Source organism: Nycticebus coucang, chromosome 22, assembly GCF_027406575.1.
Source record: "Nycticebus coucang isolate mNycCou1 chromosome 22, mNycCou1.pri, whole genome shotgun sequence".
NCBI lineage: Eukaryota > Metazoa > Chordata > Mammalia > Primates > Lorisidae > Nycticebus > Nycticebus coucang.
In genome coordinates this window covers 4,036,211-4,142,500 of record NC_069801.1, presented here as the reverse complement: position 1 = coordinate 4,142,500, position 106,290 = coordinate 4,036,211, and the positions used below count along the sequence as shown (strand labels likewise).

The 106,290-nt window shown below is 56.0% G+C and overlaps 4 protein-coding genes across 16 annotated transcripts; 3 read left to right on the top strand and 1 right to left on the bottom strand.

Annotated features, from left to right (window-relative positions):
• Nucleotides 1-2,767: 2,767 nt before the first annotated feature.
• PLEKHG5 (pleckstrin homology and RhoGEF domain containing G5) lies at nt 2,768-58,422 on the top strand. Of its 10 annotated transcripts, none has more exons than XM_053575477.1 (22): nt 2,768-3,075; nt 27,143-27,222; nt 47,413-47,542; nt 48,428-48,530; nt 48,862-48,922; nt 49,266-49,357; nt 49,776-49,912; nt 50,179-50,324; nt 50,819-51,028; nt 51,119-51,313; nt 51,632-51,727; nt 52,282-52,332; nt 52,478-52,627; nt 52,975-53,085; nt 53,208-53,357; nt 53,451-53,588; nt 53,691-53,810; nt 54,871-55,003; nt 55,091-55,206; nt 55,306-55,475; nt 55,928-56,698; nt 56,943-58,421. In XM_053575477.1, the coding sequence occupies exons 1-22, from the start codon at nt 3,009-3,011 to the stop codon at nt 56,950-56,952; spliced, it is 3,237 nt and encodes a 1,078-aa protein (XP_053431452.1). In that variant the 5' UTR covers nt 2,768-3,008; the 3' UTR covers nt 56,953-58,421. The 10 variants fall into 10 exon arrangements, with proteins under 10 accessions (XP_053431452.1, XP_053431451.1, XP_053431450.1 ...); XM_053575476.1 differs by lacking the exon at nt 2,768-3,075 and adding an exon at nt 18,931-19,064 and having other exon boundaries at nt 52,312-52,332; nt 56,943-58,422; XM_053575474.1 differs by lacking the exon at nt 2,768-3,075 and adding an exon at nt 18,933-19,064.
• Nucleotides 58,423-58,439: 17 nt separating this feature from the next.
• On the top strand, nt 58,440-63,256 carry TNFRSF25 (TNF receptor superfamily member 25). 4 transcript variants are annotated; one of them, XM_053575499.1, is made up of 11 exons: nt 58,530-58,589; nt 58,883-59,177; nt 59,683-59,800; nt 60,004-60,138; nt 60,461-60,628; nt 60,716-60,794; nt 61,449-61,504; nt 61,601-61,708; nt 61,905-61,939; nt 62,540-62,717; nt 62,922-63,256. In XM_053575499.1, the coding sequence occupies exons 2-11, from the start codon at nt 59,136-59,138 to the stop codon at nt 63,248-63,250; spliced, it is 1,248 nt and encodes a 415-aa protein (XP_053431474.1). In that variant the 5' UTR covers nt 58,530-58,589; nt 58,883-59,135; the 3' UTR covers nt 63,251-63,256. The 4 variants fall into 4 exon arrangements, with proteins under 4 accessions (XP_053431472.1, XP_053431474.1, XP_053431473.1 ...); XM_053575497.1 differs by having other exon boundaries at nt 58,440-58,589; nt 58,883-59,800; XM_053575498.1 differs by lacking the exon at nt 58,530-58,589 and having other exon boundaries at nt 58,600-59,800; nt 62,964-63,256.
• Nucleotides 63,257-64,416: 1,160 nt separating this feature from the next.
• Nucleotides 64,417-95,338, bottom strand: ESPN (espin). The gene is made up of 13 exons (XM_053575485.1): nt 95,045-95,338; nt 92,013-92,206; nt 81,796-81,982; nt 81,502-81,684; nt 81,259-81,390; nt 77,832-78,033; nt 76,589-76,923; nt 73,738-74,182; nt 71,286-71,431; nt 70,938-71,201; nt 66,291-66,370; nt 66,191-66,202; nt 64,417-64,564 (listed from the first exon to the last, which is right to left on the bottom strand). The coding sequence occupies exons 1-13, from the start codon at nt 95,336-95,338 to the stop codon at nt 64,417-64,419; spliced, it is 2,622 nt and encodes an 873-aa protein (XP_053431460.1).
• Nucleotides 95,339-101,096: 5,758 nt separating this feature from the next.
• Nucleotides 101,097-105,566, top strand: HES2 (hes family bHLH transcription factor 2). The gene is made up of 4 exons (XM_053576747.1): nt 101,097-101,220; nt 101,307-101,402; nt 101,704-101,803; nt 101,882-105,566. The coding sequence occupies exons 1-4, from the start codon at nt 101,176-101,178 to the stop codon at nt 102,136-102,138; spliced, it is 498 nt and encodes a 165-aa protein (XP_053432722.1). The 5' UTR covers nt 101,097-101,175; the 3' UTR covers nt 102,139-105,566.
• Nucleotides 105,567-106,290: the final 724 nt, after the last annotated feature.

Here is a 106,290-nt window from a genome sequence, read left to right as displayed (position 1 = left end):
CCTCCAACTCCTAGGCTGAAGCGATTCTCTTGCCTCAGCCTCCCGAGTAGCTGGGACTACAGGCGCCCGCCACAACGCCCAGCTATTTTTTGGTTGCAGTTTGGTTGGGGCCGGGTTTGAACCCGCCACCCTCGGTATATGGGGCTGGCGCCTTACTGACTGAGCCACAGGCGCCGCCACAAGATGCTAATTTTTTAAAATGGTCTAATTGCCTGTAATCCCAGTACTGGGGGAGGCTGAGGCGGTAGATCTCTTTTTTTTTTTTTTTTTTGTAGAGACAGGGTTTCACTTTATGGCCCTTGGTAGAGTGCCGTGGCCTCACACAGCTCACAGCAACCTCCAACTCCTGGGCTTAAGCGATTCTCTTGCCTCAGCCTCCCGAGTAGCTGGGACTACAGGCGCCCGCCACAACGCCCGGCTATGGCGGTAGATCTCTTGAGCTCACCAGTTGGAGACCAGCCTGTCTCTCTAAAAAAAATAAATAAATAAGCCTTGTGGTGGGTGTCTGTAGTCCCAGCTACTAGGAAGGATGAGGCAGGGGGATCGCTTGAACCCAGGAGATTGAGGTTGCTGTGAGCTATGACCCATAGTACTCACTGGGGGCAGGAAAGTGAAACTGTCTAAAAAACAAAAAGTGAGTGGTGCCTGTGGCTCAGTGAGTAGGGTGCCGGCCCCATGTGCCGGAAGTGGTGGGTTCAAACCCAGCCCCGGCCAAAAACTGCAAAAAAAAATAAAAAATAAAAAGTATAATTAATAGGCTTTGGGGTTTTTATTTATGTTTGGATGGAAATACAGTGGTTAAGGTAGCAGGCTTTGATGTTAGAGATCCGAGTTAGAATCCTGGCTCTGCCACCTGCTTAGCCGTGTAGCTCTGAGGAAGATCCCTAACCTGAGCCTGTCTCCTCTGAAGGTGGGTGATTGGGCTTCCCTCAGGGCTCCAGGTGAGGAGGGAGTGAGGTCTTCTCTACAAGAGGCTCAGCAGTCTAGAGGAAGTACAGAGTGGTCAGTGACTCTTAGTGTGTGGAAGCTCCTGGAAGGCAGGCACCAAAGTTGTGTTCCTTACAATCATGTTAGAATGATGCAAAAGGAAATGTTTTGAGTCCATAGCCTCCAGTTGGGTTCACCTTAAAATTGTTCTTGCAACCCAGTCCTGTTCTCAGCAGGCCCTAGGGAAGCAGGTTCTGTGGCCACCACTGATAATCTGTTCATGGAGGTTTTCATAAATCTCCAATCATCGCTTTAAAAATTTTAGTAACAGCTCCCATGTGTAGAAAATGATCCTGAAGTTGGGTGGTGCCTCTGGCTCAGTGAGTAGGGCACCGGCCTCATATACCAAGGGCAGCGGGTTCAAACCCGGCCCCAGCCAAAGTACGACAAAAAAATAGCCGGGCATTCTGGCGGGCACCTGTAGTCCCAGCTACTCAGGAGAATCACCTAAACCCAAGAGCTGGAGGTTGCTGTGAGTTGTGACACCACAGCACTCTACCAAGGGCAACAAAGTGAGACTCTGTCCCTAAAGAAAAAAAAAAAGAAAATGATCCTGAAGTTCACAACCCAGGTAATCACTGTGAACACTGGCCATTATGACAGGGGTGGGGTGGGGTGGGTCCTGTATGATGGTTCCTGTTAACTCTGTTAGCGTATCTCTGTATCATTAAATATTTTTGAGAATATGAATTGTGTAATTTTATTATACAGACCATTTTATTCTAGGAAATTACTTAAATGCTTAGGAGAAATGGTCCAAAAAACATTGGAAAGGAAAAAAACATTGAAAGGAGGCTAATGAAATTGGGAAGCCACAGCAGGAAACACTCAGGGAACACAGCTGATGCCTGCAATGTTACTATCACGCCAGTGTCGAGCACAGTAAGAGTTTGATTATCCTGTCCCAGCCTGTCTGTAAGTTGGGTGCTAGAACCTCACTGGGCTGTCTTAAGAGTATTTGATGGAAATGGCGTTTTGCTTCCAGACGACGAGTTCAGATCTGAAAAAATCAAAAGCCCCTCCGTGGTCTGTGCCAGTGACTGTCAGCAGCAAGGGCTCAGCCCCTTCAGACCTGCTCGTCATAGGGCTGGACCTGGCAGTAAGAACCAGACTTGGCCGACAAGCCCAGCCTGAACAGTGGCTAAAACAAATATGGGGGCTGTCTGTGCATTTGGGGGATAGCCCACGTGATGTTCAGGGCCTCTTAAAAGACCTTGCTAAGTTAAGTATTCCCAAGGCTTTGCCAGGAAAAGAGTGGGCTGGGGGTGGGATCTGAAAGACACAGCCAGCTGAGGGTTAGAGGGGTGGCAGGTCTGATCTGGCAATGCCAGTAGCTGAGTAAGCAGAGTCTTGGGAAACAGCGAATAGAGCTGAGCTGGGCAGACAAGTGCCAGCTGGGAAGCCAAGCGTAGCCATGGTAACTGGCCCTGAGGCCGCTGTGGCTTCAGCAGACTGGGTTTTTCTAATGCTTTGGGACTTGCTTGGCTATGACCAGCTTGTCTCTGCCTGGCAGGAGGAAGCCACTAAGCTTGCAGACCATCCTCCTGGTCAAGGAATCTGGTAGAGGGACTGTTGCTGCCTGTTGGGGTTGCAGAGACCAGGGTGTCCGGCGTTGCTTTCCGAGAAAGGAGGGGAAGGCACCTCCAAGACAGCCAGCAGTGTGAGAAGCCTGCTCCAAGGAGCGAATGGGTACTTGGCAATGGAAAATCCAAGGGGGGAAAAACCACCAGTGAGAAAACGCAGTGTAAGCAGCAGCTACAAAGCCCATACGTTAAAATACTCGGCGCCCAGGGGACTTACGTCTGGGGGAAGCAAATAGGGGCTGGGAGCTCTGTGGTTTCCGTGCAGACAAATTCAGCTGGAGAAAGTAAGATCTGGGCTGAGCCTGGGAGAAGCCCTTTAATCTTGGAACTGCATCTGGACAGGGAGGGACAGAGACCTGTGTGCCTGATCAGAAAGTCCTATAGTGTTGGCTTGTGCCTGGAGAGCCAGGCAGGCTGCCTCCAACCCAGAGGTCAAAAATGAATTCAGTCCTGACAAAATACGGGTCTCCACCTCAAAGCTGGCTCAGCCTTCGTCGGGGAATTGGTGAGTCTGTTTTCTTTTGTCTTGAAAGAAGGGTTGCAGGTCTTGGGCCACCGAGACCCCACATTGGCTGAATTAGTCCAGACCTTTTAAGAACTGCTGTACAGGCTGGGTACATTTCGTCCTTGATAATCGATGAGTCAGTGAGTTAAGGCCATCCAGCCCAGCAAGTGTTAGCTGTCAGCTCTGATGTGAGGGCATCAGTCAGGTCCTGTCTTCTGAGAAGGCAGAGGTGGGGGCCTTTCCCTTCCTTCATGCGCCTCCTGAAAGGAAAGAGCAGGATGCTGTGTTGGAGGATCGCTTTGGTGCCACACTGGCTGCTGCTGCAGAGGAAGGACACCTCCTTGCCTCCTCCATGAAAGAGAAGGTGGGGTAAGAAAGCTGCCCCAAGACCCTTCAGATTGTTCACTTTGTCCATTGGGCTGTGTCCCCATTGCTAGCATGGCCTGGAATGGTTCCCAGCCTAGCTTTTGTAGCCCTCTCAGGAAGGACCATGAAATTCCTCCTGTACCATCAATATTTTTAAAATTCACTTTTAATATATGCCATGACGCATTTTGGGAGTGGTGGTTTAGGAACAGAGTTCATGGAATCCAGTAGTATTCCACTGCCCCAGGGCAGGAGCCCTGGCCTGGGAGATGCTCCCTTCCGGGAACAAAGGGGATGACCTGGACACCTAACCTGTCTGGTGTGCTCAGATCAGAGCTCAGCCTTTATTTGGCCCCTGCCCCCATGTCTGGCTTGACACAGACTTAAGCAGACAAGTCAGGAGAATTCCTCTGCAGACAACCAGGCCCCTCATCCAGGGCTTCCCTGCCCCAGAAAGGAGTCTGTGCCTCTGGGCTACCCTTCCTTTGGTCTATCCCTCAAACAGAGCTCACTATCCAGGCAGGGCTCTGCTGCTGGCTGCTGCAAGCTGGAGATCGGGTTGTACGGACCACGCCTGCCGCCAAATCATATAGTACGTGAACCTCAGTGACGGATGTCTGCTTTATTTGAGGCTGATCTCTGCTCATTACTGAAGGGAGAGCATGTCCAAATGTGAATGAAATGTGGGGTTATGGGCCTTTGCAGTGTCCCCCAGGTCACACCTTCCCCATGAGCAGTGGAGAGTGGCCACTTACTTTACTTTGGCTTATGCTTGATTGAGTCCTTTAAATGAGCATATAAATATAAATTCACGCGTATGCAGTTTTTGTTCTGCTTAGAAAAATAATAATCTGGTTTGGGGCGTATAGCTCAAGCGACTAAGGTGCCAGCCACATACACTACAGCTGGCGGGTTTGAATCCAGCCCGGGCCTGCCAAACAATGACAACTACAACCAAAAAGTACCCGGGCGTTGTGGAGAGCACATGTAGTCCCAGCTACTTGGGAGGCTGAGGCAAGAGAATTGCTTAAGTTGGAGGTTGCTGTGAGCTATGATGCCACGGTACTCTACCCAGGGCGACAACTTGAGACTCTGTCTCAAAAAAGAAAAATAATAGGAGCAGCACCTGTGGCTCAAAGGGGTAGGGTGCTGGTCCCATATGCCGGAAGTGGTGGGTTCAATCCCAGCCCTGGCCAAAAACCACAAAAAAAAAGAAAAAAGAAAAATAATAATCTTCTATAAAACTATTAAATGGGTAGGCACCTGTGGCTCAAAGGAGTAGAGCGCCAGCCCCATATACCAGAGGTGGCAGGTTCAAACCCGGCCCCGGCCAAAAATTGCAAAAAATTAAAAAAAAAAACTGTTAAATGATACATAGTGATAGTTTAAGCCAATGGTTCTCAACCTTTCTAATGCCATGGCCCTTTAATACAATTCCTGTGGGTTGTGACCCACAGATTGAGAACCACTGGTTTAAGCCTTCTGATTTTTTTTTTTTTTTGAGACAGAGCCTCAAGCTATTGCCCTGGGTAGAGTGTCGTGGCATCATAGCTCACAGCAACCTCAAACTCCTGGGCTCAAGCGAGTCTCCTATCTCTGCCTCCCAAGTAGCTGGGACTACAGGCACCTGCCACAACGCCCGGTATTTTTTGGTTGCAGCCGTCATTGTTGTTTGGCAGGCCTGGGCTGGATTCGAACCTGCCAGCTCAGGTGTATGTGGCTGGAGCCTTAGCCGCTTGAGCTACAGGCGCCGAGCCCCTTCTGATTTTTTCTTTTTTTTTTTATGACAGTCTCACTCAATCGCCCTGCCTGGGGTTGAGTGTCATGGCATCATAGCTCATGGCAACCTTAAACTCTTGGGCTTAAGTGTTTAGCAGTTTTCTTGCCTCAGCCTCCCAAGTAGCTGGGACTACAGGCTACAACGCTCGGCTATTTTTAGAGATGGGGACTCACTCTTGCTCAGGCTGGTCTCGAACCATGAGCTCAGGCGATCTACCCACCTGGGCCTCCCAGAGTGCTAGGATTACAGGCTTGAGCCACCATGCCCAGCCATCACCCTCTGATTTTCTTTTCTTTTTTTTTTTTGAGACAGAGTCTCACTATGTCACCCTTGGTAGAGTGCTGTGGCATCACAGCTCACAGCAACCTCAATCTCTCAGGCTCGAGTGATTCCCAAGTAGCTGGGACTAAGGTGCCCACCACAATGCCCAGCTTTTTTTTTGTTGCAGTTGTTTAGTTGGCCCAGGCCAGGTTCAAACCTGCCACCCTCAGTGTATGTGGCTGGCACTATAACCACTGTGCGACAGGCACCAAGCCCCAGCTATGTTTTTGTTGTAGTTGTCATTGTTGTTTGGCAGGCCCAGGCTTGGTTTGAATCTGCCAGCTCTGGTGTATATGGCTGGCGCCTTAGCCACTTGAGCCACAGGGGCCGAACCCATCCTCTGATTTTCTATTTCCAGTTTGTTGCATTTTAGAATTTTCTTCTTTATTTATTTATTTATTTATTTTTGAGACAGTCTCATTCTTACCCTAGGTAGAGTGCTATGGCATCATAGCTCACAGCAGCCTCAAACTCTTGGCTCAACTGATCCTTTTGCCTCAGCCTGTGAAGTAGCTGGGAGTATGGGTGCCCACCACTACGCCCGGCTAATTTTTCTGTTTTAGGTAGAAATGGCGTCTCCCTCTTGTTCATACTGGTCTCAAACTCCTGAGCTCAAGGGATCCTCCCACCTTGGCCTCCTAGAGTGCTGGGATTAATAGGGGTGGGCCACCATGCTTAACCAAAATGTCCAGTTTTGTAATTACTTCTTTTCATTAATACTGTACTTTGGACATTAAAAAAATGTCAATACAAAAAACCCTGCTAATTCATAAAAATAGAGTTTATTCCTTTTAATAACTTAGTGATATACAGGTATATGATATACCTCAATTTTAAAACTGGTCTTCTGTGAATCAACTTTTGGGTTGTTTCCAGTTTTTCACTCTTGTAAATGATGCTATAGTGAATGTCTTTGTACCTAAATTTCTGTACATTTGTGAAAGCGCATCTGTAGAGTAAATTCCTAGGAAAGTGGAATTGCTGGGTGGAAGGATGTGAGCAATTTTCATTTTATTTTATTTTTATTTTTTTGAGACAGAGCCTCAAGCTGTCACCCTGGGTAGAGTGCTGTGGCATCACAGTTCACAGCAATCTCCAACTCTTGGGCTCAGCGATTCTCCTGCCTCCACCTTCCAAGTAGCTGGGATTACTGGTGCCCGCCACAACGCCCAGCTATTTTTTTGGTTGCAACCATCATTGTTGTTTGGCAGGCCCCCACTGGATTTGAACCCGCCAGCTCAAGTGTATGTGGCTGGCGCCTTAGCCGCTTGAGCCACAGGCGCCAAGCCCAATTTTCATTTTAATAGGCACATAATTCCAAATTGTCATCTAGATAGCTGCTTATTCTCCTGTCGGTGGAGTATTGTGGTCCTTCTGCTCTTTTTAACTTGGGTCATCGTCTTCCATGGACATGTCCCTGACATGTGAGGGTAGGTGACTAGACAGGTGTCCCCTGCCATGGTCCCTAGGCATTTCTCTTCTTTGTCCACTCCCATCACTGAAATGCTGTGACTCTTTGCAGGGGTGCAAGGGCAGCTGTGAAAGAGTCTGACTTCCTGCCTCTGAACTTCCAAGGGCGAGGGGCACGGAAGGCACCACATGTAATTCTCTTGTGCTTTGGGTTAGTTTTCCCACTTCTAAGGACCCTCTTACATAGCACATTTTTATTTATTTATTTATTTATTTATTTATTTATTTATTTATTTATTTGAGACAGAGTCTCACTATGTCACCCTGGGTAGAGTGCTATGGCGTCATAGCTCACAGCAACCTCAAACTCTTAGGCTTAAGTGTTTCTCTTGCCTCAGCCTCCCGAGTATCTGGGACTACAGGTGCCCACCACAATAGCTGGCTATTTTTTGGTTGTAGTTGTCATTGTTGTTTAGCAGGCCTGGGGCTGGGCTTGAACCCGCCAGCCCCAGTGTATGTGGCTAGCACCCTACTCATACACTGGGCGCCAAGCCATAGCATTTTTTTTTTTTTTTTGCCATAGCATATTTTTAATAGCACAGATTACAGAGGGAAAAGACTTACCTTGAATCACGGCACCCCTACTTATTAGCTGTATAGCCTTTGGCAAATCACTCTACTTTTCTAAGCTTCAATTTCATTATCTTTAAAGTAGAGATAATAGTAGTGTCTCCCTCTATCTGGGAATCAGATAAGGCAATGTTATAATCTGTGTCTGATAATGGTAGTTTCCCAAGTTTTTGTAGGCCTGTTTGTGTTGGCTTTCAATCAACTAGGCATCTTATATGTGTGCCTAGTTATTTTTGATTGTATGTTAGGTATTATAGTTTAAAAATTATTTGCACGAGGGCGGCGCCTGTGGTTCAGTGGGTAGGGCACCAGCTCCATATACCAAGGGTGGCAGGTTCAAAACTGGCCCCGGCCAAACTTCAATAAAAAAAAATAGCCAGGAGTTGTGGCAGGTGCCTATAGTCCCAGCTACTTGGGAGGCTGAGGCAAGAGAATCGCCTAAGCCCAGGAGTTGGAGGTTGCTGCGAGCTGTGACGCCACAGCACTCTACTCGGGGCAATAAAGTGAGACTCTGTCTCTAAAAAATATATATATATTTGCATGAAAAAATTGAGACCTGAGATGACAGGAGGTTCTGGACAGACTACCAGTCTGGGATGATGTTAATCCAAATTCAAGGCTTGAGTTTCCCTGGACTTTGAGCTTTGCCTCCCTGGAGTCCATTAAAGCTCAGTTTCACTCATATAAAGCTCATTCTTCACTCTGTATAAATACGTCAAAGGCAAAAATATCTGGCTTTACCACTCTAAGGCTGGTTTGATATTTTTAAGATTTATTTGTTTATTTATTTAATTTATTTTTTAGAGACAGTCTCTCACTATATCACTTTTGGTAGAGTGCTGTGGTGTCACAGCTCACAGCAACCTCAAACTCTTTGGCTGAAGCGATTCTCTTGCCTCAGCCTCCCAAGTAGCTGGGACTACAGGCACCCGCCACAATGCCCGGCTATTTTTTGTTGCAGTTGTCATTGTTTAGCTGGCCCTGGCCACATTCAAACCCACCACCCTCAGTGTATGTGGCTGGCACCATAACCACTGTGCTATGAGTGCCAAGCCACGGCCTGGCTATTTTTGTTATTGCAGTTGTCATTGTTGTTTAGCAGGCCTGGGCCGGGTTTGAACCCACCAGCTTTGGTGTACGTAGCCAGTGCCCTAACCACCACTGAGCTACAGGCACCAAGCTATATTTCTAAGATTTAATAAAAAATTGTAAAATCCAGCTTCTTTGGTTGTCCCGAATGGAAAGGTTGGTCCAATTTACCTAATCTACTGTTATGGGAAGCAGCATCCACACTGAGTGGTTTAAATGTTCAAAGCATTTAGCACGTTGTCTTTGACTGTGGTTTAACTTTGGTGTGATTTTTAAGGAACAAGAAACTAAAGGTTGTTAGACTCAAAATGAGGCAAGACAGGCTTTCTGTGGCCATCTAGACCCACAGCAGGGTCAGAAAGTCCCTTGAATTTCCCCTGCTCCCAAAGTCCTACCTTTTGATTGATAATTACTTCTGTGATGGTAGCCTTTTAAAATCTAAATCATAGGGCGGCGCCTGTGGCTCAGTCAGTAAGGCGCCGGCCCCATATACCGAGGGTGGCGGGTTCAAACCCGGCCCCGGCCAAACTGCAACCAAAAAATAGCCGGGCGTTGTGGCGGGCGCCTGTAGTCCCAGCTGCTCGGGAGGCTGAGGCAGGAGAATCGCTTAAGCCCAGGAGTTGGAGGTTGCTGTGAGCTGTGTGAGGCCACGGCACTCTACCGAGGGCCGTAAAGTGAGACTCTGTCTCTACAAAAAAAAAAAAAAAATCTAAATCATAGGCTTAGCACCTGTAGCTCAAGTGGCTAAGGCGCCAGCCACATACACCAGAGCTGGTGGGTTTGACTCCAGCCCAGGCCTGCTAAACAACAATGACAACTATAACCAAAAATTGCTGGGCATTGTGGTGGATGCCTATAGTCCCAGCTACTTGGGAGGCTAAGGCAAGAGAATCGCTTAAGCCTAGGAGTTGGAGGTTGCTATGAACTGTGATGCCATAGCACTCTACCAAGGGTGACAGCTTGAAGCTGTCTCAAAAAAAAAAAAACAGGGGTGGCTTTTGTGGCTCAGTGAGTAGGGTGCCGGCCTCATATACAGAGGGTGGCGGGTTCGAACCCAGCCCTGGCCAAACTGCAACAACAAAAAAAATAGCCCTGTGGCTCAGCGAGTAGGGCGCCGGGCCAATATACCGAGGGTAGCGGGTTCAAACCTGACCCCGGCCAAACTGCAACAAAAAAATAGCCGGGCGTTGTGGCGGGCACCTGTGGTCCCAGCTACTCAGGAGGCTGAGGCAAGAGAATCACATAAGCCCAAGAGCTGGAAGTTACTGTGAGTCGTGTGACGTCACGGCACTCAACCGAGGGCGGTAAAGTGAGACTCTGTCCTACAAAAAAAAAAAAAACATAGCCGGGTGTTGTGGCAGGTGCCTGTGGTCCCAGCTACTTGGGAAGCTGAGGCAAGAGAATTGCCTAAGCCCAAGAGCTGGAGGTTGCTGTGAGCTGTGACGCCACAGCACTCTACTGAGGGTGACAAAGTGAGACTCTGCCTCAAAAAAAAAAAAAATTCTAAATCATATAACATTCCTTGCTGTTAAAGACTTCCAGTGGGTAGCCGGGCGTTGTGGCGGGCGCCTGTAGTCCCAGCTACTCGGGAGGCTGAGGCAAGAGAATCGCTTAAGCCCAGGAGTTGGAGGTTGCTGTGAGCCGTGTGACGCCACGGCACTCTACCGAGGGCCATAAAGTGAGACTCTGTCTCTACAAAAAAAAAAAAAAAAAAAAAAAAAAAAAAGACTTCCAGTGGCTTTCATCTCACTCAGAATAAAAGGCAGAGTCCTCCAGGACCTGGCAGGACCTCTTGCCCTGTTCCCACTCAGACTTCTCTTCCCCTTGCTCACCTGTCCCAGCCGCACTGGCCTCCTCAAGCTTCCCTGACTAGGGCAACCAACTCATCCTGGTTTATTTATTTATTTACAGAGTCTCACTTTGTCACCCTCATGGAGTACCACAGCTCACAGCAACCTCAAACTCTTGGGCTTAAGCAAGCCTCATTGCCTCAGCCTCCCAAGTAACTGGGACTACAGGCGCCCACCACAAACTCTGGCTGCTTTTTAGAGATGGGGTCTCGCCTTTGCTCAGGCTGATCTCGAGCTCATGAGCTTAGGCAGTCTACCTGCCTCAGCCTCCCAAGTGCTGGGATTATAGGCGTGAACCACCGTGCCTGGCCTCTCATCCTAGGTTTTTAGTTTTTTTTTTTGAGACAGAGCCTCAAGCTGTCACCCTGGGTAAAGTGCTATGGCATCACAGCTCACAGCAACTTCCAACTCCTGAACTCTAGCGATTCTCCTGCCCCAGCCTCCCAAGTAGCTGGGACCACAGGCACCTGCCACAATGCCTGGCTATTTTTTGGTTGCAGCCGTCATTGATGTTTGGCGGGCCCAGGCTGGATTTGAACCCGCCAGCTCAGGTGTATATGGCTGGCGCCTTAGCCACTTGAGCCACAGGTGCCAAGCCCTCTCATCCTAGTTTTAAAACCAAGAGCCTAGTGTCCTGGGAATCCTCTCAGTCTGGGGCAAATAGGAGCAGTTGGTCACCTTGGCTCAAACACAAGCTATGTCCCTGCCTTGGGGCCTTTGCACTTGTTTTGTGTGGCTGGCTGCCTCGTGTCACTCCAGGCTCTATGCAAGTCACTTCCCTCAGGGAGGGCGTATCCACAATAGTGCCCGCGCGCGTACACAGACACACATGGAGTCATTCTCTGCCCTTTAACCTGCAGATGAACAGGGTCCAGATACAAACCCCCAGGCCCATGTGGGAAGCTCTCAGGGACCAGTGAGATCTCAGTCCCAAGACAGGCTAAGCCCCGGCACTGCCCTGCACAGAAAATGCCCCTGTAGCCTTGGTATGAATCCTGGGCTTGGGCCACCGGAAGACAAGTCCTGACCAGGGCAGCCTGGGTCTCTGCTGGGCATAGCCGGGGGAACTAATGATAGTTTCCAACCAATAGGACCAGTGTTCCAACAGTGGGGTAGACGATTTGAAACCTTAGCTGTCCTGGAAATCTGTTCTGTCTTTTCTGTGGCTGGGAGCTGGCCCAGAAGCTTTTGTTCCTTAGACAGACCTGGCCCTCGAGAGGGCCTAGCCTCTCAGGCTGTCTGGCCAGGTTTAAAGTCTGCAGTGGCCATTGGCCAGCAATGGGACTAGAATATCCTGTCCTGCTTTGGCCACAGACTGCCCTAAGGAAACAGGCCTCCATTTCCTCCTCCCTCACCCCAAGCTGAGAAATCCCTGGTATCCTAGCTGGTAGGGCCCCCAGGGCAGAGAGCAGACAGGACTCAGCCCTTTCAAAGGGAATGGCAGCCTTGACCCAGGTGAGTGTCCAGGCCTGTGAACTGCACTTTGGGCCAGGTCCTCCTCAGAGGCCAAGGAGCTCTTCCACTTTTACCCACGGGTGAGGAAGGACAAAGCCTTGAGGTATTTGGAAGTCAGCCTCAGTGAGAGACGATTGACTGTGAATTGCTTCAAGTTCAAATCAACAAGCATTCCCCTGGCACCTACTCTGAGCCAGGCTGGGCCTGAGCCCTGCAGCCAGTGGAGAACGAAGGTTCCCAGGCCAGATGGAGGGAGTGAGGGCTGCACAGTGCGGTCACCTGACAGGCAGGACCAAAGAGCCGCCCAGCAGCTGTGGGGAGGAGTCTGTCAGGAGGCAGTGGGTGGGGGTTGGTGCCCAGGGTCAGAGCGGCTGTGCCAGGGAGTGTGCCTTCCCCTCAGCTGGAAGGGAGCAGGGTTTCATCAAGGCAGTGACCTTATCAGACTGGCATTCTGTTCTCACTGGGACTGATGGGCCTCTCACTGTGTGTAGACCCTGAGTGTGAAGGGCAATCTTCCAGATTAACTCATTTAATCCCCACAGCTACCCTGTGAGCCCCCCATTGTTCAGATGAAGAAACTGAGGCCCAGATAGGCTAAGCAACTTGCCCATAGTGACACAGCTGGTAGGAGCTGGAATTCTGCCTTACCCCCAGTAGAACTTGAACCTGGGGAGCCTGGCTGGTTCTGGAGGCTGACTTGGAGAGGGCAGGAGTGAGGCCCCGGGCCCAGGCAGGGTGGTGGTAGCCTGAGCCCAGGCCAGACACATTCTGGAATCAGAGCTTAGAATGGCGTGGGCAGCGGGGTCATGGCCATTCTGCCCCAAGCTGCGCTTGTCTTTAGGCTGCCAGTGGGTGGATGCGTGGGTGACGGTTGTCCAGCCAGACGCTGGACAGTGACTGAACTTCCCACCCACTGCCTCCGGGGAGCTTCCCAGGCTTGAGGGCCTATTGTCTGGCTGTCCTGCACCCACATACACTCAGGGAAGAGCCCAGGGAGGGGCCCACCTGCTTTGAGGTGTATGGTCAGTAGGCTCAAAAGTCAGGAAGGCTGTCCAAGGCTGAAGGGCTTCCAGAGTCCAAGTCAGGGGGCACATCTGGGGAAGGGGGGAGCCCATCTGAGCTCATGGCCACAATAACCAGGAAGGGTCACTGCCCGAGCCTGGGATGGACCCCGGTGGGCACATGGAACTTGAATGTCTCAGCCATGGAAGGAGAAGCCAGTGGGTAGAGGGCGGCAGAGAGACCGTGGCAGCAATTCCCCATCACAGGAGTCCTAGCCCATCTCCCAGCTGATCTGGGCAGGTCTCCAGGCCCCTGGGAGCCCCGGCTTCCTCCTTTGTGAAATGAGTGTAACAGGAACACAAATACAGTGTCGTTAGGCAGATGCAAGGAGCTGCTCCTCGGAGGTGCAGGGCCGGCACGGTGGGCCTGGCAAATGTTGGTGTTCCGACTGCATGCCCGGCCAGGACCTGGGAGAAGGCGCTGAGATGGAACCCTGCTGGGCAGCAGTCTCCATTTCTGAGGGACACACAGAGAGGGCAGCAAAGGTTCCTGGACTGGCCCTGGCCAGAGCGGCAAGGACTCTTCCACACCTGGCCCTGGGTTCCCTGCCAGTAGAACCCTCTCACCCTTTTTGCTCCCCAGGCCTTGTGACAGATCATGCACACTCACACCCGGCAGTGCTGGGGCAGCCTGGCCATGGGGGGCTGCAGTTGGGCCCACTCTGGGGCCAGAGGAGAAGCCTGCTGTTCAGGTCTGCCTCCATTCCAGGCTCCGGATGCTGCCCTGACCCTGCCGTGCCTGTACCCATCTCACGTGCCTCAGTCCGAGGCCCTAGGGCCTCCAAAGGGTGGAGGAGCTGTCAGGGCAGTGCAGAAGTATGGCGTACCTCTCTCAGACTCCCACAGCCCCGCTCAAATGTCTTCTCTTGGGCTTGCCCAGGTTCAGACTAAGTTTCAGACTAATAGCAGCCTTGTTTCATAGCCCGAGTCAGGGACTTCTCAGGATTGTCTCTATTCTATAGAGGAGGAAACTGAGGCTTGAGGGGTCAGTGACCAAAGAGTCCTTGGTGGTAGTATATGCTCCCCCGGTCTGTTTGAGGGCTGAAACAGAGCCTGGCAGCAGCTGAGGAGGGCACTGAGGGTGAGGGGCTAGGACTGGGGCCCAGCCGAGGTTCCAGGGTCAGGCTGGCTCCAGGCCAGGGGCTTGAGGTCCAGATTTCTACCAGTGTCTTCAAATAGACGGACCTGCAGGCAGAGGGATCTGTGCTGCCCGTACCAGGCCCTGCTGTCCCTCCTCCAGCAGGTGCCAGCCCTGGGAGAATTGCCTGCTGGCTGGAGGGTGGCCTTCACCCCACCCAACCCCTGCCAGGCGTCACTAGCGGGCACTGGTCCTGGAGAGTCCTTGGCAAGCACCTCCAGAGGGTAGAGGTAGATTCTTGTCCTTACCTGGAGCTGAAGGTCTGATTGGGTGTTTGGGAGGATCTGGCCAAAGGGACTGAGGCAAGAGAGCCAGAGGGCTGGGCACGTGGCTGGTGCCTCCTCTCACTAGAGTGTAGGCCACATTGAGGCCTTGGCAGGGCTTCAATCCTACCAGGCTGTGCAGCCCGGCCTTGGAGTGCTGCCCATAGTGTAGCCACCCGGGCCGCTTCTCACGTGAGCCTCGTGCTCTGGTCCTGGTCAGAGCTGGCTCTCCCTGGCTGCCCCGGGGTCCAGACAGACCTCCTCAGACACCGAAGGAGTGGAAGGGATGTGGTCACCTGCTCTGGAAGGCCTCAGGGGAACGCAAAGGGTCATAGTGGGCCTTGTTTAGGGGGTGGTAAGGCTCCTCGGTAGAGGCAGGGGTCCCCCAAGTGTTCATCCCCAGGGGTGAGTGCAGGTCTTGTGGAGATAGCACCCAGGGAGGGAGGTCTCTCGTTGACTCATTTTACAGATGTGGAATCTGAGGCCACACAGCTAGTGATGCAGGACTTGGAACCTCGTCCTGGCCCATGGGAAGCTGTCCTCAGGGAGCTGGGAGACAAGCACAGTGGGAAAGAGGTCACCAGGATGGCTGAGGGGAGAAAGAACTCCAAGGGGCCCAGGGAGCCCCCAGACTGTGAGCTCAGGCAGGGAAACACCCCAGGGCCCCTATCTCTCTGTCAGCAGTGGCTTCCTGGCAGGCGGCTGGCGAGGAGTGAGAGGTCTGCTCCTGCCACCTGCTCCTCTTCCTCTTTTGGCCCCTTACTCAGCACAACCTTGTAGGGGTGGCCCCTGCTCAGGCCCTCCCGGGGCACTTCCGCTCTCAAGGAAACAGCTGCAGTTCATAGAGGATTTGGCCCTATCCCCACGTCCAAGGCCACTGCCGGGCACTGGATGAAGAGGGCCCGTCTTTGGTCCCTTATACTTCTGCCCGTCCTGACCTGGCCCGAGGCCAGGGGATGTCACCGGAGCTCAGAAGGAACTGGAGGTGGAGACAAGAGAGAGACCCCCTCTGGGGTCTCTCTGCCTGGGCCAACGCTCCCAGCCCTGAGGGACAGCCCCCCTTGGGTCTTCCTGTCTGGAGGCTGTGGGGCTCCTGCGGACTGAGAGTGAGATAAGGTGATAAATGTAAGAAGTTATGTTCTTTTATTTTTATTTGAATTTTTAACTTTGTGATGACATATAGTTTTTTGTTTTTTTTAGAGACAGAGTCTTGCCCCGTTGCTCTTGGTAGAGTGCCATGGCGTTACAGCTCACAGCAACCTCCAGCTCTTGGGCTTAGGCGATTCTCTTGCCTCAGCCTCCCGAGTAGCTGGAACTACAGGCGCCCGCCACAATGCCCAGCTATTTCTTGTCGCAGTTTGGTCAGGGCCAGGTTTGAACCCACCACCCTCAGTATATGGGACCGGTGCCCTAACTCGCTGAGCCACAGGCACCACCTGACATAAAGTTTCTTGGAGAGATGTTTTGAAGACAAAATAGGATAGACTACATTACTTTTTATGTCTTTTGTAAGAGTTTCTCTATTTTTTAAAACTTAAATCACTTCGGGCCGGCTATGGTTGCTCATGTATGTAATCCTAGCATTCTAGGAGGCTGAGGCAGGTGGATTGACTGAGCTCACGAGTTAGAGACCAGCCTGGGCAAGAGTGAGACACTGTCTCTACTAAAAATAGAAAAATTAGCCAGGTGTTGTGATAAGCACCTATAGTTCCAGCTACTTGGAAGGCTGAGGGAAGAGGAAGTCTTGAACCCAAAAGTTTGAGGTTACTGTGAGTTATGGCGACGCCATGGCACTTTACCCAGGGCAACAGAGTGAGACTCAAAAAATAATACTAATAATAATAACTTTAGTCTTTGTTTTTTAATATATAAATAAGGGGGTTGATAATTATATTTTTATGATTTATAATTAGATATATTTTTATATTTAAATTTTGGTGTGATTTTGTTTTAAAATAATTTTAAAGATGTCTGATGTGGGTTTGGAGACTGGCTCAAACAAAGGCAGGAGGTGGAGGTGGGAGGTGCATGGTGTGTCTGGGGACAGAGAGAACCCTGAGATGAGGCTCTTAGTGGTCAGGCTCTGTGCCCACAGGGAGTTGGGATGGAGGGGTGGAACGTGGCCTCCTCCCCTCTGCATCATCCAGGTGATATGGGGAACTGAGCACAAGCTGCCCCCTCAGGAGGGTCCCAGATGGACTCCTGGGAGTGAGCATTTCAGGTAGGTGCATGAGGGGTTGGGAATAGGGTTCCTATGTTCAGCCCAAGCTGAGGATAGGAAGAAATCTTTTCCCCACCCAGGTGGGGCTGCTCTGGGGTTGGCTGGCCTAAAATCACAACCAGGTGTGGTTTCTTCCAGTCCTAGATGAAAAGGGGTCTGGGCTGAGTAATAGCTCCAGGACCACCCTCTCTCTGCAGCCCTGGCCTATGTCAGGATGGGTGCTGAGACCAACCGTGGCTGTGAATCATCTCACTCCCAAGCTGACACCCTCATGCTGGCCACCCGCCAGGTGAACACAAGTCAGGGACACCTCCATCCTTCTGTGGGGTGGGGCCCGGGCCATGTGGGTACCGGTGATGAAGGACCTGAGGCCCTATGTCTATCCTTCCTGGCTCCATGCCGGCAGGGAGGGGGAAGCCAGGCATATGGTTCAAATAACTCAAGCCGGCTCTTGGCACCTTAGCCCTCAGCGGGGGGCTTGCAGCCCGCCGGGATGGCCACCCCTTGTACCCCCAGGCCACCTCCACGGCCCTGGGGTAACCCTTCTACCACCCCTAGGAAAGCAGAGCTTCTCCTACCAGCTCCTTTGCTCAGTCAGGCTTTGGGTTGTTGCCAGGCATCTGGTCTGGCTGGGGGGCTGGCTTTGCCTTCAGGCCTGGCAGGTTGGGGGGGCCTTGGCAGCAGAGCAGGACCTGGCTAGGAGGCAGCACAAGGTGCCTTTGGCTGAATCCAAGTCTGGTTTCCGAGGGCCTGCCCTGTGTGCTTGTCTGGGCCCCCAAGTTGGCCTTGAAGCTAGATAGTCCTGGATTCAAATCTGAGTTCCACTTCTTATTAGCTGATCCTCATTTACCTCATCTGTGCCATGGAGACAGTCCCCACCTTCCTGGGGAAAGCCTCAGTGATGGGGGGGAGCACGGTGTACGGGCAGACTTCTCTCCATGGGAGGACCACTATAGATTCTTAGTTGTTATTTTCTAGCTTGAAAAATTTGTAAGTGTTTGGGCGGTGCCTGTGGCTCAAAGGAGTAGGGCGCCGGCCCCACATACCAGAGGTGGTGGCGGATTCAAACCGGCCCCAGAGAAAAATTGGAAAACCAACAAACAAACAAACAATGGATGGCCCCTGTGGCTCAAAGGGGTAGGGCGCCAGTCCCACATGCCAGAGGTGGCGGGTTCAAACCAGCCCTGGCCAGAAACTGTAACAAAAAAAAATACCAAAAAACAAGAATTGTAAGTGGACCAATGACTTTTACTTTTTACGCCTATGTAGCTGGTTTTTTTTTTTTTTTTTTTTGCAGTTTTTGGCTGGGGCTGGGTTTGAACCCACCACCTCCAGCATATGGGGCCAGTGTCCTACTCTGTTGAGCCACAGGCGCCCCCCCATGTAGCTGGTTTTTCATATTTCTCATGGTTCTTGTGGGTGGCTCCGCACCCCCTGTTCTCCCCTTCCCCTCCTCCAGCCCACCCTGCAGGGGGCAAGTGAGGCTCCTTGATGCTACTGGAGCCTGGGGCTGCATGTGTGCCGATGCCATCCGTGTGGGGGACATAGTCTGATGGGGGAGGCAGCCTGGTAATGTGCGGCTGACCCAGAGGCAGGAGAGACCCTTGGTGGGAATCCAGAGAACAGAACCCTGACCTCACAGGCAGCCTCAGGGTCAGACCTGGCCCGCAGTTCCTGCTCACTGACCCTGTTGGGGGCGTCTATGGGCCTGGCACAGTGGAACTAGGGGTTGTGCCTTGACCTTCTTGGGGAGGGGCCCAGTTGGGAGCTGGAATACTCTTGGTGCACATGTTCCCAAGGATGCTTCCATTCCTCACTGAGAAATCTTGCAGGGTCCAGCTGGGGCTGGGGGCCGGGGTCAGAGGTCAGGGGTGGGGAGCTGGTATTGCTCCTGGAGCAGCACATTTTTCTCCTCTGAAAACTTATCTTAGCAAAGAGACCACGAAACAATTGCACTCTTTTCCGGACCTCTGCTGTCCCCAGACAGCCAGCCCATCTCCTCAGCGGGGGCTCTGAGGGGGCTTGGAAGGCGAAATTTGTAAAATGTCTGTAGGAGGGGAAGAAAGGCGCTTTGTGTGGGGCTGGGGCTCAGGCCATTGGTCAGCTCCCAGAATGCTCTCCTCCCCAGGGAGGGCTGCACTTACTGGCTGAGGCCAGCCTCCATGGTCCCTGCAGCCCCCGGGTCCCTGCACCCAGGGTGTCCAGGCCAGTCCCCAAGCTGCCCAGCCTCTGAGGGTGCAGGCCGGGTGGGGAGGCCTTCCTGGGTCTCAGCATGTTTCTCTACTGGAGGAAGAGGGGTGCCTACGAGCTGGAGGCCCTGCCCAGCGACCTGGCCGAGCTGGAGCTCGGGACAGTGGAGCGTTTCTCCTGGAGCTCCACCCTGGACATCATCGAGGACCTTGGGGGTAGGTGCCAACCCACCTCCTGGGACGACTTCAGCAGGCTCTGGCACTTGGTGGCCTCCTGCCCCTGACCAGAGCCTGTGGTCCTCTGGCCACACACATGCTACTGACAGCCAGGAGCTCCAGCTGGTGTGGGGGCATCGGGGCCCTCTTGAGAGCCGTTGCTGGTGTAAGAAAGGGGCTTGGCTGGGCAGTGTGGGCTTCAGGCCTGGCTCTGCCTCCCTCCACCCCTAAGACCAGGCCACAGTGTTCTTTCAGGGCCATGTGGTGAGACGAACCCTTTTTTTTTCTTTTCTTTTCTTGTTTTTTTTTGAGACAGAGCCTTCAGTAGAGTGCAGTGGCGTCACAACTCACAGCAACTTCAACTCTTGGGCTTAAGTGATTCTCTTGCCTCAGCCTCCCAAGTAGCTGGGAACCCTTTTGGTTTGGAGCGAATGTTCATGTTCCGGGCCCTAGAACATGGGTCATTTCTCCTATTAGCCCCAATTTACAGATGAGGAAACTGAGGCACAGAGAGATTACACCTTGAGGAGGCAGAATGGGATTGTGGGGGACACTGAGCCCCACAGCCTGTGTTTAGGTGCCACCCTGGCTTTTTCCAGGGGTGAGATGTCAGGAGAGTCATATAAATGGGGATCTTGATGCCACCCGTGTCCTGGGGGGTTGAGAGCGCCAGTGGCTATGACCCAGGGAGTACTTGGGACAGCATGCGTTAGAGGAAGGCATGGCAGTGCTGGCTGGCCTTATTGTCATTCTGTTAGCTCGGCTTAACTCAGGCCTCGGGCTGTGACCCAGGTTCTGTCAGGGGGCTTTGGTGCAGTCATAGAAACCCAAGTCTGGTGTGCAGATGCTGGGCAGAGCTCACAGCGCTGGTGGGCCCATCCCAGGCTATCTTCTCTTCTAGCCTGGTCCTCAAGCCCAGGTCCCCCAGAACAGAGGAGCAGGAACGTCCCTTGGATGGCACTTGCCCAGCCTGGTATAGGCCTTCTCCAAACCTATCCCTGAGCCCGAGTGCAGAGTGATGGTTAGGCCTGGGGTCCACCCCAGGAGGCAGGAAGGAGCCCCTAGACCATGTGGGGCAGGTTCTGAAAAGGGAGATAGGAAATCCTGCTGCAGAAGGGAAAAAGGAGTCTGATGGGCATGAAGGCCATACCTTCCTGCCTGTGGTGAAGAGGGGACATGGCTGCTTAGAGGGGAGGACCAGGCGCCCACCTGGGCCCCAGAAGCCCCCTCACCTTCAAAGGTTTATGCAGGGGGCAGGGAGGGTAGCACTGAGCGGGGCCGTCCAGTGCCCCAGCCTGTGGGGCTGTGTGGAGTGGGGGCAGCAGGCATGCTGGAGAGCTGGGGGTGAGCTATGGAAGCCCTGCCTGCTGTACCTCTTTGTCTGGCAATTTCCTGTCCTCTGGTGGCTGTTGAGGTAGCTGAGAACCCAGCAGGGCAAGGCTTGCCTAAGGTCTGAGGTAGTTCAGCCAGTCCCAGGACAGGGAGGCCCAGAGCAGAGGCTGTGTCCCATCCTTTTCCCCTAATCAGATTGTGTTCCCTTGTGGGGCAATTGCAGGGCCTGGCCCTCCTGGGGCTCTGCAGCTCAGCCAGCATGCTGGCCCCTCTGGGGAGATGCCTACACCACTGAGACCCAGCTCTGGGGTCACATCTGTGAAGTCCCTGTGCCTCCTGCCTCTGGGGTTCCATAGGTCTGGGACCCCTCAGGTCAAACAGTACCACACCGCTAACATTGACAGAGGGCTCACTTGGGGTTTAGCACTCTTTAGGCGCTGGATCCTCACAGGACCTTCTTTTTTGTTTGTTTGTTTGTTTTGAGACAGACTCAAGCTATTGCTGTGGACAGAGTGCTGTGGCATCATAGCTCACAGCAACCTTCAACTCAGGCTCAAGCGATCCTCTTGTCTCAGTTTTCTATTTTTAGTAGAGATGGGGTCTCACTCTGGCTCAGGCTGGTCTTTAACTCATGAGCTCAGGCAATCCACTCACCTCGGCCTCCCAGTGGGCTAGGATTGCAGGTTGAGCCACTATGCCCAGCAAATGCAGGACCGTTTTTGGTCTCCCCTTTCTTCTGGTAAGAACCCAAGAGGTCCTCACTGGTGGCACCCAGATATATCCCAGGACCAAGCCTGGCTCTCCCTGGGTCTGGCAAATAGGCCCTGCAGCTCTGCACAGCAGCTGTGTCACAGTGCGTGAGCAGGTCTCATGGGTGAGCTGAGGCGGCCGGGTGGGTGAGCAGGGCCCAGCTGGGTAGGAGATTCTGTCCTTTGCCTGGGGCCATGCAGGGTGGGTGTTGGGTCCTGTGACTGTTGGGAATTGCTGCAGTCTGGCCCCTCTCAGTTCCTCTAAGGGACTCAGGGAGGAAGCCAACGGTGCAGGAAGGGGGAAGGGCAGATGCTCAGGTACCCACAGGAGCCTTGGCCAGAGGAAGTGGCCAGCCCTGGGCCTGTGTGCAGAACTGTGTGTATGGTCTCTCCAGCCCCAGGAAGGAATTCTGAATGTGTCCTCCCACCTCTTCTTACTGAACCCAAGGGTGTGGGCGAGGGTCAAGCTCTCCAGGCCCTATGGGATGATACTAGCCTGATGGGTCTGGGCTGTAGGCAGGAGCAGCTTTAGGGCTGTGGCCAAGTGCCTCTCTCTGGCTGGATCTCCACTTAACTGTCCTACCCCAAGATGCCCTGGGGTACTTCGGGAAGGCAGTCAAGGATATATTCCTTTGCCAGGTCTCAGACACTCTTACCAGTGTCCTGGGTCAGGAGCGGCAGATATCCGAGGACCAGTGACCATTTGCCTCGGATATGCCCCTTTGGCTTTTGGCTGGGTTTGAGCCAAGTCTTGCCCTTTCCAGGCTGCCCCCATGAAGAGGGTCCAGCCCCTGAATAGCCTGTGGCAGCTGCCCAAGCATGGACAGGCTCCCAGGAGGGTTGGGCTCGCGTAGGAGGGGGCATTCAAGGCCACAGCTGCTTCCTGGGAGGGGCAGCCTTTGCCCAGCAAGGCCTGGGGTTGGGAGGTGGTAGGCAGGGAGCGTCTGCCTGCTTAGGGCAGAAGGGTTCATCAGAGTTGGGGGCTTACAAGTGAGAAGCTCCCCTGGAGAATGTGAGAACAAAAGTGGTTTCTGGTGTGTTAACCCAGGGCCAGCTGGGAAAGGGAGCATTTATGTCACCATGGGGTTACCAATTCACGTTTGTCAAACAAACACCTCATGGTACCAGGCACCATGGGAGCACAGGCTCCAAGTCTTACACTCCTGGGCTCCAGCCTTGTCACGTCTAGCTGCATGACCTTGGATGAGTTGCTCCACTCTCTGAGCCTCAGTTTCCTCATCTGTATAATGGGGACAATGATCTATACAGGTAGAGTGAAATGAGACTATTTGTGTAAAGCAGAGTCCTCAGCAGCAGTTGTTCAGCAAGTGACAGCTATTGCTATGCCAATTGTTCTGAATCCATCTTGTGGGAAGACAGATTGAAAACGATAGGTCAGTTCAAAGGCCTGTCCCAGGACAGGGGGAGTCAAGCAGGGAGAGATTCATTTGGAATTTGGCTGTGTTGTAGCAGAGAGGCTTTCCAGGAGGCAGCAGCATTGAACCTGGGCCTTGAAGAGTGGGCAGGAAGTCAGCAGACGGCCCTCAGGAGGGTCGCTGGAGTGCCGGGGATGGGGGGAGGCGATGAGTATGAGTGAGGTCTGGGGTGAGGTGACTGGCAGTGCTGGGGACGGCGGAGCCTGGAAGGGCTCGTGCTGGTCCAAGGCAGACACAATTTGGGAACTAGAGCCAGCAGGAATATGGGTCTAAGCTGCCAGGCTCCTCTGGTTTGTTAAGAGAAGCCAGAATTCTGGATTTTTATGTGAAATCTCTTGACTTTTCAGAATTGGCAACCAATTCAAATTCTTGTGAAACACTATGCTCAGCCAAACAAAATATGTCTGCCAGGCAGCTTCTGCCGGGGCGTCCCAACAGCCAGTACTGGTGGAGGTCGTGTTGGGGAGAAGCCAAAGTGGCCCCCTGTGACGAAGTCAGAGGGTGGGGAGAATCTACGTGTGGGCTTGTCCGCCCCGCTGAGGGCCCCCAGATCTCCCTGGGACTGCGGGAGCCCGAAGAGCCAGGAGGGCAGTAAGACTGTTTCAGACACTGGTCAAGTTCAGGGTTTCAGGTTTGCTTGGGGTCCAGCTGAGGAGTAGAGACCTGCTCAGGTTGACCCAACTGGTGATGGTGGGGAGAGGTATTACAAAAAGGTTGTCCCAGGAGCTGCCAACTGTCCCTGCCCTCTCTGCTCTAGGACAGGGAGGTCCATTGCAGGTCCCCTCGTTCCTGCTCCCTGACAGTCTTGGGGTTTGTTCCTATTCAGACAGGCTGTCTGCGATCTCAGGGCTCTGGGGCTTGATAGGAGCTGCCTGTCTCAATGTAGCCTCTGAGGAGAGCAAATCTGATTGGGTGAGCCAGGCTAGTTGCCCACCTCTGCCCAACCAACTCTGCCCCTGGCATGACATCACCGGGTTCAATATGTTCCCCGTCCCAGGCCCACCCTTTCCTCAAGGGCTGTAGATGGGGCAGACTGCCAGCAGAAGAACCCATGGCAGGCCTGTGGTGGGTGCCACCTGTCCCCATGTATAAACCCCAGTCTCCAGAGGCCCCTCTTTGAGCCCTGAGAACTAGCATAGTCCTGACTGATTTTTCTGTGTGTTTGCAGTCCCTGGGAGAGAGGAGCAGGAAGCTGCAGTTTGAGAGCACAGCACAGAGAAGTCTACCTCCTAGAGAAGCAGTCCAGAGTGTAGGGTCTGGAAAGCACCCACAGCAGCTAAAACCAAAGGATTGGTGGGCAGAGAGTTCAGATAGGTAGACCCAGGACCCGGAAGTGTCAGCACAAAAAACTCCAGAACTGCGGCCAGGCACAGTGGCTCACGCCTGTAATCCAGCACTCTGGAAGGCCAAGGAGACCAGCCTGTGCATGAGCGAGACCCTGTCTCTACTTAAAAAAGAAAAAAAAAGAAAAACTAGCTGGGCTTTGTGGCTAGCACCTATAGTCCCAACTCCTCTGGAGGCCAAGGTAAGAGGATGTCTTGAGTCCGCAAGTTTGTGGTTGCTGTGAGCTGTGAGACCACAGCACTGTACTCAGGGTGGCAGAATGAAACTCTGTCTCAAACAAAACAAAACAAAACACCCCAAATAAAAAACAACCCTCCAGAACCCATGCATCTCAATAACCCCATGGCAGCCAGCAGGCAGGCAGGTCCTATAGCGGCTTTGGCCTGGTGCAATCGTGGTGGGATCTAGACATTTAGTAAGCCAGGTCCAGATCCCAGTAGCAGAGGAAGTAGTCCAGAGCCCTCAGAACATGGAGCCAGAACCTAGAGGTCTTGGGCCAGAAGGCTTGAGAGCTTGACCCCAGTCTCAGAGTTTTGAGAACACAGGGACCTAGAACCTTTCTGGAGCCAACAGCAGAAGTCAGGTTCAGTTGAGAAGGCCCAAGTTGGGTGCATGGGAAAGTCCCCCAGAGCTGGCTGAAGGCTCCAGTTCCCCATGGAAACCCAGATGGCAGAGGAAGGGCTACTCCAGTAGGGCGGACAAGAGCCTTGAGTCCACCCCAGTCTCAAGTCAGCTCCTTCCAAGCAGGCAGGGCTAGGGCTCCAGGGCAGTGGTACCACTAAGCCTAGGACCTTGCCAGCATCCTCACAGGACCATGTGCCACCTTGGCTGCCCCTGCCTCCAGCTTAGCAGCAGGACAGGCAGTGCTGGCCTGCTGGACAGCTGAGAAAGCAGAAGTTCCAAGAGGAAACCAGCACTGTGCAGGCAGAGCCTGGACCAGGCCTGAGAGTCCTGAGCGATCCCTGGCAGGCATGGGTCCCCACTTCTCAGAACTCCTATTTCACTCTGGAAAATGTCTGCATAGACAGGAGACTGAGGGGCACTGGGCCATGGCTCCCCTTTCAACTGGGAGTCTCTAGATGCCCACGGGAGCCCTCAGTGTAGATGTTCCTGAATGCAGCCATCCCCCAGTGCAGATGTGCTGCTCCCAAGGGGTGGCCCTGTGCACCAGGCCACTGTGAACTCCCCAAGGCTTGTCAGTAGGTCCCCAGCACCCAGCTTAGGGCTTGGCACATGGGGGCCTTACGGGGACTCTCAATGTATGTTTGCTGAATGAAACAGAAAATCCCAAAGAAATGGGACCCACCACACAGTTTCCTCAGCCAAGAGTCCTTGGGGCAGAGGACTCTGGTCACCTGTGGGTCCTAAGGCTCAGCCCATGTTAGGGATCCACGCAGGAGGGCAGGCACCCTACTCCAGCTGAGAGGCCTCCAGGCACAGGGTCAGGGAGCCCAGCTTCAGACTTTGGGAGACAGACCCTGGCCCCATTGGAAACTGAATCTTCTATACCCAGGTCTTGTCAACCGGAGTGTCCTGGCACCAGGGTACAGGGTGGAATGGAGTCGAGGGACAGGCTCAGGAGCACTGAGTTTTTCAGGGTGCCAGCCACCTCTCTGAGAGCCCTCAGTTCTGTAGTGCCCAGAGCATTGTGATCATTACTATCCTCTCCCAGCGTCTCCTGAGTCCATTTACACAAAGTACAAGACCAGGCAAAATGAACCTAGGCTTTTGGAAGTAAGGGCAGCAGGAGCCTGGGAGAAGTGGTTGGCGTGGGGGAGCCAGATGGAGTTGGGGAATGACCTGATTCTCCTCTGGGTGCTGGTTATTTTGTGAAAATGCATGGATGTGGGTTTGCAATACCTAGGTGGACTTTTCTGTCCGTATTTCTACTTCAATAAAATTTTTGAACTGTGAACCCAGACAGATGAGAACTATAAAACTGCAGTGGCAACCAAGCCCTTACAGGTTGGGCCAGCCCCCACGTCGTCATCTAAACTCTCTAACCTCGGCGACAGCGATTCTGAATGGGGGGTGGGGATTCTGCGGGGCCGAAGCGGGCCTGGGCTGCCTTCTCGGGGACAGGCGGCCCCCTTGCCACCTAGATGGCACCTCCTACACTGGGACAAACCTCAGCGTTTCCTTAAACACCTGAATGGCCCCCCCTCCAGGAGATGGAGACAATGTCCCTTGACCACATCAAACATTTTCGTGCGATGTCTCCCCTGCGGTGGCTGCCCAAGCGTGGGGAGCTGGGGCGGAGGGACCGCGCCTGGGTCACCCTGTCATTTTGCCCGGCCAGTCCCCGCGGCTCCCCGCCCCTCGCAGGCGTGACCCCCGCCGGCTCCGCCCACCACCACCTGCCCCGCCTGCCTCCCGCCGCGAGGAGGGTCCGGCGCTGGGGCCTCCCGGCGCCCCCCGCCCGCCAGGCCCGGCGCCTGCTCTATGGGTGAGTGCGGCGGAGGCGCCACGGCCTCCACGCGGCAGCTGGGCGGGCAGGGTCCCGGGGGCAGGCCGGGGAGCGCGAGGGGCCTGCCTCCCCGTGTTCCGGGAGGGCCTGTGAGGTGGAGGCGGACACCGGATTGGGGACTCAAGGCCGCGGGGTCCCAAACGCCGCCCCCACGTCGGGGTGCTTTAGCAGCACCCAGCTCTGTCCTCCGCGCCCCTGCGCCCCTGCACCGTGCTGGCTGATGGGGTAGCCTTTTAGCACCCCTTTATCCCCTCCACTACTGTACCCTGGCCCTCATGAGGAGGCAGCTCGAGAGGGGGCCAAATTCAGGGAGGGGGGAGGGGGAAGGGTCGGGGGGAGGGAGTGTCTGTGCCTTAAGAGAGTGATGTGGAGGGAAGTGTTGGAGGGTATCCTGGACCCCCGGAGTCTCCCTCCCTCGGTGGCCCTGCAGGGATCCCCCAGAAAGTCTGGGGCCCCCAAGGTCACTCAGCAACCTCCCCCTACTAGTGGGACAGAGGGAGGGAGCAGCTTATTTCCAAAGACGTTTTTCTCCCGGTGGAATCTGGATAATTTCCCTGGGGAACTGCTGCAGAAAAGGGCTCTGCAAACAGATTCCCGGAGATAAATTGGCATTTAAAAGAGAAAGGGACACTGACCTCCTTTGAAGGGAGGATTGAGGAGACTGCCCCACCCTCCTCTGGTCAGGAGGCTGCAGGGGCCCAGGGGAGCCTGGGTGCCCCCCCACTGATACCCTTTGCTCCTCCTTTGCAGACGACCAGAGCCCAGCCGAGGAGGAGAAGGGACTGCACTGTCAGAACCCCGCCTACATGGACAAGGGGCGGGCAGCCAAGGTAGGGAGGCTGGACAGCCTGGGCACACCTGGGGGCAGAGGGGACAGGGCTCTAACTGCCCTCTCTATCCAAGCCTCAGATATCCAAGGAGGCCTGGCAAGGGTGCAGCTGTCCAGGCCTAGTTCAGGGGCTGGATGGCTGCTTTAGGAGGCAGAGAGCCTGCCTCTGGCTCAGGAATAGCAGAGTGGGGTGACTTCTGGTTGATCGGGGAGCCCCAAAGCCCTTTGCTGCACTGTGGTCCTTGCAGCTTTCCTGAGATGGAGCTGCAGTCCCATATCCCACAGGAGGAAGTTGGAACTGAGCAGGGGAAAGGGGTCCACCAAGGTGCTGTGCCCAGCTGGTGCCCTGCCTGGGACACTCACCAGTCTTCAGGCCTGGGCAAGAGTCTGGCACACTTTGGGACTTGCTGAGTGTAACTTCGGGCCTGGGGATGGTAAAGGGAAGAAGAGGCCAGCTGGTCTTTTTTTTTTTTTTTTTTTGCCAGGGCTGGGTTTGAACCCACCACCTCCGGTATATGGGGCCGGTGCCTTACTTACTGAGCCACAGGCGCCACCCCCAGAGGCCAGCTGGTCTTAAAGTGTCGGTGCGAGGGGGCAAGAAGAGGGCTAGCAATCCAAATACTACTCCAGCACCTCTGCCTGTGACAAGCCTGGCTCTGTGCCACAAGCTCTTTGTGCCTTAAGCACTGCCTAAGGCAGCTCTGCAGGGAAGGCATCCTCACCTCGTTTTCCAGATGAAGATACCAGAAGTTCAGAGAGGTCGTGTGACTTGGCTAAGGCCCCACAGCTCATGAGAGATGAGCCAGGGTTTAAACCCAGGTTGGGCCCCTCCCAGCATGCATTTGGGTAGCGATAGTAATGACTGCTGCAACTTAGAGTGTCAGGCCCAGGCGCTAAGGACTCACTGACTCCTCCCTTAGCCTTCGAAGATGGGTCCTGTCCTTATTTACACTTGTAGAGGCTCAGAGAGGTGAGGTAGATCAGCCAATGATAGATTACTAGAATAAGTGGGAGAGCTGGGATTCAAACCACTTCCCAGGTCTGAGTAATGCCAAGGTGCAAGTTCCTAACCCCTGTATGGTGCAGCTCTGCCAGCTGTAAGAAATTTGAAATGCCACCTCCTACCCCCCAGCTTCCCTACCCCCACCTCCACCCAGACGCACACACATTCCCTCTGCACAGGAGGACCCTGGTGAAAAGGAACATGGAGAACTGTTCTGGGGGCGGGGGAGGGGAGGGGGCGGCCTCTAGTTGCCGTGGTCACCAGGCAAGGGGGTGGCTATGATGTCAGATACAATCTGCTGGCACTGATGGTGCCTGGCATTGGGCTCTGGTGTTGGCTGGTTGCCTCTTTCCCCGATGGGGGCTCCTGGCAAAGAATTGACCTCTGCTCCCCCAGTATACATCCTGCCTGGGGCTTACAAAGCCCCTGAGTCCTCTGCCTGACTAAGGGGGCAGCAAGGAAGGCCATGGCACACTGTCCCAACCTCTGCTCTGGGGAGCTGCTCCCAGGGCCAGCCTCCAAGCTATTGCAGGCTGGGCCAGAAGCAGGAGCAGGGGCAGAGTGGGAGGGCCCAGGCTGCATACAGTTGAGGCAGGCCTGTGAGACTAGAGCTGGTCTCAGAGTGCACATGGGCCCTCTGCAGCCTGCAGACCCGTGCTCTGGCCTGCTTGGAGCACAGCTGACCTTGGCATCAGCAGCCAGAGGGTCACCCAGCCTGCAGGGGGAGGATCTGGGTCCTGTCACTACTGGGATCCCCTTTGGGACAAACAGATTCATTGCTGGGACAGAGAAGACCAAGGGATCCAAGGCAGGAGGGCCAGTCAAGGAGGACGCCCTGGAGGAGGTGGTCTCTAATGGACATGAGAATATAGATAGACAGAGCAAGGGTGGTCTAGGAAAGGAAACTGCAGCACCCAGAAATGCAGAGGCAGGGGCTGAGAGGTGAGGGGGCTCAGGTTTGGTGAGAAAGCGGAACAAAGGACATCATTGTTCACAAGAATCCTAGCCATTCCTGATCAAATGTGTCTTTTTTTTTTTTTTTCCAAGACAGGGTCTCATACTGTCACCTTTGTTAGAGTGCTGTGGCCTCATAGCTCACAGCAACCTCAACTCTTGGGCTCAAATGATTCTCTTGCCTCAGCCTCCTGAGTAACGGGGATTACAGGAACCTGCCAAGATGCCCAGCTAGTTTTGTGTTTGTTTATTTATTTACTTATTTTGAGACAGAGTCTCAAGCTGTCGCCCTGGGTAGAGTGTCACGGCATCATCATAGTTCACGGCAGACTCCAACTCTTAGGCTCAAGTGCTCTTCTTGCCTCAGTTTTTCTATTTTAGTAGAGATGGGCTCTCACTCTTCCTCGGGCTGGTCTTGAACTCCTGAGCTCAAGTGATCCTCCCACCTTGGCCTCCCAAGAGTGCTGGGATTACAGGTGTGAACTACTGTGCCTGGCCCCAAACATGTCTTTGGGTCAGCTTCATGCTTGTCTCAGTGAGCCCTCATAAGAACCTCAGGAGAGGGAGGCACCTGTGGCTCTAAGGAGTAGGGTGCCGGCCCCATATGCTGGAGGTGGTGGGTTCAAACTCAGCCCCAGCCAAAAACTGAAAAAAAAAAAAAAAAAAAAGAACCTCAGGAAAAGCCTTTTTCTTTCTTTCTTTCTTTTTTTTTTTTTTTTTGGCTGGGGCTGGGTTTGAACCCACCACCTCTGGTATATGGGGCTGGCGCCCTACTCCTTGAGCCACAAGTGCTGCCCATCTTTCTTTCTTTCTTTTTTTTTTTTGAGATAGAGTCTCAAGCTGTCACCCTGGGTAGAATGCTGTGGTGTCACAGCTCACAGCAACCTCCAAATCTTGGCCTTAAGCTATTCTCTTGCCTCAGCCTCCAAGTAACTGGGACTACAATCATCTGCCACAATGCCAGGCTATTTTTTTTTTTTTGGTTGTAGTTGTCATTGTTGTTTAGCTGGCCCGGGCTGGGTTTGAATCCACCAGCTTCGGTGTATGTGGCTGGAGCTGTAACCACTATGCTATGGGTGCTGAGCCAGGAGCCTCATTCTTACTCTTCAGGATGTGACTAGTGTTTGGAGCAGATGACTTCATACATTCATTCACCAACCAGCTTTGAGGATCTGTTGGTGCCCTGCCCAGTTCTAGGCCCTGAAGTTCTCCAGGGAATGAAGGAGATACCCTACTAGCTCTGCTGGGAGGAGAAGGGAAGGGTGAGGGCATTGGTTGGCGAAACTTGTGCCCCAGGCTTCTGTGGGGAAGGGCTGTCTTCAAACAGGGCTGGACCCTTCAGTTTCTGGGCCCACCCATAGTGTTTTTTTTTGAGGCTCTTCTGGGTGCTGGGGCTTCTGAGATGAATCATACCCCCTACCCCTACCTCCTGCTTCTGGAATTCACACTAAGATGAGAGAAAAACCAGGATGGGCTTCCTGGAGGAGGCAGCTGGAATCCTGAGGAATAAGGAGGTATTGAGGTGGAGGAGAGCTCAGTGAGCAGGGGAGGCCCGGGGCCATGGGGAGAGGAAGGCACAAGTACCCTGCATGTTCAGGTGAGGAGTCTGGACTATATGCCATGGAGAGAGATGGTGTCCCCGCCCATCTCCAGGATGAAAATATGTTGAGTAGCCACACCTATGAGCTCCAGGATCACACCCACTCCTCCCCAGCTGTGTGACCCTGGGCAAGTCTCTATACCTCTCTGAGCATCAGTTTCCTCATCTGGAAAATGAGGCTGCTAGAGTTTCAGTTAGGATTAGAAGAGGCTCCATATACAAAGTGCCTAGCACAGAGCTTGGCATGACACAGGTGTCCCAGAGGATGCTAGCTCTGGCAATGTCATTCATCTACTCCGTAGGAGAGATAACAGTCACCTTACACTTCGGATGTGCCATCTGTACCCTCCCTGACATCTGAGACCTCCTCAGGCTCCATGCCAGACTCTGCCCACCTAACCTGGCCCAGCTAGATAAATTGATTTTATCTTGTTTATTTAATTTTATTAGTATTTTATTTTAATTTTGGGTTGTTTATTTTTTTTTGAGACAGAGTCTCACACTATTGCCAAGAGTACAGTGCTGTGGTGTCACAGCTCACAGCAACCTCAAACTCTTGGGCTTACGTGACACTCTTGCCTCAGCCTCCCAAGCATCTGAGAGCACAGGCATCCGCCACAACGCCCAGCTACTTTTGGTTGCAGTTGTCATGGTTGTTTATCTGGTCCAGGCCAGTATGAACCCACCAGCCTTGGTGTATGTGGCTGGCGCCGTAACCACTGTGCTTTGGGTGCTGAGCCACGGCTGGGTAATTTAAAAAAAAAATTTGTTAGAGACAGGGTCTTACTATGTTGCCCAGGCTGGTCTCTAAATCCTGGCCTCAAGCAATCCTCCCGTCTCAACCTCCCAAAGCACCAAGATTACAGGTGTGAGCCACTGTACACAGCCCCAGCTAGCCACATGCTTACTGTGTGCCTGCTTGGGTTTCCAGGGCAGGCAGAGCTCAGAGCTTGTGGGCGATGAAGGATGGCTGGGGTGAGACCAAGGCAGGGTTTTCCCTTTCCCTCCTGAAAAATGGCCACAGGTGTCTAGACTCTCCAGTTCCTTGCTGGGTTCCCTTGTACTAGGAAGTTGTTAAATTCAGCTCAGGGGTCTCGGTGCCTGTGGCTCAAGTGGCTAAGGCGCCAGCCACATACACCTGAGCTGGAGGGTCTGAATCCAGCCTGGGCCCACCAAACAACAACTGCTACAACCAAAAAATAGCTGGGCATTGTGGTGGGTGACTGTAGTCCCAGCTACTTGGGAGGCAGAGGCAGGAGAATCGCTTGAGCCCAGGAGTTAGAGGTTGCTGTGAGCTGTGATGCCACGGCACTACCCAGGGCAACAGCTTGAGGCTCCATCTCAAAAAAAAAAAGCCACTTCAGGGGACCCCAGGACATAGAGAAGGACACTTGTGACACTGGGCCACCACATTTGAGGGGCATTTTCTGGAGATAGGATCCGTGGGGTGTAATCCCTAAACACCAGTTAGCACCTGCTGTGTGCCATGCCGTGCTGCAGTGCCCACAACAAGAGCCCCATCTCGTCCTGTCTCTCCTACCCGTGGTGGGGTCTACCCATCTCCATTTCACAGAGCAGACCCTGAGCAGTGGGGAGGTGAAATGGCTTGCCAAGGCAAGACTGGGGGTCAAAACTGTCCTCAGAGCCTCACATTGCTAAAGAGCTCTCAGGAGGAAAGGGGGATGTGAGGTTTTCCTGCACAGCTTCCAAGGGCCTGGACAGGAAGGTGAGTTTTGGTTCAGTATAGGACAGAGTTTCCAGTGCTGGCCCTATTCCCCTTATGACAGGTAGTAAGCACCCAGGTCCTAAATGTATTCAAGCAGAGGTAGAAAGGGATGTGTAGAGGTTGTGGAGAGGAGGTTGGATCTGATGATCTCAGAGTTCCCCCAGCTTAACAATGGCCTGGGAGGTGGCAGGGATGAGTCAGGGTATGTGTGTATGGGGAGGAGGGGTTTGCTAGATGAAGAGCAGGAGACTCAGGCAGAGAAGGGGTGGGTCTGATCCCAGGGGAGAAAGAAAAGGCAGGATGTAGTGAATAATGGGAGCGGGAGTGAGCTATTCTCCTGGGGGTAAGAGGTGGGAGACCCGTGTCCTTGGGAATGGCCAGGTGTGGGGGATCTTTGAAGGTGACTAATCTGTGTCTGCAGCTGAAGAAAGGCGCAGGCTCAGAGAAGCAATGCAAGTGTAACTCCTGGGTTTTGGCTAAGTAATTTTGGGGGGAGCTGGTGAAGCCCTGGGGCCTGGTTAAGTGAGGAAGGACAGAGACGAGGAGCTGTCCTGGCATGGACCCAGCCCTAGAAGTCAGTGCCCCGGAGGAGGGCAGCTCCAGCTAGGACAAAGTGCTGGCAGTCCTTAAATCCGGGCCTGGTGAGGGGCCAGAGGGAAGGAGGCACAGAAAGCTTGAAAGTGCAGGAAGAAGCTGTCAGACCTGAACTCCAGACCATCAGCCCCCTCTGATCTAGACCTTGGGAGATGTGCTTGGGGCAGCGTTACCCTCCTTGGTGTGTGTGGGGGCTCCCGTATCCCCACTCAGTTCCTCCTCTCTAGTCCTGAGTGCAGAGTTAACTGAAATTCTAAACCACCAAACGGCGGAATGGCTCCCTCTTCCAGCCATGGCACCTGGGCCAGAAAAAAGAGGAGGCTTCAGAGGAAGGCGGGCACCACCGAGGTCCAATTCAGAATAAAGCTTTTCATAATGGAGCTGAAGCGAGCCTGGTTTGGGGCGGTTCCCGAAGCGGGTCAGGCCGCGGGTTCCTTTGCCTGGTCCCCCAAGGGCTCCTCTGAGGTTCCAGGGCAGCTTCCTGTCGTGGGCCTTACCCCCTCGCCCCACGGGCGAGCCCCTGTCTTCAAGCCCGTGTTAAAGATCAGGGACTTTGAACTTTCCCCAGATCTGTAAAGAGCGGCCCCTTGGGAACAGAAACGCCCCCAACTCGCTTCCCCGGGCCCGGATTTTAGATTACCCCCACGCCACGGCCCAGCCTCCTGCTACTCCCCTGGCCGCGAGAGCCACGCCGGACCCTTCTCCCTGGGACCCCTGGACTCCCTGGTCCCGGCCGGGTGGCGCCGAAGGTACTTACAGCCCGGCCCGCCCAGGTGGTAGCGCCCCCGCGGCTACCGTAATTCCCCTACGTGCGGCGCCTCCTGTCGGCGCGGAATAGACCAGTCCCGCGCCGCAGCTCTGGTTCGCCTTGCCCCGCAAGTCCCCTGGGGCTTTGGCGGTCTTGGCACACAGGGGAGGAGACTCTGGATCCTAGGTGAGTCTCACAGGGAAGCGGAGGCTGGCTCCGGACGGAGGTGGGTCTGAGCACCAGGACCCCTCTGAATTAATAAACCCCAAGTCGAGGTTCCCACGCTGTGCCATTCCTGCGGTGGGTATCGAGGGGCCTCACTGCCTCTGCCTCCATTTACTCGAGGGCAGGGGTATTCTGGAGGCGCCTTGGCGCCCCGGATGTTTGGGAGGTTCGGCGGACTCTGCCTCAACCCGGAGTCGGTCCCAAGCAGAAAAGCCCTCTCGGGGCCGGCAGGGGGCGCCAGAGGCTGCGCCTCGGGCAGTCTGGGCAGCCTGGGCACCGGTTGGGGGTAGGGTTGGGGGAGGACGGTCAGCCCGGGAGAGGCTCTGGCCTGCCTTAATGGAAGACTGGGAAATGGAGGTCAAATTCCTTAGTAATCTTCCTCAGGTTTAGGGGAGTTCTGGGGGTATTACTATTCCTCTGCTACTTCGCCAAGGTCCAGGCATACTCTCACCTAGCAGTCATCCTGTGATATATTTCTAGAGACCTGGCCAGTGCCCTCTTTGCACGGATGGAGAGATTGAGGCCCAGTGGGGAAGGGGAAAGGTAGGTGGAGTCTAGAACCAGGTCTTCTGAGACTCAAACATGTGCCCTCTTCCACTATTCCTTCCCAAGGAGCCTTCTATGTGGTACCAGGAAATGGAGTACCCGGGGGGTCTACCCCATCCCATGTTGCAATGCTGGGGCTCCAGGGTCATTTGTGTAGGGCATGGACAGGAGGTGAAGTTCATTGTGGTGGTCCTTCCCTCTTTCTAGCACTTCGTCCCAGCCTTGGGCATCCCAGCTATGACTACTTTCTGGCTCCTAGGGCCTGTGCAGGGGCCTAACCTGGAGAGAGGTTCTTGGTGTCTCTGCACAGGGTAGAGCCTTAGGCCAGACTCTGACTCCAGTTGGGCCTCAGAACCCAATGGACAAGGGGTGAGGCCCGGGCCTAGGGGAAGGGAGTAGCCGGGCGGGCCGGGTAGAGTGAGGAGAGCAGCCTGGCAGAGCTGCCCTGCCCTGGCTGGCCTGCCCACGCATGCAGCCTCCACCCCTGGTTTTTTAAGGTGGTAGGTGGGGCCTTTTGAGACCAGAAAGCTTCCAGGGCAGCTTAGCCCTGGTGGAGAACCCCTGGTAGGGGCCCTTCAGCCGGAGAGCCCCAGGCCTGCATCCTTTCTTGGACAGGGACATCCTTCTTCCATCCAGACCAGGCTGGGGTTCCAACCTGTTGTGGGCCAGGGATGTCTATGGGATCCCTGAGATGACTTCTTTTTTGGGGCTGGGAAGGTGGTGCTGAGGGAGAATGGGGGGAGGTCTCTGTATTCGACTCCATTATTCATGAGCCTCAGCATCTGGTTTCTGGGTATCAGTTTCAACAAGCCAGCCCTGACTCATGAGCCTGGAGCTGGGGCTGGGCTGGGGAGGAGCCCCTCCTTAGGGAGTCAGGGGCCAGGACCTCTTGGGTTTGCTCCTGAGCTGTTTTAGCTCCCTGCTGTAAGGAGGGGGTGGAAACCCAGAAGTGGGCCCAGACTCCCTACTACCCTGGTGCAGGGGCTGGGGGCTCCTTTCCTCTCCTCGCTCTGTACTCTTGGCCCTGGGGCAGGGCCCTGGTCCTCAGGCAGCAGCATGACACAGGGAAGCCCTGGCCCAGCCCCAAGGGTCCCCACTTGATGCAACCTGGTTACCCCATGCCAGTGGGATCCCTCTAAGCTGGCTTTGGAATCTGTCTTGTGACCAAGAAGGTGGTCCTCAAGGGCTTCCTGCCCAAACCAATACTTAGCTGGTCTCCATGTCCAGCCCCAACCCTGTACCTAAGGCACAGGGGCCTCCATTTCCCAAGTTACCAGCTGGTGACTCTGGGGCAAGTCACTTACTCTCTGCAGGCCTTAGTTTCTCCCTCTGTTAAATGGGGATAGTAACAATATCTCCTCCTTAGAGACTTTGAGAAGAATGAATGAGATTTGCTGCCTAAAATGAGATTTGCTGCCTGGGCCAGGTGTGGCACTTGGGAATGCTTAGTGCAAAGAAAGTAGCTTCTGTCTGTGGGGCAGCAGTGGTGACAGGGATCCCAGAAAAGACACCCAGGGTTTGAGGTGGAAACTCACCTGTCTGGGGCCAGTAGGCCCAAGGTCATGGATGTCAGGAGAGAGAATTTTTTTTTTTTTTGCAGTTTCTGGCCGGGGCTGGGTTTGAACCCACCACCTCTGGCATATGGGGCCAGCGCCCCACCCCTTTAAGCCACAGGCACCACCCTAGGAGAGAGAACCTTTAAGGGATCTCCCTTCCTGCCTCAGCCACCTTCCCTATCCCCTCCCTCCCTCATGGAGCATGAAGACTATTCCTCCACTTTCCGTCAGCCATTCCTTGATCTAATCTATAGTGAGTGCACCTAGTGTGTGTCACCCTGGTCTAAGTGCTGAGGACACAGGGTAATCCAGACAGCCAAGTGCCCTGGCCTAGAGAGAACATCCTAGCAGAGAAGAATGATAATAGAATGTACAAGGAAATAAAGTAATTTCAGGAGGTAATAAATGCTAAAAAGGAAAAAAAATTAACTGAAAGGGAATGAGAGTGGGAGCATAAGTGGCTATTTTTTTTTTTTGAGAGGAGGGGGAGGGCCACCATGGGGAGGCAACATTTAAGTTGAAGCTGATGCCAGCTGTTTGAAGACCAAGGGTGCATGGACTTCAAGACAGAGAGAGGAGAGAGGTGAAGGGCCTGAACATGGTGGGCTGCAGGGAGGATGGCAGGCCAGCATGGAGACTCCCATGTGGACCACCATGCAGGACCAGCTAGGTGGTAAGGTGGGAGCCAACCCTGGTGGGACTTTGTTCTGATCAAGACATGAAGTTGTAGTTTTCAAAAATCTGACTGTGGTATGGACAGTGGATGACTTTCTAGAGCAGAGGTGTCCCCTGAAGCTCCCAGTCACTGATAAACCACTGCCCCGCTCAAAGCCATCTCACAGACCCTTGTCCCCTGTCCCACTCTGCACTCTCTGTCCCTATGGAACCACATACAGGAGGAGCTGTCTAGAGAAGGCAGACAGCATGTCCCCTCAATCCCATGAGGATAGAGGAGTGTCCCAAGGAGGCCATTCCAGATCCCTGGAGTCGCAGGTCTGAGTTTCAGCCCTGCCTGTGGACTTTTATGTCTCTTTATGTCACTTTATGCCCTCCCGGTGGATGAAGACCACCCTGCTTGCCCTCCCTTCCTGGAAATGAGCGTCAACACATTCAGACAATCCCAGATTTCTGGGGCGAGCACCCTCTTGCTCTGTGCTGAGCGCCCCCTGGCGGTAGGGACTCCGCTTGGAGCCTCGGGGACCACACGGAAAGCCGAGTTGGGCGCCGGGTTTTCCTGACGTCCCCGCCTCACCCAAGCCCCGGGGGGCTGCAAGAAGACCACCCCTCCTCCCTCTCCACCGGCCCGCCTTCCGCCCATGGCGCCGACCGGAGGTCACCGTGGCCCCACTGCCCTGCCTGCACCTCTGCTTGGGGAGTGGGAGCGGGGTCCCCGGGCTCTTGGGCGGAGTCTCCGGGGCTGTGGGCGGGGCTGAGCGCCGGTCTGGGGCGCCGCAGCAGGAGTCGGAGCGAAGAGGGGTGTCCCTGGATGGGGTTGGGGTCCGAGGACCCGAAGGGGATGTGTCTCCGTCCCGCCTCCCGGCTCTGTGCCTGCGTTCAGAGCGCTCCCTCGGGGGTCTCTAGAAGGGAAGGAGGGCCCCCCGGCGTCCGCGTGGGGGGCGGGATGGGCGCGGGCGCTCCCGGGGCCGGGAGGGCGGGGCGGCCGCGAGCTTGCGGGGGGGCTGTCCCCGGCCCGGCCCTGCCCTCCGGGGTCCCCGCGCGCTCGGCCGGGGGCGGGCGCGGCCGCACAATGGCAGGAAGCGGGGCTCCGCGCTTTGTCCGGCGGGCGGCACAGACCGCTGTTTCCTCCTGCCGCCATGGGGACAGGCCTCGGCGTCTCTGGGCGCCGGGCGGCCTCCAGACCTGGTCCCGGGTTGTCCTCCCGGGACCCCGAGCCCTACTGGGCAGGGGGTCGTTCCCGCAACGGTGAAGGCCAGGTACGGAGGCGTGGACAGGGCCCTGCGCGAGGATGCGGGGGCGGGGTGCGCGTGTCTGTGGACCCCTTGGTCCCTGGAGGCTGCCCCCGGGAGGGGGGCTGGGGAATAGAGCCAGGGTGACCGAGCCCCCTACCTGGGCTGCACACAGTGGGGGCGGGGACCTGGGGCCCCGAGGTGTGCTCCACCCCCACCCGGGTGACCCAAGGAGCTGGTCTGCGGAGATGCCCCCGCCACCCTCTGGCCTTTTGTGTCTGAGGCTGCCTCCGGACGCACCTGTGGGTCCCAGGCCCTACACTGGGGCCACCCCTCCTCCTTTCCTTCCTCAGCCCTGGCCCTGCCCACACCCCTCCACCTACCACAGTGGCCTGTTTCTCCTGCCTCTGGCCCCAGCCCTGTGTGAGGGAGGAAGACTGGCTCCCGTACTCCCAACCACATGGGGGTGACCGTTATCATATCCCCAAAGGGGCCACCACTCTGTTCTTTGTAAAACTGCTATTTTTGAAGCTGCAGTGTGACCAGGCCCTCCCCAGGAGGTGGGCTCTCCCCTCCCTTGGGTTGAGGCCTGGGAACGTCCCCAGCCCTGCTGCCCTCAGAAGTTGGATGTGGTTGGCAGGCAGGAAGGCAGGAGAGGGAACACATGGGTCTGAGAGGGGCCCGGGAGTCTGGCTTTGGGAGTGGGCCTCCCTGCCTTAGTCCTGTAGAGACCCCTGCCCCTGGAGGGAGCTGGGGAGAACCTGTAGCTTGGAGCGGGGCTCTGCCCATCCTAGCCTTCTCAGCCTCTTCGTTGGGCTTAGGGTTCTCCCAGGGGGTTTCAGGAATGTCATCCTCAGCCAGGCCTGCTCAGTTAAGTCTGGAAATACCTGGTGCAGGTCCCGGGCCTGACCCAGGGGCCCTGTTGACCCTGAGCCCAGAACTGCTGAGAGTGAGAGTTGCCTACGTAGTTGTAGTAGTGACAGCAGCCCTGGAGATGGTGACGGCAAAGCTGCTCACAGTTCTGGGAAATCGAACTCCAGAATCTCTGAGGGAGCCTGCTGCCTCCTGGGGTTGGGGCTCGTGACAAGTGCTTCATGTTTGTTGACTACTGAGTCTGTCACCAGGAGTGGATGTGTGTGTGGACTCTGCTGTCTGGGTATTGTGCTGGTTTAAAAAACAAGATTATGGCACAGAATCACAGACTTGGACTGGAAATGTCCTAGAGACTCTCCTCCCCAGAACCCCCTACTGGGAGGCCAGGGCGTGTGCAGCCTACCTAGCACCCGCTCAGGGAAGCTGTCAGGAAGATCTCAAGGGGGAAGCTTGAGCCAGGGTGGCTGGACTCAGGGCATGAGACAGGTACCCAGTTGGCAGACTGAGGGGCTCCTGGGAAGACTGGTCCAAGTGGTACATGGCCCTTCCTTAGATTCATTCTTTTTTTTTTTTTTTTTTGTAGAGACAGAGTCTCACTTTATGGCCCTCGGTAGAGTGCTGTGGCCTCACACAGCTCACAGCAACCTCCAACTCCCGGGCTTAAGCGATTCTCTTGCCTCAGCCTCCCGAGTAGCTGGGACTACAGGTGCCCGCCACAACGCCCAGCTATTTTTTTTTTGGTTGCAGTTTGGCCGGGGCCGGGTTTGAACCCACCACCCTCGGTATATGGGGGCCGGTGCCCTACCGACTGAGCCACAGGCGCCGCCCCTTAGATTCATTCTTAAGAGGGGAATCTTTGAATGTTGGGGTCCCAGAATCTGCAGAGACAGGCCCTTCTTAGTAGTGCCCTGGTTTTTTTTTTGTTGTTGTTGTTGTTTTTTCTTTTTTGAAACAGAGTCTCACTATATCACCCTCGGTAGAGTGCTGTGACTTCACAGCTCACAGCAACCTCAAACTCTTGGGCTTAAGCAATACTCTTAACTCAGCCTCCCAAGTAGCTGGGACTGCAGGTGCCCACCACAATGCCTGGCTATTTTTTTGTTGTAGTTGTCATCGTTGTTTAGCAGGCCCGGGCCAGGTTCGAATCCACCAGCCCCAGTGTATGTGGCTGGCACCGTAACCACTGAGGTACACGTGCCGAGCCAATGTGCCCTGGTTTTTGGTAAAGGCAGAAACCAGAAATAGCTGCAGTGGTTGAGGGAGCCCTTTCCTCTCCTTCAACCCCAGACAGTGCTACTGAAGACCACTCCCCTAGGGTGTGGAAGTGAGGGTGCCTGGCACTTAGGCTGCCATCAAGCACCCACACAAGTCAACCCCCTTCTTAGCCAAGGGACATGCTGGGTACCATTTCTGTGCCCTGTTCCCTTTCCTGCCTGATGGAGGGGTGGAGGGACACGGGAGCCCCTGTGGTGCCTGTGGCTCAAGTGGCTAAGGTGCCAGCCACATACACCTGAGCTGGTGGGTTCGAAGCCACCCTGGGACTGCCAAACAACAATGATGGCTGCAACCAAAAAGCCGGGCATTGTGGCGGGCGCCTATAGTCCCAGCTACTTGGAAGGCAGAGGCAAGAGAATCGCTTGAGCCCAGGAGCTGGAGGTTGCTGTGAGCCGTGATGCCACAGCACTCCACCAGGGTGACAGCTTGAGGCTCTGTTTCAAAAACAAACAAGAAAAAAACCCTGGTGATGTCCCCCTGTCTCTCTGTCCCTGGCTGACCTGAGGCTAGCCTCCCAATCCATCTCTCTCTTTCCAGAGACCCAAGAGAGGATGTGAATGTGGTTAATTCTGGGATCTTGAGCTACACACACTGGCTTCTAGGCCTGACTCTGCTGGCCGTGTGACCTTAGACAAGTTACTTAATCTCCCTGAGCCTCATTTGCCTCTTGTGTAAAATAGGTACAATAACAGCCCCTACCTTGTGGGATGAGAGAAAATGACAATGACGCATGTAATGCCCTCAGTGCAGCCTTGGTATGTCATGACCACGTTGCACATGGAGCCCAGACTTTTCCAGGCCTCTTCACCCTCCTGTCTTCACTTACCTTCTCTACTGTCCAGGCCATCCTCACTCTGTCAGCTTGGAAATCTCTAACTGGGTTTTTGCCATCCAAAAACTCTCTAGTGCCTGTCCACTGCTTTAATTTATGTATATATATGTATATATATCTTTTGTTGTTGTTGTTGAGACAGCGTCCCAACCTATGCCCTGAGCAGAGTGCAATGGGGTCATAGCTCATTGTAACCTCAGACTCAGGCAGTGGCCATCCCACTGCCTCAGCCTCCAGAAGTTGCTGGGGTTACAGGCACTCGCTGTGGTGCCTGGCTGGGTTTTTCATTTTTTTATAAGTCAGGGTCTCACTCTCTCAGGCAAGTCTTGAACTCCTGAGCTGAAGCAATTCTCCCTCCTCAGCCTCCCACAAAGCTGGGATTATAGGCGTGAGGCACCGCACCGGCAATATATGTATTTTTTTGAGATCGAGTCTTATTTTGTCACCCTCAGTAGAGTGCTATGGTGTCATAACTCACAGCAACCTCAAAACTCTTGGGCTCAAACGATCCTCTTGCCTCAGCCTCCCAAGTAGCTGGGATTACAGGCATATGCCACCATGCCTGGCTAATTTTTCTATTTTGAGTAGAGATTGGGTCTTGCTCTTGCTCAGGCAGGTCTTGAACTCCTGAGCTCAGGCAATTCACCCACCTGGGCCTCCCAGGGTGCTGGGATTACAGGTGTGAGCCCCCATGCCTGGCCTTGCTTTAATTAATAAACTTTTAATTAAAGTATTTAATTGGTTTTGGGGCTGACTAGGTGTGGGGGCAACAATGTGAAACAGGCAGCCTATCAGGTGGCAGGAAATCCCAGGGAGAGAAAGGGAGTGTGGCGTGACTTAGAAGGAGCAGAAAGTGACTTGGAGCCAAGGTCTGCAGTAGGGGAGGGCAGGCAGGGAGCTGGGCTTTTCTCTCTCTGAGGGAAAAGCATCTGGGGTCAGGGCCAGGGTCAAGGTGGAGCGCCCCTGAAGGGACATGTCTGAGGACAGCCAGCAGGCCAGCAATGGGGCAGAGGAAGCAGGATGAGAGATCACCGGGTGGGGTGACCCTAACTCTAACCCTCACCTGACCCCTGTGGGCTTTTATTCAGAGCGAGAGGGGAGCCATTGGAGAGTCTTGAGTAGATATAATGTGACTCCTGTTCGAACAGGGGCCACTTTGGCTGCCCATGGAGAACAGATGGGGAAGGTGAGGCCGGTTTTGAAGTCATTGTCACCCAGCTGAGAGATAGCAGTGTCCTGAAGAGCAGAGGCTGAGCTATGGCTACAGATGCTAAAGGGGAGCCGAGGGAATATCTGGACTCATGGATGGGGATGTGAAAGAAAAAGTTAAGGGTGATGCCAAAGTTTTTGTCCTAATGTATTAGTTTCCAGAGTAGTTGTAACAAATTAACACCAATTGGCTTTAGAGCAACAGAATTATTCTCTCCCAGTTCTCTAGCCCAGAAGCGTGACATCCAGGTGTCAGCAGGGATTGCTCCCTCTGAAGCCTCTCCAGGAGGTTCCTTCCTTGTCTCTCCCAACTTCCAGGGGCCCCAGATGTTCCTTGGCTTGTAGGTGCATCATTCCGGTCTCTGCCTCTGTTGTCATGTGGCCCTCTTCCTGTGTGTCCTGTCTCCGCACCTCCTCTCCACTTCTTAGAATGACAATAGTCATGTGCTTACTGCAGACCCTGTGATTACATACTCCCTATGACTAAATCCTGACTACATCTGCAATGACCCTGTTTCCAGATAAGGCCACATTCTGAGGTACTGAGGGTTAGGAATTACTGTACCTTTTGAGAGGACACAGTTCTCTCAAAAGCAACTAGGAGGAATTGCTATTAATTGTGTTGAGATAGAGGGAGCTTCGGGGGAATTCTGCTCAGGAACTCGTGGACATGTTGAGCTTGAGCTGCTTGTTAGAATCCAAGCGGAGAAGCCAGGCACAGTGTCATCTGCCTGCAGTCTTAGCTGCTAGAGAGGCTGAGGTGGGAGGAGTGCGTGAGGCCAGGAGTTCAAGACTAGCCTGGACAACATAGTGAGACCTCCATTTCATTTTTTTCCTTTTTTTTTTTTTGAGGTGAAGTCTCACTATGTGGCCCTCAATAGAGTGTCATGGCGTCATAGCTCATAGCAACCTCAAACTCTTGGGCTTAAGCGATTCTCTTGCCTCAGCCTCCTAAGTAGCTGGGACTACAGGCACCTGCCACAATGCCCGGCTATTTTTTGTTGTGGTTGTCATTGTTGTTTAGCTGGCCTGGGCCAGGTTCGAACCTGCTACCCTGGGTGTATGTGGCCGGCACCCTACCCACTGAACTATGGGTGCTGCTGAGACCCCCATTTAAAAAAAAAAAAGAAAGAGAATTCAAGCAGACAGTCGGGAAGCTTGGTCTGGGCTCCTAGGAGAGGTTCCAACTGGAGATTTAACTTTGGGAACCCTCTGCATGGAGAAAGTGTTTCAAGTCAGGAGACTAGAGAGTCAATGGAGAAAAAAATGAGAAGCAGTGCTGGACAGAGAAATGAACCCGAAGCAGCGGAGGGGGCTCGGCGCCCGTACCACACTGGTTATGGCACCAGCCACATACACCGAGGCTTGCCTGTTGGAGCCCAGCCCAGGCCTGCTAAACAACAATGACAACTGCAACAAAAAATAGCCAGGCGTTGTGGTCGGCGCCTGTAGTCCCAGCTACTTGGGAGGCTGAGGCAAGAGAATCGCTTAAGCCCAAGAGTTTGAGGTTGCTGTGAGCTATGACACCACAGCGCTCTACTCAGGGCGACATAGTGAGACTCTGTCTCAAAAAAAAAAAAAAAAAAAGGAAGCAGCAAAGGGGACAGAGAGGCCAGAAGCGGGCCAGGAGAGCTTGAGGTCCTGGGGACCGCAGAGGAAGGCTGTTTCAAAGAGGGCCTTTGTGTCAAATGCTGAGTCCTGTGGGAACAGCCCACAGATGTGGTAACATGGAGGACACTGATGGCCACAGATGAGTGAGTATAGTGTGACAGTGAGGGGCTGAACACCTGACAGAGAAGTCCCCTCTGGCAGCCATCAGATGAATCACTGATGTAGGCAAAAGTCGTGAAGGTATGCTGAAGCACTTGAGTTTGGGATTACTGGGGAACACGGCATCTCAAAGTGTCACGGCACAAATTACTTAATAACTCAGAGAATAAGGGATTTTACAAGGTACAGCGAGATTCCCAAAAGATCCTGCATCTTGGGCACACTGACAAAAGCACAAAGTCAGCTCTGTGGTGTTCCTGCACAAACGCTTAGTCTGAAACTCTCTGCGGACGGCCAGACAAGTCCACACTGAGAGCCTTTGCACTGGACTGCCGGCTTGGACACTTCAAAAGTGTCAGTGTCGTAGAAGATCAAAAATAAAAGGGAGAATTCAGCTTGGCACCCAGACCACAGTGGTTATGGTGCCAGACACATAACACTAAGGTTGGCGGGTTTGAACCTGGCCTGGGCCTCCTAAACAACAATGACAACTGCAACAAAAAATAGCTGGGCCTTGTGGTGGACGCCTGTAGTCCCAGCTACTTGGGAGGCTAAGGCAAGAGAATTGCTTAAGTCCTAGAGTTTTGTTTGTTTGTTTTGTTTTTTGAGGCAGAGCCTCAGGCTGTCACCCTGAGTAGAGTGCTGTGGCGTCATCACTCATAGCAACTGCCAACTCTTGGGCTCAAGCAATCCTCTTGTCTCAATTTTTCTATTTTTTTTAGTTGTCCTGGGCCGGGTTCGAACCTACCTTCTTCAGTGTATGTGGCCAGTGCCCTGTTGACTGAGCTACAGGTGCCGCCAGCCCAAGAGTTGTTGAGGTTGCTGTGAACTCTGACGCCATGGCACTCTACTGAAGGCAGCTTAGTGAGACTCTGTCTCAAAAAAAAAAAAAAATGGGCTTGGCACCTGTGGCTCAAGTGGCTAAGGCACCAGCCACATAAACCTGAGCTGGTGGGTTCAAATCCAGCCCAGGCCCACCAAACAATGATGGCTGCAACCAAAAAATAGCCAGGTGTTGTGGCGGGCACCTGTAGTCCCAGCTACTTGGAAGGCAGAGGCAGGAGAATTGCTTGAGCCCAGGAGTTGGAGGTTGCTGTGAGCTGTAATGCAACAGCACTCTACCCAGGGCGACAACTAGAGGCTCTGTCTCACAAAAAAAAAAAAGGGAGAATTTTTTTTTTTTTTTGTAGAGACAGAGTCTCACTTTATGGCCCTTGGTAGAGTGCCATGGCATCACACAGCTCACAGCAACCTCCAACTCCTGGGCTTAAGCGATTCTCTTGCCTCAGCCTCCCGAGTAGCTGGGACTACAGGCGCCCTCCACAACACCCAGCTATTTTTTGGTTGCAGTTCAGCCAGGGCCGGGTTTGAACCCGCCACCCTCGGTATATGGAGCCAGCGCCCTACTGACTGAGCCACAGGCGCCACCAGGAGAATTTGTTTTTTAAAATAATCATCAAGCTCAAAATTATAAAGGGGAATTACTTCTTAAAGGGATAAATAGAAATAACCTAATCACACACAAACCTTGATTGGGCCCTATATGGGGAACAATTTCTGTGGAGGACATTTTTTTTTTTTTTTTTTTTTGAGACAGAGTCTCATTATGTTGCCTTTCGTGGAGTGCTGTGGCATCACAGCTCTCAGCAACCTCAAACTCTTGGGTTTAAGAGATTCTCTTGCCTTAGCCTCCCAAGTAGCTGGGACTACAGACGCCTGCCACAACGCCAGGCTATTTTTTTCTTGTAGCTGTCATTGTTGTTTAGTAGGCCCGGGCCAGATTGGAACTTGCTAGCCCTTTGTCCGTGGCCTAACCACTGAGCTACAGGCGACAAACCTCTGTGGAGGACATTAAGTTGGAGAAATGCGGGTATTGACTAAAGATGGGCTATATGCCAAAGTTCAGTTTCCTGAATGCCATGGTGGTGTGGGGTTTTGTAGGAAGACATCGTTGCTCTTTGGTGATGGCATGATTTCTGCACCAGAGGCAAGAGGTACTGAGAGAAGGAGAAAGAAGCAAGAAATATTAACAGCTGGGAAATCCAGAAGGGTGTGTGGATGTCATTGTGCTATTTTTTCTTTTTCTTAAGACAGAGTCTTACTTTTTTTTTTTTTTGCAGTTTTGGCCAGGGCTGGGTTTGAACCCACCACCTCTGGCATATGGGGCCAGCACCCTACTCCTCTGAGCCACAGCCACCACCCTATTTTTTCTTTTTTTAAGACTGAGTCTTACTCTGTCTCTTGGACGAGAGTTGCAATGGCATCGAAACAGCTCACTGCAAGCCTCAACTCCTGGGCTCATGCAATTCTCTTGCTTCAGCCTCCCGAGTAGTTTGGGACTACAGGCACGAGCCACCACTCCTGGCAGTAATGCTATTCTTATAACTTTCTGTAGGTTTGGAATATCTTTAAACAAAATTTGGGGAAAGTAAATTAATGAGACTGAGAGGAGAGCTAGAAGGTTGTGAGGACAGATGCCTATCTTAGCAGTTAAAAAAAAAAAAAAAAAAGAGGGGCGGTGCCTGTGGCTCAAAGAGTAGGGCGCCGGTCCCAAATGCCGGAGGTGGCGGGTTCAAACCCAGCCCCGGCCAAAAAACACACACACACACACACACACACACACAAAAAAAAAAGAGCAGCAGTTGCTGGAGGGTGAGTTCAGGCTTGTGTGACATGGGGAATGCTCCAGTTGAGGGGAGACGTGGTGACATAGGAGAGTTGCAGGGGCAGGGAGGAAGGGCTGGTCTCGATTGGAGCAGGGTGCTATCCTTCTGATAGCTTCCATTTCCCGGGAAAAGTAGGAGGCAAGTAGTTAGTGGAGAGCGAGTCAGGGTGGGCTGTGGGAGGGCAGAGAAGATAGGAGATAGTCACTTGTGAGGAGCAGGGGAGAGTGGACGGCTAATAGGGTCAGTCCAGGCTCCAGTCACCAAGCAGTGGTCCATGCCCAGTGACACTGACCACTCCTTCGGCTCCTCCGTAACTCCTTCATGTGGTGTCTGTAGGAACCCAGGTAGGTCTAGCTGCAGAACAAGGCATAGGGTTTGCCAGAGCTCAGGGCCTTCTCGTTCCAATACCAAGAGCAGCCCAGGGTTTGTTATTTGGGGCTCTTCCTGCATCCCAGGACTGTGGTTATTCCCTGCAAGTCTTCTCAAAGGCAGGGCCTTGCTGGTCTCTGCATCCCTGGGAACGGATGCATAGTAGGTGCTTGGGGAGTGCTCACCAGGTGTCAGGAAGCCTGAGGCACCCCGTGGAGAATGGCTGGACCGTGAGGGCAGTCCAGAGCCCCACCACCCTACAGCAGTCTGGATGCCAGGAACATCTGCCTGTGGCCCGGTGAGGCCCAGCCCGAGCCACTGCCTATCCTTCCCCCTAGGTATGCCACCACACCGACTGCCAGCAACTCCACCGCCAAGGCCCTCTCAATCTCTGCGAGGCCTGTGACAGTAAGTTTCACAGCGCCATGTATTATGACGGGCACGTCCGCTTCGACCTACCCCTGCAAGGTGAGCATGGGAGGGGGCCCCCAGAGCTCACATACTAGCTCTGAACCCCATGTCTGTGGGGATACTGTCTTGGTAACTGCTGGAACCCTGACAGGGCCATCAGAAGGACAAGAGCCCATTGTCAAAAATAAAACCCAAGTGTGTTGCTGTTCCTTTTGTTCTACAAGTATTTTAGCAAAAGAAAGATCAGGGGACTGCTGGGCTGGAGGCGAGCCTTTCTCTACCAGGTCCTGTATTCTCACCTGTAGCTGCCCCTGCCCCTTTCTTTACAGTTCTGCCTGTCCCCAGGACAGGGGACCTCTGGGCCAGTCCCTCAGGCCAGCCTCTTGGTCTATCAGAGGCAGTGTGGGGCAAGCGTGTGCAGGTCAGAAGGAACTTGTGGCAGGAAATGAGGAGCCCTGCTGCTAAGTAGGGCTCCGGACCAGGCCCACTGACAGCTGGCTGTGTGGGGGTGGCTTACAGGCACCCAGGCCCATGGGAAAATACCAAACACCTCCTTCCCAGCTGACCAAAAGGACAGAAGGAGTCTCCCCCTCTGCCAGGGTCCCCTTGTGGCTTCAGGTGCGGTCACATCAGTGAGGAAGGGGAGGCCTGAAAGGGTTGCCCACAGACTTTGGTCCCTTCCCACAACAATCTCCAAGGCAGGCTTCATCATCTTTATCTTGTGGAAGGGTAAACTGAGGCAATAGGTGGGTTTATATTAAGGGCAGCCATCCCCTGGGGTTTGCAAGGTGGATAGCAGTGCCTCAGCCCCTGTCCTCACACTACTGAAGGGTCTTAGCTACCCTGTGGGGGGTTCTGTGGTCCCCTGGAGACAGCCATGTGGGAGGCCGAGGAGGGGCCCGGGAGAGAGCAGATGCAGCCTCCACCCACTTTCCTTCAAAGGCTCTGTCCTGGCCCGGAATGTGTCCACCCGGTCATGTCCCCCACGCACCAGCCCTGCAGTGGACTTGGAGGAGGAAGAGGACATCTCCGTGGACAGCAAAGGGTAGGTGAGGGGTCGGTGGGCAGAACAGATATGGTGGGGCAGTCCTGAGTCTCAGTTTTAGATGGGAGGTCCAGGGACAAGATGCTTTGGTGCTTTCCCTTGATTTCTGGGCCAGCCTGCAGGGTGTCTGGGATCAGGCAACACCCCACTAGGTACCATGGGATGTGACTACTGTATTGGCCACCAGAGGGTGCACAACCCCATTGTGGGCCAGGCCACTATGCACCTGTTACCTGTCGCCTGGGGTGAGCGAGTGGGGTGGAGCAACAAAGGCCCCACTAATGTCCCACACTGGTAAGGACCCACCCAGACCCCCCACCTCTACTTTCAGGGACCGGAAGAGTACAGGCTTGAAACTCTCCAAGAAGAAGGCCAGGAGGAGATACACAGATGTAAGGAGCCCACAGGGCTGGCAGATAGGAGCTCCCAGAGAGCCGCCTACCCCATGCCCTTTTCTTCCCCTGAGGCTGGGCCTCTCTGCTCTGAACTCCAGAAAGAGGGATGGGCTTTGTAGTCAGTGTTCCTCCCTTGCCACCCTGTGCCACAGCCTGGATGTCCCCCTTTGCCGAAGTGGGAGATTCTCCAAAAGTTCCTTCAGCGTGAGGGATGCTGGGGGGCCTCCCAGGAGGGAGGAGAGCTGGGGACTGCCGGCCTTCACTTTCCTGCTGGGGTTCCCATCCTGGACCATAGGGTGGGGAGTGGCCGTGGAGAGACTAAGATCCTGTCTCTTCTCAGGACCCTAGCAAGGAGTGCTTCACCCTGAAATTTGACCTGAATGTGGACATTGAGACAGAGATTGTGCCAGCCATGAAGAAGAAGTCTCTGGGGTACGGTCCGGTGGTGCAGGGGGCAGGCAGGTGTGGCCTCCCACATCAGGGGCTCCAGGCCTCTGCAGGTGTGACTGCATGTGTCTGTGTGGTCTGAGTGATCAAGTCCCCACCTGTGGGCAGACCTATGTGGGTATGGACACCATCTCCAGGGACGTGACTGGGTCTGTGTGCCTCTGCATTCTGCTCCTGCATGTGGGGCCCAGGCCTGGGTATGGACAGGTGGTGATAGGTCTGCTCTGGAGTGCAGACATGCCTGTGTGAGAACCTCTGTGGGTAGGTGACTGCACACCTGCTTGTGGTCCTATGCCACCTCCCTTTTCTGTTGGGAAGGTGGGGAGCTGGGGCTGTGGGTGGGGTGGGGTAAGGGCTCATGTGATTGCCCCTCTAACCTATACACTTCCTGTCCTGGGGGCAGGGAGGTGCTGCTGCCAGTATTTGAAAGGAAGGGCATCACACTGGGCAAAGTGGACATCTACCTGGACCAGTCCAACACACCCCTGTCCCTCACCTTTGAGGCCTACAGGTTCGGAGGACATTACCTTCGGGTCAAAGGTGAGCAGCTGGCTACAAAGGTGAAGGCTGGGCTGGCTAGGCAGGGTGGCTGGCACCTGACATGGCCTCCCAGAGCTCAGGTTCTTATTGGCCATGGCCCTGAGCAGGCTCATTACCATACAGGTGTCCCTGCCGGGCGCTGGTGGCAGGTGCTGGCAGGGTGGAGCTGCGAGGGGAGGGAGGGTGGGCAGGCCTTGGTTTGGATCCTTAAGGGAGAGAGGACTGGGGTACTGAGGACATCTTGTTGCCCCCACACACTGCCTCAGCCAAGCCAGGGGACGAGGGCAAGGTGGAGCAGGGAGTGAAGGACTCCAAGTCTCTGAGTCTGCCTATCCTACGGCCGGCTGGGCCAGGGCCCCCTGTGCTGGAGCGTGTGGACCCCCAGAGCCGCTGGGAGAGCCTGGATATCTTGGTGAGGAGGAGGGGTCTTCCTCAAGGGGAAAGTCACCCTGCACCCCTCACTGCCCACTCATTGGGGCTTTAATTGCCCCTTTGGCAAAATGGGGCTGTGAGAATGGGACCCTGTCTACCTGGATCAAACCATAGTTCAAGGTGATTGGTCTTTGAAGTCTTCTAGTAACCAGGAGTCTGAGTGTGTGTGTGTGTGTTGAGCATTTGTGCCAGGGAGTACGACTGTATGTGTGAGTTTGTGCATTTCAAAGTGCGTTTGAGTGTGTTAGTATGTTTCCCTCACTTCATCATGCTTGTGACTGAGGGACGACGGTCCAGGTGTATCTCCCTGGACTTGCCAGCCCCCCAGAGCATGTTTGGGTCTTGGGAGAGGTGGCAGCCTGGGGCAGGTATGCAGGGACCCTCCAACATCCCAGGCTGGCCTGAGATCCTGGAAACCCGCCTTGGGGTGGGGCTGGGGTGGGTAGCCTGGCTTGACCACCCCTCCTTGGCCAGGCCCCCAGCCGCCGACGGAAAAACATGTCAGAGTTCCTGGGGGAAGCGAGCGTCCCGGGCCAGGAGCCCCCCACACCCTCCAGCTGCTCTCTGCCCAGCAGCGGCAGTGGCAGCACCAGCAGTGGGGGTGGTGACAGCTGGAAGAACAGGGCAGCCAGTCGCTTCAGTGGCTTCTTTAGCTCAGGCCCCAGCACCAGCACCTTTGGACGGGTATGTGGACTGTGGGACCTAGGACAGGGCAGCTGGCTGGTCCCAACCCTTGACTCCTACCCCTGACCCTGACCCTGAGTCTCCTTCCAGGAGGTAGACAAGATGGAGCAGCTAGAGGGCAAGCTGCATGCCTATGGCCTCTTTGGGCTGCCCAGGCTGCCCCGGAGGCTGCGCTTTGACCATGACTCCTGGGAGGAGGAGGATGACGATGAGGAGGATGAGGATGAGGACAGTGCCTGCCTGAGGGTGGAGGACAGCTGGAGGGAGCTCATTGATGGGCATGAGGTAAGTCCCACCCTTCCCCTCTCTTTGTCAAAAAGGGGGACAGCCCTTGAGAGGACCCAGTGGAACAGGCTACTGTTATCATTAGTCCACTTTGGGGAAACAATCTAGATGAAAATGGTGTGCTGCTTGGCTGTTTTAGTGGCAGAGGAGGGCTTAGAACTTGGGTGCCTTGACTGTGATGATCTATGTGATAGTAAAAGTGACACCCTTGCCCCTCTTGGGACCTCCATGTCCCATCAGGAAAACAAGTTGAAGGCTGGATTGCTTCTGACCATTGGCCATCTGGCTCCTGGTTGACCTTCCCTGCCCTCCCTCTAGAAACTGACCCGGCGGCAGTGCCACCAGCAGGAGGCGGTGTGGGAGCTGTTGCACACAGAGGTGGCTTACATCAGGAAACTGCGGGTGATCACCAATGTGAGTGGTCTCTCTCCAGGTGACCCCTCAGCTGAGTCTGGGCCTTTGCAGGAGCAGGTGCCTGACAATGAAGGGGGGCCAGGAAAGTGAGATAAGGGCTGTGCCCTGGGAGGGGACTTCAGGCAGCTGAACTGGCACAGGTGCGGCTCATTCACTCATTCTCTTAACGGCTATTACTGAACACCTGCCCGTGGCAGGGGCCCAGCAGCCCACACCCTAGGTGGGACAGAGTGGTCAGGCAGTGTAGGGATATCCACTGGGGAAGGAGTCGTCCCTGTTCTGGGGTTGGGGGTTCAAGGAAGGCTTCTTGAGGGGGAAAGGCAGAGGCTGAACCAAGGCAGAGGAGAGAATTCCAGGTGTGGTTGAAGGCCATTCTCCCCAGAGCTTGCGTGAGGCCAGGGCAGGGTGAGCCCCTGGTAGGCTCTAGGGGCTGGGCCTCCACATCCTCTACCCCTGGCTGCTTCAGGGCCCTTGAGAGGAGGGGGTGGAGGGGAGCCTAAGTGGGGCTTCAGGCTAGGGACTCCCACCGACTGCGGCATTCCCTGCCCCCACAGCTGTTTCTGTGCTGCCTTCTGAACCTGCAGGAGTCGGGGCTGTTGTGTGAGGTGCGCCTGGGCCAGGGGCGGCGGCGGGGGGCGCCCGGAGAGTGGGGCCTGGCCGGAGAGCCGCCTGGGGCTGGCCTGGCCGGGGTCGGGGCGTCCCGGGATGGGCCGGGCTGAGCCGGCCGAGCACACCTCCCACCCCGCGCAGGTGGAGGCCGAGCGCCTGTTCAGCAACATCCTGGAGATCGCGCGGCTGCACCGCGGGCTGTGGGGCAGTGTGATGGTACCGGTGCTGGAGAAGGCGCGGCGCACGCGGGCGCTCCTGCAGCCCGGGGACTTCCTCAAAGGCTTCAAGATGGTACGAGAGGGGCGGGGCGCAGGCGGGGGACACTAACGCAGGGCTGGGGCGCCCAGAAGGCTCCGTGACCCATCGCCTCTGCCCGTCCTCCCCAGTCTCCCCCGACCGGTAACCCTCTCCTCATGGCCCTGGTGGTCAAAAGCGAGGAGTTGTGAGGCGGTTGCCCGGGTTTGAGCCTGGACATCTGTCCTTGCTACCTGGCGGCGGGTGGCTCAGTTTCTTCTTCTGAATAGTAAGCTTGCTGTCCCCCTGGATGGTCGCCCGAGTGCAGTCAGGAAGCATGTGTGACGCGCCTGCACGGGCGGCCGGCTGGGGGCGCGCAGTAACCGGTGGTTCTGCTTGGCCAGTTCGGCTCCCTCTTCAAACCCTACATCCGATACTGCATGGAGGAGGAGGGCTGCATGGAGTACATGCGAGGCCTGCTGCGCGACAACGACCTCTTCCGCGCTTACGTCACGGTGAGGGCGCTGGCGCCGGCCGGCAGGGGGCGCAGGACCCCCTGCCACGGTCGCAGCCACTGCTGGGCGTGGCCAGGAGGGCGTGGCATGCCCTGAGCCCCGCCCCCTCATCTTGTCCCTAGTGGGCCGAGAAGCAGCCCCAGTGCCAGCGTCTGAAGCTGAGCGACATGCTGGCCAAGCCCCACCAGCGGCTCACCAGGTACCCGCTGCTGCTCAAGTCGGTGCTGAGGAAGACAGATGAGAGGCGGGCCAAGGAGGCGGTCGTTACCATGGTAACCAGCGTGGTGGGCGGGGTCCCTCCATGGTCCCTCCCCCGGCTCTCAGCCTACCCTGAGTCTGCGCATGGCCCCATCGCCTGTCCGCAGATCGGCTCAGTGGAGCGCTTCATCCACCACGTGAACGCGTGCATGCGGCAGCGACAGGAGCGCCAGCGGCTGGCGGCGGTGGTGAGCCGAATCGACGCCTACGAGGTGGTGGAGGGCAGCAACGACGAGGTGGACAAGGTGGGCACGTGTGCCTGTAGGGCAGGGCAGCTGGGGAATATCGCTCCCTGCTGACATGGGGAGTCAGGCCTTGACCTCCCTACATCTCTACTCCACTCTCAGCTCCTGAAGGAATTTCTGTACCTGGACCTAACAGCGCCCATCTCCGGTGCTTCTCTGGAGGAGACGCGACAGCTGCTGCTGGAGGGGAGCCTGAAGATGAAGGAGGGGAAGGACAGCAAGGTACCCCGCCCCACTCAGGGCTGAGGCATTACCCCTCTTGCCCTGTGGGTTTGGACCACCTTCCTCCTGGGCCCTAGTCAGTGGTTCTCAGCCACCCGCATGGTAGTGACTCAAGAGCCAAAGACTTGGTGGCACTGGTAGCTCAGTGGGTAGGGCGCCGGTCACATACACCCAGGCTGGTGGGTTCGAACCCAGCCTGGGCCTGCTAAACAGCAATGACAACTGCAACAAAAGAATAGCTGGGCCTCATGGTGGGCGTCTGTAGTCCCAGCTACTTGGAAGGCTGAGGCAAGAGAATCACTTAAACCCAAGAGTTTGAGGTTGCTGTGAGCTGTGATGCTACAGCACTCTACCAAAGGAAACATAGTGGGACTCTGTCTCAAAAAAAGAAAAAAAAGGTTCGGCGTCTGTGGCTCAAGTGGCTAAGGTGCCAGCCACATAACACCTGAGCTTGTGGGTTCAAATCCAGCCTGGGCCCATGAGACAACAATGACAGCTGCAACCAAAAAATAGCCGGGTGTTGTGGCAGGTGCCTGAAGTCCCAGCTACTTGGGAGGCGGAGGCAGGAGAATGGCCTGAGCCCAGGAGTTTGAGATTGCTGTGAGCTGTGATGCCACAGCACTCTACCCACGGTGACAGCTTGAGGCTCTGTCTCAAAAAAAAAAAAAAAAAAGCCAAAGACTTTGTGGTCATAGTGAGGAATGATTATCTGCCTGCAGTTTACTCTTTACCGACTACAAGTGGCAGGGTCATAGCCCAGGGAGAGGCTAGTCACCATCAGGTAGGAGGGAGGGGCATATTCCATACCTGGGCCAGGAATCCTGTCCTGTGCCTTGCTGCACTGGGTAACCCAGAGCCTACAAATTGTGATTTTTTTAAAACCACCTTCCTTCTTTTTAATATAAACCTTCTTTGAAGTAAGTCATAAATATATAACTCCATGAAAAAGAATTCTCTTCCTCCACATTTTAATTTTACTTGAAGGTTCGCTGTGGGGAGGAGGATGGGGAGGGGAAGTATTTGACAAAAACCAAGTGCTCTGTCCTGCTCCGTACCCCAGATGGACGTGTACTGCTTCCTCTTCACGGATCTGCTCTTAGTCACCAAGGCAGTGAAGAAGGCTGAGAAGACCAAAGTCATCAGGCCACCACTGCTGGTAGACAAGATTGTGTGCCGGGAGCTGCGAGACCCTGGTGAGGAGCCTGGGGCCCCTGCTCCTGGGCAGGAGCTGTGATGGACAGGGATTATCATTGTGGCTGACACTGATCTTCCCTAACCAGGCTCCTTCCTCCTCATCTACCTGAATGAGTTTCACAGCGCTGTGGGGGCCTACACGTTCCAGGCCAGTGGCCAGGCCTTGTGCCGTGGCTGGGTGGATGCCATTTACAATGCTCAGGTGAGACCAGAGGCACATGGAGGGTGAGAGCAGGGTAGACTTTGGGCGCTGCTGATCACAGCACATTCTGACCCATGCACACCCAACCCCTATGTGTAGAACCAGCTCCAACAGCTGCGGGCACAGGAACACTCCAGCAGCCAGCAGCACCTGCAGAGCCTGGTAGAGGAGGATGAACAGGAGGAGGAAGGGGAGGAGAGTAGCACCTCTGCTGCTAGTTCCCCTACCATCCTGCGTAGAAGCAGCAACAGCCCAGACTCCCAACATTGGTATGTGTCCTTAAGACCACCCGCAGGTCATAGCAGGGTAGCCCTGCAGCCCAGGGCCCCAGACTCCAAGGCTCAGCCACGTTCCCTTCCTCTGAATGGCCTCATGTCATAAACCCAGGTGTGGGGGGTTCTTCCTTCAGAGTCCAGGTGAGGAGGGCAAGCAGCTTTCAGATTGCTTGCCAACTCTGATCTCTTAGTGGTAGCTGCCTGGAGTGCCAAGCTGAGTGTTCTTACGAGTGTGCCAATCTCACCAGGAAGAGTGCTGTGATCCATTACTGACGCCTGTTGTGGCCACAAGGGTCAGAAAGTCTGGCACATGTGCCACATGCTGTCATTTCTAAGCCTTCAGCTCTGGTGGCAGAGGCTGCAGACCTGTGGGCATTGCCCAGCATGGGCTGCCAAGGCCATCTGGGTTTCCTTCAGTTGGGCTGACTCTGTTCCTGGCCCCACAGCGCCTCGGACGGCTCCACGGAGACACTGGCCATGGTAGTGGTGGAGCCTGAGGAGGCATTGTCCTCCCCCGAGTTTGACGGTGGCCCCTTCAGCTCCCAGTCAGATGAGACCTCTCTCAGCACCACTGCCTCATCCATCATGCCCACCGGGGAGCTGCTGCCCCTGGGCCCTGTGGATGGCCGCTCCTGCTCCATGGACTCTGCCTACGGCACCCTGTCCCCAACCTCCCTGCAGGACTTTGCAGGCCCTGCCCCTGTGGCAGAGGCAGTACCCCGGCCCCCGGAATTGGCACGAGCCCCTTCCCCACCACCATCGCCCCGCCTCCGCCGTCGCACCCCTGTCCAGTTGCTGCCCTGCCTGCCCCACCTGCTCAAGTCCAAATCTGAGGCCAGCCTCCTCCAGCTGCTGTCAGGAGCTGGCACCCATGGAACGCCCCCAGCCCCCAGCCGCAGCCTATCAGAGCTCTGCCTGGCTGCTCTAGCCCCAGGTGCTAGGACTCGGGACTGCTCTCAGGAAGCTGGGCCCAGCTGGGGGGCATCCAGTCCTTACAGTGGCCCCAAACCATTAGAGCCTGAGAACAGAGCCACCTGCTTGGTTGAGGAGCCTGCAGGCTCTGCCAGGAGGAGGTGCAGAGAGCTGTCCTCTGGGAGCTCGCCTGGGGTTCAGCCAGAGCCCCTTCCAGGGGTCTCTGCCCAGCACCGGAAGCTGACACTAGCCCAGCTCTACCGAATCAGGACGACCCTGCTGCTTAACTCCACTCTCACTGCCTCGTGAGTGGCCTGGCCTGGGATAGCGGGCAGGTGGCTTAGTGTTCTGGCATTGGGGGCATATTCATGACTAGGAGCATGAGCATCTAGGGGTGGTGATAGCAGGGGGAGCTCAAATCCTGCCCTTGTATGTGAGTGCTGGCGTCTGCGGCAGACAGCACTGATGGGGCCTGAGGTTCACAGTGGGGATCATAGCCACCCTGTGAGGACATCAGCCAAGGAAGGATTGTCTCTCCCCGCCCCGCAGGGAGGTCTGAACAGAGGGAGGCCCCGGAGAGTGCCACTGACCAAGGGACAGCAGACAAGCATGCCTCCTGAGAGGTACTGGCACCTGCTTCAGCTGCTGTTCCTGTGTGCATGCACCGGATTGCTGGGAAGGACCTCTGTACCATCTGGGGCCCAATTTGCACTTTGCTAGGCTGGACAGAGTGGGGGAGCCTACAGCCCAGGCTACAGTAGCCCCCAAACACCCGTGCAGGGGTCCCTTGTCTCCTATACCCTGAGGCTCCCAGTTCTCCTCCAGGCTGGGCTGGGCTCCCAGACTGCCCTTCTCGCCTGTACTCTCCTTGGCCTCCAATGGGTCATGTTCCTGCCCTGTCCCTGCCTTCCCTAGGTCCCACGGTCCACCCCAGGCTTGGGCTGGGCTCTATGTAAAGTTACATATTTATTGAGCTTTGGTTCTTTTATAAAGACTTGTACATACTTCACTGGGAAGAGTCCTTTGCTTTTGGAAGCCACTCCCTTTCTGACTCAGGTGTATTTGAGCTCAGGTCAAGCTCTGGTTGGGCACCTCCGTGTGCCCCTGTGCCACTCCATCTGTAGTCAGGCACCAGTAGAGTACACTTAGAAAGCGGTCTCAAAGTAAGGCGGGTGAGAGTGTCACCAAACAAACAGCCCAGGACTCTTTCCTTGCTTCAGCCCTGAGCTCTGCCATTAGATCCTCATGGGATGCTGCCTGGGATTCAATGTTATGGAATGCAAGATTTTATTTATTTATTTTTTATTTTTTTTTTGAGACAGAGTCTCACTCTGTCGCCCTGGGTAGAGTGTCGTGGCATCACAGCTCACAGCAAGCTCTCAACTCCTGGGCTTAAGCGATTCTCTTGCCTCAGCCACCCAAGTAGCTGGGACTACAGGCACCCGCCACAATGCCCGGCTATTTTTTGGTTGCAGTTCGGCCGGGGTCGGGTTTGAACCCGCCACCCTTGGTATATGGGGCTGGCGCCTTACCGACTGAGCCACAGGTGCCGCCCATGGAATGCAAGATTTTAAAGGCTCGCCAGAGACATCAATTAATTAAAACCAATTTTAGGAGTCTTTATTAGGTTGGCCAACCGACCCTCCCTCTACGTGGATACAGAGGGAATAGCACAGGCCATGAGAAGGGATTATATAAGGTAAATTATATTATCAGGGGCTACATGCAATCCAGCCGGCAAGCAAGCAAGCAACCGACTTCTGTCATCTGTTACAGAAGCAAAAAGCATCACAGCACTTGCAGTTACAATAGTCACAGATCCCAAGTCACAGATCACAAAACTGAGTAGGGAAACAATTTTACTCTGAACAATGGGTCAGACAATAATAGCAGTGTCATACTGGCAGCTACTCCGTTTGTTGTTTAATTTTTTTTTTTTTTTGCAGTTTTTTTGGCCGGGACTGGGTTTGAACCCACCACCTCTGGCATATGGGGCCAGCACCCTACTCCTTTGAGCCACAGGTGCCACCCTTGTTTAATTTTTTTATTTTAGCTACTTTACTTCCTTATTCCAAGCAAGGGCAAGGGGTTGGGGGGGGGGTTCTTATCCTGCCTCATCAAGACTGAATCCTTCCCACTACCCACACCCCGGCAAGTACTCTGGGAAAGGCGGGTCTCCCACCTGGATCCCTTCAGGTACTTTTAGTTTTGTTTTTTTGTTGTTGCAATTTTTGGCTGGGGCTGGGTTTGAACCCGCCACCTCCAGCATATGGGGCCAGCGCCCTACTCCTTTGAGCCACAGGCCCTGCCCTTCTGGTACTTTCAGGTTGAACTCTTGCACTGCCACCCCCAAGGCTGGGGGTGTTGAGGCCCAGAGAGGGGAAGTAACTAGCCCTGCTCCACCTGGAAAACCCTCGTTCTCTGGGTGGGGCTAGACTAAGGGTTGGGGACCGGGATACAGCTATCCTATGCACCTGGCCTGGTCGCAGCCTGGAGCACTTGGTGCCGCGGACGCCAGGGGTCTGGCCACCAGCGCCAGGTGAGCTGAGGTGCGCCCAGAGGCACCGGGCTGGTGGATTCTGTCAGCTGGGGCGGCGTCCGGCGAGCTCCGCCCTGTCTCCCAGGCGGGCTTTCCTCGACGGGGCGGGGCGGGCCCCGTGGCGCGCGCTGTGCAGAGCGCGTGGAGCCGGAGAGCTCCCGGGTCCGCACGCCTGTACCGAGGGCCCAGGGCGGGGCGAGGCCATGGAGCCCTGGCCCGGGGGCTGCGCGGCAGTTGTGGCTGCGGTGAGTAGGGACGCAGGAAGCAGGGGACAACTTCGAAATTGCCCTCTGTCTGGGCTTCCAGGGCCTGGGGCAAGGAAGGGGCTCCAGGCCAGTCTCCATACTGGCCCCGCTGGGGACTGGGCGGACCGCCCCTTGCGACCTGGTTAAGAGGATCTGCCCGGACGGGGGCCCTCCCAGGGGCTGAGAGGAAACCCCTCCCAGGGGCCAGAGAGTTCTGGGGCCTCCAGGCAGTACAGGGTCTGTTCCCCACTTCACAGAAAGCATGGGTGGGGGAGGGGTGCGGCCTGATTCCTCCCTGGCAGAGGGGAAGCTCCTCCGGTGCTGCAGGCAGTAGCCTCCTCTCTGGCTCCTCCAAAGCCGGGTCTGTGCACTGGGTGAAGGAAGTTAGTCTCACACCCGTTCCCCCACTCCACCCGTGAATGCAGATGGTAGGGCCTCTGAGATGGAGGAGCCTGGGCAGGGAGAGGTCCCCAAAGGACAGTCACCAAGCAATACCCTCCCCCAGGCGTTTGTTCTTGTGCTGCTGGGTCCCCAGGCTTGGGGCAGCACTCTGAGCCCCAACTGTGACTGTGGCAGTGATTTCCAGAAGAATGGTACATTTTGTTGCAGGGGATGTCCAGCAGGTAAGTGGACACAGGGCTGGGAGGGGAATGGGGGCAGGTGGAGTAGGTAGTGCTGGGGAGAGGTATCAGGTAGGCCTGGGCTGAGCTCAGAGAGATGCAGGGAGCCAGAGACAGGGAGGGAGGGAGGAAGTGGGCTGTTGGGGAGCAGGTTGGGTGGTGCTGGGCAGCCTCTTTGGACATCTGACCCCTATTTGGTTCCACAGGGCACTACCTGAAGGGCCCCTGCAAAAAGCCCTGTGATACCTCCACATGCCATCTGTGTCCACCGGGCAGTTTCTTAGCCAGAGAGAACCACAGTGAGAAGCAGTGTTCCCGCTGTCAGGCCTGCGATGAGGAGGGTGAGGGGCTGCCCAGTGCTCAGTGGGGGCTTCTTGAGTACAAGCCCCCACCAAGGTCTTTCTGAAGGAAGTTTCTGGCTTGGGCCCAGCCTTTGGGTGTGAGGACCCTGTGGCCACTCTCTACTGAACCCTCCACCTTGATCTTGCTTCAGGGTACCCTCTCTCCTCTTTTCCTAGAGGTCCCTTCCTCTCTTTGGGGGTTTCCCTGCCTCTGGTTCTCTGGCTATTCCTGTCTCCTTTCTCTGGGAACATGCCTCTGCCTCTCTGTGGGAGTCTCTGGCCTTGACCACATCTGGAGTCTCCATCTCCTTCACCTCACCAGCCTTCCAGGTGGCCCTGGAGAACTGCTCAGCAGTGGCAGACACCCACTGTGGCTGTGAACCAGGCTGGTTTGTCGAGTGCAAGGTCAGTCAGTGTAGCAACAGTTCACCCTTCTTCTGTCGCCCATGCCTAGACTGCGAGGCTCTGCACCGCCATACACTGCTGTCCTGTGAGTACCTCCAATACTGGACTATCTATCCCCAAACCCGTCTCCCTGCCCTGCTCCATGCTGACCCACACCTCTCTTGGACTGCAGGTTCCAGCAAAGACTCTGACTGTGGGACCTGCCTACCTGGATTCTATGAGCATGGTGATGGCTGCGTACCCTGCCCCACGTAAATTCCTGGCTGCCTTGGCCACAGGGAAGGGAGGCTTGGAGCAGGATGGGGGCCTCAGGGACATGTGCTGCTGGTTCAGGGGACAGGAAGGAGGGGGCTTAGCCCTGTGGTGGGTGGGCCCCATTTCAAGCAAACTTAGGATAATAAAAGGAAAGCTGGATTCCCCTTATGTCGACAAATAAGGGGGCATATCTTCATTATCTGCCAGAATTTCCATTAGTAATCAGATTCTGTTGGGCAAGTTGAGAGAGTTAATCTTTCTGCTATGAGGTTCTTCGTGGGGCTATGATAGGGGTAAGGCACTTTATTCATTTACCCATTCAAGCCTTTTTTGAGCATCTCCCATCTCCCAGACACTGTTCTACGTTGTGTGGATACAACAGGGAACAAAGCAGGCAAAAATCCCTATGCTTTCAGAGTTGACAGTGACTTTTAATCTAGTACAGAAGGAGCTCAGTGCATAGTGGTGGTTGTTATTATCATTGGGGACACACTGAGGTTTCAGCATACTTCAGAAACATGCCTGGATGGAATGAGAAGAGAGGCCTGGGGAGGGAAAGGCCTCCAGGATGGAGACGATCCCAGGCAGTCCTGGGTAGCCCCCCTTTCCCGCCCCACATACTCCCTCAGCCCACCTCCCCTCCCTTGCAGGAACACCCTCGGGAGCTGTCCTAAGCCCTGTGCTGCTGTTTGTGGCTGGAGGCAGAGTAAGTGGTGTGCTGGGAATGCAAGTGGGAGAGCTGGGCTGGCCCAAGAGGAGGTGGAGGGTGGTAACTGCCTAACACTCACTACTGCTCTTTCAGTGTTCTGGGTCCAGGTGCTCCTGGCTGGCCTGGTGGTCCCACTCCTCCTCATGGCCACGCTGACCTACACGTACCGCCATTGTCGATCTCAAAAGCCCAAGTTTCCCAGTAAGTACACACACGCACTCACACTTTCAGGGGTCTGGAGTCAGGATGAGTATCTCAGAGCCCACTACACCCTGATGAGGAGGGGGAAACTGAGGCAGGGAGTGTGCAGTACAGATGAACCCAAAAGGAGCTGGACCAGCACCCAGATGTGGAAGGCTTGCCTGCTTGCGTGACCTCACCCTCTTTTCTTTGACAGCAGGTGAACCTGGGATGGAGGCTCTTACCCCACCGGTAAGGATCTCAGTATGTGCAGGGAAGATGGTGAGCAGCATCTGAACAGCCTTCTGGAGCTGGGAGATTGGGTCTTATAACTTGTGATTCACAGTGCTTGGCATGGTGGCTGGTACAGGGAGATCTAATGGGCAAAGCTGAGTTATCAGTGGCTGAGACCAGCTCAGTTCCTGCCTTCAAGGGGCTGTCAGTTTGCTGGAGTTCACTGAGTCCATGGGATAGGTGTCCCCATGGAGTTGAGAGAACAACAGGGAGGCAGGAGGGACAGGGTATTCCAGGAAGAGGCAAGAACTATTCTACCGGCAGCGCCTGTGGCTCAAAGGAGTAGGACGCCAGCTCCATATGCCCGAGGTGGTGGGTTCAAACCCAGCCCCTGCCAAAAACTGCAAATAAATAAATAAAAATAAAAAGAGTTAATATTTAAAAAAAAAACAAAAACTATTCTACGGAGAGAGAGCAGGGCCAAGGGAGTGAGGTAGCATTGGCGGAAGGGGTGGGATCTGCTAAGTGAGCCAGGGACTGTTTATTCCTAGTCAGAGACTGTAGCAAAGGGGACTTTCTATGCAAGCAGGGTTGCCCTGAGCCTCTCTTGGTTTCCAGGCCTCCCACCGCTCACCCTCAGACAATGCCCACACCCTTCTGGTGCTCCCAGACAACCCTAAGGCCTGCACGGTTCAGTTGCGAGACGACAGCTGGACCCTTAGCTCCCCTCGGACCCAGGAGGCGCCCTGTCCGCAGGTGACATGGCCTTGGGACCACCTGTCCAACAGAGCTCTTGGTAAGTGACCACAGTGGCCTGAGGCCTTGACCCCGTTCTCCTAAATCCAAAGTGGTTTCGCAACCTGTCCACTTTTGATTCCCTAACTGGCTGGTCTCCCTGCACAGCCCTGCCGGCTTTCTGCTAGGGGGACTCGCAAGACCCTGACCCCGCCTCCGTCCATCGCCCACATTCCCCATTGGTTCTCCATGGCCCCGCCCCCAGGCCCTCCTCCGGCGCCGGTGCTTTCGTCAGCGCCCCCTGCAGACTCTCCCGCGGCTGTGCTGCAGCCTGGTCCGCAGCTCTACGACGTGATGGACGCTGTCCCTGCGCGGCGCTGGAAGGAGTTTGTGCGCACCCTGGGGCTGCGGGAGGCCGAGATCGAGGCTGTGGAGGTGGAGATCGGCCGCTTCCGAGACCAGCAGTATGAGATGCTCAAGCGCTGGCGCCAGCAGCAGCCTGCCGGCCTGGGCGCGGTCTACGCAGCTCTGGAGCGCATGGGGCTGGACGGCTGCGCTGAAGATCTGCGCAGCCGCCTGCAGCGCGGCCCGTGACGTGCTCCAGTGGCCCTTACAGAATCCCTAAGTATGGTTACTTATACGTGTAGATATTTTATGTCACTTATTAAGACACTGGCGGGGCCCTGCGTAGCAGCGCCAGCCAGCCTCACCCCCAGGCTCTGGTTAAAGTGAAGAAGCATGGCCCCGATATCCAGAGAGGGTCAAGAGATTGCTCAGTTGTTTCTCGGCTCGAGCTTGGCTGAGACCTCGGTATTAAATCTATCAAGAAAAGTGGCATCTTGGTGTTCTGTAGGGTGGGGGTGTTCAGTGGCCCAGGTCCGGACCCATTGTGTCCTAAGCCTGCCCCTCCTGCGTGCACCGTGACCAGGTACCCGAGAAGGAGAGAGCGACGAAGTAAAAGCTGAGTCCTGGCGGCTGAGAGCGCTTTAATGGGGGTGTGAGGCAGCAGGGCGGGGTGGGGGACAACAGTTGGAGACACAGGTTCGGCCCCTCGTCCTCCACTCCACCAGGGCAGTGAAAGGGTCCAAGGAGCGAGGGCCCCTGGCTGGGGACTGGGTGCAGATCTAACCAGAGCGGAGTCGGGTGCAGGGGTGGGGCCCCCAGAGCAGCAGTTGGGTTCAGATGGGCAGTTTTCATCTTTTCTGGTAAACAAATGACTGAGAGGAAACTCTCAGCAGGAATGAGAAAAGTGGCCCGGGCTGGGCGCAGATCTGGGTCAGGGAGGGAGGAAAACCCCGTCCCCGAGCTTGGGGCCTGCCTCCGCCCAGGATGCGCCGGCAACGCGGTTCCGGGGCGCGGGGGAGGTGCTGCGGTCAAGCCAAGCCCCGCAGGAAAACAAAGTACCACCCACGGGGCTGGGGAGAGTTCTGTACACTTTGACATTCAACCAACATGCAAATATATGTAAGTCGGCATGCAAGTAAGCAGGGTTTTTTTTTTGTGTGTGTGTGTGTGTTTTTTTTGCGTCAGCAGCTTGGGCACTTTCTCTGGGTGACTGCGGGTGGCGTCGGCAGGGGCAGGCTCCAGCGTGGAGGGCGGGGGACAGAGTGGGGGGTCAAGGAATGGTCAGGGAGGGGTCAGCAGGGGGTCCAACTCAGGAAGGGAATGGCAGCGCAGCTCCCCAGCCCTTCTGCTCAGGCCGGGCGGGGGCGGGGCGCCCCCTCCCCCAACTCGAGTGACTACATAAGGGGCTGCATCGGCTAGTACTTAGCGATGTCCCCCTTCTTCAGGATGACCTGTCGCTGCCAGGGCGCCAGTTTGGTCTCATCGTAGCCCAGTGTCCGCAGCTTCTCCGACTGCTCTTTCTCCCGCCGCAATTCTTCCTGCTTCTGCCTCGCCTCCTCTTTCCTGGAGACGGGTGGGGGCAGAACCCAGTGAAATCTGGAGGCAAATACTGGTGCTGGCATAAAGGCCACCGGCACCAGGGCGGCAGCCTGCAGGGCCCCTTGCCCAAGAAGGCAGGGGCTAGGTTGTTGAGGACAGAGGGGCTTTCCTGGGGACAGACTGGGGTTGTTGGGACACACGTAAACTGGGCAAGTGGGAAACTGAGGTTGGGTTACTGGAGGCTGGAGTTCTTTCTGGGAACAGGTGCTGGGGCTCTGCTAGAAAGGGTGTCACAACATGCAGGAGGAACATCATTGGGGTCAGGACTAGGGAGCTGTCAATTTCAATTTTGGGGGACTGGCATGAGCTGCTGGGGAGCAGAGAGACCATGTAATTGGGGGACGGGCTGGGGAATTCAGGACTGGTTAATTAGAACATCAGGGGTGGATCTGCTTTGTTGATAGGGTAACAGCCATGCACACCTGGCTGTTAGGCATTTGAAATGTTGCTGGTACAGACCAGAAAGTACCATAGTCATAAAATGCCCACGGTATTTTAAAGACTTAATTTTTTAAAAGTAAGTATAAAACATCTCATTCATATTTTTTTTGAGACAGGATGTCACTGCTTTTCAGGTTAGAGTGCAGTCATGTCATAGCTCACAGCAACCTCAAATCCCTAGGCTCAAGGGATTCTCCTGCCTCAGCCTCCTGAGAAGCTGGGACTACAGGCATGCCCTAGGCTTTTTTTTTTTTTTAAGAGACAGTGTTTCACTTTGTCACCCTCAGTAGAGTGGCGTGGCATCACAGCTCACAGCAACCTCCAGCTCTTGGACTTAGGCGATTCTCTTGCCTCAGCCTCCTAAGTGCTACAGGTGCCCGTCACAAGGCCCGGGTGTAGTCCCTCCCAAGGGACTACAGGTGCCTGTCACAATGCCCGGCTATTTTTTTGTTGCAGTTTGGCTGGGGCCGGGTTCGAACCCGCCATCCTTGGTATATGGGGCAGGCGCCCTACTCACTGAGCCACAGGCGTCGCCCTTTTTAAAAAATGTTTTGAAGAGATGGGGTCTCGTTAAGTTACCCAGGCTTGTCTCAAACTCTTGACCTCAAGCCATTTCCCCACTTTGGCTTCCCAAAGTACTAAGATTATGGGTGTGAGCCACCATTTCCAGCCAGTAATTTCCATGTTGCAATATATTTTCTGATATATTGGGTTAAATAAAATATTGCTAAAATTAAGTTTACCTATATCTATTTTTTCAATATGTCTATTAGAAAAATTTAAATTATGGATGTGGTTCACACTATATTTCTATTAGCACAACACCGGGCTAGATTAAGGGGGGAAGAAACTAAGTTTTTAACTAAACAGATAATCAAAGTTATTGATACTGAGGTTGGGCTGTGTGGCAGAAAGACTAGCTTAATAGACCAGCCCTGACTAATTGGGAGCAGGCTTATTATCAGAGTGTAAGAGCTAGATTTGGGGTAGTGGGCTAAGTTATTGGGGGGCAAGGGTCTGGTGGCATTATGGGGAGCAGAGAGGCTGTGCAGAAGGGCTAAGAAACAAGATTACTTGGGAAGGGCTGGAGGAAGGGATTAATATCTGTGACTGGGAGGGAGGGCAGGTTGGGGCCAGGAGCATACTTACCGCTTCTGCTCCCTGGAAGGAAAAAGAGACAGTGTTAGTTGGTGTGTCTATTTAAGTCACATGGTCAAGACATCTTTCCCCGGCCTAACCCCCAGATCACCTCTCCTCTTCCAGCTTCTTCCTTAAGATGTCTCGCCTCCAGGCAGGCATGTTGGCCAGCCGGGCCTCCTCCTCTTCTTCCTGAAACACAAACATAAAGCTTCAAGATCAGCAGGAGCTGGGAAGTGTGGAGCCAGATGGGGAGCACCTCTAACCCAGGGTACCTGGAGGAGTCAGGGACAATGGGTGGCAGATGTGGTCATAGGAAGAAAATGTTTTGATGCTCTTCTATAGGACAAGTGAATAAGGTGCCTGGTCATAACCTCTGCAGAGGGGTCTCCTGTCCTACAGGAACCCAGCCTATGTCCTAGAGGAGGCACCCATAACTCAGTGCAGGATGGAAGCAGAGAATGAAATAGTTGGGCCCCAGAGACCCTGAGCCTGATTCCCCATAGGGGCAGGTGGACAGGTGGCCCTATGTCTGTATCCTCTGGGCAGATGCAGACATGGGTCCCTGCACATCCTATCAGCTTGGGGAGGCTTAGGCTGCCTCTGGCTCCCCTGTATGTGAAGGACCTTCTGGCCTCTCCCTACTGGAGCAGTCACCTGCTCTGCAATTGTGGGGCTGCAATGATATGGGGGAGGGTGTCCAACGCAGGCCGCTTACAGCAAAGAGATTTATTTCTTGAATGTTACACAGGATAAAGAATCTGTACACAGCACACAGAACACTGCACACGTGGCTCCCTTGACCTTAGCAGAGGAGGTAGCTGTGAAACTTCGGTAGAAAACCAGAGAGAGAGACTGCACCACACTACCTCAAGGGGGACCCACTGTCCCCGACTCAGAGCGGCATCTTCTGCCGCCTGGCTCCACACAGAGCCCTGCAAGTCCAGAGGGCCAGAGGAAGACAGCTGGTTTTCTCTGCGCCATGCCCTGTCTCTCCTGGCCAGTGCTCCATGTCCTGCTCTAACGGGCCTCAAAGCATGGGGCAGCCTGGTCCTGGGCACTGCGGGGTTCTCAAAGCTGCCCATCCCAATTCTTCTTGCCAGCCCTTGGCCTCCAAAAGGGATCAGACAAACATCAAGCCCCATGTAAGATGCTTGAGGGTAAATTCCTAATTCCATTTCTCAGATGTCAAACAGCTCTGCCTCCTTCTCCTTCCAGAAGGAGAAGCTTCGATCAATGTATCGGCAGATGTCCTCGTTGCTAAACTCGCCCATCTCAGACACCAGCTCCAAGGGGTCTTCCAAGGCAGTGGCTTCGGAACCTGGAGGGTCCGAGGTCGGGGGAGGTGCAGCAGGTGGAGGCTGCGGGGCAGGGGCCGGCCCTTCTGGCTGGTCCTCCATCCAAGCTGAGCTGGTCTCTTCAGTCATTTCTTCCTCCTCCTCTCCTTTCTCCTCCGCCTCTCCTTTCTCCTCCTCTCCTTTCTCCTCTTCCTCCTTCCTGCCCTTTTCTTCTTGGACAGGCTCAGCCTCTGGGCTGTCTCCAAAGAACTGGCGCCTGAGGTCCTCAAAGCCATCGCTCCAGCTGCGCCGGCCGGCCTCCACCTCCTCCAGCACGACTCGGTGGAAGAGACGGATGAGCTCCCACGGGTGGCTACCCAGCCGGTCGAACATCTCATAGCAAAGTAGGTGGCGGAACTTGCGCTCTTCCTGGCTCAGGCCCATCTCCAGCAGCTGGAAGTAGCCGAGCATGAAGAGGTCCAGCGTGAGGCTGTCGTAGCGTGGGGGCGCGCCGCCATCGAGGGGCGGCAGGAAGTGCTCGGGCCAGTACAGGCCGTGAGCCAGGCCCGGGCCGCGCGGGTGGGACGCCGGCACCTGCCGCAGCAGACTCCGCCAGTGGCCTAGGAGCTTGCCCACTACCTGCCGCTGCTTCAACAGGTGCCGCAGCCGCTCGTCGAGGCCGCGGTCCCTCGCTGGCAGCTGCGGGGCGTCCGCGGCCTCAAGGCTAGGGTCGGCCCCGGAGGCCACTACGCGGGGCAGCAGTCTGCGCAGGCGCGCCTGGGCGAGGCGCCCGGGGCCACAGAAGGTCCACTTGCGCCAATGCTCCAGGAAGAGGTAGACGATGCGCTCCTTGCGCATGTCCAGGTAGTCCTGCACGCTGCGCAGCTCGGTGGACTGCGGCGGCCTGCGCGCCAGCTGCTCGGGCTCAGGCAGCGCTACCTGGCGCTCCGGCGTCTCGGGCAGGCCCAGGGCGCCTAGGGACTCTTTACGGGTGCTGGCTTGGCCCGGGCTGGCCGCCATGTAGTCCTCCTCGAGGATAGGTTCAAAGCCCGGGACGCCAGCGGGATGTGACAGCTTGTGGCACGGGACGCCGGCGAATGCTGCGCCCTGGGCGTGCAGCTCATAGGTGGCACGGAGTTGCCGCACGGACACACCACACTCGAGGATCTCGCGCGCCACGGCCTCACGGCACCAGCTGAGCGAGTGAGACCGGCCCACGCAGAGTGGCCCGGGCCGCCAGGACGCATCAGGCAGTGGTGCCAGCGGCTGACCCGTGTCGGCGGCCAGCAGTTCGGCCAGGTGCGTGGGCCGGCCGCCAAGCGCGGCCAGCAGCGTGGCCATGCTCTTGAGCAGCGCGGAGATCTTGTTGCACCAGGCCGGCAGGCTGGCGGCGCGGCCGTGCATGCGGCGCGGGTCGACGGTGAAGCGTGGCGCTGACAGGGCAGCCGAGATGGGCAGCAGCTGCTCCAGCTCCAGCTCCAGCTGTTGCAGGCGTGCCTCCAGCTTCTGCGCCTTGTGGAGCACCTGCAGGTTCTCGATTTGCTGCTCGATGCGGAGGATGTCGGCCTCAGTCATAAGCTCGCCGAAGGGCCCTAGGATGGCATTGTGCTCCTGGGAGTACCTCCAGCCATCGCGAGGGTAGCAGCACGAGCTGGCGGCTGTCAGCTAAGGCGGGGAGACAAGAGAGGGGAGGGAGGCGCGTCTCCCTCTGCCCTGCCCCAGCTCCCGCAGTGGCACTGGGGGACCGTTTGCATGTCCTGGGTGGTGTAATGGCTCCGCTGGGGCCGCGATTGCAGGGACAGGCTGCGCCTGGCCGGTGGGAGATTACGCTGGGGTGAGGCTTGGCTTCGGCCGGGCCGCCACTCCGGGCTCTGTGCAGTGTCCACTTTGGTCGCTGGCGTGGGGGATAGCTGGTTCACTGGGCGCTGCAGCTGAGGCAGGGAGGGCAGGCCTGCAGACAGGGTCTCCATGCCTGGCCTGGTCGCTCATTACACCACCCAAAGAACATGCAAAAGGCGTTGAAGCTGAGCAGCACAGTGGCCCTACCCATCCCAGCCAAGGCCTGCAATTGTGAGGCTTCTGTCCCCAGACTGCTGGCCCCTTCTGCCACTTCCCTGTGGTTCCAGACCTCCTGTCCCATGGTCAGTGTTTTATGTGCTGAATGAGAGGCCATTCAGCACATAAAAAGCTTTTTTTTTTTTGCAGTTTTTGGCCGGGGCTGGGTTTGAGCCTGCCACCTCTGGCATATGGGGCCAGCGCCCTACTCTGTTGAGCCACAGGCGCCGCCCATGGCCACTTTGCTCTTAAGGCTAATGCTGCAGCTTCCCCTGGGACCCCCAACTGGGTTAATAATACAATGCACAGAACAGGGCTGTCTGTACACTTAACATCCTCAGTTATTCCTCACTTTTCTCCACTTCCGGCCACTACTCCAGTGTTTTCACCCTGGGGGCAGCCCACACCACACAGACCTGAAATGCACCTTGATCCAGGACAACACATTCCCCACATACAAATGTGATGAAGCCGCTGCCCTGCTTAACCCCCCAGGCTCTCCACTGCTCCAGGAGAAAGTCCATTCTCTTCTAGGCAGCTGTCCAGGCCTTGGTAACCTGACCCCCACTGCCCTCTCCAGCTCAGTACCCCACAGTACAGTGACAGAGCCACATCCACTCTGGCTTCCAGACCACTCGGCCTGCCTGCTGGCTCCTCCTCCAACTCTTTTCCTGGCCACCTCTTGGTCATCTTTCAGGTCTTTCCTTAGACATCACTTCCTCCTCCTCCAACACTGTCCCCAGCCCAAATAAGGTGCCAGTTTAGGGCTGCCCTAGTCCCCTGCACTCCCCACCACAGCTGGGTGAGTCATAACAGCTCAATTATTTGTCTCTCCAATTGCTCATTCACTCACATTATCCTGTCTTGTCTCCTTGGGAGCACTTATTTGCTTGTTATTCACATGCACACCCTAGAGGCACCTTGACAGCAGGCCCTAATATGTTTGCTGTGGATCCTCAGAGGCTACAACTGCACATGGACACATAAATGGCACTTGGGAACATTTGTTGGACAAATGAACAGTGAACCGTCTTGCCAGCTAATGATGATCAACTCATCTTACAGTTGAGGAAACCAAGGCTGCATATGAGCAGCGGGAAAGGGGCAGTGCAGGGACAGAGCCCAGCAGCTGTTCTGTGTGATCCCTAGACCAGCAGCATTGTTGGCCTCATCCAGAAGCTTGTTAAAAATGCAGACTCTGGGCCCCACCCAGATCTCCTGAATCAGAAAAAGCACTTTCAAGATTCCAGGTAACTTGAATGCATGGGTCAGAGTTTGATAAACATTGCCACCTCACTTCAAAGCACAGACTGGGTTTGAAACCCTGCTTTCCCCAAAGGAAGGAGTCACAGGTGGGGGGTTCTGGGAAACGGGCTGTAGGCGCAGATGCAGACCCCAGGTCCTCTGGGAAGCCCCTCCCCACCCACCTTCCGCCTCTGCTCCTCTTCCTCCTGCATCTTCACCTGCAGCTTTCGCACCATCACCTGGCGCTTCCACTCCGGGATGGGCCGGCCCTGCTCATCGTGTGTGGGGATGAGCGTCTCCAAGTCCAGCTGCACTCCTGGCGCAGGGGTGGCGGGGGGCGGCGGTGCCAAGCTGCCATTGAGCAGTGGCTGGAGCCCCGCAGCCGGCGGAGTGGGGCTCCGGGCCTGTGATGGTGAGGGTGGTCTTGGTGGCGGCTGCAAGTCAGGCTGCGGGGAGAAGTGGCAGGGCTGAGCGCCTAGCAGGCTCCGGCGCTTGGAGCAGGGGTGGAGGCTCCTGCCAGGCCCGCCTACCTGGGAGGCTGGCTGCCCACTGCCTGAGAACACTGTGGTTAGCCCCTTGCTCTGGGGCGTGGGCTTCAGGCTCTTGCCTGCCTTGATCTCAGCCAGTAGCTCGGAGTTGTCACCAGTCGGGGACATCATGTTGAAAGACTTGGTGCCTACATCGAGGCAAGAGAGGAGGTGTTGGTTGGGGATGGGGTCCTGTGTGCCGCCACCCCAACCTGCCCCTCTGCTGCCTCCGCCCCAAACCCCAACCAGCAGGGGACCCTCCCTCAGGCCAAGAGGGCAGCTCTCCAGATCCCTGTCCCATGGGCAGCTTTCAGGTACCCCCCAGAGCATGACAACCCCACCATCCTCCCAGCCCTACTCACAGGATGTAGGGCCTCTGCCTGGAGGCCCCTGGTTCATGGTGGCTTTGGGGCAGGCCCTGGGGACGCCAGCATATGTCTCCGCCCAGCCACTGCCTGGCCAGCTCCAAAACACTACTTGGGGCTGGCCACCTGACCTTTGTCCTAGGTTCCCTGGCTCAGCCCTGCTGGGGTGGAGTCTCCCTCTGGCCTCTCCCTGCATCAGTAAAGCCCAGTGACCCTTGGACTGAGTCAATTGGGACTTCTATGGCCATACAGAGTCAGGACTCTGAAGTGCCAGCACCCAGCTGGCCACCCCACCCCATCCACTGACAGACAGATTAGAGAGCAGACATGTGGTTGCAAGCTGGGAGCACATTTATGGCAAAGCACAGCTCAGTTCTGGGGGGACCCAGGGAAGCACAGCCCTTACTAAGGCTATGGGAGAGGGCACCCAGGAAGAAGGGCAGGCAGATACCATGCAAATGCCCAGCACAGAGTTTGCATTGTCTGACTTGGCTGGAGGAGGTGAAAGGGGGTTTGTGGAGGGAGGACTTCTGAGCCCTGAGGAAGGGGCCAGGTCTGGGACAGGGGAACAAAATGGCCCTACAGCTCTTGGATTCCCAAGCTGGGGATCCCAGAGTGCAGTCACAGGGAGGGAAAAGTGGGGTGGCTGGCTCATTGATTTAGGCAAAACCAGCAGCCAGGTGCAGGACACTTGGGCACATACATGGGTGTGTCAGGCACAGGAGGGTAGTGGGGTGTGAGGACCCCATGGCATTGAGGTCTCCTCACCTGCTGGCCCCCAACCCTGCCCTTTCCTTGAGTCCCAGCCCCTCTGCCTCACTTCTCCTGCCCTCTCCCCCACCCCGCGCCTCAGCTTTAGCCAGGAGCACACAGCTACTCACTCTTCCTGTGCCTCAGGACTCTCACTTCTAGGAACCGAGAGGAAAGAAGTGACAGTGAAGTTAGGAGGGAGAGGGTTGAGACTGGGACAGCAGGGGACCATGAGATAGAGCCAGGAAGGGCAGGAAGGGGAGAGGAGAGGAGAGGAGGTACTTTCTTGCCCTTCTGGCTCTGGCTCTGAGGCCCCACAAGGGTGATCCATTCAGTTCCCAGCTTGGCTGGTGCCCCTGAGGACTGGGTACGGACACCCCAGACCCTGGCCTCCCTCACAAGGGCCTCTATCTTGGCACTGGGCTGGGATAGGGCATCCAGCCCAGGCTCTGCTGGACAGGGGTGTCTGGAGGAAGCCCAGAGGCTTCTCATTTGTTCCTAGCTTCAGCCCGGCTACAGGCTGCAGAGGGAAGGAGAAGCTGACACAGAGCTGGGGATGGGTGGGGACCTTCTGAAGGCTCAGCTGCTAGTGCACATGCTACCACAGGTACCCCAGGGGACCCAGTTCTGCGCTCCCAATCAGGGAGCTGAGCTGTGGGTAGTGCCACTAAGCATGGCCTTCACATTTAGTGGCTGGCTGAGAAAGGCATCCTGGTGGGCTGGGACCACCAGCAGCCACACCACCTCCTGGGCCTTCCAGAGGGCCTGGCAGGGAGAATACTGCTTCATCCTACAGAAAAGCCCAGGAATCCTGGTCACCAGGTTAGCTCTTAAAAATAATAATTCCTAGGGAAGTCACCAGGTGTCAAGAGGAGAAACCAAAATGGGGCACTAGCTTTGTCCCCAGGGCCCCTGGCAGGATCTGGCTAGGAAGAGTCTCTGACATATCTAAAAAGGGCTCAAGTCTGGCTGCTTGGAAGGACCAAAGAAAGAGCTGGTCCTGGAGAGCTGGAGAGAAAGAGTGTCTTGGGATTGACAAAGCTAGTTCTGCTGCTTGGAGCTTTCCTGCAGCCCCAGACCGAGGAGGCTTTCCCTAGCCAGTGGGAGGCGGGCCCAGAGAGGGAAGGGGACTTGCCCCAGGCCACACAGCCTAGTCTGCAGAAACTAAATCAACCCTGATCCTTCTCTAAGACTCAAGTACTTAATGGGGCAGGGGCCGGCAGAAAGTAGGAAAGGAGGAAGGACCAGGGCAGTCGCCCCTGGGGAGAGGGCGGTGTCTGGATTGCCCTCCCCTTTCCGGGCTAGCGCCGCCCCGCACCCCACATCCCGTCCTTACTTACTGCCGGTGGACGAAGAGGAGCGGCGCTGCCCGCAGCCAGCGCCCTCGAAGGGCAGAGGCGGGGCGGGCGGCGGCGAGCTCAGGGCCTCGGGCAGGGGCGGCGGCGGCGGCGGCGGGGGCGGCGGCAGCTCCTTGGACGCCTTGGAGTCCGCTGGGCAGCCGTTATGCACATGGTTCCCGGGGAGCAGAGCCGCCTGCGGGGGAGCGGAGGGGCCAGCAACTGAGCAGCGGGCGACGGCGCCGGGTCCAGGGCGACCGGCGGGTGCGGGCTGGCCGGCACGCACTTCCTCGCTGTGTGCCATGCCCGGGCGTCCGGCCAGCGGGTCCTTGCGACAGCGGCCCAGCTGGCGGTAGTAGTCCCCCGTGCTGGGCTGCTTGCTGAAGGTGCGGGGCTTGCGGCCGGAATCCTGCCTCCGCAGGCCGTTGTGGCTTTCACAGGAGCTTGGCTGCGGGGAAGACAGCGGCCTCTGGGCTTTGGGCACTTTCCTTAATGCCCCCACAATCCCTCCCCAGCTCTTCACCTTCCCAGGGCTCGTGGCCAGTGGCTGTCGAGGGGTGCAGTCTGCTGCGTCCTAGAACCTGCTGTTCTCAGAGCTGGAACGAGGGTCGTGGGGCCTCTGTGGAAGGGCAGGCTCGGCCACTGGGAGGGGTTCTGGGCCCGGGCCAAGGGGCACAGGGGCCCCCACTGAGGCCAGGAGGGGCGGGCCCAGGGGCGGGGTGGCCCAGCCCAGACGCCAGGGGGAGCCGAGAAGGAGAACCTCCCAGCTTAGCCAGCGCGGGGGCCTCGACCGGACTCCTGGCTGCCAGACCGACCTCCGCTCCCCAAAGCTTTGCCAAGCCCTGTCTTGTTGGGGATCCGGCTCGGAGGGAGACTTCTGGAGAGCCCGTGCCCTACTAGACTCCCGCTTGTCCAGAGCCTCCCGGCCGCGGGGCCCGGGGCTGCTCCTACCTGCGACTGTGCCGGTGGCCCCCTCTGTGCACCTGGCAGCGGGGGCGGCACAGACCCGACACCTGCGTTACCTGATCCTTACTCTCAGGTTACAGCCCGGCCCGCGCCTGCCTGCGCGTGGCTGGCCTATGGGCTCAGTCGGCCTGACATCACCTGGGGCCCACCAATCCCAGGCCGACGGCCCCCCTCCCCCAAGCAGTCGGGGATGCAGCGCCTGGCCACTGGGCTGCGCCCGCCCCATAAACCAGATGTGGCTCTGCCCCCTGCGCCTGTCCCTAAACTAGGTGCTGAGCACCGCGTTCTTCATCCCCCCGACCCATTGCAGGGGACCTGCGAGTGGGCAGTGGAGCTTCTCGTATTTGGCCCCCCGGTTCCGGGTCGCGCCCCTGCTCTACCCTCCTGCATCTGAAAACCATCGCGGTCCACGAAAGCGACACCGACACCCGCGCCCAAGCCTCGGGTTTCAGAGACCGCAAAGTGGGGTCAGGTGACAGCGCAACGTCCCGCCCCAACGAGGCTGTTCCCCGCTCGGCCCAGCGCCGGTAGAGGGACGCGAGGTGGCCCGGCCAAAGGCCGAGCGCCTGGGTGGGGACTGTCTGTTGCCCCAGCCTCCAGTCGGTGCGTCCCCGCAGTGGCCTCGGACCCTCCACGCCCCGCCTGACCAGGCTCACGTTGCAGGAAACGCGACACTGCAGGATTTGTTTTCTGGGCCAGCCCGCCCCCTCCGCGCCCCCTGCAGCCCTGAAGCTCGGATGCAGCGACCCTGCTCCCGCCCGCGGTCAGGCACCCGCGCAGGGGGCGCAGCCAGTGCACAAAAGGCCCTTTGTGGATCAGCCCAGTGCCTGCCGCCCTGCACGCACACACTAGGGAGGGGCGCGTGGACCGCGCAGTCCTAGGTTTGGGCTCAGGGGTGGAGAGAGGGCGCTGGCCAGGCCACCTGTCTTTGTGGCTTTGGGTAGGGCTTACAGGTTAGGCTGGGAAAGTCCACTATCCCAGGCCTCTCTGGCTCCTGGAGATGAAAGGGGAACCCACAGTAAGAGCTTGGGTTGAGGTGGTGCGAAGGGGGCATTAGTTGGAGTCTATGGAGTTGGAGTCAGTGTCCCTCCTAAGCCTCTCCTGCCCAGTGGCCTTGTGATCTGAGTCACTTGTGCAGACTCAGCTCCTTGGCTGTGGGTAGCTTGCCTTGGGGGCTTGCGAGAGAACTGAAAGGTCCTAGCTCCCATTAGGACCCCACACCAGGCCACCTGTAGCTTCAACCTGTCCCCTCAGCTCTCAGACCAGTCTTGCTCTGTTCCTTTGGCCAGGATGCTGGGCCTCCCTGCCCAGGACTCCCAAGGTGGCACAGACCAGAGCACTGCCTCTCCCCTGCCCCAGAGCCTCAGCTAGGAGCCTGCAGGCCTTGGATGACTCTGGTCACCTCACACTGGTGCCAGCACTTGCCTCATCCCCTCCTCAAAGCTTGCTTCCCCCAGGGCTCTTGCCCCGAGTCTGCTCCCTCTGGGAGTTCCTGCCCTACACTAAACCAGCCTCAGCACCACCTCCTCCCCCTAGCCCCCACTGCGAGTGGTACCAAGTCCTGCTAGTACTTTCACCCTCTGCAGCTGTGCCACCAGCACCTTCCACCTGGAAGACACCTTCCTCAGGTGCCCCTCTTCACTCAAGCCCAGGGCCGTGTGGGTGTATGCATGCTTGTGGAAGGGCAGTTAACACCCATTTTCTGTCAACCCTGTGATGACCCTGCCACTTTGTGCAAGAGGTGGCATAGACCCAGGCCCTACCGAGGGCAGTCTTACTTACCTCCCAGGCCCAGAGTCCAGCCTTGTGCCCCTTAGGACTGGCCACGAGCTATGGGCCCAGGGACCCCACCCTGTGCCCTCCAGGGAGGCTAGTCCTCTGGTCTCACCTGCCCCCAGTCAGCCCAGTTCCACTGCTGGGAGGCAGGCAGGGGCTGAGGACTCACTACCTCCTTCTTGGGGGTTTCGGTGTCTACATGGCGGAGTTTGTTCTTGGTCTGCATGTAGATATTAGCTGCATGTATCCCCACGGGGGGCTTGGGAGCTGGGTAGCCTGGAGGGGGTGGGGGCAGTTGGGTGCCTGGAGGAGGCGGTGGCGGAGGGAAGCTGGGTGGTGGTGGTGGTGGTGGTGTAGGTCTCCCCATCTTTTCCCGAGGCAGGCTCAGCTCGGGGTTCAACATGTCCATGTAGCTCTGTATGTCTGCAGCTCTTGTGCCAGGAAGCCCTGGGGAGGTGAGAGGGAAGGCCAAGTGTGGGAGTTTGTAGTGAGACTGTCCCCCTGCACTGATCTCCACCACCTGGAAACAACTTGTGGCAGGGCAGGGTGGGTTCAGGGCCACACTTGGTGCACCCACTGTGGCCCTGGCAGTGCTGGCCATTTCCTCCCCCTGGATTTGTCCTCCCCAAGCCCTGAACTTTATGGGGAAAACCAGGAGCTCAGGTTTAGAGGGAAAGTACAGGGGCTTTGGGCTCCAGGTTGTCTAGAAAGCAGAAGGGAGGGGGCAGCTCCTCAGGGTAAATCCGGCAGGACAGGTGGTAGGAGGATGACTGGCCACACCCCATCTTTGCAAGGCAACCCTGCCAGCTCTGCAGGCCACCACCTGGTGGTGTGAAGCAGACATTGCTGGTGGCCAGACACCCATGCTCAGGGTGTGGTCAGTGTGTGTGTACATGCATACTTGGCTTCCATCTCTCTGAGCTTCTGTGTATGTTTGAACTAGTCCTTGTGTTTATGAGCATGTGTGCCTTGGTCTGCAGACACGGTGTGTGTGTGCGCATCTTCAGTATGGAAATGGAACGTGGTGTGCCTGTGTTGATATATCTGCATGGCTCTATGTACACATGCATGAGTGTTCACGTCTGTATGTTGTGTGCACACATGGACAAAAGTACACTTTTGAGCATGGAAGCTGAGAACTATAAATTGTGGACAGAGTTCATGTGGTTTTTTGGGGGGTATGTGCGGATGTGCATGTAAATTTGTGATGAGCACACACCTGTCTCTCGCCAGAAGGAGTGTTCTCTCCCAGCATTTAAGATGGTGAGAGATGCGGGCAGCCTCCAGGCTCAGAGCCCAGTGGTCTGGGTGTGGTGCCCTCCTCCTCCTCCCCCTTCTGGGCTGGGTCCACTCACCATGTGGAAGGCGCTGGTCCTTGATGCTCGAGTGGCTGGACGAGCAGGAATCATAGTTGGAGAGGGTGCTGGTGGGTGAGCTGAGGTCAAAGTTTGGTGGCTGGACTGACATGGTAGTGTTGGGTGAGGACATGCCTGAGTCCGGCTGCTTGGCCTCCAGCTCAGCAGAGGGATCCCGAGACAGCACACGGTGCTCCACGCTCTGGGGGGAAGGCAGCAGATCATGAAGCGAGCCCACCCAGAGATCCACTGCTCTCCAGGCAGGGTCTTTCTCAGGCATACCCTCTCTGGGTGACCTCAGTCAAGTCACTTCCCTCTCTGGACTGCTCTCACTATCACTAGAGGGTCTCTCAGGCTCTTCCCAGGCTGAGATTCAAGCCTAGGATCACGGCTCCTAGGAAACTCCCTCCCTGGCTCCTCCCTGCTCATGAGGATGGAAGGACTGTTTCAGGGAAGGTGCTCTGGGCTATACCCCTAAGGGACAACTGCCAGGGGACCAGCCTTCTCAGTCCTGTCAGTGGCAGAGGGTATAGGCTCCAGTGCATCTGTGCAGAGGGGTACAACAAAGGCCTTTCCCTCATCAACTGGCTGGCAACCCCTGCTTCTCCTTGTCCTCCCATCTCCAGCCTGACCACTCTCCTGATGGGGAAGGGTGGGGGCTGGGGTGGCCTCGCTGAGCTGGGATGGGCACCCAAGACTACCATCCCCATGCCCAAATGCCCCACCCCTGCCCATGCCTCTGACCACAGGCCTATCCTCTCCTGGTATAGGGGCAGGTTGGGGTGGGGGCCTTGCTTACGTTGCCCATATTGTCCCTGCGTCCGGCAAGCTTGCTCACTCCACTGCTTCCTGCCCAGGCCTGCTCCTTCCTGCCCCATGCCCCCTCCCTGCCTAAGAAGTGTCACAGGCCCCCTGGGAGAGAGAGGCAGGCCTGGTACCAGGTAACGGCTCAGCAGCCACGCTCATTGGCCCTGTAATTAGGGGCTCTGCGGGAGTGTTTGCCTTTTCTGGGCCAGCATCCTCCATGGCTTGGATCTGTCACTGCTGCAGTGGGCCTGCCAGAGTAGGGGTGCCAGGGCTCCAATGCCCCACCCCGTTCAGCGGTGAGTCAAGGGGGAGCCATAGGAGATGGCTTGGGGAAACAGCCTGGAGGTGCTCTTTTCTTGGCTGACAGTAGTGCGCACTGAGGACACCTCGCCCTGACCCAGTGAGTGGCAGGTAACAGAGGTTAGAATGCAGGCTCTACAGCAGCGGTTCTCGACCTATGGGTCGCGACCCACAGGAGCTGTATTAAAGGGCCACAGCATTAGGAAGGTTGAGAACCGCTGCTCTACGGCCTGAGACGGTGGCTTCAGATTTCTCTTCTCCACTTACTGGCTGTGCAACCTTGGGCAAGTTACCTACCCTTTCGGTACCTGAGTTTCTTTATCTGCAAATGGGGATAACAGTGCTACCTGCCACACTGGGTTGCAAAAACGATTTTAAAAGTTAGGGAAGTGCCAGAGCATGGTCCCCAGTAAGTGCTATATTGTCAACTATTTTTATTAATGAGAGTCCTGGGTGCTGGTGACCCCCAACACACACACTCACAAAGTCCTACAACAGAGTCACAGACTCTGTCAGCTGGAAGGATCCCATATTCGGTGCAGAAATGTCCTTGTCAATATTCACTCCTGCTTGTACCCCAGTGACAATATGCTCACTGCCTTACAGGGCCACCCACTCTCTTTGGGGGAGATCTTTCTGGGGGTCCACCTTGCTGTATTCCGCAGCCCCTGGAACCAGCGTCATCCCGTGTGCTGGTACACAGGGCAGATGGACAGACAGTCCTCAGGGCAGGGGCCAGCGCCTTCTCTCCACGAGGGCTGATTTTACAGCCCTCTCATGGCCAGCCCGTGCCCTGGAGCTAGTCAATGTTCTTCGAAAGGCACCTGTGAGGCCCAACGTCTGTCTTCTCCACTGCCCCAAAGCAGGCATTGTACCAGATGGGGAAAACCTCTGGACTGGGGAAACCCACACCTGAGCCCAAGTCCCAGTGGGTCACTTCATGTCTGTCTAACCACAATAAATAATTTTATTGATTGAGTGACTGATTTTGAGACAGAGTCTCACTTCATCACCCTTGGTAGAGTGTTGTGGTGTCATAGCTCACAGCAATCTCAAACTCCTGGGTTCAAGTAATTCTTTTACCTTAGCCCCCCACAACCCCCAGCACCGAGTAGCTAGGGCTACAGGTGCCTGCCACAATGCCTGGCTATTTTTTTTTAGACAGAGGCTCACTATGTCATCCTTGGTACAGTGCTGTGGCATAACAGCTCACAGCAACCTCAAACTCTTGGGCTTAAGCGATTCTCTTGCCTCAGCCTCCCAAGTAGCTGGGACTACAGGTGCCCACCACAATGCCTGGCTATTTTTTTGTTGCAGTTGTCATTGTTTAGCAAGCCTGGGCTGGATTCGAACCCGCCAGCCTCAGTGTATGTGGCCAGTGCCCTAACCACTTAGCTACGGGTGCCGAGCCATGTCCAGCTATTTTTTAGAGATGGGGTTTGACTCCGGCTCAGGCTGGTCTCGAACTAGTGAGCTCAAGCAATTCGCTCACCTCAGCCTCCCAGAGTGCTGGGATCACAGGTGTGAGCCACCATTCCCAGCCCATAATAAATAATTTTAAAAGGGCGGCACCTGTGGCTCAGTCAGTAAGGCGCCCGCCCCATATACCGAGGCCCCGGCCAAACTGCAACAAAAAAATAGCTGGGTGTTGTGGCGGGCGCCTGTAGTCCCAGCTACTCCGGAGGCTGAGGCAGGAGAATTGCTTAAGCCCAGGAGTTGAAGGTTGCTGTGAGCTGTGTGATGCCACGGCACTCTACCGAGAGCCATAAAGTGAGACTCTTGTGTCTACAAAAAATAATAATAATAATAATAATAATTTTAAAACTGTAACAGGCTTCCAGTGACAAGTAGCTATGAAGTGGGCAAGCAGTGCAGTGGACAAGAGAGGTGGCCCCTTCCCAGGCCGTCCAGAGCAGGTCCTGGTTCTACCACTTACTGGCAGCGTGACCTTGGTGTCTCAGAGGCTCAGTTTACCCATCTGTGGAATGGGACACTAACATCCCTTCCCTCGGAGGGTGGCTATGGGAATCACACATGACCTGGTGCAGCGTGGGTGCGTTTATCTGGCTGCTCCCAGTAGCACGTGTCTCGTGCCTTCTCCAGCCCTCCGTCTTAGAGTGACTTTGGCCTTCCCTCTTCCTTCCCTTGAACTTTTCGCTCCGTGACTCCTCCGTGGGCAGTGGCTTTGGGCTGAGAGGTCGTGTGGTTTAGTGGCCACATCCCTGAACCTCGGCGTCTTTCTCGGTGAAAGAGGTAATGACATCTACCACCCCGGGTGGGGCGAAAAGAGAGAACGCGACGGGGGCGGCGCAGGTCGTACCAAGTTTTCCACGGTGCGCAGGTAGCGGTTGCAATGGCCATGGCCGTTGAAGTCTGACAGGTCGGCGGCCGTGTACCCGTCGCGGTCGCGGACGTCCAGCTCCGCACCGTTCACTACCAGGATCTGGCAGCACTGCGGGGGCACGCGGTGAGGGCGCCATGTGGCTGCGAGCCGGGACAGCCACGCCCGGGCAGGGCTGCACCGACGGCGGCCACGCCCGCCCCTCCGGGGACCCGCCCTGACCTCCAGCTCCCCGTTCTCGGCGGCGTCGTGCAGCGGGGTCCCGCCCCACAGGTCTGTGGAGATCTCGCCGCCGTGCAGCAGGAGCCAGCTGAGCACTTTGGTGTGGCCGCGGCTCGCCGCGAAGTGCATAGCCGTGGCGCCGTCTTTGTCCTGCTCAGACAGGCTCACGTCGGTGGCGCTCACCTGGGAGGCAGAGGAGGGGGAGGGGCGAGGGCTGGGCGCCAGGGCCCTCCTGGCCCCACCCCCGCCCCGCCTCCCACCCGGGCCGCCAGCCCGCCCGAACCCCGAGCTCACCAGCCACGCGATGACTGAGCTGTGACCCATCTGTGCGGCTGCGTGCAGCGGGGTCATGCCATCGTGGGCGCGCGCGTGCGGGTCCGCGCCGCACTCCTGCACCAGGTACTGCGTCACCTCCAGGTGGCCCTCTTGGCACGCCAGGTACAGGGGCGTGGCACCGTTCTTGGTTTGAGCATTCACTCCCCTGCCGAGATGCAGTGTCACCCTCCGTGGGCTCTCTGCGCCTAAGCCCCTCTGAGGCTTCCTCACGCCCCCTGACCCCTTCTGAGGGGAGTCCTAGAGGGCTGGGAGGGTCGGTTGGAGAGGGCCACCTCTCCCTTATGCAGCCCAAGCACTTCCTTGCCCTCAGTAGACAGTCCAGCCTTTTCGCCTAGGTCTATAAGGACGTGATGACCTGGCCTCTCCCTACCTCCTCAGCCATACTCACCCATTGTCACAGGAACCCTCCAAACTTGCTGTGTCTCACCTCTATGCCATGGTCATGTCCTCCCTCTATCTGGGCTGCTCTTTCACCCACCTCCCTCTTAAGACTCAGTAGGATTCCTCCTCTATGAGGCCTGTCCCGATTTCCCCTCAAGAGCAGGCCTCGCCTGCCTCTGTGCCCCATGTGCCCTGGCCCTTTCCTGGTGTGTGTGTGGGGTCCTGTCATGCTTGATTGCCGATAACTGACTAGGGCCCTTGCCTCCCCCCCCAGAAGATTAAGTTCCCAGAGAGCAGAGTGGTAGAGTTCCCAGATGAAATATGGGATGCCCCGTTAAATTGGAGTTTCAGATAAACAGCAAATGTTTTAGTATTTGCCAAATATTGCATGGGACATACTTGGACCAAAACATGATTTGTTTTTCCTGGGCTTTGTTGTTGCTGCTGTTCTCATCAATCTGGCAACCCTAAGGGGAGTCCACCATTCACCAAGCCCTTCCCCACTTAGCTCTGGGTTGTGGCTCTAGCAGGCAGGTTCTTCTTTTTTTTTGGAGACAGAGTCTCACTTTATTGCCCTCATAGAGTGCTATGGCATCATAGCTCACAGCAACCTCAAACTCTTGGGTTCAAGTGATCCTCTTGTCTCAGCCTCCCAAGTAGCTGGGACTACAGGCGCCCGCCACAATGTCTGGCTATTTTTAGAGGCAGAGTCTAATTCTGGCTCAGGCTGGTCTTGAACTCATGAGCTCAGGCAATCCAGCTGCCTCGGCCTCCCAGAGTGCTACAATTACAGGTGTGGGCCACCTCGCCCGGCCCAGTGGGTTCTTCTTAAGTCCTATTATCATTCCCATTTTGCAGAGGGCCAGCAAAATGGGAATGACAGAGCCAGACTTACCAAGAGTCACACAGCTGGTAAGTGGCATCTGAGCACACCGCTGTCTGTCTGAAGCAGGGCCTGGCCTGCAGTAGGCATGCAGGGAGTGAAGAGATGGAGTGTGCCCCATGTGCTTCTCCTAGGGTCTAGCTCTTGGCTATCACTACCTCCCATCCTCGCTCCTCTAGCCCAGAAGGGGCCCAGCTGAGAAACAGGGAGGCTGCCTCGTGTGTACCAGTCCAGAGTGTAGTTGCCACAACAGGGCACTAGGTGGAGCCGCTCCCCCCACAGGGAGCTCCAGCTGGGGCTGCATCTTAGGAAGCAGCTGTTCTGGGACTTCACATCCTCCCCACACCTATCGGATCACGTCAGTCACATGCCCCAGCCCTCACCACTCACTCATCCAGTTTTCTCCTATCTGTCCATCCACACGTGCACCAAGCCACCCTTACCATCTGCCATTCGTTTTTTTTTTTTTGTGGTTTTTGGCCGGGGCTGGGTTTGAACCCGCCACCTCTGGCATATGGGACTGGCGCCCTACTCCTTGAGTCACAGTCGCCGCCCCCATCTGCCATTCGATCACCCTGGACGTGAACGTGATTTAGCCTCCTCCCACCTCCCACCCCTGACCTAGAATGTGTTCCCACCCCCTTGCACACATACCCTGGGACCCTCCCAGCTGACATCTCCCTGTCCCTAAAGCCTTGGTTCTCTGTTCACTTTCCTGATCTCTGAGCCCCCAAGGCTGTCTACAGCCCCCATCAGACCACCGCTTCCTGATCTCTCCTTCCTCCTCACAAACCAGTCTCTCCCCCCCACCCGCCACACACAGGGCTGCCATTTGCTGGACTGTCAAGAGCAGCAGGGTCCCTGCGGACATAGTATGGGGGAGGCAGAAGACCCAGGCCCACACCTGTACTCAGAAACACACTGGCTAGCAGCCACCAGCTTCCATGCCCCAGTGCCAGCGGCGCCCCCATACGCACTCACATGTTGGTGTGTCAGGAATAGGCTGTTTAATATTTCATGACCGACACTCAGCAGCCTGAATTATTCACCCTGTAACCAAGGCACAGTAAGTGCTGGGGTCCTGGAGATCAGAGGCTGGAGGGGGCCCACTGGATTCTCTATGGGGGCCCAAGGCAGTGTGCACCATCAAGGGGACACAACCTGTGGCGAACCCTACCCTCCTAGCACCCCTGGTTTGGCAGGGGTCCACGAGCCAGGGGCAGCCAGCCAGCCCAAGGAGATCTGAGCAACAAGGGGCAGTGGTACCCACTGCCTCCTGGTAGAGCTCCTCACACAGAGTGGGCACTCAACAGATATCACCACTATTATCAGCAGTTCAGCCTCCTCTCATGACCCCTGTTCTGGAGTCAGAGGGTCCAGCCTGGAAGGCCCCAGGACACAGGGCAGATACACTGATGAGGCTGGACCAGCTTCATAATCTCTTCCGCCTTAACCTGGAGGCAACTAGAAAAATGGGTACTCTCACACTCACTGGGAAAAATTACGAGAAGCGTAGGAAATAAGATAAAATTCCCATCATGGAAGAAATGAATTAACAACAGTAGGAATAATAATAATTAATAGTAACTGCTGCATCCACGGCCCTCCTGCTGTTTGTTGTCCTGTCTGTCGCCTGCCTCTGTCCCTCCTCCTGCCTGGATGGACCACTGCCCTTCCTTGAAGACCTCACTGCGTCTGAACTAAGGAGCATGCTTGGCCAGCAAGCTGGGGCATAGCCAGGGAGCTGCCCCAGTTCCGATGTAAGAAGGGTATGGGGGTGAGTGCCACATTCCCACCCTGTGTTGCAGCCTCACTTGTCTCTTCGCATTCCCAAGCCCATCCATGAAGTGGCAGTACTGATAGTCATGCTGGCCTTGTAGGGAGGCTCCAAGACACACTTGGAGAGCCCTGAGCATGGCCCGGTGCTTAGCATGCCCCTGGGAATGGGAGCCTCATACTTTAGGGTTCCTCTTCCTTGGGCCTGGGAGGAGTAGCCACCGGGGGGCCCACTGTTGGCTTGGGGTGTCCAGGTCCCTCAAGCACGGGCCAGGCCAGGAATCATTTCTGCTGTGTAGGGACACTGCCTAGAGCAGAAAGGAGGGGTCTCGGGTGAGACCTCTGACCTCCAAACCCCTGCCAGCTCTAGCCCATTCAATTCCAGACCTGACCACAGCCATGGGAAAACATTCCTGGACCAAGCCCTTAGGTCTTGCCCTACCCTCGCTCTGAACTTGCTGAGCAGGACCCCAGTGAGTGCTTTATCTTCCCAGGCCTCAGTTTTCTCATATGGCAAATGGGTATCATAGTGTCTAGCCACTTTGAGCAAGCTTTGGCCAGGGTATCTTTCCAGGGACAGGAGGCCTTGACTTTCCCAAGCTGCTGCCCCATCCTGATCCACCATCCCTAACTCCCACCCCCCTTCTACCCCATCACTCGCACGTTCCAAGCCCAGTGTTTCCTCCATCCTCAATCAACCCCAGCAGGTGCCCTTGCCCCTCACCTAAACACCTGCTCTGGCGACCCCTTGGACATGCACACACTGATTTCTATATCCACACCAGCCAGGCCTTCTCAGCTTCCTTTGCTGGGCCTTTGGTCCTCACCCAACCACAAAATGTCCTTTCTAAGGGACTCTCTCCCGATGGGGTCATCTACTTCCCAGGGTCCAAGGCCAACTCTTTACCCAAGGCTGCTCATTTCCTTAGCCTGGACCTGGACTCTCCACTGGGCCCCTGCATCAGACTGCTCGTCCACATGCACACTGAACAGGCCTCTAAAACTTTACCTGCCCCAAGCATTTCATTTTTCTCAACTCCCCCCCACCCCCCGCCATCTCAGTAAAGGACAGTACACCACCCTCCTTGAGCCCAAAATCTAAGGGTCTTAGAAGACCCTTGACCCTGGAAGGTGCCTGTGGCTCAGCGGGTAGGGCGCCGGCCCCATATACCAAGGATGGCGGGTTTGAACCTGGCCCCGGCCAAACCAACAAAAAATAGCCGGGTGTTGTGGCAAGTGCCTGTAGTCCCAGCTACTCAGGAGGCTGAAGCAAGAGAATCGCCTAAGCCTAAGAGTTGGAGGTTGCTGTGAGCTGTGATGCTACAGCACTCTACTGAAGGTGATAAAGTGAGACTGTCTCAAAAACAAAACAAAACAAAAAAACACCAAAAACAAAAGAAGACCCTTGACCCAGCCCTCGTTACAGAGTATAGCCTCCCCAGAGATGATCATATGCATAAATTATGACCTTTTTTTCTTTCTTAAGGAAAAAAGCTGATACAGATGAACTATTGCTGCTATGAAGTCACTCTGATTACACAAAAGAAACGTGGAATGCGTGTGAGGGTTTGTGGGAGATCTCTGTCCAGGACTGGTGCCCGCTTACTGTAAACATGCCATGAGGAACAAGGAGTGATCTGCCCACGGAATCAGACTCAGGTCAACCAACCACATTTCTAGTGACCTTCCCTGCTGCCAATAATTTCTGTCCCAAGGGAGGTCAGAAGGAAACCGATACTTCCAAGGATCAGATCCAGCTGTGGCCCCAAACTGCTCTGAACCGGAAGTCACAGAGCCTTTGGTGGCTCTGTGGTGATCCATGTCCTCCAATCATGCCTCCTGGCTTATGTTAAAAGATCCTAAAGTCGGCCCTCCCCTAGAGCCCAGGGAAGAAACTCAGTCCTGATTTAAGGAAGGTTCTAGAATAGTCTGCTTATACTCCAGTCCATCAGCAAGCCTGAAATATTTCCAGAAGCCTACACTTGCCTGCGACTCTCCCGACCTTTCAGGGCTTCCCCAAGATTACCAGACTTGACCCTTCCCAGGCCTCTGCACCTGCCAGCACTGCCATGGTCTGTCATGGCAGGGCTACATGACTGACCCTATTTTCACTAGGGTCTTAGTTCCCACCTCCTCAAAGGGCCCTGCCTTCCCCGACTCCCTCAACTTAAAGGTCAAAGCATGCCATTTCACCACACAGTGCTGTCACTCCTGAATTACCTGGTTATTTGATTTCATTCCTACCACGGACATAGGCTACAAGGCTAGGACAGACCGAACAGTGGAAAGGGCAGAGCCCCTGCACTCTCAGAGCATCAAACCCACATGCTCATGAATGGAAGAATGTGTATCTGAGCGGGGCATGCCATGTCCCTAGTCCCTAGTACTGCCAGGCTGGGCTGTTTGTTGAATGAATAAATATGTGTTTGAGAAGACACAGCCTGCCCAGGAATAGGTGAGGCCTTCTCACACATGGCCTTGGCCTAGAGGAGTACAGGTGACCCCAGAAAGGGAATTTTGTTCAAAGTCACATGCCGAGAGATGTAAGCAGAGCTGGACGAGACCTGGGGATGGGATTCCTCATCTGTTCATGAGAGGATTATTAGAAGCACACTGAGCGGGAAAGATACAGTCCTGGCCTGATCCATCGGGGAGTCAGAAGGGAAGAAAGTGCAAAGGATGTGCATAAAATGCAGAGCAATGACTAGGGCGATGGGAACGAAGCAGGCAGAGGAGTGTGTCATGGGGCGGGGGCTGGCCTTGAGCAAAGACATGAAGGTGGCGAGAGGACACCATGGAAGAGGTCCAGCAGAGGGAATACCTGGCCTGCAGGAGGAGCCCGGAAGAGGTCAGGGAGGAGAAGGAATACGCCCTGGGGGAAGGGGAGCACCTGAAGGTGGGGTGAGGGCCAGAGCCAGGAGGGAGGGCTACTGGGCCACGTATAGAAGTGGCCGCCCTATGGACAGACCAATGGTCTGACTTTAATTTTCAAAGCCTGGGGGCACAGCTGGATGGGTAAAGGTTGGGGCTGAGGCAGGAGGACCCAAGTGGGGATGCGCCAGCCCTAGCTAGGTGATGGTTGAGACTGGGAGCTGCTAGTGGAAGCCTGCTGGGGGTGGCCCCTCTCCCTCTGAGAGGGGCTTCTCTGGACTCCACCATGGCCCTCTTTTCTGGGGCGCCTCTACCTGGATCAGGGGATAAGGCCCACTGCTGCCTTTCTAGTATGGATGTCCCCAGGTCCTGCTGCCCATGAGACTGAGGAACACCAATTAGGAAGGAATAAGCCCCCACTGCCTGTGGCAGAAACAGGTGCCCAGCAGGAAAGGGGTAGCTCCAGGCCCAGGCAGAGCCTCAGTCTTCTAAGGGAGAGAGCTAAGCCATGGGCCCTGGGGCTCCCCAAGAATTCCTTCTGTCCCAGATGGGCAGAACCCCTAAGACTCAGGTGGGCTGTAGAATTAGCCAGACTCCATGAAGCTTTTTGCTAAAGAAGGAAAAAGGAAAAGTCTTCAGTGAACCTGAAAGGCCTTGAGAGATTAGGGCCTGGGCGAGGAGTGAGAGACAGACCCAGAGATGGGATACAATTTGTCCGAGGCCACACAGCAAACTGGCGGTGACCACAGCCAGTCAATCAGCCTCTCTGAAAACATTATTTCTGTACCTGTCAGTTCCAAGATTTAGAGACATTTGTCTGGTTTGTCAATATATCCCCACTTAGAACAGCAGTTCTCAACCTGTTGTGACCCTCAGGAACTGTATCAAAGGGCCGTGGCATTAGGAAGGTTGAGAACCACTGACTTAGAATATTGTCTAGCTCTTAGCAGATGCTCAATGGATCAATCTGGAAAATGGGCTAATGATAGCTAGAGCTAATGCTGAGGTGGTTGGCAGGTTAGGGCTAGGGTTAGTCTGGCCAGGCCCATGGCAGGCTCTCAGCAAGTATGGGCTGTTCTGGGTTTAGCATGAGGCCTGAACCAGGCGCTTTCCAATCCCAGATGGCCTGGTCTGGTCAGGGACTGGGGGAAGCCTTAGGGCGAGGAGGCCCTTACAGGGAGCTAAAATTGATAAAAATCTTGGACCAACTGGTTTTCCAGCTTGCTCTGGCTGGCAGGGCCCACAAGCCCCAGTATAGAGCCTGGAGCCACTGACCCACCTGGCCTGGAAGCTCAGGCCTCAGGTCCCAGCTATTCCTGGCTCCCCAGCTGCTCAGGCCCCCAGGCAGCCAGGACAGGCAGGGTGGGGAGTGGCATGAGCAGGAGGTGGCTCCTGGGCCCCAGGACCTGCTGGAGGGTAGCCACCTGCTCCTCACCCACTCTCAGTCTGTCCCAACCAGGGGTCTGGATACCTTATTCCCTCCACCAGCCCCTGGAGCTCCGCCCAGGAAGGCCAGCCCTCCTGCCTCTAGACCCCTCAGACCCAGGCCTGGGTTAGCTCAGCCCAGCTTTCATGAATGGGGGCTCAGAGAGTGGGTCCCCACTAGGGTGGCAGCCCCTGAGATCACTGTGGCAAATCCCCTGCTTCTGGGAGGATTTGGTCCAGTGAGCTGGGATAGATGGAGGGGGTGGGTGCAGAGTGTTTACTACAGTCTGAAACCCTTCCTGACATCCCAAAGTGTAGTGCTGGCAGCAGCTGGGCCCTCCTCCAAAACTGTCTAGCCTTCTGGCTCCTCTGGAGCTTGTTACTTCCACAGCCCATGGCCGCTCACAGCCTCCCTAGGTGAGATCGAGTTACCCCACCAGTAGGTATGGGAGCCCTTCCTCCCTGGCCAGCTCACCCACCCCCAGGGAGAGTGCTGAGCCTTGTGAATAATTCACAGCGATTCACAGCAGGCCAGGAGGCTGGGCCAGAGTGTCAGGAGCTCTGGGCCACCTGGGTCCTCCAGTCAGCACTATAGCCTGGGGTAGCCCAAGCCTCTGGCCTCCCTAGCTCTGAGTCCTGGTATCCAAAGTGTTGGGGAGCTGAAGTCTGCACCTCCAAGGAAGGAGGCTAAGTGAGCACCCCCAACCCCAAGCCCAATTCCTGGCCATGCCCTCCTATCTGAGCTTGGCCTGGCAGCCACACAAAGGCACTTTCTTATCAGCCAAGTCACAGGCCTTCACAGGGAATGGAGCCCAAGCACTCTGTCTACCTCCCTGAGATTCATGGTGACCGCCCTGGGGGCTGGTGGCTCATCAGTCCAGGCCATCTGGCCTCTGGGTTGGCACCAGGGCCCAATCATGCCCAGCAACTGGCATGGCCTGGGAGGGGGTCAAGGTCCCCAGGCCCAGAGCCTGTGAGGATGTTCCACAGCACAGCCAGAGTCTTCTTAGAGCCTGAGATCCAACCCTACGGGGGAGGGGGGGAATCACAGCTCATTAATGCCCAGCTATGAGTAAAGAGGGCTCCAGGCAGACTCAGAGCCTTCTCGTTGACACTGTTGGGTCATACTGACCCCGCCATCAGCCTGGCCTTCTGGACCTGTCCGTCCCCTCTAAGAGTCCTCTGCTGGAAGTGATGGGGAGTGGGGTAGATGCATCAGAATCACTGCTGTGAGCCCCCAACTTGGAGAGGCCAACGCAAGAGTCTGGGACAAAGCTTTCCATGGTGCTGACAGGTACCAGATGAAAACCTACACTCAGGCTCGGTACCTATAGCTCAAACGGCTAAGGCGCCAGCCACATACACCAGAGTTGGCAGGTTCGAATCCAGCCCGGGCCTGCCAAACAACAATGACAACTACAACCAAAAAAAATTATCTGGGCATTGAGGCAAGCGCCTGTAGTCCCAGCTACTTGGGAGGCTGAGGCAAGAGAATCACTTAAGCCCAGGAGTTAGAGGCTGCTGTGAGCTGTGACGCCATGGCACTCTACCCAGGGCGACAGCTTGAGGCTCTGTCTCAAAAAAAAAAAAGAAAATCTGCACTCAAGGGTCTCCAGGGCCCTCCTACTCTAAATCCCACTGGCTTTGACATGACCCAAACCCAGGCTTGTTCAGAAATAGACAATTCACACCAAAGTGGCCAAGGGGCCCTGGCAGGGCTGACTATGAAGAACACAACACCCAGGCGGACCTGCTGGGTCTCCCACTGGCCAGACTGGGAGCCCCTTCTTAGCAAGGACAGAACCCAGCTCTACCTGCCTGTCCTGGGCTGAGAGGACAATGCAGCCCGGCCTGGTGAGTCCCAGGTGGTATCCTACATCCATGCGAATGTGCCTGGGTCTAAGAAGCTGCAGCTGCAGCCACCTTGACACATGGCTATATGGCTAGACTGGCCTCCAGCCTGCTCCCTGGTGGCCAGTAACCCTGCAGGTGCCCTCAGAATGACCCAGCAGTGAAGATAGGTCAGACCCCTACCTCGTGGTTGCTCCACTCCTGAGGCTTATGTCCTGGGCTCCCATTCCAACTGACAAAGGTCACCCACTCAGGTTTCCATGGCCACTAGCATCCTATTCCCTGAGATGGGGCCTGGGTGGCTTTCCCTCAGAACGCCTGCCTTCCCTACACCTAAAACCTGGCTCCCTTCTGCCTCCCTTATATCCCCCATGCTGCATGAGCACCACCCTTCTGCATGCCCTCCTCTGGGAGCTCCCAGCCCACACCCTTTGTAGGGCGAGTGGGCTGAGGGGGCCACAGGAAATGACAAGCTGCTCTCCAGATGGCCTATAGCCAGCTGGCTCTGGAGCTAGGAGGTTGCTGGGCCTCTGGGAGAGGCAGCTCTCCCTTAGCTGCCTGGTGACTGCTCCTCTCCCACCTGCCTAACTAGGGTTTAGGAGGGGTTGTTCCCTCGTTCATACCCTCCCCATTTAGAATAGTCTTGAAAATAAGCATAAGCCAGAGCTAAAGAGAGCCACCTGCTGCAGACAGGCATGCAGAGGGGAGCAGGTGGCCTCAGCTGCATGGGATCAGGCTTCGGAGGATTTGAAGAGCACCTGTGTGCAGAGCTCTGGGGCAAGTGGCTATGGGCAGCCCCTGAGAAGGTTGCCAGGATGGGAGAAATTTCAGCTCGGGTAGGCGCTGCCTCTCTGGTCTGGCCCTCTGGCCACCAGGATGGTCCCTGGAGGGATCCCTCCTTGGCACACTGGAGAGATGTGGTGGATGCTCCGCCCCTCCTGGGGCCCTGGCCTGTCTTCTGCAGGTCTGCTTAGAGGGGTATTCTTACTCAGGGTAGTGGCTGATGAGAACCCTCAGGGAGGGGAAGTCTCCTTTGGCGGCGGCATAGTGGAGAGGCAGGGCACCCATGTCTGTGGCGATGGTGGGGTCCCCATTGCCATGACGCAGAAGCCAGTTCACCACCTCAGGGTGGCCGAAGCGGGCAGCCAGATGCAGAACCGTGGCACCAGAATTGTCTTTGTCCTGTGGGAGGAGAGCCAGTTAAAGTTCTGAAGCCATGACCTGCCTGTTCCTCTGGCTCAGATCCCTCCCCGCCCCCTGCCAGGAGGTAGTTCTGTCCTCTCTGCCCTCCCTTGAGGGGGTAGCCAGGTCTCCCTTGGCAGTTTTTTGGACCCATCCTAGAGCTTGGATCTGTTTCTGCCCTTGTGCAGCTAAGTGGCCCTCTCTGTAAGTCAGTCCATAAGCAGTGCCACCAAGCTTGCATGTCATTCCTGCAAAGTGCCTGCACACAGCACCCTGTTGTCACAGCAGGAGGCTGACTCTAGGCCCAGGGACACAGCCCCTGACGTCCAGGGCTCAGGGAACACCTGACTAAGTGAGGGAGAGTCTCTGGGAGCAGGGCCAGGAGAGGGGCTGTGGGGTTGCACCAGGCCAGCATTGGGACTGGGGGTACCCCTGCACCCAACCCTTTCCCTTCCCTCTCCCTCCCTCCCTGGTGTCAGTGGAAACAGAGGCCTCCACCTTGGTGCCCCTCCAACAACCCAACCTTAGTGTAGAAAACTGTCCCCCCCAGCAGACTCTCCTGCACCTGGCCATGGGAACACCTTGTGTTCTTGTTCCTGTGGAGGAGGAAGTTTCTCAGGACTGGTGGGCAGGGCCCAGGGCAAGCAGCCAGTGGTGGAAAGTGTGGGCTGATGGTAGCCCCTGGGAGGCGGGTGGTTGGGTGGGAGGTCTGGGTCCAGAACTGCTGGATGCATGCTCTGTGCACACCCAGTTGTGTGTGTCTGTGGGGAAGGGGCTGTGGAGGCTATCAGGGAGCCTGGGCAGGGAGGACAATCGCTGAGAAGCCAGGTATCTGGACTGAGGCTGGCATGTCCAGCAGAGTGGGGACTGGGTCTAGAATAGAACAACTTATCTGCAGCACATGGGACAATGATGTAGAGATAGGCAGGGGCAAGGGGCAGGGTTGGGGCTGCAGGACAAGGTGGACCCAGGAAGCAAAGCCCCTCTGCCCTGTCTTGCCCAGAGAGAGGGCACTGTGGGGACAGATGTGGCAGAGGCAGTGGAAGCTGGCAAGAGACCCTGGGATTGAGAAAGGTGAATCGTGGTGGGAAGAGAACCTCTGAGACCCTGTGAGAGGGATGGTGGGCAGTGGGCTCCAACTGGGAAGTCACCATTCTTGGGGGGGGGGGCACTCTGACTGTCCTGAGGCAGGAAGGAGGATGGAACAGAGAAAAAACAGCCCACAGGAAGTTGAGGATTATGCTAAGGCCCCTCTTGTGTGTGGGAAAGCCCAGGGACTAGTTCAGTCTGTCCCTGAGCCCAGGGCATAGAGGTGACCAGAGCAGTACCATGGTGAAGTATGTCCCAAGCCCCAGGTTTTGAGAAAGGCTCTCCTTTCCCACTGTCCTTGGGGACTGTGAGTGTGAGGCTCTGGGGGTCCTGATGGCTCCAGGCCTCTGGGTGGTGGCGGCAGTAAGGAGAGGCCATAGGCCTATGGGCTCCAGCCTGTCCCTGAGGCACCAGCAGCTGTGTGGCCCTGAGGAGACTCACATGCTACAGACCGCACCCTAAAGCTGCTTATCTTTCTGGGCTGGGCAGGCCGAGGGATCCAGGTCATCTCCCCCTACTTCCACCCTCAGCAACCAAGCCTGTTGGGGCAGGAGGGCAGGAGACTTGATAAGCTGGTCCCAAGGCCACTTGCTTCTTCCAGCTCCTCTGCAGTAGCAAGGGAGGCTTCCAACCAAGGCTGGACACTGGGATCATGGAGGAGTGGGAGGCTTTGGTCAAGACTGGATACAGGATCAGGGAGGCATCCACCTCCCGAAAGAATTGGCATGGGCCATGTGGCCCGGAACCCCTGATAACAGGGCCCACTGAGAGATAAGGGTGCCCGTCTCCCAGAAAGGATCGGAAGGAACCTGCAACTGAGGGCAGCAATGGGCTGGGCCATCTTTTGGGTACAGCAAGCCAGCAACAGAGCTGCCTGCTTGCTGTTACCAGCAAAAACAAGAGCTGCCCTTGCTTCCTCCCCTTCCAGTTCTAGTGAACCTGGTGGTCTTCCCAAGTGGAAAATCAGTTTCTGGTTCCTCCTTTTGGCTGCCCGCACAACCAGAATATCTTCCAAATCCAGCTCAGCCTGGGAGACCTGGACCCTGGCCCTGGTGGCTACTCTGAACATGCCTCCTCCTGGCTGTTCCTCCCACACCACAAGAATGTGCATGCCTCGGGGCTTTGTGCTTCTTGTTCCCGGTGCTTGGAACTCTCTGTCATCTGGCTACCTTCTCACCAGCCTGGACTCCCCTTGGAGGTTACCCTTCAGAGTGACCAGGTGAGGTCTGGGAGCAGAAAGACTCAGGCTGGGTTGGAGAAGCAACTCAGAGCTGGGAACCCCAAAGGCCCTGATGTCCTGGGATCAGTTTGGGTCCTGGGGAGACCGCCCTTACCATGGTCCACCACCCCTCCCCACACTCTGGGTTAGAGATGCTGGTAGCTCAGCTTTGGATGGGCTGTGGAACTTTGCCCAGTCTCCCTCCAGACCCGGTCTTGCAGGACACGAGGCCCTTCCTGCCCCACCCACTCTCCAGGACTCTGCAGATCAATGCTCTGCCTTTCCCCTAAGAGCCAAGCTGCTGTGTCCTACTCCGTTCTGGTTCCCCTCCACTCAGGAGCTCTTCCAAGCAACAGCCAGGGCTTGCCAGGGCATCTGCCCAGGTACTGTCAATCCAGGGAGCCCACTTCACCCAAAGCCCTCTGGAAGGAACTCTGTGCAGGGCTCAGCTGGTCCAGGAGGTGACCAACCCAACCCCACCCACTCTCTGGACCACCAAGGAGGGCTCCCAACGAGTGACGCGTACCCACCTGCGCTCTGCAGCCGCCCTTCAAGAGCAGCCACTGCAGGCAGGTGAGGTGGCCAGTGGCGGCGGCGTCGTGGGCAGGCGTGGCACCGTTGCGAGCGCGGGCGGTTGAGGGCAGGCCCGCCTCCTCCACCAGGAAACGCAGACAGTGCAGCTTGCCGGCGCGGGCCGCATGGTGCACCGGCAGAGCGTCCAGCGGGTCGCGCAGTGAAAGCCCCAGCAGGCCGGAGACGTGCAGGGACCTCAGCACGTCCAGTTCTCCCTGTCGCGACGCCTGCAGAGCCTGCTCCAGGGCCATGGTGCCGCCCCCGGTGCCGCGACCCCGCACTCAGTGTGTCCCTGGGGACGCCATGCGCGAGTCGTCGGGGCCCAGAGGATCCTGCGGCGCGGCGGTCCGGGCTTTGCGACCCCGGGAGGCGGAGCGGCTGCGGGCCCGGCCTCTGCTTGGCGCTGTCCTTCGCTCCGCCGCGCTCTGAGGCTGGGACTTGCGGGCGCCGGCTTAAGCCTCGGGCCCGCCCTCGCCCCGCCCCCTCGGCTGAGTCCCCCGCTCACCCCCGCCTTGTGCCGGGGACGTTCAGGTGACAGGGGCAGGTGTGCCCAGGAACTTCTCATTGTCTCACGTAAAAATTGAGACTCCAGAGGGCGGCAAAACTGGATTCGAATTCAGGAGCCGTCTGGGCACAGCTGGACTCATCCACGTGCAGTGGCCACTCTATGCTGTTACAGGCGCTGGGGGCCACAAACCGGCAAACCATTGCCGCAATTCCGGAGGGTGAAAAACGTTATCCGAACAGGAAAACGGGGTGCTAGCGAGTAAAGCAGTGGGCGGTCAGGGCAGGTCTATTCGAGGCGGGTAGGGCTGTGTTTTGAGGGGCTCTGGGCTCTCCGGGACAGTGTGAAGTGTGCAGGCCCTGTGCCCTGCAGGGTCCCTCCAGGCGCTCGGGGAGGGAGGCAGCGGGGGGAGGAGAAGACCCGGACGATCCGGCAAGCTCAGAACTAGCCGTCGGGGAGTCCGACCCCAGTGGGCTGTCGAGGGGAGAGGGATGCGACCACCGCTTTGAGGGCCTGAGGCTGCCAAGCTGCAGAAGACCCTGCAGGGTGCGAGGACTGGGGCCAACGAGGAGGCGTGCCGGGGCTGCCTTCCAGGGGCGGTCACGACCCGCGGCAAGGGCGCAGGAAAGCGACAGAGGGCGCTGGGGGCAAACGCCTGTGGCTAAATCCGCCTGCGCGCACAGCCGAAACTAACCGTGGGAGCTGGAGGAGGCAGGGCCGGCCGCACCTGAGGAAGAACTACCAGAAGGTGGGGGCTGCAGAACTGCGGGAACACATCAGCGTGCATCCGGCGACCTTGAAACAGTCTGTGCCCCACCCCTCCAACCCACAGGAGCCTCGTGAGAGCCCGGATTCGCCCCGGGACGAACCTTTCACCCAGACGCTTGCCTGGCCCTGCACAGTCTGCGCTGGACACGTTGTGGAATGAAGCCCTTTCCAGGAACTGGGGGCTCCCCGGTGGTGGTCTCTGGGGCTGCCTCGGATGCCGTTCTCGGGACTGCCACCTGGTGGCGCCCTGCCCGGTGGCCTCCAGCACTCCCAGGTGTCCAGTAACCTGAGCCACTGTGTCTTAAGTGGCCAGGTGGGACTTCCAAGACAGCCAGATCTGCCCAGCTTTTGGTGGGACCTGTGGCCACAGGGATCTCAGACCCCTGCCCATCGGTTTGCAGACAAAGGGAAGGAGGAGTCTTTTCCTGGCAGCCTTGCTGCTGCCACCATGGGTGGTGGCCAGAGCAACTAGCTTGCTGCTCATTGGAGCTGTCCTCCTCCAGCATACCCAGTGGCAGGTGCACCGTGCAGCCAGCAAGTGGCAGGGATACTCCCTGGAGGAGGAGCTAAAATGGATTGTCTGGTGTTCTCCCAGTGGGCAAGGCAGGTGCCTCAAGCACCCTCCATTGCTGCCAGTGACATCTCCATAGAAACCAGATGTGAATGCCCATCCTGCTGACTAACCTCTCTGAACCCTTTCAGAACATGACTCAAACTCAGGCGTGGAACCAGAGCCTTACTCCCAGGCCTCTGTGTTCTATGTGAGCTCTCCCATGTCCACCAGGCCTACTGAGTCCTCCTTGGCAGCCCTAGAGAGCCCAGGCCCTGCTCTTTGCAGGCATGGGCCAACCTTTCACCTGGAGAATGCTGTCAGAGGTACGACTACTATCCTTATTTTACAGCTGAAGAAAATGAGGCATGGGGAGTTTTTGTTTGTTTTTAAATCATTATTATTATTTTTTAAAGAGATAGAGTTTCATTTGTCACCCTTGGTAGAGTGCGATGGCATCACAGCTCACAGCAACCTTCAAATCCTGGGATTAGGCGATTCTCTTGCCTCAGCCTCCTGAGTAGCTGGGACCACAGGTGCCCACCACAACGCCCAGCTATTTTTTGTTGCAGTTTGGCTGGGGCCGGGGTTTGAACCCACCACCTTCAGTATATGGGGCCGGTGCCCTACTCACTGAGCCACAGGCACCGCCCTGTTTTTTAAATTATCTTGAGGTGATACAAATGGGAAATGGCAAAGCTCACTCTCTGACCCTGCCGTGCTCACTTTCCCTCTACTGTTGAGGTTTCCTGTGCCCAGAGCACCTCCACTGTCTCCCACTTCCAGATATCAGCTTAGGGGTTCCCTCTCCGGAAGGCTTCCTTTCACTCCTCTGCTGGGCTCACCCCAGGCTTCTTCCCCACCCAAGGGCAATACACTTCCCAAGGCTGAGACCAGGGGTGGAGTGTTTCCCCACTGTGCCTTGGAGGCATCAGCTCCCCCCAAAGCCTGCACCAACACTCACACACCCAGCTGTCTTATCTAATTTCCCTTGATTCTCGACAATTCCTTCTTCCAAGTGGCCGGTAAAACCCCAGAATCTTTGGTTGAGGGAACTGTGGGTTACTTGGCTAAAGTCTTTTACAGCAATGGGAGAGTGGAGGAAGAAGGTAATTGGTGGTAACTGACATTGAAAAGGGAGTATGCCCCCCTACCCTTCAGTCTTCAGTGGTGATCTACAGGCCTGGAGGGGGAGATTCTAGGAGAAGCTTCGCTATCCTACCCCTTCCTCCCAGGAGCTAGTATCAGAGTCTCTCTGCAAGGATGCAGATTGTGCAGGGTAGGCTTGTGATACAGAACTGAGTTAGCCAGTCTGCATGGCCTGGGCCAGGGTTCGAGAGGTGGTGGTGGTGGAGAGGATCCACAAAGTCCTTTTTTGAGCCCTTTTTTTTTTTTGAGACAGAGTCTCACTTTGTTGTCCTGGCTATTTTTTTGTTTTTAGCAGACCAGGGCTAGGTTCGAACTCACCAGCCCTGGTGCATGTGGCCAGCGCCCTACTGACTGAGCTATGGGCGCCACCCTTTTTTGAGCTCTTAAAGAATATTAATTGACGGGCGGCGCCTGTGGCTCAGTGAGTAGGGCGCCGGCCCCATATACCGAGGGTGGCGGGTTCAAACCCAGCCCCGGCCAAATTGCAACAAAAAAATAGCCGGACGTTGTGGCAGGCGCCTGTAGTCCCAGCTGCTCAGGAGGCTGAGGCAAGAGAATCATGTAAGCCCAAGAGCTGGAGGTTGCTGTGAGCCGTGTGACACCACGGCACTCTATCGAGGGCAGTAGAGTGAGACTCTGTCTCTACCAAAAAAAAAAAAAAAAGAATATTAATTGACTACCTAGAAGAATATTAATTGGCTACCTAAAGAATATTAATTGGCCCATAGCTCATTGAGTAGGGTGCCAGCCACATACACCTAGGCTGGCCAGTTTGAGCCCAGAGCAGGCCTGCTGAAAAACAATGGCAACTGTAACCAAAAAATAGCTGAGTGTTGTGATGGGTGCCTATAGTCCCAGCTACTCAGTAGACTGAGGCAAGAGAATCGCTTGAGCCCAAGAGTTGAGGTTTCTGTGAGCTGTGATGCCACAGCACTCTACTAAGGGCAACATAATGAAACGCTGTCTCAAAAAAAAAAGAACATTAATTGTCCAAGTGCTGGTGGCTCATGCCTGTAATCCTAGCTTTCTGGGAGGTGGAGGTGGAAGGATAGCTTGAGCTTAGGAGTTCATAACCAGCCTGAGTATAAGTGAAAGCCTGTCTCTATCAAAAATAAAAAAAAAATTAGCCAGGCATCTTGGTAGACACCTCTAGTCCTGGCTACTCGGGACACTGAGGCAGGAGGATCGCTTGAGCTGGGGAGTTTGAGGCTGCTGTGGGCTGGCTGATGCCAAGGCACTCTAGCCTGGAGCAACAGAGTGAGACTCTGTCTCAAAAGAAAAACAAGCTGGGCGCAGTGGCTCACGCCTGTAACCTAGCACTCTGGGAGGCTGAGGGGGGGTGGACTGCCTGAGCTCACGAGTTCAAGACCAGCCTTAACCAGAGTGAGACTTTGTCTCTAAAATAACTGGATGTTGTGGTGGGTGCCTGTAGTCCCAGCCACTTGAAAGACTGAGGCATGAGAATGGTTTAAGCCAAGAATTTGAGGTTGCTGTGAGCTGTGATGCTACTCTACCAAGGGCAAAAAAAAGAAAAAGAAAGAAAGAAAAAAAGAAAAAGTCCTATTAAACTAATACTGTGTTACAAATTTTACAGCACATAAATGAATGATGAATATTAAAAAAAAGAAAAAGAAACAACAACAACAGAAAAAAAACAACTAATGACCTTGGAGGAGGCTGGGCCATAGGTACTCAACCACAGGAGAGCGACAGGGGCTCAGGTACCCCCATGCTCTGCTGGGCCAAATATGCGGAATAATTTATTCTTACTTATTAGGACTGCTATGAGGGTTAATAGTGGTGAGGACCATAAAGCTCTTGGCCTTGAGCTTGGCACACAGCAAGTATTCCATATATGGAGACCAGGAGTCTTTTGCATGTGACAGGTTAAGGGTGGCACGAGCTCCCCTGGCCCACTGATTCCAGCTCCCTGACAGACAGGAACGCAGGTCTTCCTAGGCCCTGCCGAGGAGCTCTCCGGGAGGGTGACTTGGAGGTGGTGAGGACAGGGCAGCTGGGAGGTGAGATTAGGGCATCGGGTGGTGCAGGTGGGGTGTCCGTTCAGCACTCTGGACAGAGCCCGCCATGGCCCTGCCTCCCTGGCCCTCCTGGTGGCCTGGCTCCGTGGACCCGCCGGTGCTCCGCTCGACGGTCTGCCAGGCAGTTCGCGGTGTGGTCTGCAGGAGTGGCCGTTGCCCCCGTTCGGGGGAGGGGAGCCCAGAGCAGATGGGCGGGGGACGCCAGCCAGTTTGCTGCGGCAACGGCCACGCGGTGGAGGCGGACCTGGAGGGCCGCAGGGGAGCGCCGCACCCAGTCACGTGACCTCTGACCTGCCTGCGGGTGAGAACTTGGAGACCCAACTGGTTGAAATGAAAATGAGCTCCGAAGGCCCTTGGGTTGCCCCAGCTTTTTTACTGGGATTCAGTTTCCCACTTCAAAATAGAAAGTAAGGTAATCAGACGATCCCTACTTGGCGAGCCGCCTCGGGATTCTATGGCGTCCTTAAGCTGAGGGCCAGAGCAAGCCGCGACCTCTGTCTGGGCCTAGGTTTCCTGGTCTAGGTCAGCCCTGCAGTCGACGTAGCAGCTGGTAGTGCGAGTCCGTCCCTCTATTAACCCTGGTGGGAGCTCCGGCCTCGTCAGTCGGGCGCCTGCTGGGTCCCCTGCCTGTGTCCAGGGCGGAGCCGGAGAGTGGGGAATGAACAAGGGTGACTCGAGTCAGGCAAGGCCTGGCCCCACGCGTTCCTCCTGCCCTCTGCCCTCGTCGCTGTGAGTCGGGCAGCGATGGTCCCTGATGGCGCCCACCCCGCCCCCGAGTGCTCAGGGAGCGCCTGGGGCCCTCTGCCCAGCCGCAGATGGGACACGAAGGCTAGGAACTGGATCCCGGGGGGCGCCGCCGTCGCCCCTCCACCCAGCGCAAGAACAAAGGCGGGAGGTGGGACTAGCGGGCGGCCCGACTCCGCGGGGCGGGGCGGGCGGCGCCGCTCGCTTAAAGCCGGGCTGCTGGGGCGGCGCGCACTCCTGTGGCACCAGCTCGAGCCTCCTACGGTCCTCGCTCCGGGCCTCGGACTCCCACCGTGCGGGCTCGCAGGTGCTGCCGCCGCTTTCCCACCGATCATGGGGCTGCCTCGCCGAGCGCGGGACGCTGCAGAGCTGCGCAAGGTAGGAGCCCGGGACTGGGAGATGGGGTGCTGAGCTGGCGGGAACCGGGACAGCCTGACCGCTACCTGTGCCCCCGCTTCCCGCAGAGCCTGAAGCCGTTGCTGGAAAAGCGACGCCGTGCGCGCATCAACGAGAGCCTCAGCCAGCTCAGGGGGCTCATCCTGCCGCTGCTGGGCAGGGAGGTGAGTGCCCGGGGGCTAACTCCCAGCTCAGTACCACGGAGCAGGGCTCTCGGGGGTCCGGGGGCTCACAGCAGGGAAGGGCGGCGGGCAACGTGGCTGCGGAGGAAGCTGGGAGGGCGCGCTGTAGTCAGGAGCTGTGCCCGGGGCGAGCGCAGGTGTGGCGCCCGTCGAGGAGCCGCCCCACCTCAGGCCACCGTGCGGGGTCACCCAGCTCCGGGCCAGAGCGCAGTGCTCAGAGCAGCCTGCCAGAGACCTGTCTTGTTTGTCGGCCTCTGTCCCCCTCTCTCGTGGCCGGCCGCAGAACTCCCGCTGCTCGAAACTGGAGAAGGCTGACATCCTGGAAATGACCGTGCGCTTCCTGCAGGAGCTGCCTAGGTCTTCCTGCCCTGCGGCATCGCCTGGTGAGTGAGCCCGCCCCGCCCGGCCCTCTCCCTGCACCAGGCACCCCACACGCGCTTCATGCCGCTCTCTGTCCGCAGCGCCCTCCGACAGCTACCGCGACGGCTACAGTGCCTGTGTGGCGCGCCTGGCTTGCGTGCTGCCCGCCTGCCAGGTCCTGGAGCCCGCGGTGAGCGCACGCCTGCTGGAGCACCTCCGACGGCGAGTGGCCGGCGCCACCTCCGACAGCGCAGGGGACTCCCGGGGCCCGCCCTCGGCTGCCTGGCCACCGGCACCCCCACCTGCGCCCTCACCGCCTGCACCTCTGTGCTGCTCGAGCCTCTGGCGGCCGTGGTAGCCTCCTTGCTGGTCCACGGACGCTGCTGATTATGAGGGAGCTGGAGCGCTGGGCAGGCTGAAGCTCTTGGTGGCTGCTGTTCCCACCAGGGATGAGTCCAATACCCACATCCCCGCCGGATCCCGGATGTTTGTGACCAAGGTGGCAGACTGATAGCTGCAGGGGCTCAGCTCCAGGAAATAAGGGGAGTGGCCCTGTTTCACCCCCAGCTTGGTGATGTCTGGCCAGAGGAGAAGGTCAAGTGCCTGTAAGATGAGGAGCCCCCTGACCAAGCTGGTGGAGATGGTTCTGGAACTGGGCCAACAACCAAGGTCTGGGTCCCGACACACCTGCCCAGTGCTGGCACCACACCAAGGCCTGAGCCAGGAGCTCACCTGGGCCAGGTGCAGGTGCCCTCCCAGCCCTGCCCAGGCCTATTTCTGTCCAGATGGGCTTCAGCACCTATGGGCACACAGCAGCAACGGTTGGAGGGGCTTTGGTCACTCCCAAGGCTCTGCGGAGGACCAGAGCAGGGCAAAGGGACACATGGGCTTGGGAGCCAACACTACCACTCACAGCCTCTCCTGCCCAAGGCTTCCAGTCATAGAGGCAGTGTACATCCAGAGATCTGTGCTGCCCGGCAGGAGGGCTTCCTTAGGTGGTCTTGGAAAGGATTTGTTTCTCAAGCATTGACTTAACACCTGTGTATTACACACCTGGGCAGGTGCTCTTGCAGTGTGGGGAAGTTGTGGGGCAAGAATGAAGCTGCCCTGTGGCCTCAAGAATGCGTCTGGCTTTGGAGAGTCTGACCCAGCACAGAGACAGTGCCAGTGTGGGGTGAGCAGGGGCCATCCCACTGCACGGCAGGGACTGAAAGAACAGCAGCAGGTTAAGGTATCAGAAACACCTTTCCTTATTTTCTCTTGCAAACTACTCCCTGTTGCTCCTCAGGACTGTCTACTGGGAGCAACTTGTTCTTAAGACTTCTTTCTCAGAAGCCGGGAGGCCTGGGGTGGGGCCTGCTAATCCAGGTAGTGAGTGCCTAAGAAGGCAGGAGCCCCTGCAGCCCACGGTTAGGCACACTCCTAGCATTTCACCAGGTTTGCTGAGAGTGCACAGGGGGAATTCTTCTCACAGCTCCCAGAGGACCCTGTGCTAGGGACTCAACTATAGAGGCAAGAAGACAGAACTGTTGGGAGGAGGGGATGAGCACTAAATCAGACTGCACCACACAAGCCATGACCTTGGGTCTGGTTGCGAGGCAGGATATGGAGGAAGCTCTGGGCATTATTGAAACATTTAATGTGAAAATGTCAGGGTGAGGCCCCCAGTAAGGCTGTGCTCTCTTCCCATTTTTCAGGGCCTAGCTGGCTGGACTGTGGGCTCCTGAGGGTGCTTCTATGTCCCCAAGGCACTGGATGCATAGTGGGCGCTGAATGAACATGGTGGACTAATGGGCAGGGGGTGTGATTCAACCACACAGTACTGAACTTGGGACCATCTGTCTTTTGCTTACATATTTACTCCTCAGGGACAAATGTTGGGGAGGGTCCGGAGAGGAGGGAGGACAGTTCTTTCTTATTTTGCCTGTTCCTGGGAGTCAGTGCTTGCTGCCACTGCCTTGTTGGACCGCAAGGGTTAAATAGAGAGTGAGATAACCCATAGCCCAAGCCCACCCATGACTCCCAGGTCCCTCCTTGTACCTGGAACCCTAAATGAGGCATGCACAGGACACGCTCCTTGGCTCCATAAATAAGAACTCTCAGTGTAGGTTTAAATGCTACAAGCCAACCAACCAGGGACCCTGGCCTCTTTTCAGCCAGGCCTGCCACTTCTGGCTTCTGAGTGTGGGTGACTTGTGTTGATCTGGCCCCAGTCAAGTGACAGAGTGGATAGGCCAGTGACTCACAGAGCCAGTACTCTGGGGAAGCTGAGTCAGGAGGCCAGCCAGGTCCTGGCAGGGAGCCAGGGCATGCCCAGGCAGTTGAGGTTCTGCACCCCAGGTAAGAAGCCAGAGTTTCTCAGCAGGAATATGCAAGAGCTGCCCAGAAGTTCTCGTTTGGTGCCCAAGCTGGGCTTGTGAAATTCGGACACCAAAAACATCCTCTTCCACAAGGTGCCTGTGGGCACCTCCTCCTGGACGCTCCTCAGGTGTCCCCAGAGTCCTGTCTGATGGCCAAAGGTGAGCACAGGGCAGTAGGCTTTAGTAGGAAGGAGGCTGCTTCAATCAGGGACATTTTATGACCCTTAACAAGTCCTACACCTTGCCCAATGGCCAGTTCTTCAAATGCTTATTTTGAGATGATTCCATTTTTGAATCTGCCTGTCTGGTTATATCCCAGCTGAAGAAAAGGCTCCCATGTCTCTCTCTCATAAAACTAGTAGGTGAGGTCAGACATGGTGTTTCAGGCCTGCAATCCCAGCACTCTGGGAGGCCTAGGCAGGAAGATCCCTTGAGCTCAGAAGGTCAAGATCAGCCTGAGTAAGAGTAAGAACTCATCTCTACTAAAAATAGAAAAATAAGCCAGATGTGGTAGCTACTGGAGAGGCTGAGGTAGGAGAATTGCTTGAAGTTTAAGGTTGTGTCAAGCTACTTATACATGTATGATGATGCCACTACAATCTATCTGGGGTGACAGAGCAAGACTATGTCTCAAAAACAAACAGGGGCAGGAGCAGTGGCTAACACCTGTAATCCTAGCATTCTGGGAGGCCAAGATGGGTGCATTGATTGAGCTCAGCAGTTGAAGACTAGCCTGAGAAAGAGTAAGATCCTGTATCTAACATAGCCAGGTACTGTGGCAGGTGCCTGTAGTCCCAGCTACTTGGGAGGCTGAGGCCAGAGAATCACTTGAACCCAGGAGTTTGAGGTTGCTTTGAGCTCTGACACCATGGCACTCTAACAACTATGGCAAAGTGAGACCCTGTTCCCCCCCCTAAAAAAAAACCCAAAACAAAACAAATAAAGAAAACTCATGGGTGAAATGATTCCATGGCTCAAGGAAACCTGGAGAGCTGGCTGTTGGGGAACCTATCTTTGAGGAGATGGGGCACTGGGACAGGTGCCGACCTGTTTTTCTGGACCAGGTAGTTAGGAGAAGTCACGTCTTCTTTCCATGAGAATGAGGACAGAGTGGACTGTCAAGGAGGACTCTCTCATCAGCATTTACAAATTGCTGTGCCCCACCTGTGACCTCAGACTCCTGCTGGAGAGTTTCCCCCACACCACTCCCGGAGCCTGCAGGGACTGTCTGGAAGAACCATTCCCATGACAGATACAAGAATAATGAAAAAGATTGAAATAGTTCAAGGATTGCCAAAATGTGACACAGAGATACAAAGTGAGCACACGCTGCTGGGAAAATTGTGCCGATAAAGCTGTTTAACCCTGGGGTTCCACAAAGGTTCAATTTGTAAAAAATGCGCTGTGTGTGATGTACAATAAAGCAAAATACAGTAAAGCAAAATACGCCTGATTTTTACAGAGCATTCCGGGTTGCTAATGCTGTTCTAGGGAAGAACTAACCCAGTCAATGGCATTGTTGCCTGTGACATTACTGTCTTTGGGGGTTTTTTGGAGACAAGTTCTCTACTGTCCAGGCAGGAGTGCAGTGGTGTCATCAGAGCTCACTGGGCTCAGGTGATCCTCCTGCCTCACCCTCTGGAGCAGCTGGTACTACAGGCATGTGCCAGCATACCTGGATAATTCTTACATTTTTTATGGAGACAGAGGTCTCACTATGTTTGTTCAGGCTGGTCCCAAACTCCTGGCCTCCCTCAGTACTGTGATTATGGGCGTGAGCCACTGCACCCCACCTCCTCTGGTTTTAGCTCTTGTCTGAGTTCCCTGTGAATGTGGTTGTGTCTCCGGGGGCTGAGTGTGTGAGTGCCCGTGTTGTGTGTGTTTCTGCACACCTAGGTGGCTGGGGACGCCCTTTAGAGAGCTGCCTGGACATGTGGTGTGGGAGAGAAGGCAGCCACCCGCTGAGGGTTCTCAGTGAGTAATCAGTTTCACTGGGGTTTTCTGAGGCCCTGGCAAAGCCCCAGGCGCTGTAAACAGCTCTAATAAAACTTGAATAATGGTTTCAGGAGCCTGAGAATGAGAGCAAAGGACGAGCCCCACACATGTGATGTCTTGTCACCTGAAGTCCACTGTGGGGCAGCAGGGAGCAG

Excerpts from the sequence above, each read along its gene's own strand:
- HES2 (XM_053576747.1), top strand. The coding sequence starts at position 101,176 with ATGGGGCTGCCTCGCCGAGCGCGGGACGCTGCAGAGCTGCGCAAG. Across the intron at positions 101,403-101,703 it reads TGCCGCTGCTGGGCAGGGAG|AACTCCCGCTGCTCGAAACT; the intron begins GTGAGTGCCCGG and ends GGCCGGCCGCAG. Across the intron at positions 101,804-101,881 it reads CTGCCCTGCGGCATCGCCTG|CGCCCTCCGACAGCTACCGC; the intron begins GTGAGTGAGCCC and ends CTCTGTCCGCAG.
- ESPN (XM_053575485.1), bottom strand. The coding sequence starts at position 95,338 with ATGGCCCTGGAGCAGGCTCTGCAGGCGTCGCGACAGGGAGAACTGGAC. Across the intron at positions 81,983-92,012 it reads CTCATCAGCCACTACCCTGA|GGGAGTGAATGCTCAAACCA; the intron begins GTAAGAATACCC and ends GCATCTCGGCAG. Across the intron at positions 71,202-71,285 it reads GTGGGCAGCCAGCCTCCCAG|CCTGACTTGCAGCCGCCACC; the intron begins GTAGGCGGGCCT and ends TTCTCCCCGCAG.
- PLEKHG5 (XM_053575475.1), top strand. The coding sequence starts at position 18,932 with ATGTTTCTCTACTGGAGGAAGAGGGGTGCCTACGAGCTGGAGGCCCTG. Across the intron at positions 50,325-50,818 it reads GGGAGAGCCTGGATATCTTG|GCCCCCAGCCGCCGACGGAA; the intron begins GTGAGGAGGAGG and ends CTCCTTGGCCAG. Across the intron at positions 55,004-55,090 it reads CCGGGAGCTGCGAGACCCTG|GCTCCTTCCTCCTCATCTAC; the intron begins GTGAGGAGCCTG and ends TTCCCTAACCAG.
- TNFRSF25 (XM_053575497.1), top strand. The coding sequence starts at position 59,620 with ATGGAGGAGCCTGGGCAGGGAGAGGTCCCCAAAGGACAGTCACCAAGC. Across the intron at positions 60,629-60,715 it reads CCGCCATACACTGCTGTCCT|GTTCCAGCAAAGACTCTGAC; the intron begins GTGAGTACCTCC and ends CTTGGACTGCAG. Across the intron at positions 61,505-61,600 it reads TGTTTGTGGCTGGAGGCAGA|TGTTCTGGGTCCAGGTGCTC; the intron begins GTAAGTGGTGTG and ends CTGCTCTTTCAG.